Genomic DNA, 119,993 nt, shown 5'->3' with positions numbered 1-119,993 from the left:
TGTTGTGTGCTGTGGGTGATGGTGTGTTGTGTTGCGTGCTGGGTGATTGTGTGTTGTGTTGCGTGCTGGGTGATTGTGTGTTGTGTTGCGTGCGGGGTGATTGTGTGTTGTGTTGTGCGGGGTGATGGTGTGTTGTGTTGCGTGCTGGGTGATGGTGTGTTGTGTTGCGTGCTGGTTGATTGTGTGTTGTGTTGCGTGCTGGGTGATTGTGTGTTGTGTTGCGTACGGGGTGATGGTGTGTTGTGTTGCGTGCTGGGTGATTGTGTGTTGTGTTGCGTGCTGGGTGATTGTGTGTTGTGTTGCGTGCTGGGTGATTGTTGTGTGTTGCGCGGGGTGATGGTGTGTTGTGTTGCGTGCGGGGTGATGGTGTGTTGTGTTGCGTGCTGGGTGATGGTGTGTTGTGTTGCGTGCTGGGTGATTGTGTGTTGTGTTGCGTGCTGGGTGATTGTGTGTTGTGTTGCGTGCGGGGTGATGTGTGTTGTGTTGCGTGCGGGGTGATGGTGTGTTGTGTTGCGTGCTGGGTGATGGTTGTTGTGTTGCGTGCTGGGTGATTGTGTGTTGTGTTGCGTGCGGGGTGATTGTGTGTTGTGTTGCGTGCTGGGTGATTGTGTGTGTGTTGCGTGCTGGGTGATTGTGTGTTGTGTTGCGTGCGGGTGATTGTGTTGTGTTACGTGCCGGGTGATTGTGTGTTGTGTTACGTGCCGGGTGATTGTGTGTTGTGTTGCGTGCGGGTGATTGTGTGTTGTGTTGCGTGCGGGTGATTGTGTGTTGTGTTGCGTGCGGGTGATTGTGTGTTGTGTTGCGTGCGGGTGATTGTGTGTTGTGTTGCGTGCGGGTGATTGTGTGTTGTGTTGCGTGCCTGGTGATTGTGTGTGTTGCGTGCGGGTGATTGTGTGTTGTTGCGTGCCGGGTGATTGTGTGTTGTGTTGCGTGCCGGGTGATTGTGTGTTGTGTTGCGTACTGGGTGATTGTGTGTGTGTTGCGTGCTGGGTGATTGTGTGTTGTGTTGCGTGCGGGTGATTGTGTGTTGTGTTGCGTGCGGGTGATTGTGTGTTGTGTTGCGTGCTGGGTGATTGTGTGTTGTGTTGCGTGCGGGTGATTGTGTGTTGTGTTGCGTGCCGGGTGATTGTGTGTTGTGTTGCGTGCTCGACGTACATTTGGATCGAACGCTGGACGCGTTTCAATTGGGCAGTTCACACGCCTTGGTTCACCTCACGCAAGCCCGACTGCCGATGAGACACTGATTGTCGATACCAGTCCAGAGGTTGTTCTCGTCTCGAATCATCGATGCTGCTAAAATGTCAGCACTCCCCCAAGGAGGCCGTGCGGCTGCTGGGGCTGCGCGAGGAACTTGTTCCGACGTTTCATGCCTAGAGACGGAGGCGCGAAGGTGACATTTTTTTTATTGAACATTTAAAAATATTTTTTATTTTCCAAAACCGCGCTGATGATTACCTTGAGTTTAATGTAAATGCTTCCGACATTATTATTATGCACTTACAGAAGTATGGCCATGTGGCTGATGGGATATGTAAAACATGTGATCTGTCCGATTCCAAATTGTCTGATTTAACTAGCCATCATTACCTTGACAATATCGGCTGTTGCGAGGCGAGCGGTGGGGTAGCGGTTGGCGCTTCGCTGCCCGACGAACCCGGCGACCCGAGTTCGATTTCCGCTCACGGCCAACACGAGTGCCGATTATATATCTGAACCGGTCCTGGACCTCTCCTAGGTAGACTCAGCCTCAAATGAATACCTGGTGCGGTGTGTACACATCGCCACCCACCCCCTCGATTGTCGTGCAGGGCTTTATAGGTGGTTGCTAACAGCACTTTCCCAACAGTCCGTGAAGGCTATATGGGGGATAATTTGTCATTGTATATGTATGCCGAACTTATTTCGCACGCTACGTAGCCAACCGTGCTCATCGGAGGTGCAAAGTAAAGACATGGATCGCCTTGAATTCGAGCAACGCATGCAGGATGGGATATGAGGCGCAGACAGGGGAGGACAGACGCCTCCACGAGTCGGGGCCCGTGAGGCCACGGGTCCCTCGCGGAGCGGGGCCGCAATCAGCAGCGGAGGCAGCAGCAGCAGCGTCGAGGAGCCCGCACCCCTGGCTCGCCAGGAGAAGGCGCTATAGCAAGCAACACGTGGACTCTACCTGTTGCGTTCGTATGGAATCGAGTGTTGCCCCCTCGCACTCCTTCATTGGTGCTTGCGAACAGTACTTGCCCCAAACAGGCTGTCAAGACTACACGGGGAGTCTTTGTCTTTGGGTTGTATAGCGGTGAGCGTTCTGATCTCTTGTGGCGACAGCTTAAGACGCTTGTTGAAGATCAGCCTGGCCCCTGCTGCTCGGCCCTGAATGAAAGCGTCAGAGTCGCCTTGTGACTGCGCTCGCATCACGGATGGCCGCTAGACACGCGCTTCTGCAGGACGCACAGATGGAATCAATCTGGCGATCCCAAATATCGACTCGCACAGCGACCCGTACACGAGTTGGCGTGTGTTTAGCAGCCACAGCGATCGGTATACTGGATGTTGTGTTCCGAGCACAGAAATATGTTTCTGACACAAACCCCCGTCGAATGGATTATCTGGTTATCAGGCCGTGGGGGGGGGGGGGAGGCTGGTGGAGGGGGCTGGTGGATGGGGCTGGTGGAGGGGGCTGGTGGATGGGGGCTGGTGGATGGGGCTGGTGGAGGGGGCTGGTGGAGGGGGCTGGTGGAGGGGGCTGGTGGATGGGGCTGGTGGAGGGGGCTGGTGGAGGGGGCTGGTGGATGGGGCTGGTGGATGGGACTGGTGGAGGGGGCTGGTGGATGGGGCTGGTGGAGGGGGCTGGTGGAGGGGGCTGGTGGATGGGGCTGGTGGAGGGGGCTGGTGGATGGGGCTGGTGGATGTGGCTGGTGGAGGGGGCTGGTGGAGGGGGCTGGTGGAGGGGGCTGGTGGAGGGGGCTGGTGGATGTGGCTGGTGGAGGGGGGCTGGTGGATGGGGCTGGTGGATAGGGCTGGTGGAGGGGGCTGGTGGAGGGGGCTGGTGGAGGGGGCTGGTGGATGTGGCTGGTGGAGGGGGCTGGTGGATGGGGCTGGTGGATGTGGCTGGTGGAGGGGGCTGGTGGAGGGGGCTGGTGGAGGGGGCTGGTGGATGTGGCTGGTGGAGGGGGCTGGTGGATGGGGCTGGTGGATGTGGCTGGTGGAGGGGGCTGGTGGAGGGGGCTGGTGGAGGGCGCTGGTGGATGTGGCTGGTGGAGGGGGCTGGTGGAGGGGGCTGGTGGATAGGGATGGTGGATGGGGCTGGTGGAGGGGACTGGTGGATGGGGCTGGTGGAGGGGGCTGGTGGATGGGGCTGGTGGAGGGGGCTGGTGGAGGGGGCTGGTGGATGGGGCTGGTGGATGGGGCTGGTGGATGTGGCTGGTGGAGGGGGCTGGTGGAGGGGGCTGGTGGAGGGGGCTGGTGGATGGGGCTGGTGGAGGGGGCTGGTAGAGGGGGCTGGTGGAGGGGGCTGGTGGATGGGGCTGGTGGAGGGGGCTGGTGGATGGGGCTGGTGGAGGGGACTGGCCACTCGTTAGAGATCCCGCACGCAATTAGCAAGTGGCCACAGCGATTTCAATCAAGGCTGCAGGGTGTGAGAGGACCTGTGCTGTAGCTCAGGGACCGCTAATCAACCCGAGCCTAATGAGAAGCCCCCCCCCCACTCCGCTCCTCTCAGGGGGAGGGGGGGCGGAGGGGCGCGCTGCACAAAGAATTAAGTCCCAGGGCTCGTTGTTTTTATCGTCACCAGCAGCAGCGTAACAACCATGGCTATGGTTACCGTGACACTTATCATCAACATCATTATTCCCATGGTCATTATCACCATGAACACGGCCACCATCATCATTATCAATACCGTTATCATCACCACCACTACTACCACATGATCATCACCACCACCAGTATCGCCATCAGTAGATCTATCATCAACACCATCAACATGATCATTATCATCATCACAATCGAATCCATTGTGACCTCTTTTCTATCCCATCTCCCGGCGCGGCAGTTGCGACGTTGGTGCGAGTTTATTAAGAATGTCTCCTCCCCACCGTCCCAGCCACCCCCGAGCCGTGAAGACGGGGTCGCCGCAGTCGACCAGGTCGCGTGTGGAGGGGTAACGCGTGGGTAGGGCCCATCTCATCCAGCGCGGCGCTGCAATCTGCTGGCGGTGCGCGTCGCGGCGTGGATTCTTACAGCGCAGCAGGGTCGGGCCCGGGGGGGGGTGCTCTGGCCCAGCAGCGGGGGCGACGCAATGTTCCGTAGCGGCCACGCGGGCGGCAGCCTTCGGATTGAACTCGAGCCGCCGTCATCCTCGTAGGAGGCGCGGTGACCCCACTCACGATGGCGCAATCCGCGCAGAGGGAGAGGGAGAGAGAGCGAGAGAGAGAGATTTTCATTTTTGAGCTTTTATCCCAAGAAAGTAGTTTTCCCCACGCTTTCATCGCCGCAAGCCTCCCCCGTTTAGCGGAGCAATTTGCGATCCGTTCTGTATCTGCGCGAGGCATCGGCGATGACCTCCACACGGTGGGGGCTCTTCCCATTACTATTTTGCATGGCAGCCGCGAAATGTCAATATTCCACGAGCACAGCGGGAACGGTGCTGGGGATGGGGGGGGGGGGCATTGGGGGCATCTCTGGGGAGAATCGCACATTTCTCTTCTCGGGAGATTAAAACCGCGGTTGCGCCACGGGACCTGCCGGGTTCGCGGTTTCGAGGGCCGGCCCCGGCCGACTGAGAGAGCGTCGCGGCTTTCACCCTCCTGCTCCTCCTCCTCCTCGCCTAATCCTCGCCGAATTTAAATCCGGTCAGCAGCAATATCCCAATCGGATGATGATAATGATGATATGAATATTGCCGAGCGGAATTTAATCATGCGGCATTACGGAGATAATCCCGGGAGATGTGTACCGCCGACTGCTGCTGCTTCGGCTGCCGCCGCCGCTGCTGCTGCTTCGGAATGCGCGCGTCTCTGGCGAGGGACGGGCGGCGTTTCTTAGTGAGAAGCTGCTCCCTATGAGGTTCCTATCGGGTCCTTATCGGGGTCCTACACACTGGTTCCCATCTTTAAAGGGAAAGGTGATGTACAAGAGAGTGGGAACGACAGACGAATCGCCGTGAAACTCTGGGAAAGGATCTCAGTCAGGAGACTGAGGAGGCTGGTGGATGTTGGCAGAGTCGGCTTGGGATTCAGATGGGGAAGGTCAACAATGGATGCGATCTTTGCACTGAGAAGAGTATTGATGGAGAAGTGCAGAGAGAAGAAAGGAGACCTGCATGTGGTGTTTATTGATCTCGAGAACGCGCACGCGCCAGGGTGCATGGCGAGCTCGTGTGGTGGTGTAGGAAAAGAAGAGGTATTGCTGAGGTGGACGTCCCGCTGGTCCAGGGTGTGTATGAAGCAGCTGTGTGGGTGTCGGAGAGCTTGCAAGGGAAGCAAGGCTCCGCCCTGAGCCCCTTCCTGTTCATCATCCTGGTGCTGGACACACCGACGAGAGAGATATTCAGAGGGAGGCCCCGTGGTGTACGCTGTTCGCAGACGGCATTGTGCTATGTGGTGAAAACAGACGGGTAGTGGAATATGATTTGAAGATCTGGGTGCAAAAGATTGAAGGGAATGGGTTGAGGATCAGTCGGACATAGACGGGGTACGCGGTGTCCCATTCCAGTGTAAACATGCAGAAGGAGGATTGCAAATTGGAAGTGACCAGTTAATGAAGAGGAACGAGTTTAAGTGCCTGGGTGCAACGACGTGGTGCTGATGGGTCACGAGAAGGAGAGATGAGAACAAGGGCTGGGCGGCTGAAATGGCGAGAGATCACTGGTGTGGTGTGCGATAAGAGGCTCCCAGTTTGGTTGAAGGGAAAAGTGTGTCGTGTATACTGCAGTGTAGAGTAATGTGTAGTGTAGTGTATAGTGTAGTGTATAGTGTAGTAGTGTATAGTGTAGTGTAGAGTACAAGACGGTGGTGAGGCCGGTGCTGTTGTATGAGGCCGAGTGCTGCTGGGACACAATAAAGAGGATAGACCAAGCTACGGCATTGACAGAGATGAGGATGTCTTGGTTGGTGTTGGGGTTAACAAGGAAGGACAGGGGACTGAGAAATGAAGAAGCGAGAGGAAGACACGGTGGTAGACATCACAGAGAATATGACAGAGAAAAAAGGCTGTGGGTGTGGTTCGGTCGTGTGGAGAGGAAATGGCGTGGGTCAGGAGGTGCAAGTGATGCAAGTGGAAGGAAAGAGATCAAGAGAAAGAAGGCAGGAGAAGAGGTGGGGGGTGGGGGGCGATGGGACACGGTGGCCCGGAGCGGAGAGAGAGATGGGGAAAGAGAGATGGCGCAGGGCAGCCTCGGCTTTCGCGACCAATATCATCCATAAAGTGGATGATATTAGTGACGAAGTGGCACGTTCTATTTACGTGACAACCCGAACTAGTTGGCTGTGTCGGGTGCTGGCGGGTTTTCACGACACATTTACATATTGACGCGATCTCACCCAAAGAGACCTCCTCTATAAAGCGTGGAGAAGGTTGGAAGGAGAGTGGAACACCCCACGTGAGTGCGGCAAACGCGTGGAGGGAGAATAAGAAGATGGGGACCCTATCGGCTCCTATAGGGTTCTTCTAGGATCCCTATCGGCTCCTATAGGGTTCTTCTAGGATCCCTATCGGCTCCTATAGGGTTCTTCTAGGGCCCCTATGGGCTCCCTATTGCCCCGTGGCTCGCAGAACGCGGAGGTGGGGAGGTCAAAATAAAATAAATCATTATATCGTCCTTCAGTGTAGTACACCGCAACGTGTATATATATAAACTATATATATTAACTATAAACTCTATATATAAACTATATATAAACTATATATAAACTATAAACTATACATATGAACTATATATAAACTATATCTATATATATATCAACTCAACAATCATCAGCGCCGTTCCGGAGAATATAAGGACCTCCCCTTCACACAACTGTTTCTGCACGTGTTATGTCATCACAACTACACCACCACTTTTAATAACAACTGCACTATTTATCTTAGCTACTATCATCTTAAGTACGATTTAATAATTTGTGTAAACCGTCTTGGAAGAGGCGCTATATAAAAATAAGAAGAGATAAAAACAATGTCAAGTGTGTTCTCGACATCCCATCAACCACACGAACTGCTGGGGATGAAAGAACGTCTCTTGTGTAGGTTGAGCGCTTCAAACCAGAACGCCACCCGACACACAAACAAACGACACCGCGGCTCGCCACCATTGACTGCAGCGGGCCTCACTGCTGATGAGACGCTGCGTGTCGACATCGGCCCCACAGTTTGCTTGCGTTGACCGATGCACTACCCATGAAGGCCGGCCATGTGTGGCTGATGGGATGTGTAAGTAAACACAGGGACGAGATGAATGGTACCGTTGGTCGACAGGAGCGTTGCTGACTCCCCGGATCCTCCACGGAGCAGTGAGGTCGCGCGGGGTCTGACATGGGACGGGAGGCGGAGGAACTGGAGACACAAGCGATGGGTGAATTGTAATTTTACTAGAAAATATATAAATATACTGGCCATGGGGCTGCTCAGGGGGAGAGCGAGCGGCTCGCACTCCGATGGTTGCGAGTTCGAATCCTGGTTACGGGGCGTCTGTAGACAGTGGTGGGAATTCCTCATTCCCATGGCGGGGGCGAGTCTATCCATAGCACAACCCACTGGACATCCGTGAAGAAGAGCTTCATGTTACAAAGGATTCTTCCAGGATAAATATACATTCTGATTCTAAAATGTTCCCCACAACGTGGTATCTATTTTATCGACCCCCTCCCCAACGATGATGAACCGGTTCACTCCCCCCACCAACCAGGACTAACCCCCCAACGAGCGATCGCGGCAGTGAGTGAGTGAGTGAGTCTCGCGCTCGGCCTGAACGTCACATTCTCATTTCCCAACACGTGAGCCAGGCCCAGCCCGCCTGTGAGTCGTGTGTGTGTGAGCCCCTTGTGAGCCGGCTGTGAGCCAGGCCCAGGCCGCCTATGAGTCGCGTGTGTGTGAGCCGCCTATGAGTCGCGTGTGTGTGAGCCGCCTGTGAGTCGCGTGTTTGTGAGCCGCCTGTGAGTCGTGTGTGTGTGAGCCCCTTGTGAGCCGGCTGTGAGCCAGGCCCGGGCCGCCTATGAGTCGCGTGTGTGTGAGCCGCCTGTGAGTCGCGTGTGTGTGAGCCGCCTGTGAGTGGTGTGTGTGTGAGCCCCTTGTGAGCCGCGTGTGAGCCAGGCCCAGACTGCCTGTGAGTCGCGTGTGTGTGAGCCGCTTGTGAGTAGTGTGTGTGTGAGCCGCCTGTGAGCCGCCTGTGAGCCGCGTGTGAGCCAGGCCCAGACTGCCTGTGAGTCGCGTGTGTGTGAGCCGCTTGTGAGTAGTGTGTGTGTGAGCCGCCTGTGAGCCGCGTGTGAGCCAGGCCCAGACTGCCTGTGAGTCGTGTGTGTGTGAGCCGCCTGTGAGCCAGGCCCAGACTGCCTGTGAGTCGTGTGTGTATGAGCCGCTTGTGAGCCGCGTGTGAGCCAGGCCCAGACTGCCTGTGAGTCGTGTGTGTATGAGCCGCTTGTGAGCCGCGTGTGAGCCGAGCGCAGACTGCCTGTGAGTCGTGTGTGTATGAGCCGCTTGTGAGCCGCGTGTGAGCCAGGCCCAGACTGCCTGTGAGTGGTGTGTGTGTATGAGCCGTATGTGAGCCGGCTGTGAGCCGGGCGCAGGCCGCAGCTGCAGTGGTCCCGGGGTGCTGCGGGCCGCGCCGCGGTGCGAGTCTCGAGGCGTCGCTCACGGGGACACCTCGAGCCGAGCGCGCGACGGCGCCGTGGAGTGCGCTCGGCATTCGCCCGTCTCGTGTCGTGATGTTTCTTTTTTTATTTGGGATTGAGAAGTGGAGCTTGACTGGCGCGGCGCGTCGGGTTGGTGGATGGGGAGGCGTTTCGTGGGGTCAGACTGGAGGAGGAGGGGGCCGCTGATGGTGTCTCGCTCTCGGTGTAGCTCTCGCGTCTTGTCTCTTGTCAAGATCGCTGTCCGCCCATCATGTCCGGCGTGAGACGCTCCACTTCTCATCGCCGACTGCGCGTTAACAAATTGCAGCACCCCAAAAGAATTGCTCAGAGTAGGATCGTTTACAAAGTGTACCCCAAAAATAACTACAAGACCATTGTTATTGGCACAGACTCCCTTTGGACGAATTGGGATAAGGTAGCAAGCTATGGTGGGTGGAGAGTGTGGTGGTAGGAATGGTGGTGCGTGTAGAGGGGGTGGTGCGTGGATTAGATGATGGTAGTGATGGTGGTGGATGGAGAGAGGGGGATGTTGGTAGTTGATGGTGGTGGGTGGAGAGTGTGGTGGTGGGGATGGTGGTGGATGGAGAGTGTGGTGGTAGGGATGGTGGTGCGTGTATTGGATGGTGGTAGGGATGGTGGTGCGTGGAGAGAGGGGGGGTGTTGGTAGTTGATGGTGGTCCTGCCGGGTGTGGAGGGAACGCTGCATTGGACAGCGGTGTCTGGGAGGGGGAAGGGAGGTGCCTGCTGGAAGTGTATCTGCGGGATTGAGACTGAATTAGGGGGCTGAATGGGATTTGATTGCTAATGGGTTGTTGGCATAAAGGGGGTCAGGAAAGTTGGACGTGCGGTGGTGGTGGAGGAAGGAGGGGGGAGTGTGTGTGTTCGTCGTTGTGTCTGTGTGTGTGGAGTGTGTCTGTGTGTGGAGTGTGTCTGTGTGTGTGGAGTGTGTCTGTGTGTGTGGAGTGTGTCTGTGTGTGTGGAGTGTGTCTGTGTGTGTGGAGTGTGTCTGTGTGTGTGGAGTGTGTGTCTGTGTGTGGGGAGCGGTGGTGTAGCGGTTAGCGCGCTACGCTATGAACCTGGCGACCCGGGTTCGGATCCCGCTCACGGCCAACACCAGTGACGATTATCTGAACCAGTATTGGGCCTCCCCTAGGTCGACTCAGCCTGAAATGAGTACCTGGTGCGATGTGTAAACATCGCCACTGGGGAGACAAAGGCGGTCGGGCGTGGTGCTGGCCCACCCACCCCCTCGTGTACTGTTCCGGCCTTCATAGGTGCTCGCTAAAAGCACTTGCCCCTACAGTCTGTTAAGGCTATAAGGGGGATCTTTGTTTTATCTGTGTCTGTGTGTATGGAGTGTGTCTGTGTGTGTGGAGTGTGTCTGTGTGTTGTGTGTGTAGCGGTTAGCGCCCTGCGCTAACAACTGGGCGACCCGGGTTCAATTCCCACTCACGGCCAACACCAGTGACGTTAATTGCGCCGGTCCTGGGCCTCCCCTAGGTCGACTCAGCCTGAAGTGAGTATCTGCTACAGTGTGGAAACATCGCCACTCGGGAAACAGTCGGCCGGGCGTGGTGCTGGCCACCCACCCCGTCGTGTGCCGTGCAGGCCTTCATCGGTGCTCGCTAACAACACTTGCCCCTACAGCTTGTGCGTCTCCGCGTGTGCGTCTCCACGTGTACACCTCTACGTGTGCGTCTCCACGTGTGCACCTCTACGTGTGCACCTCCACGTGTGCACCTCTACGTGTGCACCTCCACGTGTGCACCTCTACGTGTGCATCTCTACGTGTACACCTCTACGTGTGCACCTCCACGTGTGCACCTCTACGTATACACCTCTACGTGTACACCTCTACGTGTGCACCTCCACGTGTACATCTCCGCGTGTGCGTCTCCGCGTGTACACCTCTACGTGTACACCTCTACGTGTACACCTCTACGTGTGCGTCTCCGCGTGTGCACCTCTACGTGTGCACCTCTACGTGTGCAACTCTACGTGTGCGTCTCCACGTGTGCACCTCTACGTGTGCACCTCTACGTGTGCACCTCTACGTGTGCACCTCCACGTGTGCACCTCTACGTGTACACCTCTACGTGTGCACCTCTACGTGTGCACCTCCACGTGTACATCTCCGCGTGTGCGCCTCCGCGTGTACACCTCTACGTGTACACCTCTACGTGTGTACCTCTACGTGTGCACCTCTATGTGTACACCTCTACGTGTGCATCTCTACGTGTACACCTCTACGTGTACATCTCTACGTGTACATCTCTACGTGTACACCTCTAAGTGTACACCTCTACGTGTACATCTCTACGTGTGCACCTCTACGTGTACATCTCTACGTGTACACCTCTACGTGTACACCTCTACGTGTACACCTCTACGTGTGCACCTCTACGTGTGCACCTTTACGTGTGCACCTCTACGTGTGTACCTCTACGTGTGCATCTCTACGTGTGCATCTCTACGTGTGCACCTCTACGTGTACACCTCAAAGTGTACATCTCTACGTGTACACCTCTACGTGTGCATCTCTACGTGTACATCTCTACGTGTACATCTCTACGTGTACATCTCTACGTGTACACCTCTACGTGTGCATCTCTACGTGTGCACCTCTACGTGTACACCTCTACGTGTGCACCTCTACGTGTGCACCTCTACGTGTGCATCTCTACGTGTGCATCTCTACGTGTGCATCTCTACGTGTACACTTCTACGTGTGCATCTCTAGATGTACACCTCTACGTGTGCATCTCTACGTGTACATCTCTACGTGTACATCTCTACGTGTGCATCTCTACGTGTACACCTCTACGTGTGCATCTCTACGTGTGCACCTCTACGTGTACACCTCTACGTGTGCACCTCTACGTGTGCATCTCTACGTGTATACCTCTACGTGTACCTCTACGTGTACACCTCTACGTGTGCACCTCTACGTGTACATCTCTACGTGTGCACCTCTACGTGTGCATATCTACGTGTGCACCTCTACGTGTACACCTCTACGTGTGCACCTCTACGTGTGCATCTCTACGTGTGCATCTCTACGTGTGCACCTCTACGTGTACACCTCTACGTGTACATCTCTACGTGTGCACCTCTACGTGTGCACCTCTACGTGTACATCTCTACGTGTACACCTCTACGTGTACATCTCTACGTGTACACCTCTACGTGTGCGTCTCTACGTGTGCACCTCTACGTGTACACCTCTACGTGTGCATCTCTACGTGTACACCTCTACGTGTACACCTCTACGTGTGCGTCTCTACGTGTACACCTCTACGTGTACATCTCTACGTGTACATCTCTACGTGTACATCTCTACGTGTACACCTCTACGTGTACACCTCTACGTGTGCGTCTCTACGTGTGCGACTCCCACGCGTGGCCGCGCGCCGCGAATTCCGATCCCGAGAGCAGCGAGCGCAGCGTCGCAGTCGGCAGGAGGAGGAGGAGAGCGCGGGTCGAGCCATCTCCCTGGGATTGTTCGCGCGCGCGAAATGCCAGCCCGTGTAACCCGATCAATCGCGTCGAACGTGACCATATAATGAGCGCGGTCGGCTCGGCTGGGTTAATGTGTTTTCGCTGCACGATGCTGGCATTGTTTAAGGCTTCGCCACTCACAAACTCTGTGCTGAAAACGCTCTGGCTTAATGGCTCTGGCGAGGGAAGAGAACACATTAAATTAAATACGAAAAGCGCCGCGTGTTTAATTAACATGCCGCAGCTGTAGCCGAGATGCAGCGACGCGGCAATCCTCATGTCGGATGAGACAAATACAAACATCACGCCGAATCGCATCAGACCGCCGGGGTGAGTGCTATCGGCGAGCACGTCGATGATAGCCGACACGGCTATCATCTGCGTGCTGGAACGCTCTTCCCCGTCCGATATTTGGAAGCAACTGGATCATTGCACTTCCGTGTTCAGTTTGTCATCCTTCCCCCGCACCTCCGATTATCACGGTTGGCTACGAACGGAGCGAAAGAAGTTCAACATCCATTCCTGTGAGTCGATGTGTCGGGATGATCAGTCTCTGGATCTCTTGTGGACATCATTTGTATGATTCTAAATCAATGGCAACCAGGCTGAGACCATCGACTCACGATACTCGGGAACCCGGTTTAATCGCGGGCTGTCGACAGACAACATCGATTCGAACCGAGGCCCTCAGTGATGTGGGCTCTCTGTGGTGTGCCCGACACGGCCTTTATTAACCCCCGCGAGTCGCCCAGCCCCTGAGTAGAGTCGCGCTCTCGTGGGAAGCGCCATGGGGTGGTGGTGGTGGTGAGCGTGGTGGTGGTGGTGATGGTGGTGCTGGTGGTGGTGAGCGTGGCGCCGAGCGCCCCCTGGAGTCCCCACGTGAGCGCTGCGCCGCTCCTCTCGGCGAGAATCTCCGCAGCGCGTGGCGCTGTCCACTATGTTCGGCACACGCGTGACGAGTAACATCACGATGGACGTGCCCGATCTTGACGGATCTCGAAAGCTCGACGGATGTTGAGCCTGGTTACGACTTGGATGGGTGACCCCGCCACCTTGGGGCGTGCCAGGTGTTGTAGGCGCGAGGCTGCGAGGCGGGGGCAGGAGGAGGCGGTTCCGAGCGGCGCTCGGGTTGTCTCCGGGGTCCTCAAACTCCATGCTGACGAGATGTTAACTCCCTCGCCTGGTGTGCAGGAGGTCGTGGGTTCGATCCCGACCTGACGCCTGCTATATATTTGCAGTTCGCAAGCTCTCCCCGTCGTCTATAATATTTGGCTTCTATAAATTTCCACTTGATAAACCACTTCATTGAGCTCTCATTTGTGGCCAGGTCGCTTCTGAAAAAGAGTTACATAGCTCGGTGGGCGTGACCTGGCAAAACGAAACGAGTCGTAGCAATAGTCCTCGTGGAGTTCACGGACTAACGCCCAGGTGTAGCAGGAGCACCACGTGAAACGAGTCTCGAGACTGTGCGAGGCTCTCCTAGGTAAATGAAGAAGACTCATATAATAATATAATAATAATAGTTCAATATTGCCAGCAACGTGTGAAGTGGCTACGGTGACTTTAGAATGAAATACAAAAATTAGACGCGTTAAATTAGAACATGCTGCATCTTCATCACCACCAGCAGCAGCCATGGTCAATCCACTGCTGGATGAAGGCCTCCTCACGCCATCGCCATCTCTCACAATCCTGCGATGTAGCGATCCACCGAGCAGCGTGCACGCGAGCTGATTTCATCGCTCCGTCTCGGGCACGTCCCCTCCCTTAGCTCCCGTGCGTTCCTAATAGCGTCGTTGAACACTCGCTAAACCGGTTACTGTTTTAAAAATAAAATATCGGTTTCGCGAGTCAGGAACCGATAACCGATTCCAGTGGATAGTTAGATCGACGCGTGTGAATGTAGAAACTGCGCGGCCCAAGTCACCGCGCCGTTCATTTGCCTAATAAGTCAGTAAGAAATGTGAGGTTTATTTCAACACTGCACACTTGTTGACGTGCGGCAACCCGCTACAAGGAGTCGCGTCACCTGCCCCGTTGCTCGCGATGTCGCCGTGCGAGTGGCGGGCGCTGAGTGCTGGCTCACAATACCCCCCCCCCCACCGTCCCCTAAAGAGATTACTCCCTCGTCAGGGGCACGCGATTAGAGACCCCTCGTGGGCTCGGGGAGAACGGGGGGCTCGCTGTCGAGAAGCAGAATGGGAGCTTTCCCGCAGCCATCCTCGGTGGGGTCAGGGGAAAAATACGGAGACGCGAGACCCCTTTCAGAATACCACTCCCCACCCTGCCCTTCTCCCACCCCTACCCACCCCCTCTCCCCACCCACCCCCACCCCCTCTCCCCCACTCCCCCCTCACCCCCTATCCAACTCACCCCCTCTCCCACCCACCCAGCCCCGCTCCCCCCTCACCCCCTATCCAACCCACCCCTCCCTCTCCCCCCAACCCCCTCCCTCTCCCACCACCCCCACTCCCCCCTCACCCCCTATGCAACCCACCCCCTCTACCACCCACCCACCCCCGCTCCCATCCCCCTCCGCCCGCTGGCTACTCAGTTTCTTGCTGCTGAGAGGTTCCCATTCCCGAGGGATTTTCGCACGGAGCCTTAATCCGCCTCCGCTAAGCAACCGACTTCGAGTCCAGGTTGCATCTCATGTACAGTATTCATGTTGAACTTCATTCGCACCGTACGTAGACAACCGTGTAAATTGGAGGTGACTGAGGTCTAGGGGCCTACTCACTTTGGGTTTGGCAGTCACATTCCAGACTGAGTCGCTCCAGATCGGGGAGTGGTGGCGCAGCGGTTAGCGTGACGGGCCACGGATCGCCCATCATCAGCTGCGACCTGCATCGCTCCCTTCATAAAATATAAGAATCGAAAAACGATGTCAATCGATGAATCGCGAAGTTTCTACGAATTAATCGCCGTTGCGCTGACGCAGGCATCGCATCGCACGCGAGAGGCAGACTCTGTGATGTATGATTTGTGCAAATGAGTTTCAATTAATACACTGTTAAATTAAATATTTCTGAAAATAATCACAGAATACGGAACAACTCCTCAGAAAACAAGACCAGCGAGACAGAAAAAACGAACAGCAGCAGCAGCCAGGGTAGATCCGCTGCTGGATATTATTATTATTGATAGAACGAAGGCCTCCTCGGCAACTCTGCGATGTAAGAATCCACCAGGCACCGGGCAGCCAGAGACCTGCTGCAGGCACCTGCTGCGGGCAGTTGGCAGGGCCCTGCTGCAGACACCTGCAGCAGGGCGCTGCTGCAGGCACCTGCTGCGGGCCCCTGCTGCAGACACCTGCTGCAGGTGCCTGATAGGGCCCTGCTGCTGCAATGAGTCTGATGAGTCCGCGGTGAGGATTTCCTGGGTGAAACAAGCAAATAAATACATGACCTGCCCGTTTTGTTGTATTGCTCCATTTCCTGGGAAGATGCCCTCTCGGACAGACCAAAAAAATGTCGAATCGATGAGTTGGGGTGTTGCTGATTGGCCAGCGGCTGTCGGGCTCCAGGAAAAATCTCGCTCATTCCCGCCGCTAGCTCCTCCAGCCATCGACTCCGAGCAGGGGGGTAGCGGACGCCACTCATTGAACCCCCCTCCCCCTCGCCCCCTCCCCCAGGGAGCCACCCCCTTGCGTGCCCAGAGCCTGGGAGCGAATTCCAAAGCAGAGCAATACGATCCGGTGCGTGACTATATGATGTGGGATTTTGGGCATCGCTATAGAGTATATGCAGTGACCTGTAGGATCCAGGGCATGCCTCTGTGGTGATTGGCAATGGTATGGGGCAATGTGTCTAGGATTGGAGGCAAAGCCAAGATTCCTCGGGGGCATTCGGTCAAATACGAAGTCGGACACAATCGTTGAATGCGTCCGGCTGGAGTCGCTTACTGAAGGTCGCTTCTACCTATCGAGGCGATCATCACGTGGACCGAGCCGTGTTTTCCAGTACAACCGTCGGTGGTGCAGTGATTAGCGCGCTGAACCCCGGCGACCTCGGTTCGATTCCTGGCAGCGGATAACAGCATCGGCTGGCGGGCGATATCCGAATCGGCTTGGCGCCTCTCCACTCGTCGACCCTTTCAACTAACGCGCACCGACCGACTTTGTGAAGTGGGCTAACATCGCGTGGGGAGGCCTTCATCCAGCAGTGGAGAGACAAGCGCTGTTATTAGTAATATAATTATTTTATAAGTAATGATGCACGCCTCAACCGCGATCATTACCCCACCCCCCCGCGCCGTCATGGGCGACTGCAGTCAGAACAATCGCGCTCCGCCGCTGTGCATCCAAGCAGCCAATTTGCATTCATTAGCTTAATTACCCTATACATTACTCCACGCGCCCATTCGTTTTCCGCGGAGCAGAAGTAATAATAATTAGAATATTGTATTTTAAGAGAGGGAATTGTTGCTTTATTAGACATGAATTGAGAGGCAGAAAGAGGAACACGTGGACTGGGAACGCGCGCAGATGAATTACATCACCCACACTGGGAGGGGATAGTGAGCTGAGGCTTGGGCAGGACGCGTGGCGGATAGAGGGGGACGGTGGACAGTGGTCGAGACTAAGAGCGGAGTGGCAGCCAAGGAATGGACTGCGTCCCATGGCACGTGTGCCGAGGAGACGGAGCGATGAGATCGATGCGTGTGCAGGGGCTGGGTGGAATGTTGCATCGCGGGATTGTGAAAGGTGGCGAACGCTTGGAGAGGCCTTCATTCAGCAGTGGATTGATGATGACTGCCAGTGATGATGACGATACAGGAATTACATGGATGTGTGCGTGAGAGAGAGAGACAGCGGTAGTGTAGCGGTCAACGCGCTGCGCTACGAACCAGGCTACCCGAGTTCCATTCTCGCTCACGGCCAACGCCAGGGACGAGTATCTGAACTGCTCCTGGGCCTCCGGTCGACGCAGCCTCAAACGAGCACCAAGTGCGGTGTGTGGACACGGCCACTGGCACCCACCTCGTGCGCCGTGTCAGACTTCGTCGGTGCTCGCTCACAGCACTTGCCCCAAACATATATTGAGGCTACAGGGGGGATCTTTGTGTTTGTGAGAGAGAGAGAGAGAGAGGGAGGGAGCCTGGTGGGGGGGGGGGGGGATGATACGTGTCCCGCAGGACGAGGAGGAGATGTCGGCGTCGGTGTTGCTGGAGACGGAGTCTGTCCAGGGGAGAGCGCGGCGGGTGGGGAGGCGCGGCGTGTTCACGCGCCAGCTGCCTCGTGAGCCGAGCCTCAGATGCGAATCTCTTCAAGTTCGGGGAGGTGCGAGTGAGTGCGGCGTGGGGGGGGGGGGGGGTACGCAGGGAGGGGTGGGCCCGGATTAAAAAAGAACATTAATTTAAATTTGGTTAAATGAAAGTAAGGCTTGTGGGAGCTCAATCTGTTGTGTTTTCGTGTGTAAGTGCTTGAGGAGTGACTGGGCACTGCCCCCACCTCCGTCCGCTCCAACCCTTCCCTCCACGACAGGGAAATTCGATGAACGATTACGATGCACGTGCTAGAGGCTAGGGCGAGTGATATAGCGAGCGCCAGTGCCTGGTTGCCTGGCTAGTATGTCAGGGTGCTGTTAACGAACAGCAGAATCCGGCACAGCAAAGGGAGCCCGCGTCCTGCCCTCTCCCTCCACACCGCCGGTGTCACCCACAGTGACACCATCAGCCTCGCTACGGCCTCGCCGTCTCCCCGCTCGCATCTCGTCCATCAGTGAAGCCACTTCAGTGACGACGCGCTGTGTGTCAGCGGCCGTAATCAGCGATTGTGTCAGCGGCCGTGTGTCAGTGGCTGTGCCAAGTGGCGGCGACTGAAGTCCATCTCGGAGCGATTGTGGCCATTGCGGGAGTTCGAGCCGGCTCGCGCCACTGATGTGAGCCGTGGCCAGCGGCGGATTCCAGAGTTGAGAGGAAGGCGAGCGACGGGAGCGACGGGAGCGACGATCTCTGCTGCGCTATCCCAATTCGGTCATTGCGGGAGCGTCTAAGAATGCCGGCGGTGCGGTGCGAGCTGAGGCCGCCGCGCCTCCGTGGTGGCGATGGCCCTGCCCCGAGCGAGCTGCCGCACCGCGACGGGAAGACCGGCGGCGCTTGATTCTCCGCGGGGGATTGCCCGTAATGCGACACGGCTGTCGCCAGCCAGTGCCTCACCTCTCCTCTCCATCTGAGCGAGCGATGAGGGCGATGTGCGCGATGGCCGCGTGTGTTGCGGGTCGCGGGGTCGCCTCGCGTCTCCTCGCGTCACCAGAGATCGCGCCGCGCGGGAGGGTGAATTAGATGGGGTCGGGCACCCCGCGAGCTCGCGGCCGGCGGCGTCGCTCTCGCATTAGGGGGGCGACGCTTCGCGAGGAACTGGAGATCGCCCCCCCCCCTCACCTCGTCACCCATCGCTCGCGGCAAATTGACGATCTCAGGCGATGATGCCCCTCGGAGAGCGCGCGGAGCCGACGTCTCCGACGAGCGCCGCACGCGGCAGAGCGACTGGCGGAGGAGACGCGCCTCTGTGGTGGTCGTCGAGTCGCCTTCTCGAGGCCGTGCCGCGTGGCTGCCGCGTGGCTGTCACGTGGCGCTGTTCGGGAGCTGTCGGGGCCGATCGTGGGGCAGCTCCCGCAGGCCGCGTGGCCGCTGCGCAGCCAGCAGCTCGGTGGACGTGGAGGGGGAACCCGGGGAGAGAGATGCACATTCCAAATGTCAAACCCACCACCACCTGTGAACCAGGCGAGGTAGTTACCATCTAGCCACTGTGGCATGACCCTCCTGGGTAAACGTTTGCCTTAAAATCGTCTGCCTGGCTCTGCGAGGTTGTTTTCCGAGTTTTACCGCTGTGTGTTGGTCGGCGTGATGGTCCCAGCATGCAGTGTGAAACGTCTGACATCGGGCCGAGAAACACGCAGTACAGCTCAAACACAAAATCGCAAAGCTCCCATCTGGTCACCTCGGTAAGTTTGAGACCGTGAGATGTCTGGGTAGAAGTTTTGTTCATGGCAGAAACAGACTTCAACTTCACCGCAAGGAGTCCTCTAGTGATTTCACAATCGCGTTATTCCTGTTATGTTGCTTTGGCATGAGCGAGTGTGATTTTAAATTTGCTATTCGTAAAGAGGTGGTCGCTTGGGTCAGCAGTCACAACCCATCCACCCACTCACCCACTAATGCACCCAACCTACCCACTCACCCATCTACTTACCCATCTACTCACCCACTCAGCCATCCACTCACCCCCCTTCCACTCATCCACCCATCCACTCACCCCCCTCATCCATCCGCCCACCGACCCATCTACTGACACGCCCACACCCACTCACCCATATACTCGTTAAGCCACTAATCATCCACCGATGTATCTACCTACCCAAGTCACACACTTACCGACTCACTCACTCACATAAACTATAAACTACATTTTATTTTATCAGGTAAGACCCACTGAGATATTTTTAAGAAGCGACCTTGCCACAAATGATAGACCAATGAGAAGTGGCTTACCATCTCTACATGTATAGCAGCCAGATACTTTAAACGCATGTTTCTAAATGTGTAGGACCCGGAGACAATCCACGCGACCACGGGGAGAGAACACGCGTACTCCAAGTATACAGCCGTCAGGGTCTAGATCGAACCCACGACCTCATGTACACCAGGCGAGGTAGTTAACATCTCGCCAGCGCGGCGTCCGGTCACCCAACTACCCGCCCACTCAGCCACCCACCCATCGACCCCACGCACTCTCACCTGCTCACCTTCACCACACCGCAGCACAGCACCCGAGCCCAGCTCGCATCACCCATCCACCCGCCCCCCTCCTCCCTCCCCCCGAGGGAAATCTCTGGCAGCCGAGCGAGACCCCCCCCCGTCACCCAACAGCCCCCGCCCCCCACGGCAGTAATTGCCTCCTCCCCTCCTCCGCCCGCGAGCCTCCCCTGCCGCCAGATCGCCACTGATTAGCCGCGCGACTTCGCTCCCCGTGGTGGCGCGGATGAAAGCGCCGATTTCTCATTCCACGCGTCCTCCCAGCAACGTGCGGATTCCTCTCACGGAGCCTCAGCCACCCCCCTCCCCACGCCATCAAGGACCTGGGTTTGAAGCCAGGTCTCCGCAGACCGCGTAGTGAGTTCATGGTCTCAGCCTGGTCGCCAATCACTTTGGTTAGTGGGTAGTGGTTGTGGTGGTGGGGCTCTGTGTGGTTGTGGTGGTGGTTGTGCTGATGGGGCTCTGTGTGGTGGTGGTAGTGGTTGTGTTGATGGGGCTCTGTGTGGTGGTGGTAGTGGTTGTGGTTGTGCTGATGGGGCTCTGTGTGGTGGTTGTGGTGGTGGTTGTGTTGATGGGGCTCTGTGTGGTGGTGGTGTTGAAGGGGCTTTCTGTGGTGGGGGTGGTGGTGGTTGTGACAGGCGGTAGGAAGGGCTTGGTGGTAGTGAATGTAATGCTGGATGAGGATGTCGGGATGAGAGGTTGTGGTGGAGTCTCGTGGCGGGCGGGGGGGGGTAGTGGCTGAGCGCACGAGGCGATGACTCGCGCGTCTCGCCGTGATCTCCACTGCTGGCTGAGCACAAAGGCTGCGGCGCGCATCTCCGCTGATGGAATTTCAGGTCAGCCGAGCGCATCGCGACCAAGACAATGGGGGTCGGGGTGGCAGTCTCGGGCTGGGGAGGGGCTGGGGGCACGGGATGCAGAGGAACGTCACAAATAACGAAACGGGGTCCCAGGCAGAAACTCGTGTCGCCGCGGTGTCCCGGGGACGCCGCGCTCGTTCCGCGCCCCCCGTTCACCCCCGTTCACCCCCTTGCTCCTCCATCAGGTGGCGGAGAGAGAGATAAAATGTAAATTTAATGTAAATTAAATTCGCCGCCACTTTGCGATTCGTGGTTGCGCTTGCGGCCTACACCACGCGGGATTATAGCGGGGAGGGGGTGGAGGGGGCGCTCCCCCTCAACCCGAAACCCATGAATTGTGCATTGTATGGCTTTTTTCACTCTCTGTCTCTCACTCTGCCTCTCACACTCTCCCGCACTCTCTGACTCTCTCGCCATCTGCGTCTCTCTCACGCTCTCTCTCTCGCTCACGCTCTCTACTCCCAGTCGCGAGATCCACGGCATTCCGCACTCACGCCTGGGAATGTGCGCCGCTTGGCCGCCCAGGAAAGGTCGCGTCCCTCCTCCTCCTCGCCGCCGCCGCAGCACAAACCTCCACCACGTGTGGCATGATGATGACGACAGTCGCGTCATGCGGGTGGTGGTGGGGTCAGGGGAAGCGGTGGGACAGCAGTTAGCGCACTGCGCTGCTGGGAACCCGGCGAGCCAAGTTCAATTCCCGGCCACGGCGAACACCAGGGGCGAGTTGTGTCTGAACGGGTCGTCGCCACTGCCGCCCATTCGCCTTCACTCTCCGCTCGGAGCAGCGTGGTGAAGCATGGCCAACAAGAAGCCTGCTTGCCAACACGGTGCGGGGAGGCCTTAATTCAGCAGCGGTTTGACAAAGGCCGCTGTCATCATCTTCGTCATCCGTGATCAAACCACTGTCGGATGAGGGTTCCACCCGAAACGTCGCCGTGTAGCGATGCAATTGAGAATCCAACCCGCTGATGCAAACGGCCTGAAAAGTGTGCAAAGCAGCGGAGGGAGAGAGAGAGAGAGAGACGCATGCGGAGAATTGCATCGCGGAACAGGAGGAGGAACGTGTCGACTGGAAAGCACACGGCTGGGCAGGACGGAGTTTGTGTGTGCATGGTACAGATGTATTGGGAGGCTGTTCGATGCCTGGGTACGGTCAAGGGATGGCTCCCTATTGGTCAACCACGTTATGTATGCCGATGATTTGGTAATTGCTGCTCACTCAGAGGAGTTGGTGGCGCTGCTGCTGAACCTGGAGCCTGCCACTAAGAGTTGGGGGCCGTACCATCAGCCCCACCAAAACTAAGCACCTGCCTGGGTATTTTGTACCATCGGACACTCCACCCCCACAACTCCCAATCGGTGATGGGGCAATAGTTGTGGAGAAGGTGGAGAGTTTCCCATACCTGGGCAGTGTGCTCATGACCGGCTCCGGTTTAACAGCAGAGGTCTCACTCCGAATTAGTCGAGCGGTAATATATTTTCATCGGTTGCGTAACGCTGTGTGGAAGCTACCTGGTCTGTCGCTCCGCACGAAGCTTCAGGTCTTCTCGGCCACAGTCATTCCCTCCCTTCTCTACGCTTGTGAAACGTGGACCCCCCGAATGGAGCATTTTCGCCAGTTAGAAACATTTAGGCTGGCCTGCCTACGATCCATCCTGGGTTTAACCAGGCTGGATTGTGTGAGGAGCTCACAAATCCTCGAAAGATCTGGACAAAGTCCCATCGATCAGCACCTCCGGCAGGCAAGACTGTGTTGGCTGGGCCATGTAGCCCGCATGCCCAGCCACCGCAAGCCTCAACAGCTTTTGTTGGGCCGGATCGAGGGGGCTAAACGGGCCCGGCACGGGCTAGAGAAGAGATGGAGTGACGTGGTACAGGAGGATGTAGAGATGAGTGGACCTGCCGATGACTGGTACCAGCGGTGTCAAGATCGGCCTCTGTGGAGGAGGCTCGTGAAGGACGCTGCTACTGGGCAGTTGGAGGCAGTCGCCCTCCAACAACAACAGAGGGCGGAGGAGGGATGCTCACAACAACGAGCGGAGCACCGGGTGAATAAAGCACAGCAAGTTGGCACAGTAGGGGGCACAGGTGGTGCATCAGCCAGTCATCTCGGTCATCTCAGTCAGTCGACCTGTGGCACCTGGGTCTGCCCCGTGACCTCCTGCCAGCGGGCGTTTGATACTTCACGTGGCCTCAAGGTGCACATGGCCTGGCACAAGCGTCGTGGTGAAGTCACCGCCACTTAGTGGCGAATGGTGGTTGTTGTTGCATGTGTGTGCGTGTGTGTGGGGAGCGGTAGTGTAGCGGTTAGCGCGCTGCGCTATGAACCTGGCGACCCGGGTTCGATTCCCGCTCACGGCTAACACCAGTGACGATTATCTGAACCGGTCCTGGGCCTCCCCTAGGTCGACTCAGCCTTAAATGAGTACCTGGTGCGGTGTGTAAACATCGCCACTAGGGAGACAAAGGCGGTCGGGCGTGGTGCTGGCCACCCACCCCCTCGTGTACCGTTCCGGCCTTCATAGGTGCTCGCTAACAGCACTTGCCCCTACAGTCTGTTCAGGCTATACGGGGGATCTTTGTCTTTATCTTTGTGTGTGCGTGTGTTCACGTGTGTGTCTGGAGGTCAACTCCGCTTCAAACGAATTCCTGTGCCGTGTGTAAACACCGCTACTCGGGAGACAAAGGCGGCCGGGCGTGGTGCTGGCCATCCACGCCCTCGTGTGCATCGTCGGCCTTCATAGGTGTTCGCTGACAGAACTTATTCCGAGTCTGTCAAGGCTGTCCGGGTGACCATTGTCTTGTGTGTGTCGTGGTGAGCCCATTGTCTTGTGTGTCGTGATGAGCCCATTGTCTTGTGCGTGTCGTAGTGAGCCCATTGTCATGTGCGTGTCGTGGTGAGCCCATTGTCTTGTGTGTGTCGTGGTGAGCCCATTGTCTTGTGTGTCGTGATGAGCCCATTGTCTTGTGTGTCGTGATGAGCCCATTGTCTTGTGTGTGTCGTAGTGAGCCCATTGTCTTGTGCGTGTCGTAGTGAGCCCATTGTCATGTGCGTGTCGTGGTGAGCCCATTGTCTTGTGTGTGTCGTGATGAGCCCATTGTCTTGTGCGTGTCGTAGTGAGCCCATTGTCATGTGCGTGTCGTGGTGAGCCCATTGTCTTGTGTGTGTCGTGGTGAGCCCATTGTCTTGTGTGTCGTGGTGAGCCCATTGTCTTGTGTGTGTCGTGATGAGCCCATTGTCTTGTGCGTGTCGTAGTGAGCCCATTGTCTTGTGCGTGTCGTGGTGAGCCCATTGTCATGTGCGTGTCGTGGTGAGCCCATTGTCTTGTGTGTGTCGTGGTGAGCCCATTGTCATGTGCGTGTCGTGGTGAGCCCATTGTCTTGTGCGTGTCGTAGTGAGCCCATTGTCTTGTGCGTGTCGTGGTGAGCCCATTGTCATGTGCGTGTCGTGGTGAGCCCATTGTCTTGTGTGTGTCGTGGTGAGCCCATTGTCTTGTGCGTGTCGTGGTGAGCCCATTGTCATGTGCGTGTCGTGATGAGCCCATTGTTTTGTGTGTGTCGTGGTGAGCCCATTGTCCTGTGTGTGTCGTGGTGAGCCCATTGTCTTGTGTGTGTCGTGGTGAGCCCATTGTCATGTGCGTGTCGTTGTGAGCCCATTGTCTTGTGTGTGTCGTGGTGAGCCCATTGTCTTGTGTGTGTCGTGGTGAGCTCATTGTCTTGTGTGTGTCGTGGTGAGCCCATTGTCTTGTGTGTGTCGTGGTGAGCTCATTGTCTTGTGTGTGTCGTGGTGAGCCCATTGTCTTGTGCGTGTCGTGGTGAGCCCATTGTCTTGTGTGTGTCGTGGTTAGCTCATTGTCTTGTGTGTGTCGTGGTGAGCCCATTGTCTTGTGTGTGTCGTGGTGAGCCCATTGTCTTGTGTGTGTCGTGGTGAGCTCATTGTCTTGTGTGTGTCGTGGTGAGCCCATTGTCTTGTGTGTGTCGTGGTGAGCTCATTGTCATGTGCGTGTCGTGGTGAGCCCATTGTCTTGTGTGTGTCGTGGTGAGCATGAGGCGCTCAAACACGGCGACGCGAGTTGGATTCGCGCTCGTGTCCCACCCCGTTGACGACTATTTCAATCTGTGCTGGGCCTCCCCTGGATTTGTGCCTAGTGCGATGTGTAGTAAACATCGCCACTTATGGAGACAAAGGCGGCCGCGAGTGGTCCTCACCACTCACTCCCTCGTGCGCCGTTCCGGCCTTAATATATGCCACTCGCTAACAGCCCTTGCCCGAACAGTCTGTTAAGGGCTGTCTCTGTGCGTGAGTGAACGTGCAGGCGGGCGGGCCCGCAGAGGCGAGGCGCCGCGAGTTAATGAAGTGCGCGGCGGAGGCCGGCCCGGATTTATCGAGCCCGGAGAATAGCCAATAAACCCGGGGAGATATGCAGGACGTGGGTTTACTGCGCGTGTGTAAGTGTGTGAGTCAGTGCGTGTGCGTGCGTGTATGTTTGTGTGCCGTCCCGGCCTTCATAGGAGCTACTCGCAAACAGCACTTGCCCCAACAAGCTGCCGATGCGACCTGCGTTGTGGCAGTCGAACACTGTGGTGGATGATACGAAACAGCCGATCGGTGTCTTCTACCAAGCCGGGTCCTCAACACGAGTGGAGGGAATACATTTTCTGACCCGCAGCTACTGGACATCTGTGAAACAGAGCTTCATAGCTCTCCGGATTCCTCTAGGATGAATAAAGATGTTGAAGTCCAACCGAGCAAAATTCGCGGCAACGGTCAACCACGCGTGGCAGTTGCGCTCCACGAGTGACCAGGAGGCGGCTGGCTGCTGCTGCTGCTGCTGGCTTCACGAGCTCATCAGAGTGGAGGCAATCGGCGGCGTGAGAGATGTTGGTGTCCCCGCCCTGCGCGAGGGGTCGCGCGCCGCGTTCCCGTCACGCGCGCGGCGACCGCCGATGGTGGCGGTCACCAAATGTCAGCGATGATTTATTCTTGCGCAGCAAAGCGCCGGCAATCTGCCACGAATCGGCGCAGCTCACATCTCTGATGATGGGGGCCTGCGCTCGTGGCTGCTGGGCAGTAATAGAAATAACAAACAGAGATGGAGTGGGAGATGCGCCTGGAGAGAGGAGGTGGGGGGAGGGTATGGGGAGTGGTGGCACAGTGGTTCGCAAGGACACGGCGCTATGAACTTGGCCGTCCCCAGTTTGATTGCTGCTCACTCACGGCCGGGTCCTGGAGTGAGTACCCCCTTGTATGGGTGGTGGGTTCCTCGATCTGACACGAACCCACAATCCTCGCTCTTCATTCGAATTCATGGTCAAGCGATTCAGGACGCGATTTCAAAGTTTGAGATTTATGGACTCCTCACCTCCCCCCGACCCATCCACCACCGCTGCCTTGTGAAGTTTCTTGCGACCCGCCTCTGATCCCCCCCACCCCCTTACGTGAGCCAATCTCGTGCACTCCACGCGACGTGCGGATCAATCAATCGGCGTCTGAGTGGCCGTGTGAAAAACAAACCCGGATCAAAGGCGAGCGAGCGAGCGAGCGAGCGGCTCCCCCCGGGCCGCGTGGCTCCACACGCCGGCGCCTCTCGCAGGGTTCCAAATCGTGGCTCTCATCTCCCGGTGACGGTCGCGGAGAGGGCGGACAGACAACGCGGCCGAGTTGGGGAGGTGGCGAAGCGGGCGGTGGCGAAGCGGGCGGTGGCTCCTGGAGGGAGGGACGAATGAAGGAATGCACGGATTAATGAATGAAAGAGCAAGGGGCGGTGAGCGTAGGGCGTGGAGGCATCGTCGGGGTGAATTCGGTGGCGTGAGACTGGTGTGGTGGTCTTCCTGCGGGATCTGTGGTTGTGGATTGGTGCTGTCCTATCAGTGCGGTGCCATTGTTTGGGCAGGGATCCTGGGCAGGGATTCTGTGCGGTGGAGCAGCCTGCACACACACGTCGAAAAGCAGCATTGTCAGCATCCATGGTCAATCCACCGCTGGATGCTTCTAATATATTACTTGCCACTTTTGTTTGCCCTGAGCGGGAATCAAACTCAGGTTGCCGGGTTTAAAGCGCAGTGTGCTAACCATTGGACCACCCTCCCCAACGAAAAAGATCCCCCGTATAGCCTTAACAGACTATTGGGGCAAGTGCTTTTAGCAAGTAACACCTCTCAAAGCCGGCACGGCACACAAGGGGGTGGGTGGCCAGCACCACGCCCGCAAACACACACACAGGCACACAGAGAGACGCACAGACACAGAATCACGCACACACACAGATAAACACAGCGATATGCATATCACACAGCGCACCACGCTGTGAACATCAAAGTCGTTGAGAAATCAACACAATTAACCCAATCTCTCAACCACCACACCAAACCCACCGGACCTATCTATATAGTGGTGGTGGTGGTGGTGGTTGTAGTGGTGGCGATAGATGGTAGTTGTGGTGATTATGGGTGTTGGTGTTGGTAGTGCTGTTGATGGGTGGTGATCGGTGGTAGTGTCGGTGATGGTTACGATGATGGGTGGATGTGGTTGTGATGGATTGTGATGATGATGGGTGGTGGCGGTGATGGTGATGGGTTGTGTTGGTGGCTGGACACTCGGTAACGATGTGACGGATGAGAAGCATTGCCCATTCCGTGACCTCTACCCCCTCTCCCATCCACCCACCGACTGCACGACCCCGCCGTGCTGCGAGGACGAGAGGGAGCGAGGCAGAGAACGGGATAATTGTGGGAGCGAGAGACACAGGTGGGAGTGAGGGGTGAGTGAGAGAAAGACGGCGTGAACGAGATCGAGAGAGAGACGGAGAGAGAACGACAGAGATTTAGACAGAGCCAGAGCGTGAGAGAGAAATAGCGAGCGAGAGTAAAGGAGCATCAGAGAAAGAGAGAGAGGAAGAGAGGGGAAGAGAGAGATATGGGGTGTGTGTCGGGGGAGAGCGGAGCGAGGGAGAGAGGCGTGCGGGATATTTTCCAGCTGACGTCTCTTTAAGTAGAAGAGCTGTCGCACAGATTACATTCCGTGCGTGTGTGGGGAGCGGTGGCGCAGTGGTTAGCGCGCTGCGCTACGAACCCGACGACACGAGATCGATTCCCGCTCACGGCCAATACCAGTGACAATTATCCGAACCGGTCCTGAGCCTCCCCTAGGTCAACTCGGCCTCAAATTAGTACCTAGTGAGGTGTGTAAACATCGCCATGAGGAAGACAAAGGCGGCCGGGCATGTTGCTGGCCACTCACCCCCTCGTGAGCCGTGCCGGCCTTCATAGGTGCTCGCTAGCAGCACTTGCCCCAACAGTGTGTTAAGGCTATACGAGGGATCTTTGCCTTTGTTTGTGTGTGAGTGAGATTATTGGTTGGGATCTCCCACAGGTGTGAGGAGGAGCGGAATAATGGAGAGGAGCAGGAGGAGGAGGGGGGAGAGGAGGGGGAGGGGGGGAGCAGGTGGGGCGGCAGCGCTGATCGAAACGGATTCTCTGCCCTTTGCGAATTCACGTGAGCGTGTGCACGTGAGCGTGTGCACGTGCCTGTCGGTTTAACACGGAGTAGGCTTTCGCGACCAATATCATCCATAATACAGGGTTTTTTGGGGGTTAGATCGCGTAAATATGTCGTGAAACCCGCCACCACCCGACACAGCCAACTTATCAGGGTTGTCACGTAATCAAAACATGCAAACTCGTCACTAGTACAGCACTAACCGGTGTGTTGGAGAGTAAATTCACAACATTTACAATCTTGAGTACGACGTTTCGCCAGGAATTACAACCAGCATCATCAGGCGACAGTCAGATTTGTGGAGATATTCCTCCAGTTTCGTTCTTAAATTGCCTGACGAGTTGTCTGTGTCGGGTGGTGGCGGGTTTAGCGACACATTCATGTTGACGCGATCTAACCCAACACCCCCTGCATTATGGACGTGTCTGTCTGTCTGTGCATGTGTCCCCTCGGTGGGCTTATCCGGCAGGCAAGGCTGCGTTGGCTGGGCCATGTCGCCCGCATGTTCAATCAGCCTGCTGGATAGAGGGGGTTAAACGGGCGAGGCACGGGCTAGAGAAGAGATGGAGTGACGTGGTACGAGAGGATGTGGAGCTGAGTGGACTTGCTGATGACTGGTACCAGCGGTGTCAAGATCGGCCTCTGTGGAGGAGGCTCGTGAAGGACTCTGCTGGGCAGTTGGAGGCCGTCGCCCTCCAGCAACAACGGAGGGCAGAGGAGCGACGCTCACAACAACGAGCGGAGCACCAGGTTGATCAAACGCAGCAATTATGGCACAGTAGGGGGCTCAGGTGGTGCATCTGTCAGTCATTTCAGTCAACCCTTGGCATCCGGGTCTGTCCCGTGACCTCCTGTCACCGAGCCGTTGACACTTCACGTGGCTGCAAGTGCACCTAGCCTGGCACAAGTGCCGTGGTGACGTCGCCTCCACTTAGTGTCGAAGGGCTGGTGTTGTGTTCCAGGGTGTTGCACCCCCTCGTGTGCCGTTCCGGCCTTCATATGTGCCCGCTAACAGCACTTGTCCCAACAGTCTGTTAAGGCTACGGGGGATCTTTGTCTTTGTGCTTGCCTGTCATTGTGAGCCTGCGTCTGTGCGCGTCTGCGTGTGTGTGATGCGTGCGTTCGTGCGTCTACTCCCAGATGTGTGAATGCTCCTCTCTCTCTCTCCCGTGTGTGTGTACGCGCTCTCTCTCCCTCTCTCTCTCTCTCCCGTGTGTTGATAGAGCTGGGCGAGTCCGTGCGCAACAGAATCAAGAGCGACTTTTTTTTTGTCGGCGATGGAATTCAGCGACGCGTGGCTGAATCCGCCACCCTCGTCCCCAAGCAATAACGCGGAGCCCTCCCGTGTCACACACGCAGACACACAAAGATAAAGATCTCCCGTTTAGCCTCACGGCCCGCATGGGCAAAGTGCAGGTAGCCAGCCACCGTGGCTGTCGAGTGCGGTGCCGGGCGGCTCGGGCGCCGCGCCGCGCACAGCCGAGGTGAGTGGCCGGGTTGCTGCGAGAGGTGAAACACGAACCGGGGGGGGGGGGGGGGGTTAGTTCCGCCTTAGAAGTCGCGCTCGCCCCTTTAAAGCCCCGCGCTCACTGGCGGGCGGCGTTTGGATGGAGCGGCGATAGAGAGAGAAAGAGAGAGACGCGAATTTACATTCACGGCAACCAACAGCGAGATGTGCCAAGGCCCGCTGATGAATTCCCAATGAAGTCAATTTATTTACAAGGTGGGGGGAGGATGGAGGAGGATGGAAGAGGAGGGAGGGGGAGAGGACGGGGGGGTACAACTTTTTTTGTATCTCCGAATGTTTTTGAACCATTGCCCGATGTCGGCAGAAGGAAGCTCCCTGAAGTGCCACGAGGCGAGCGCCGTCTTTGAACGCGGCCCCTGCCACAGCGGCCCCTGCCACAGCGGCCCCTGCCACAGCGGCCCCTGCCACAGCGGCCCCTGCCACAGCGGCCCCTGCCACAGCGGCCCCTGCCACAGCGGCCGCTCCGTTGGCAGCGCGCCGCCTGCCGTCCCCGTCGATGGCAGGTCGCTCGCCGCTTCTTGCAGAGGTCCGCGGTGCGAGACAGGCTGGCCGCCCCGGTTAACAATTATTGTTGGAGTGTCATAACGGTAATAAACCACGCGCCGTCTACTTCACAATGGATGTAACAGATCCCTTTACGGAATGTTCAAGAGGACGCCGTTGAGTGCTGCCGTCACGGTCCAAATTTGCTAGGTTTGAAAAAAAAAACTAGCCGCAAATTACTCGGTTGGTATGACACACAGAGTAGCAATCCTTGCCCCCTTACTGGCAGCAGACTAATGCGTAATTGCAGGCCAGGCTGAGTCATCTTGTACCGCACAGGGACAGCTGCCACCAGGGGTGCCCTTTCGAACTTTTGAGTTGGGACGTTGCTATGAGGAGCGTTGCGATGCTGAAGCATTTACGCAAACGTTGTCTTCATGCAAACACGTTGAGGACAAGTCGTGTGTGTGCAGGACGCGTCACGGCCACAACGGCACGATGGCCGGCGGGCGAGAGAGGGAGACACGGCCGAGAGGACGTCCACTACGGAGACGGAGCGTCGAGAGCGGCGCGCGCCCAGCTGCTGGGTGCGAAGCGCTCCAGAAACGCCCCGCGCGGTGAGTGAGTGGTGAGTGAGTGGTGAGTGAGCGGTGAGTGAGCGGTGAATGAGCGGTGAATGAGCGGTGAGTGAGTGGTGAGTGAGCGGTGAGTGAGCGGTGAATGAGCGGTGAATGAGCGGTGCGTGAGCGGTGAGTGAGCGGTGAGTGAGTGGTGAGTGAGCGGTGAGTGAGCGGTGAGTGAGTGGTGAGTGAGCGGTGAGTGAGCGGTGAGTGAGTGAGCGGTGAGTGAGCGGTGAGTGAGCGGTGAGTGAGTGGTGAGTGAGTGAGCGGTGAGTGAGTGGTGAGTGAGCAGTGAGTGAGCGGTGAGTGAGCGGTGAGTGAGTGAGCGGTGAGTGAGTGAGCGGTGAGTGAGTGAGCGGTGAGTGAGCGGTGAGTGAGCGGTGAGTGAGTGAGCGGTGAGTGAGCGGTGAGTGAGCGGTGAGTGAGTGGTGAGTGAGTGAGCGGTGAGTGAGTGGTGAGTGAGCAGTGAGTGAGCGGTGAGTGAGTGGTGAGTGAGTGGTGCGTGAGCGGTGAGTGAGCGGTGAGTGAGCGGTGAGTGAGTGAGCGGTGAGTGAGCGGTGAGTGAGTGGTGAGTGAGCGGTGCGTGAGTGGTGCGTGAGCGGTGAGTGAGCGGTGAGTGAGCGGTGAGTGAGTGGTGAGTGAGCGGTGCGTGAGTGGTGCGTGAGCGGTGAGCGAGCAGTGAGTGAGCGGGCATCTCTCAAACACCAGCAGTGGATTGAGGATGCGAAGCTGCGACTGCGATGACGACGACACGGGGAGGAGGATGAGGGGAGCGGGCGAGGATGAGGGAGAGCGGGGGAGTCCGCCCGTCACCCGGCTCCGAGGCCGATTCAATCAACGCTGATCACCAGAAGCTGCTCCGCCACGCTTTCATTAAGACGGAAATTTCCCTGAGGAGCGGCCGTGAAGGGGGAGGGAGGGGGAAAGAGGGGACGGAGGGAGATCGCGAGGAGGGGACGTGGTTACGGAGAGCACGCGGCCCTCGTCTCTGTGGTGCGTGGGTCACCAATGCGGACAACATTCGAATCCGACACAGACAGCAGCGGCAAATCGCCACCCCTGTCCACGTGCCTGGCATGCATACCACGCACGTGTACAGTGCTCTCAGCCTTGTCCACACCACCTGCTCCAGAGCTCTATGTGGATGATCGTTCAGGCCACCAAGAGAAGGACAGTTGATCTAATAATGGACTTTCGGGTCGGACCACTTAGTGATCCGGCCACACGCGTGTGGCTGATAACCCTCCACCACTCGACACAGACCACCCGAATGAAATGGTCACGAAGTGTCCAAAGCGTTGACACCACGTGCCAGGTATCCTTCATTCCGCTTGTCGGTTCATTGCTGTCCTGCCATCTCTCGTCCACTCGCCTGGCACACGTGGCCCGTGACGCCGGCACACAATGATGGGCCGACTCGTTTCGGATGACACCACGGGGATCTAGGACGTGCACGGGGAGTGACCCGCATGGCGCGTCCGAGTAGCCAGGAGTGTCCGCGACGGTTCACGCGCCACGCGCCGCAACGTTGAACAGGACGGACGCTGGATGGGACCGCGAATTGAATGTAATAAACATTATGTATATATTTATAAAGTGCCTTCGCTCAAGGCGCTTGACATAGCTTGCAGAATGTAAAGATGTAGGTGGCAGGGCGTGCTACGAGGATTGAGGAGTGAGTGACAGCGATGGAGGGGTACTTAGAGTGGATCACGAAAGGGCTACCGGGGAGGGACGGGAAGGAGTGGAGGGGCGAGCGGAGGGAAGAGGAATGAGCGATGGAGGGAGACGCCGAGGCTTTAGAGAGGAACGGAAGGAGGTGAAGGAGGGGGGCTGCTTCCTGTACTGGGGGAGTTGACTCCAGTGGAGGAGTGCAAGGACGGAGAATAACCGAAAACGGGATTGGTCACAGAGAGACGGAGAGAGAGACAGACAGATAGAGACAGACACAGAAAAACAAACAGAGAGAGAAACAGAGAGACAGACAGAGAGAGACAGACACAGAGAGAGACAGAGAGAGGATTGGTAACGAAGAGGAGGAGGAGGAGCCATGCAATGAGACGAGAGAGGTGGCGATGGCGCTACCGCCCGTGGCTCTTCGTGGCGAGTCGCGCCAGCGGCTGCCTCGGCGCTTTAACGGAGCGCTAATTAAAGATGAAAGTGGTCATTGAAGATGAAGATGGCTGCTGCTCTCTCGCTGGTTTTCCAATCCATTTCTTTGAGCAAATGAGCGTTGTTTATTCGATACAAATTGGGGTTTGAAATTGATCGGATGGCGGTTCAAAAGTGACGCTTTTGTTTAATGTAATAAAGAATCAAGTTAGCGGGAGAGATACGCAGCGTGAGTGTCGCGTGTCGAGCGAGGCCATCGCACGGTCGAGAGAGATTGGAGGCAGCGGCGTGGGCAGAAGGAATTAATCCAGCAGTGGATAAAGCATTCCTGATGATGATTAATGATGGTGATGGCGACGGTGCTGATGTTGGTTGTAATTGTGGCGATGGTGTTGATGGGGACGATGGAGATTATGGGGACGATAATGGCGATGGTGATGATGGCAATTGCGAGATTGGGGTGGTGGTGGTGGCGAGCGAGTGGGAGACGCGCATCTCTCATCTCCGTGGCCTTTTGTCTCACGCGGCGATCCGTGGCCTCGCGTGGCACGGAGCGCAATCCGCTCCGTCATAACCGGCGATCCGTGCTCCGTGTCGCCGTGAATCTGACTGCTCCCGATGAGAAGTCGTATCGAGAATGGCGAGGAATTCCCATCAGGATCACCGGCGCAGAGTGAGGAGATGTGGCCCCGAGTTGGGGATCAGCCTGCAGAAGGTGGCGTCACGAAACTACTGCTGAGGTCCCTCGGAGGTCCCTTCCATTACCTCTTAACGGCACCAGCAGGAGTCAATCGAACAGCAATCGCAGCGACCGCCATGTTACTCCTCCGAGCAGCAATTCGCCAAATTAAATGACAAATGAAATGTCCTATCATGTTGGTTTCGCGCCGCCATTGGTGACTGCTGAGAGCGCGAGATCATTTATTTATATTGGGACCCCCCCCCTGGCTCCCTCTCCAATCACGGACTCGACACGAGACTGCGTTTAAAACGCTTCCTGGAATTGCTTCTGCCTGCCTCTCATCTCACTCTACTCACCACCACGCACTCTCTTGCCTCTCCCCTCTCATCTCACTCTACTCCCCTCCACGCACTCCCCTACCTCTCCCCTGTCATCTCACTCTACTCCCCTCCACGCACTCTCTTGCCTCTCCCCTCTCATCTCACTCTACTCCCCTCCACGCACTCCCCTACCTCTCCCCTCTCATCTCACTCTACTCCCCTCCACGCACTCTCCTACTTCTCCCCTCTCATCTCACTCTACTCCCCTCCACGCACTCCCCTACCTCTCCCCTCTCATCTCACTCTACTCTTCTCCACGCACTCTCCTACTTCTCCCCTTTCATCTCACTCTACTCACCTCCACGCACTCTCCTACCTCTCCCCTCTCATCTCACTCCACGCACTCCCCTACCTCTCGTCTCACTCTACTCCCCTCCACTCGCTCTCTCCGCTCTCATCTCCCCAGCGTGGCGCTCCCGACAGCTCGTCGCGGCAGCGAAGCAGCTGATAGCGGCGACACCGCGGGCCGCTCCGCTCGTTTGTTTGCGCTGATTCAGGGTAATTGCCGCCTGCGTTCCTGCACGCTATCGCCAAAGACATTCGCCGCCGAGCACTAATTTCTGAAGCGCATTCCCACTCACGCGCGCGCGGGCGCGCGCCACAATTTAAGAGTCAATTTGCATCCGGCGATGACTCCTCTGGCATTCATCCCTCGGCGCCGGGGCCGTGGTCCCGGAGCGCGCCGGCACCGCGGACGGCGGCGAGGCCCGATCCGCGTCTTCGTGGCGGAGACGCGGATCGGGGTCTGAGGAGCTGCCGCCGCCGGTCGGGAGGGCGCAGGGTCCGTTCCACCTCGCGGCGCGGCAGTCAAAGAGCGGATCGCGCGTCGTGAAACCCGCACGGCCACGCGCCCACCTCGCCCAGCGGCGTGAGCCGGTGCCGTGCACCGCGAGTCAGTCGCTGAGATCGTGGTCCCAAACCGGTTTCATCGCCCGGCCACAGCGATTACAACACGGGAGTGCATCGTCTCAGCCCGGTCACTCAGTGACTAAAGACCCATAGACTACCCGCACAGAGTCTATGGGTCTCTGTGTGAGTCTGCGGGTCTCTGTGTGAGTTTATGGGCCTCAGTGTGAGTCTATGGGTCTTTGTGTGAGTTTATGGGTCTCTGTGTGAGTCTATGGATTTCTGTGAGTCTATGGGTCTCTGTGTGAGTCTATGAATCTCTGTGTGAGTCTATGGTTCTCTGTGTGAGTCTATGTGTCTCTGTGTTAGTCTATGTGTCTCTGTGTGAGTCTATCTAAGACCAGATGGTGGGGATGAGACTCTCCGGGTAGGCCGTGGAGGTCGCCGCGCGTCTCCAGTGCAGCAGCTGTGGGCCCTGGCGGATGGGAGGCCGCGTGGGGGAGACGTGGGGGAGGCGTGGGGGAGGCAGCGTGGGGGAGGCAGCGTGGGGGAGGCAGCGTGGGGGAGGCAGCGTGGGGGAGGCAGCGTGGGGGAGGCAGCGTGGGGGAGGCAGCGTGGGGGAGGCAGTGGGGGAGGCTGCGTGGGAGAGGCAGTGGGGGAGGCGTGGGGGATGCTGCGTGGGGGAGGCAGTGGGGGAGGCTGAGTGGGGGAGGCAGTGGGGGAGGCGTGGGGGAGGCTGCGTGGGGGAGGCAGTGGGGGAGGCTGCGTGGGAGAGGCAGTGGGGGAGGCGTGGGGGATGCTGCGTGGGGGAGGCAGTGGGGGAGGCTGAGTGGGGGAGGCAGTGGGGGAGGCGTTGGGGAGGCGTGGGGGAGGCAGTGGGGGAGGCGTGGGGGAGGCTGCGTGGGGGAGGCGTGGGGGAGGCTGCGTGGGGGAGGCTGCGTGGGGGAGGCAGTGGGGGAGGCGTGGGGGAGGCTGCGTGGGGGAGGCAGTGGGGGAGGCAGTGGGGGAGGCAGTGGGGGAGGCGTGGGGGAGGCGTGGGGTAGGCAGTGGGGGAGGCAGTGGGGGAGGCGTGGGGTAGGCAGTGGGGGAGGCAGTGGGGGAGGCGTGGGGTAGGCTGCGTGGGGGAGGCGTGGGGGAGGCGTGGGGGAGGCAGTGGGGGAGGCAGTGGGGGAGGCGTGGGGGAGGCGTGGGGTAGGCAGTGGGGGAGGCAGTGGGGGAGGCGTGGGGGAGGCGTGGGGAGGCGTGGGGGAGGCGTGGGGGAGGCAGTGGGGGAGGCAGTGGGGGAGGCGTGGGGGAGGCGTGGGGGAGGCGTGGGGGAGGCGTGGGGGAGGCGTGGGGGAGGCGTGGGGTAGGCTGCGTGGGGGAGGCGTGGGGGAGGCAGTGGGGGAGGCAGTGGGGGAGGCGTGGGGTAGGTTGCGTGGGGGAGGCGTGGGGGAGGCAGTGGGGGAGGCGTGGGGGAGGCGTGGGGGAGGCGTGGGGGAGGCGTGGGGGAGGCAGTGGGGGAGGCGTGGGGGAGGCAGTGGGGGAGGCGTGGGGGAGGCAGTGGGGGAGGCGTGGGGGAGGCGTGGGGGAGGCGTGGGGGAGGCAGTGGGGGAGGCAGTGGGGGAGGCGTGGGGGAGGCGTGGGGGAGGCGTGGGGGAGGCGTGGGGGAGGCAGTGGGGGGAGGCGTGGGGGAGGCAGTGGGGGAGGCGTGGGGGAGGCAGTGGGGGAGGCGTGGGGGAGGCGTGGGGAGGCGTGGGGGAGGCAGTGGGGGAGGCGTGGGGGAGGCGTGGGGGAGGCGTGGGGGAGGCAGTGGGGGAGGCGTGGGGGAGGCGTGGGGGAGGCGTGGGGTAGGCAGTGGGGGAGGCAGTGGGGGAGGCGTGGGGTAGGCTGCGTGGGGGAGGCGTGGGGGAGGCGTGGGGTAGGCAGTGGGGGAGGCAGTGGGGGAGGCAGTGGGGTAGGCTGCGTGGGGGAGGCAGTGGGGGAGGCAGTGGGGGAGGCGGTGGGGGAGGCGTGGGGAGGCGTGGGGGAGGCTGCGTGGGGGAGGCGTGGGGGAGGCGTGGGGGAGGCGTGGGGTAGGCTGCGTGAGGGAGGCGTGGGGGAGGCAGTGGGGGAGGCGTGGGGGAGGCGTGGGGGAGGCGTGGGGGAGGCAGTGGGGGAGGCGTGGGGGAGGCAGTGGGGGAGGCGTGGGGGAGGCAGTGGGGGAGGCGTGGGGGAGGCAGTGGGGGAGGCGTGGGGGAGGCGTGGGGGAGGCGTGGGGGAGGCAGTGGGGGAGGCGTGGGGTAGGCAGTGGGGGAGGCGTGGGGGAGGCGTGGGGGAGGCAGTGGGGGAGGCGTGGGGGAGGCAGTGGGGGAGGCGTGGGGGAGGCAGTGGGGGAGGCGTGGGGGAGGCGTGGGGGAGGAAGTGGGGGAGGCAGTGGGGGAGGCAGTGGGGGAGGCAGTGGCTCTGGTGGCCGCCGCGGTTCCTTGACCTCGACCCGGATCAGCTCGCCCAGGGTGCTCCTCGCGGGGCTGTGGCCCCAATTTGGAGTCGGAATTAAGAATTGGGGGCGACGCGCGGCCCGTATCTTTTATTCATCATCGCCGCCCGGCGCAGAGAGATCCGCTCCCGACGCCGTGTGCATGATAATGGAACGCGCCGGACGCGAGTCGTGAAATTTAATTCTCTTTCATTTGCCAGGCGATGGGAATTTGTCGAGTTGGAGACGGTGCTGGTGATGCTGGTGGCGGTAGTGGTGGAAGTGACCCGAGTTCGATTTCCGCTCACGGCCAACACCAGTGACGAGTATCTGAACTGGGCTTGGGCCTCCCATAGGTTGACTCAGCCTGAAATGAGTACCTGGTGCGATGTGTAATCGTCGCCACTGGGGATACAAAGGCGGCCGGGCGTGGTGCTGGCCACCCACCCCCTCGCATGCCGCTCCGGCCTTTATAGGTGCTCGCTTACCATGCCTTCCCTAAAAGTCTGTTAAGGCTGTACGCGTTTTTTGTCACACGTAGAGAGATCTGTTGCGTGTTTTGGTGTTATTTGCCACGCATTCGACAGCGGTGTGTCAGGTTGGAAGAAGGATGTTCGTCTTTAGTCGTATGCTGCTTCCATGTAGCGAGTGCACTGGACCGTGCCCCTGTGGACTTTGACAGTCCGTGGTCACTGCGTGTCGAGGCCCTTTAAGGAGTCCGCTCCACGCCCTGGGAACCCGCTTGGCTTCTGAGATCTGCTGCTGCTGCTGCGTGTGTTTGATGGCGGCACCCTCCCTTACACCGAGGGGCCCTGCACACGAGATGAGAGGCTTGGGTCGCAATCTCAACTCGTTAGAAAGGGGGCACCCCCAGGGGCAGTTGTCTCTGTGCGGCTCAGCACCAAGGCATGCAGGAGGGTGTTAGTCTCCCGGTAGGGAGGCGATGATTGCTGCTGCTGCGTGCTACCCCAAGCAAGTCCCCGTGGGTCTCGACAAATCGAGCCGAGCACTGAGCGCTGAGCCAGCAGTAGAATGAGATCCCTGGAGAGACATCGCGCCCTCGGGGAAGCATCACGGAGGGGGAGGAGGGAGGGAGGAGGAGGAGGAGGGAGGCTGAGTGACTGATCGCCGGTGGTGACATGGACGGCATCGTCATCACGACCATCGGAATTGGAATCCATATTTATTTTGGAGTTCTGAAGCTCTGTTTACAGATGTCCAGTAGGGGCGGGTTAGAAAGTGACAACACTACAACAATTAACACTACAACAATTAACAATACAACAATTAGCAATACAACAATTAACAACACAACGGGAAAAAACGAAGGATAGGAGTGCAAAGTAGAGAAAGGGTAAGCAAGTCACGACTAATAGATACATTAAAAACAAATTTAGTTCGTAAGTACAAATTTCACCAAATGCAAGCTTGGGCAAGGCAGCAAAATAACAACAAAAGACAATCCCAGACCCCACCGAGACAACACACAGCCCTTAATACAATTGCATGTTAAAATGTAACTGTCGATACACGGGTGTGGATCAAATTTACAAATCACACTTACAAATGTGATTGTATCCAACACCAATCTTCTGCTTCAGGATACCATCATCAACAATCATCACCAATATCTACCATCGTTAACAGTGATCATAGAGAAGAGAGCAGGGAGGGAGGGATGGGGAAGAGAAGGGGAGAGGCAAAGAAAGGTCGAGGGTGATTAAGAGATGGCACGGGGAGAGAGGCGAGAACGATACGGAAGGCAAATGAAGATAGGGTGACACAGAAGGATAGATAGGAAGAGAGAGGGAGGGAGGTAGGATAGAGAGAGAGAGGATAAAGGGAGAGATTAGGAGATGGAACAAGATGCGAGAGAGAGAGAGCGTCTCTCTCTCTCTCGCTCTCTCCGAGCCCGTGTGGATTCTCATCGATTGGCTACGGCAGAGGCCGATTCAAGTTAATTCCTCGCGTTTCTGGAACTAATCATCACCTTGTCCAATCCATGGAGGGTGGGGGGCGCGGAGGAGCCCCCCTTCTTGAAGCAGAGAGCCGCTGCTCCCCCGCGCTCTATCTCTCTCCTCTACCCCCCCTCCCTCCCTGCCTGTGCGTTGTCTCTACGATCCCTCCTCGTGGCCCTCCGCGCACCTCCACCCATGGTAGCCTCACTGAGTCTCAAGACACTTTTCCAGCAGGGTCCTGCCAGGTTTTCACTGTGTGTGGGGGGGGGGGGCGGGCGATGTTGCAGTGTGGTCCCAATCGAGAGTGCTTTGGCGGAGATACGTGTCCAGCATTCGGATGTTTGATCGATGCCAGTTGCATTGCACTGGGAGGAAACCGGAGAACCTCTGCAGTACAGCACCCGGACACACAAATTCCACGCACCCTTACGCTCACTCTGCATCTCAGTCGGAGAATGAACTCACCTCGGCTATTCTAGTTACCAAGTGAAGCCTCGCAAGCTACTGGTTATTAGCTTGTGTTTGTCAGATGCGACCTCAGAGGCGACCACAGATGACGATAGCTCGTCCAAGTGGCGGATATCACCACACGCGCGAATTTGGAGTGGCAGCCAAATAATCTAAACGCAAATTATTATTAAACGCGGAGGGGGGCAAATCCAGAGGATCCCGGAGAACAATCGACCGCGACCGTCACGGGGAGAATATCTACCATCCGCACGGCTGGCTATGTACGGTGTGAAAGAAGTTCGACATACGTCCAAACAGCACGCAAACTCCACTCAGAAAGGAGCCCGAGTCCGGGATCGAACTCGGAGGCCTCTTGCTGCACCAGCACCGCCCCGCGCTGTGCGCGTGAATCACCGCGTGCGGAGCTCTCCGCTTGCACCAAGCCTCGGATCGAGCAGCGGCCTCGGGAGCGATTAACCGGGTCGCTGGGAGGGGTCGCTAATTCATCGATATAGAGGATCGCGGAGCTTGGGCAGTTGTGGCGACGGTTGGCCCGCGTGGCTGCTGCCGCCTGGCCGCTGGCGTGTGGCTCCTCCTCGCGCCTCTGAGTCGCTCTCTCTCTCTCCCTGGAGGCGAGCAAGCCGACACTGCGCAGCGCCGTTACGAGTCGACGCTATGATGATGATGATGATTTTTAAGGAGAACGGGCGAGGAGGAGCCGCGTCTTATGGAATCGCGAGCGCATCGACGTCGGATTTGTGCGGCACGAAAAAATATTTCCATTAGCATCGCAATTTAGGGTGAGTCACGCATGAAATTGTCTTTTCAGGTTTGTGTGCGGTCCCCTCTCTCTCTCTCTGCGTAATGCGCGACGCTCACTCGCCGTCTGTGCGCCCCGAATCGGCGCGCGTCCCATCATTTTGAAAGGTCCAGAGATGATTTCGCCCTCCCACTCTTCATTGCGTCTCACGGCCGACGCGATGCGCCCCGAGTGGGAGATTCACTCGCGCGGACTATGAACACGGAGCGAGCGCGCGCGTGCGTGTCCGCGCGTGCGTGTCCGCGCGTGCGCTTGCGTGCGTGCGTGTGCGTGTGTTGGGTGAGGAGCGGTCGTGTAGTGGTTAGTGCGCCCGTGCTACAAATCCGGCTACCCGAGTTCGATTCCTGCTCACGGTCAACACCAGTGACGATTGTCTGAAGGGGTCCCGGGCCCTCCCCTCGGTCGACAGCGGTGTGTAGCAAACATCGCCACTGGGGAGACAAAGGCGGGCGAGCGCAGTGCTAGCCCACCCACTCCCTCGCGTACTGTTCCGGCCTTCATAGGTGCTCGCTAACAGCACTTGCCCCAACAGCCTGTTAAGGCTACACGAGAGACCTTTGTCTGTGTGTGTCCCATTGAACCTTCACCAACCTCACCCCCACACGATGCGACCTCCCGACCTCTCTGCCCCCCCTTTAATGGCGAGAAGAAGTGGGGAGGGTGCGGGGTAACAGGGGGGGGGTGACAGGGGGTGGGGTAACAGGGGGGGGGGGGGGGGTAACGGGGGGGGGTGCGGGGTAACAGGGGGGGGAGTTGGGAGTGGATGAATGAGTTAGTGAGTCGGTGGACGAGTAGGTGAATGGATGAGTGGTTGAGTGAATGAGTGGGTCGGGGAGTGGGTAGGTGAGTGACGTGCACGCGTGTTTGTGTGCGGGGTGACAGGGGGAGGGATTGAGGGGACTGCTGTCCGTTCTCCTTCTCTCTGGTTCAGCCTCCCAGAGGGAGGGGCGGACCCTGGTGGGGGTGGGTGGAGCGGTCGGATGCCGCGCGCACCCCCACGCCGCGCTACACAGAGAGAGAGACACTGGCGACGTTTGTCTTTTAATCCAGCAGCTGGAGTCACGTCTTCGACGTCGATTTAGTCGCTGCTTGGCCCGGCGGGAGCACATTCGCCGCTTGTTACAGAGGTTCGCAGTTCTACTCCGGTAGACCACCCTGGTCAATGCCGCGTGACTCAAGCGACGCGCGGTGAACGTGAGGTTCCGCGACGTCGTTCGAGACAGGGGGTCCCATAACGCGCCGGCGTGTTGGTCCAGAGCTGGCACAGGGGACAGCTGCCACTAGGGGTGCCCTTCGGATGTTTGGGATGGAATGGGAATGTGAGTAACAATATCAACAAGAGCATCATCGTCGTCACGGTTATGAGTGTTGTTGTTGCTGTGAGTCATGTGCAGCAGCTCGTCCTGGTCACCTGCGAGGCTCTGTCGCCACCACGCGGTCGAACTGCGTCAGCTCACGGTTGTTGATTGAGCGCGAGTGGGTTCACGAGTGGTCGAGTTCGTGAGTGGATGAATGAGTTAGTGAGTCGGTGGACCAGTAGGTGAATGAATGAGTGGTTAAGTGAATGAGTGGGTAGGTGAGTGACGTGCACGCGTGCATGTGTTTGTGTGTGTGGACACGACATGAGGGGGATGGCAACACGATCCAGACTTGAACCGGTGTCTTGAAAAGTCACAAAGTATTTATTTACCAACACGCGACTCAACACAGGCGGCAGTGGTGATGCCACTGTCACTGCTGTTGTTGCTGCCTTAGCACGGCTCAGCAACGCCGCTTTCATCTCTTCCATGGCCATGGAGGAGAGTGGAGTGATGGTGGTCGGTGTGGGCTGGTCACGGCTCCAGGTTGAGGCGACGACACCCGGCCCGGGTTTTGCACAGACCAAACCTGGGCACGTGTCTCGGTCAGCACGAGGTCGATCAACAAAACCGTGCAGTTTACTGCAATAAAGTTCAATACAAGAGCTGGGTGAAAATCGATTCCTGCCACCCCGAGCACAGATACTGCTTGCCGGACCGGTGCCAAACCTATCCCGGTTCCAGTTATAAAACTCAATAGATTCCGCTCCCGAGTTTTCCAAGCTGGAGTGGTGATGTCTGCAGGTTGATTCAGTCAGAAATTAGAGTGTGAAGCCTTTGGCTTCAGATCCCACAAAGAGACGCACAGACTCACAGAGACCCACACACTCACGCAGAGAACCCATAGTCACATTAGTCGCATAGACACACAGACTCATACAGAGACATAGACTCACACAAACCAGGGACTCACACAGAGACCCAAAGAGAAACTGCCAAACAGTGGCTTCATCATCATCACCACGACCACCCACAATTACCCCATCATCATCATTACAGATTGTCATAGTCCTCACCACTGCCACCACCAGTGATTATCCTAATCATCATGATCACCGTCATGATCTTCATCGCATGTCCCTTCCCAACATTCCGGTCATCAGCAAATCCAACTTGCACGTGGCCGTCACGTGGGACTAGAGGCGCCTGTGGTGGCGTCAATGCGGAGGGCAACAGGGCGATGTCTGCCTGTGCAAACTCCTCCTCCTGGAGCTACACCCCAACCAACACAACAACAACAACACACAACGCCCGGCCGACGTTTTAAATAAAATCACGACGTTTTACAAAATACTCTTATTAAAAATGGAGAGCGAGGGAGAAAAATATATAGAGCATTAAACCACAGGCAAAGAGATCAAGTATTTGCTACAAAAACATAACTTTAACCATAAAAAAATTCAAGCTGGTGTTCAAGAAACATTGTGTCGAAGCTCTTGGCGACGGCAAGCCGCGTCAGAAGGCGCATCCTCGCCTGCCCTGAACGCCGCGGGCGCAACGCCGGCGACGTTCGCGCAAAGTCCCGAACCTCGCCGCTTGCACCGACAGGCAACACGAGCCCGGCACGCGCGGCGACATCTCATCTCGGCCGAATTGAGCTCTCAGCGCCACCGTCTTGAGACGTTTATGATAATAATCATAAATCATTATAATTATAGCAGAAACTCTCTCCCTCGTGTGGTCACTCCAGCCCGACGGTGGCGAAACGCCTGTGCAAAACCAACAGCTGCATCACCACCGCCACCACCGCCACCACCGCCACAACCACCACAACCACCACGACCATCACGGCGTCCACATCGTCAGCCGCACAGCGAATAAGGACGTGATGCTAACGTTCGCGTCGCCCGTTCCAACAGAGTCACCGGCTTTCCCCATGAGCGATTGAACAGCGCTCGTCACCCGGTTGGGATGCGGAGCTGGCGCCTGGGGTCACGTGCACAGCGAGCGGCTCGCAACCTCGGGCAGTGACCCCGGCGGTCTGCAAGCCGCGTTATCCGTGGCCTGCGAGAACTCGCGTTTACCCGCGGCCGAGCTCATCCTGTTATCCGCATCTTCACTCAGGACATGCGGCCACAGTCGGATCTGCCTGCTGATTCATTCATTTGATTGTCCTCGCGTGCGTTCTCCACAGCGACCCCAATGGCAATTCTGCGCTGTATATCGCAGTGTTTTGCATCGAACTAAGACCCATATCTAACACAAAGTGTGGACCTTGCCGATAAATATCCGTCAGTTCACCAGCATTGGCTCAAGCAGGCCTAGCTCTGCTGAGATACTGAATGTGTAATCCGGTGAAGAGTTTGCCTGTTTTAAACCAATGCTGCTGAAGTGATGCACTCACAGAAGGCTGCGAGTCTGGAGGGAGGTGGGCACGATGCCCACGCGGAGGGGACCCTCGGCGTGGGTCCTGAGCTCTCGTTCTCTCGTCCCACGAGTGTCATCTCTGCAGGCCTCACATCTCCATCTGCTCAATCTCCCGCATCTATCAGATCCTCACCCAGCTGCCACCGAGACCTCCACTCACGCCGACTCGACTATTGCAACTGTCTCTAAAAACTGCCTCCCCACGTACCTCGCCTCCCCACGTGCATCTCCCCACATCCCTCCATCGGCTGCCAATTAGATTCCAAGTCAATATCAACATCTTGAAGAACCTCCTTGGACTCGACCTTCCTACATCTCCCCTCTCATCTCACTCTACTCCCCTCCACGTACACTCCTGCCTCTCCCCTATTATCTCGCTCTGCTCCCCTCTACTCTGCCCCAGAACTAAGGCTTTCTGTCAAAGCTCAGGGGAGGTCGCTCACTCTCCTCTGCTGCCCCCAGCCTTCTCCCAGCAACCCGCGCTGTCGACTGCCTGCGTCTGTTCAAGTCCTGGCTCCAGACCTTCCTCCTCTGCCTATTGCTGCCTGCCTCCCTCTCTCGACATCAAACGAGCAAATACATTTCCCAAGGATGTCCACTTCCCACAGTCCTGTGCAGCATTTCGAGACGTGGCCGCGTGCAGGCGGTCTCGAAATCCGTGCCACGATTGTGCTGAGTATCACGACAACGGAGATAACGACTCAAATCCGCAAAATTTATTATCTGCCAACTGCCCCCCCCCCCCTCCACATGATTGCGGAAAAGAGGAGTTTCGCGGCGTCGTGAACATCAGGGGGTGGAATCCCGTGACTCCCGGGACGCGCACCGGCGGAGCGCGCGAGTCGCGAGTCGCGAGTCGGAGCCACCTCCTGCTGCTCGCACATCTCCCGTTAACGGCCCTCCAGATCCAGCGGTGGAAACTCCACATTCCTATGGCAGGGGCGAGTCTATCTACGGCGCAGCCACTGTTGACGTCCCCACAATGGTGGTACTTGGCGGTACTCGTTTTATCGACCACGCAGCGAAGGGACGGTGATGATGGGCCGAGTCGAACCTTCCCCAGCCAGGGTGCGAGCTCGCCGCGTTCTGGTTGCGGGCCGCTGGCTCTGCCAGCGAGCCACCGCCAGGCCACGGCGGCGTTCCTCCCTCTGATCTCTGCGGCCCGCGGTTCGTGATGTCGCCTGTGCCCAGCAGACTGGGCCGGCAAAAACGACCTTCGAGGAATTTACAAAGAGCGGTCTCAGCCATCCGTGTCCACTGGGGGGGAGAGGCACACGGTCGGCTTCAACGGGGGGTGGCATGGGGTGGGTTTAAAGGGGCACGGTTGGGTTTAAAGGGGCACGGTTGGGTTTAAAGGGGCATGGGGTGGGTTTAAAAGGCACACGGACGAGTTTAAAGGGACACGGTTCAAAGGCACATTAAAGGGCATATTAGCATCAGCCGAGATTTCTGTTGACACATTACATTTTAAAGGCATATCCTGAGTTTCAGTACACGTGTTGCTGCATAAGGCTGCGTGTTGGGGTTTAAGGGCATGTTTAGGGGTTCAAGGGTTTAAGGCATTTCTTGGGGTTTACTGCAGTTTAAAGGGGTCAGAGGGGCACGTGTGGCCATGCAGGAGTTTGAGGGTCAGAGCGTCTCCCCCTCTCTCCCGGACTCTCCACCGCGTCCCCCACAGCCAGAACCACAACACGTACGCTGGTTCGTTTCTTATTTTCTATCAACTGGAAAGTTCCTCTTAAAAATATAAATACAGCGGTGACGATACTTACAAAACCACTAAAATAACGGGGAGGGAGATTCCCGAGTGGAAAGAAGCGAGGGGACGTGGAGCGCCGAGTCCACGCGAACTGCGCTCGGCTACACCAGCGGGGGCGGCAGCGCGGCGATTCCAACAACAACAAAGACAGCGACGCTCTCGAGCCACCGGCGCGTTGCTCGCATGTCCGACGATCGCCGAGGATCTTCGCTGCGATCGACCGATCGGGAGGGGCGGGCGGGAGTCGCCCTCGGCGGAACGGTCGATCGCCGGAGCCTAGCGGCGGCGGCGTCAGCCGTCGTCCATGCTGAAGCTGCCCTGCCGGCTGAGCGAGCGCGGCGAGAACGGCGAAAGCAGCGAGTCGGAGAAGTCGTCCTCCAGGAGCATGTCCTCCAGGCGCGACGTCGGGTCCGGCTCGGGGGAGTAGACGCCCGGCAGACGCTCGTCCGCCGCGAAGCCGCCCGACGCTCCCCTCGCGTCTCCGCCGCCGCCGCCGCAGCAGCCGGCCGCCGCCGGGCCGAAGCTCGGCGTGCCGTCGACGGGGTCCGGCGTGCCGCGGCCGCCGCCGCACGACCCGGGGGCCGAGCGGAAGAAGTCGCCGTCGCGGCGAGCGGCGGCGCCGTCGTCGCCGCCGCCCGGCGTCTCCCGCTTGATGGGCGGCACGTCGGGCGGCACGGAGTAAGCGATGGGCACGCCGTGAGCCTGGGCCTGCATCTCCAGCTCCTGCGGGGGACGGAAGAGGAGAGAGGGGTCGGTGGCCGCGCCGGTCTAGGCACGAGCCTGGCGCGGCTACGGCGGGGGCGCGGCCGTCGCTCGTAGCGGAGCCTCGCGGTAATTCGACGACAAGGGCGGCCGGGGGAGCGCGGCGACGCCGCTCCCACCTGCAGGCGGAGCAGCAGGCTGCGGTTGGTGTGCTCTAGGCGCCGCTGCCTCAGCTCCATCTCCTTGGCTCTCTGCTGCTCCTTCTGCATGCGGCGGATGTAGTCGACGGACGCCTTGAGGATGGTACCCTTGTTCCAGCGCGTGTCCCTGCAATGCGCCGCATCGCGCACGCTTTGGATTTGCGCCATCCCAGAAAACGACAACGGGCTCGGTTTAGTGCGGTGACACGGCACGCGCGGACACGGCGACGCGCAGATACACGGACGAACGGACACGTAGATGCACGGACGCATGTGCACGTAAACGCACGGACGAACAGACACATAGATGAATGCGCACATGAACAAGCGGTGAGGGAGCCCAAACCAGCATCAACAATTGCCCAAGCTCTGTGCTCCTATTGGAATGTTTGTCTAAGTCCATGACTGAGTGTTCATACACACGGCAGGAAACCGGAGCACTTCGGGGAAAACCCATGAGTGCAAGGGGGTACTACTGCCATCATACCCTGGCCATAAGCGAGGAGATGGCGACCTCGAGACCCACGGGTAGGAAGGGCATTTCCACAAGCCGGCGTGTGATCTACCAACTCTTCCTGCTTCCACAGCGCTGGGCTACAGGCCAACTCAGTCTACGTGAGCCTATGGGTCTCTGTGCGAGTCTATGGGTGTCTGTGCGAGTCTGTGGATCTCTGTGCGAGTCTGTGGGTCTCTGTGCGAGTCTGTGGGTCTCTGTGCGAGTCTATGGGTCTCTGTGCGAGTCTGTGGGTCTCTGTGCGAGTCTGTGGGTCTCTGTGCGAGTCTGTGGGTCTCTGTGCGAGTCTGTGGGTCTCTGTGCGAGTCTGTGGGTCTCTGTGCGAGTCTGTGGGTCTCTGTGCGAGTTTATGGGTCTCTGTGCGAGTCTGTGGGGCGCTAACTTAATTAACAAAACATTTACCACATTTGCCAATAACACTGCGACCTTAAAATGAAATAAAAAATATATGGCAACATTTCTGGAAGTAGGCGTTCTTCATAGCCCATGCAGAAGGGATGTTGCCCAAAACGTCGCCTATTATTATGTTTTTTTTTTATTTCAAGGCCACACACGGACACGGACACAGGGCTGTTGTTGGCTCTTAGCGTGTCGAGCCGCTGTTGTTGTTGTTGTTGTTTGTTGTTGTTGTTTGCTGTTGTTTATTTGTTGTTGTTGTTGTTTGTGCGTCGCTGCGTGCTCTGTGTGAGTCGCTGGGAGCTGGCGACTCACGGGTCGCTCGACTTGGGGATGAGCGTCCCCAGCTCCTTGATGCGGTCGTTGATGTTGAATCTCCGTCGTCGCTCAACTGCCGGGGACAGACATGGGGTTAGAGGGGTCCCAGCGGATCGCGCGTGTGCCACCACAGCGGCGTTGCCTGTGCCCTGTGGCAAGAAAGGCCTGGGTTCGAGTCCTAACTCGTGGGCCTTTCTGCGTGCAGTTTGTACGTCCTCTGCATGGGTTCGCTTCCGGTTCTCCTGTTTCCTCTCACAGCTAAATAACACTCACACAGTGGAATCGGTATCAGCCCAAATATCCCAATGCTAATAAATCACCTGCATATTACTCGACGGAGATGACACACCTTCAGCAGAAGCCATGCCCGCTGTTGCTAAAGCTTGACAGAATCCTGGTGGTGGGCCTACCCTTACACGCTCGCCTTGGAAGTAGCGCAGCGCATTCGTCACGCAGGAGGGTGCCGCTGCGATTCACAGACGCGGCCTGCGGCAGCTTCACCATGGGGACACGGCTGCTGCTGCTGCTGCTGCTGCGGCTGCTGCTGCTGCGGCTGCTGCTGCGGCTGCTGCTGCTGCCACTGCTGCTGCTGCTGCTGCCGCTGCTGCGGCTGCTGCTGCGTGCGATTCCACCTGAGTCATTGGCGTTGTGATATTTCGGTCTCGGCATATTTTGACACGATGGCCGACTCGCTTCGAACGACGCCACGGGAGCTCTAACGTCCCACTCCGAGGAGATGGCGCGTGCCGCGATTACCGCCATCACGCAACGCCGCGTTAGCCACGGCCGCCTGCCCCATTCGAACCGCAAACCTTTGCAACGAGTTGCGAACGGAACACGCTGCTGCCGGGACGCGTCTCCGCCCCGTGAGTACCCACACTTCACCCTCGCCACGCGCCGCCTGCCCCTGTGTGCCTGCAGAGCGACTCGTACTCAGGTTGTGGTTGTCCTTCTTCTGGCGCTCCTTCACGATGGCTCTTGCTTCAACTTCTGCCGGAAAAAGCCCGGAATGAGAGACGCACACACTCGCGCTCTCTCACACTCGCTCTCTCGCACTCGCTCTCTCGCACTCGCTCTCTCGCACTCGCTCTCTCTCACCTAGCTCTCTCGCACTCGCACTCTCGCACTCGCTCTCTCCCACTCGCTCTCTCACACTCGCTCTCTCAAACTCGCGCACGCGTGCGCGTGTGGCTGCGTGCGACTCAGCCCCAAACGAGTACCTGGCGCGGTGCGTAAACATCACCGCTGCGGAGACGAAGGCCACCGGGCGTGGTACTGACCACCGACCCCATGCCGGCCTTCACGGGTGGTGCGCGCTAACGGCGCTTGCCCCACCAGCCTGTGGAAGGTCACCGGGGGGGATCTTTGTCTGTGTGTGTGCGCACGCCCACGCGCTCGTACCGGTCACCTCCTGCTTGACGTTGTCCAGCGTGGCCGGGCACGAGGAGCTGGTGAGCGCCACGGCCGGCACTGCGAGCGCCTGGCCCCCATAGCCGTCGTAGAGGCTGCTCGACAGCGGCAGCTGGGGGCACGCACGGGCGAGTGAGTGACAGGTGAACACGGACAGACATACAGAGACACAGAGGTGAACACACACACACACACGTAAAGACAGAGAGACTGACGAGGACAGAGACACAATGATACACACGCGACGCACACACGTGACACGCATACGTGATGCAAACGTGTGACACGCACACGTGACGCACACACGTGTGGCACGGACCGTGTTGGTGACTTCGAGGCGGGCGCCTATGCCCGTGTAGGGCTCGTCGTTGTAACTCGACTCCAGGCTGATGATGTCATCGATCACGTCGTCCATCTACACGCCGGAGACACACCGCGGTCACCGCATGGCATCGCCTTCACCGTCCCGGCGTGGTGCTGCCAGCACGACGAGGCATTTACCATATCGGTGTGGCAGGTTGGCAGACTCCACGAGGTCGGCTGCTGCTGCTGCTGAGCCCCGCTGAGCTCGCGCTCGGAACTCGAGCCGATGTTCAACATGGCCATGGGGCTGTTGGGGGCGCTGCTTCCCACGCTGGTGTGCAGCTGCTGCTGATGCTGCTGATGATGCTGCTGCTGATGCTGCTGCGGCAAAGGCAGGGAGCCCCCCGTGGCCTGCCCCCCACCCGGCTGAGCCTGCGGGGAGCGAGCCAGCGACTGGCTCGCCACTTTGTACCCGAGCGTCGTCGACAGGAACTGCTTGAGCTGCTGCCGCTGGGACTGCTGGATGTGGTACCGCGTCGGGTTCTCCAGGTGAGTCTGGACCTGCGAGCGAGAGCCAGGAGTAAAGTTTAAAGAGGTAATTTTGTTTCACGAGGTGAGAACGCGAGAGGCCAGGGGAGGAGGGGGGTTCTGGGTCGTCAACCACGACGAGATGGAAACCCCTTTGTGTTAGAGAACAGCCCACGAAGCAGATATCACAGAGCTGCATCTGAGATCCCTTCTTCAAATTGACCTCTGGTCCATACACAGCAGAGAGCAGCACTTTCTGCCGTGTGAGAATAATGTTCGTCACATGACCCTCAAACCGATATCTTTAATTCCCAGAATTTCACCAATTTGTGTAAAGCCAAAGCAACAAAGATCTATGGGGATCTGTGTGAGCCTATGGTTCTCTGAGCGACACATTTCTAATCGGGCTAAGACTATCAACTACACACATGAGGTCCCGGTTTTATTACAGTTGGCTGAAACCCGGACTCGAACTCAGCTACTCTGACCTCTGTGCCACCCGGCCACTGCTCGTAATTTGGATTAGAAACAAACTTGCGGACGAGTGAACGTCGCTGTTCCCAGTCGTGGGACCCGGACCGGAAAACCGGATTATCTTCCAGCCCGAGAATTAGAAACCCGCTCGCCAATTAACCCTCCTACTCGCCTCTAAGCTCTGGCTCTGCGAGCTCTGACTACGAGCCAGTGTTTCTCAGCGACCGTGAGCGCCGGTTTAACTCGTTCGCGGTGGGCCGAGCAGTTCCACGCATCGCCACTTGTGAGGCGGGTGAACATTGGTGACCTCGCAAGTCGCCGATCACTCGCGAAGCGGTCCTAAAAGGTCGCTGTTGGCGTTCTCGCAGATTCCCGAGTCTACCCCTAAACAAGACGGCGGGCGTCGCGTGAGCCGCTCCCCCCCCCCTCTCACCTTCAGCACCTCCACGGGGACGGGCGGCAGCGGGGGCCGTGCCGGCAGGCTCATGGAGATGGCCGGGCTGGGGGGCGGCCTGGTCACCAGCGGCAACAAGTCCGAGCGGTGCTGCCCCGTCAGCGATCCGCACTGCGTGCCTTGCTGCTGATGGTAGTGCTGCTGCTGCTGGTACTGGTGCTGTAGCTGCTGCTGCTGCTGCTGCTGTAGTTGCTGGTGCTGCTGCTGCTGCTGGTAGTGCTGCTGCTGCTGCTGCCGCCTCTGTTGCAGCTCCCTTCTCTCTTGCTCCTGCAGCTGCTCCCGCATGAGCTCCTGGCGGAGCTGCACACGGGATGACATCGCGCTGCCGCTGCCGCCGCCGGTGGCGGTGGCGGTGGTGGTGGCGGTGGTGGCGGCGGTGGTGGTGGTGGTGGTGGTGGCGGGGCGCGCCGACGGACACACGCACGGGTGGACGGACACACGGGCGTGGGAATCCTCCCTGCCCCGATCCGGTTCGCGGATTACTCCTGCAGAGGGGAGAGGGGGGGTAGATGGGGTAGGGGGGGGGGCACGGAGGGGGGAAGGTGAAAGTCACACTAATGGCGCTGGCTCGGGTACCACGGAGAGCGACAACGTGCGGCTCACGCACGGCCCATGGGAGGGCCTCTACCAAAGGCCGCTTGAGGGAGGCCCTCCACAGTGGATTTGGCCTACTCATCCACAACGCTACTATACACCTTGAGGGTCACGGAAATAATCTGACAGAGCAAATGAGACGGAAATTAAGAGACTGACAGTACAAATGGCACAATACAAACGGGACAATTTAAACAACAACAAAAAACATTGATTCTAGAATTTATATCTGTCACAATCTTAACAGCTAAACAAACTACGGAATAATATTAAATTACTTCACCTAAACAGCACTCATCCTGAGAGCGGTCACGATCTCTGTGTGTCTTCCAATTGCTGTGGGCATCACGTCACAAGATGAATATTGCTTTAGTTCAGAACCCGCACAGAAAGTAGCGCACCACCCTGTGTCAGAAAACTGTCTCAAATCACGGCTGCTTGAGCCGTCACTTCACACCGGCCTCGACGCCTCTGCACAGAAGTTGTGAGTTGACTCGGCACATCATCCCTTCCTCCAGGGTGGGGGGGGGGGGCTTGCTAAAATGAGCACCACGTTGTAGCAAAGTCCCTCATTAGCCTTGCAGGACTGTAAACAGGAGATGAGCACCAAGTCTCAATGCTCATTTGAGCAGCGGTATGTGGCTCTGACTTGTGACTGAAGTTGCTTCAACGGGCAACTTTATCTCCACTAATAGCACACATAGCCCACTTCTGACAGGCCGATGCCAACGTTCAGAATGTCGGTGGCTGTGTCACCTTGTGCTACACAGGGACAGCTGCCGTCAGGGGGTCCTCTAAGCCGGGCATTGGAATGGTGGCGATGAGATGCGACGTACGGCGCTGCGGCATTGATGCGAGCAGCCTGTACACGGTGATCCTGAACGTAGTTCACCTTCTCAGAGCTGGACACCCGCAACTTTTGTCTCTGATGTATTTTGTAGTCGTTGGTGACTGAGACCACCGACTCTCCGCACCTGAGAACCCGGGTGGCTGAGACTCAAGACTCCAACCCACGATCTCAGCCGTGCCATTTCCGCCTCCCTGGCACGGCCATTGTGAACCCTCTGAGCCAAGGGCTCACCTCAAGAGCCTCAAGCGCGAGGAGGATGTGCATCGGCTTCGAATTCGTTTTATTCGGTCCCTTCGGGCGACAATCCCCGCCCGGCATTGTGAGCACGGCGCGCAAACCCCGAGTGTGGGGGACGCACCGTCGGTCCGTCCCTCGAGCAGCCACAGTTGAACAAAGGAGCACAGCAAAGCCTTCAAGACAAACCCTCCTAATTTCCCCGGCCCGCCTCTCGGGAGAAGGCAACAGTTCTGGGAATCCGACGCAGGGCTCCACTGGGGTTGGGCCCGAGAGTTAATTGATAAAGTCAGACGGGTGGAGGCGTGGGGGGGGAGTTCCTGTACAGCCACGGCGATTACTGTGACATGGCTAATTGCAGGATGGGGCATTGTGGGGAGTGAGTGGGTGGGTAGGTAAGTGGTTGGGTGAGTGAGTGGGTGGTTGGTGGTTGCGGTGGGAGACATTGGGAGCAGGAGCAAAGAGGGATGACCGACAGGTCTGAGAAGGGGAAAACTTCCCGTGGAGTTTTGTACATTTTCTTGCAGTGATCTGTTCCCCGGCGTAACCCCCCGATTGCGCCCGCGGCGTCGCGGCGCCACGAGACGAAGGACCCGCTCGAAGGCCTGTGCAGCAGCACGGCCCTTCGTGCGAGAGAAGGGCCCGCAGAAGCGACGGATACATTTCGTTTCATTCACACCGTGTTCGACCACTACACTCCAGGGACCCACACACTCACCCACACACTCACCCATACTCACCCACCCACACACTCAACCACACACTCACCCACACACCCACCCACACACTCACCCACCCGCTGACCCAGTCACCACACTCTAGTTCATAACAATTCCCTTTCTGATTCTTCCCTCGTATCGCTCCTTCGTCTCAAAGTCTATTGAGTTGGCTACGTTTGAGTTTTGTTTATTTGTTACATGGTCCCATTCAGCCAGTTGCCTGGCTATTTCATGCGGAGTGGGTGAGCGCAGCAGCAAAAAAACAAGCACATTGACATCGCAGAGTACAGGATCCTTAAGGTATATTGCGCAACTTATTTACATCCATAATGAAACCGTTATAATAAGAGCCAACCAACTAGCATGGCTGGCTATGTACGGTGCGAAAGAAGTTAAACATACATAACTTTCATATAGTGCTGTCTGTTGTTCGCTGCGTGAAGTTTTCACACCTTTAGCCTGTGCTCAGTAACTGTGTTGATTTTAAAACCGGGTCCTCGAGTGATGGGCTTAGTCGATCACCAATGGCTCACGGAGACTCACAGATTCACATAAAGCCCCACAGACTCACGCAGAAAGCCCCACAGACTCGCACAGAGAGCGGGTAGTGTGACACACCCCACCACACACGGCACCGCTGAGAAGCCCTCATCGTCGCCGTGACAGTGAGGTCACGGCAGGTCTCGCCGGGCGGGAGATGCGCCGCCTGATTACCCCTCGCCTCTCGCGGGCGACGGGGCCAGCCCGGGTCACGCCGCGCCGCCCGCGCCGCCCACGCCGCCGCTCGCCAGCTGCGGAAACAGCCGCCCGGGCGCCCAGCACCAGGAATGCGGATCGCGAAGGCGCCGCGCGCGGAGCGTCGATTTGTCGACAGCGTGCCGCCATGCGGGGGCCCCCCGTCACCGCGACCCCCACGTCACCGCGGCCCCCGCCCGCGGCCCCCGCGGCCCCCGCGTCACCGCGGCTTCTCGCCCCGTCGCTCCGCCGCGAGGACGCACGACGCGTGCCGCCCGAGACCGGAGCCGCAGGCATCACGACGCCACCGACCGCCACACCGCCTCGCTGCCATTCACAGGGACATTACTCTGGACATATATAGGGATATTAGTCTTGGCATTTATTAGGGCATTGGATTTGATTAGGATGCGGCTGGCACTATGTGCAGGGCATGTGAGGAGCTGCGTGGTCTGTTGAGAATGAGAAGCAACTTCAAAGGACCTCAGAATTAGTTCTGTGGTGTCATCTTTTCCTGGAGGTCATTCGAACTCAAGGTGGGGCAGATAAACGGCCATCGTTCATCTTCGCCGTTCAGCAATGCGTGCCTACACCACTAGGTGGAGACAGGAGGGACTGGCAGAGGAGGGAGACGTGGGGAGTGATTTGGCACTTGCAACACGAGTTGCACTGGCATTTGAGAATGTGATAATGGACCAAATCGCTCGCAACTTAAACGAAACAGATGGATATACAAACAAATAGCCAGACGAGGAATACACACAGTTGTATGTACCATACAGCCAGGTCCAGGGATAGATGGACAGAGCGATGGGTAGATCGGTAGAAGGATAGGCAACGTACAGATGGATATGGAGTTAAACAAGGCAGGAGTTATACCTCTATAATACTGGAGAATGAGTCAATGCAATGGCTGGCAACCCACATTAGACAGAGAGATATCAGCAGGCAGACAGACACATTGACACAGATGCGTCATTTGACCATGACCAGGTAGGAGCCCATTGGGAGTACAGGGGGGGGGGGGGGGGGGCGCAGTGGTTAGCGCACTGCTCTGTTCCCAGCTCCGGCTAACATCAGTGGCGAATGATCATCTGAACTGGGCCTGGCCCCGTCCACTTCCATCAACTTGCACTGACCTGATTGGAGAAGTATGGCCAAACAACTGACACAACTCCTCATCCAGCAGTGGATGACACAATGGCTGTACATCATGGAGGTAACACAGTATCACGTATTCTATGTCACAGGAGACCACTGTATTTCAAGCGATACCTGGGTTCGAGTGAATTCCCCTAGCCACGTGATGCGTGTGTGCTTGCTTAGGTATGTGTGTGTGTGAGTCCTCACAGCACTTGCCCCATCAGCCTGCGTAGGCTACACGGGGGAGCTGTGTGTTTGTTGTGAGCGATGATGAAACGGCTTCGTGTGCAGGTGCCGGGTGTATCGTTGCACCACAGCAGGGGGGGGGGGGGTGAGGCGGCCTGAAGAGTCCTTCGTGCAGCAGTGGCTCGGCCACGGCCGATGTGACGGCGTGTGGGGGGGAGCGGTGGCGCAGTGGTTAGCACCGCTCCGCGCTACAAACCCGTCGACCCCGAGTTCTATTCCTGGTCACAGATAGTATCGGCCCGCAGCGTTACTTGAGCCAGTCGTGGGCCTCGCTTACGTCACCTCAGCCTTAAGCTAGCAACTGATCCAGTGCGTTGCAAGCTCAGGGAGACAAAGGCGGCTGGACCTGGTGCTGACCACCCCACCCCCTCGTGCACCGTGCCGACCTTCGTAGGTGCTCGCTAACACTTGCCCCAACAGTTTCTTAGAGGCTGTACGGGGGATCTTTGTCTTTGTAGTGCGTGTGTGTGTATAAATACACACTTGGTATGTGTGCTATGTGTTTGTGTGTGTGTATTTGCGTGTGCGGTATGGGTGTGTATGTATATGCGTATTTCACACGTGCATAGGGCGATCAAAAACGCACGTACTGTACCAATGTGTGCGCCCTGCAGATGAGAGTTTTCAATCAGTGCAGGTCACCCGCCGTGATGTATGGATCGGAAACTTGGAAAGTGAGAAAATAAAATGGAACAAAAGCTGAGAAGTGCACAAAGAAGTGATGACAGACGCATGCTTGGGATTACACTGGAGAGACCCAGAGAGTGAGAGACCGAGAGAGAGAGACCGAGAGAGCGAGACAGAGAGAGTGAGAGACCGAGAGAGTAAAACGCGGATTGGAGAAAGCACGCAGGGACATCGCCACGCTGCCTGTGAAGAGACGCGAGGCTTGGGCAGGAGGCGCAGGGCGAGAAGGTTGTGACTGACCACGAAGCTGCAGCCACAGGACGGAACGCGCCTGGGGGACGATCACTGCGGAGATGGAGCGATGGATTCGGCGCAGAGAGTAGACGGGTTGCTACACCGTGAGGCCATAAGAGATAGCGATGGTGTAGGGGGGCCTTCATCCAGCAGTGGACATAAAATGACCGATAACTTCTTTGAAAATAAAAACATTGAAGGCCATCAGCCTAATGACCTGGCAGATCCACGCTTCCCAGCAGCAATTGTTTAAGCGGACCAATCCCAGACCGGTTTTGACTTTTATAATTCTCACCAGCAGAGTGCAGCCTCCTATTTGTTATTTATTTGTCAACCCGAATCCATCGCGGATTACCAAGTCCCCGGAATGCGCAGAGCTCAGTAGCTGAGCTGGGGGGTTGAGCTTGGATAGCGCTCGCAATGGGCCGCCACCATGCATAACAGGTGTTATAGGCCAGTGTTGCCACGTGGTGCGCAGTAGAGGGCCGTGCAGCAAAAAGCACCGAGTTCTGTACGGTACTTCTCTAACGCTCCCGGCTTTCAAGCTGCACCGACCAGCGGGGGGAAGTCATGGCCAAACAACTCCCACCACCCTCGCAGCAGGGGACCACGCACACATCCAGCAGTGGAATGATCACGGCTGATGGCGATAAGCGAGACGGCGCGTAGTGCATCTTCCCCCAGTGGTGCCGTGCTGCCCTGCACTGGCGCTGTGATTTTTAAGATTTGGCAACTTTGGACCATGACGCCGGCGTACAGCAGCCTACCCTTGCTCATGACGCCAAGTGATCTTTAACATCCGCTGTGAAGCAGACGCCACGTGGTGTTGTTATGGTTCTTACATTCGCAGGATTAACCGGGATGACAACAGGATTCGAACCGTGAACCTCTGCTTTCAGTGGCAAATGCGCTACCGCTGGGCCGCATCAATGCCAAAATCCTGCACTTTGCTAAATACAAGTTCTGAGACTTAAAATATCGGTTTGTCGTCACTTAAAGGGATCTTAAGAGGCAGCTCAGTGATATCCGCTTCTGCGGTCCATTCTCTACTAACACGAAGTTTTTATGCGCCGCTCTGCGAGATTTCCGAAAGGATCCTTCGTCTCGTGACGGCAAGGGCAGCATGATGGGGATGTAGTCGGAGGAAAACTCCAATCTTTTCACATTATTATTGACAAACACTACCCACATCCTGCCGATGAGGCTCAGTTTTCCCGGCTTAAAACAAAACTTGCCGGTGGAAAACACCGGTTGGTGGTGGTGGTTTTGTGGGGTGTCTGTTGGTCTGTCGGCTGCGGCATGTGCAATGTTTGCTATGAGATAGGCGCCCTATAAATAGTCACTTTCACTGCCCCTCAGCTCCCACGTGTACAGTGTGACAGTGTGGCCACCCATATGGCCTCAGCTTCTGTTTCCACAGATGACCGGGTCCTGTTTTGATTGCCTATAAAAGTCTGATGAAAAAAATGTTTAACGGATTATCAATTTAAAATGTTGGTTTATCTCCAAATGTTATCCCGATCGTGTCAATTGGCGTCACGAGATAAATCTATTCGGAAATCTCGCCTTTGTGTGAGATAACTGGCCGTGGAAGTGGATGTCACCGAGCTGCCTCTGAGATCCCTGCTGATCCAAGGGGCACTCTGCTACTCAGAATGGCCCGCGGAAGCGGATATCACAGAGCTGCCGACTTCTCCAAGTGACCATTGGTCCGCACACACGGGAGAGGAGGCAGCACTTGCCCCACTTGCTCTGCACAATCGAGCAATGCTCGTCGCATGACAGTCAAACCAGCAGATGTACGACCACGTGCAGGAGCCAGGTCGAGTGGGACGTCGCATGGCTGTGAGGGATGGCAGCGGTGGTAGGGGTGGCGCTCATCCAGCAGTGGAGAGCCCATGGATACATTACGAGCACAGTGCTGTGCAGGAATGCGGTATGCATTCATTAAAACAGCGCGTAAGTGGAATGGCGCTGTTTGAAGTACGTTTCCCCATAGACATTGTACTCGTTATCGGTGGGGGGAGGGGGGTATATTGTCGAAAACAAATTAAGTGATTTCATATGTTATACCTGGATCACCAAAATACGTATACATTTAATTCTTAATAATACGATTAACATTACAAACTACTTCAGGAGTTTATTAACAAACAATAATTACGACTAAAACGATTACTACTTACAAAGATAGCTGAATGAGGAGTAGTAACCTGAGAGATTCTTGAATGCGTCTGTGCGCTGCTGCGTGACGAACAGCACTATGGGCGGGCCCAGGCACTGCCACTGGGTGTCTCCATCACGCGGTGATGCCCCCAGAAATACGTCAACATTCACTTTGACAATTGTTATCATTATCAATTGTTGAACAAAAAACATCATCTTGCATAATTTCGTGTTTTCTTGAGCGCCTCGCTGTGAAACGCACAGCGTAAGTGAGAAGTATGTCCCGAAAAGATGAATCGCGGAACTTACCAATTCGCGCTATGGGGGGGGGGGGGGGGGGCTCTAATCAATTGGCTCGGGAGAATGGGAGGCAGACCGGTAGATAAACTGATAAGTGGGTCGATTGATTGGCTCGTAGAATCTTGGAGGTAGGGCGGATGGTAGGCTGGTAGGTAAACAAGGGATGTAATCTGGTGTGTTGGTAGGCCGGTCGGTAGGTACAGGAAGTTAAGTTTGATGGTAGGTAGGCAGGTAAACTTGTAGGGTGGTCGATAACCTAGTAGGTGAGTTAGTATGGGAGTGAATGTGGAGTTTGTATGTTGCATGAGTTAGTATGGGAGTGAGTGTGGAGTTTGTATGTTGCATGAGTTAGTATGGGAGTGAATGTGGAGTTTGTATGTTGTATGAGTTTGTATGGGAGTGAATGTGGAGTTTGTATGTTGTATGAGTTTGTATGTTGCGTGAGTTTGTATGGGAGTGAATGTGGAGTTTGTATGTTGTATGAGTTTGTATGGGAGTGAGTGTGGAGTTTGTATGTTGCATGAGTTAGTATGGGAGTGAGTGTGGAGTTTGTATGTTGCGTGAGTTAGTATTTGAGTGAATGTGGAGTTTGTATGTTGTGTGAGTTTGTATGGGAGTGAATATGGAGTTTGTATGTTGTATGAGTTTGTATGTTGCATGAGTTAGTATGGGAGTGAGTGTGGAGTTTGTATGTTGCATGAGTTAGTATGGGAGTGAGTGTGGAGTTTGTATGTTGCATGAGTTAGTATGGGAGTGAGTGTGGAGTTTGTATGTTGCGTGAGTTAGTATTTGAGTGAATGTGGAGTTTGTATGTTGTGTGAGTTTGTATGGGAGTGAATATGGAGTTTGTATGTTGTATGAGTTTGTATGTTGCATGAGTTAGTATGGGAGTGAGTGTGGAGTTTGTATGTTGCATGAGTTAGTATGGGAGTGGGTGTGGAGTTTGTATGTTGTATGAGTTTGTATGGGAGTGAATGTGGAGTTTGTATGTTGCATGAGTTAGTATGGGAGTGAATGTGGAGTTTGTATGTTGCATGAGTTAGTATGGGAGTGAATGTGGAGTTTGTATGTTGTATGAGTTAGTATGGGAGTGAGTGTGGAGTTTGTATGTTGTATGAGTTTGTATGGGAGTGAATGTGGAGTTTGTATGTTGCATGAGTTAGTATGGGAGTGAATGTGGAGTTTGTATGTTGCATGAGTTAGTATGGGAGTGAGTGTGGAGTTTGTATGTTGTATGAGTTTGTATGGGAGTGAGTGTGGAGTTTGTATGTTGCATGAGTTAGTATGGGAGTGAGTGTGGAGTTTGTATGTTGTGTGAGTTTGTATGGGAGTGAATGTGGAGTTTGTATGTTGTATGAGTTTGTATGGGAGTGAATGTGGAGTTTGTATGTTGCATGAGTTAGTATGGGAGTGAATGTGGAGTTTGTATGTTGCATGAGTTAGTATGGGAGTGAATGTGGAGTTTGTATGTTGTGTGAGTTAGTATGGGAGTGAATATGGAGTTTGTATGTTGTATGAGTTAGTATGTTGCATGAGTTAGTATGGGAGTGAGTGTGGAGTTTGTATGTTGATTGAGTTAGTATGGGAGTGAGTGTGGAGTTTGTATGTTGTATGAGTTTATATGGGAGTGAATGTGGAGTTTGTATGTTGCATGAGTTAGTATGGGAGTGAATGTGGAGTTTGTATGTTGCATGAGTTAGTATGGGAGTGAGTGTGGAGTTTGTATGTTGTATGAGTTTGTATGGGAGTGAGTGTGGAGTTTGTATGTTGCATGAGTTAGTATGGGAGTGAGTGTGGAGTTTGTATGTTGTGTGAGTTTGTATGGGAGTGAGTGTGGAGTTTGTATGTTGTATGAGTTCGTATGGGAGTGAGTGTGGAGTTTGTATGTTGCATGAGTTAGTATGGGAGTGAATGTGGAGTTTGTATGTTGTATGAGTTTGTATATTGTGTGAGTTTGTATGGGAGTGAGTGTGGAGTTTGTATGTTGTATGAGTTTGTATGGGAGATGTGTGTGGAGTTTGTATGTTGTATGAGTTTGTATGGGAGTGAGTGTGGAGTTTGTATGTTGTATGAGTTTGTATGGGAGTGAGTGTGGAGTTTGTATGGTGTATGAGTTTGTATGGGAGTGAGTGTGGAGTTTGTATGTTGCATGAGTTAGTATGGGAGTGAGTGTGGAGTTTGTATGTTGCATGAGTTAGTATGGGAGTGAATGTGGAGTTTGTATGTTGTATGAGTTTGTATGGGAGTGAATGTGGAGTTTGTATGTTGTATGAGTTTGTATGTTGCGTGAGTTTGTATGGGAGTGAATGTGGAGTTTGTATGTTGTATGAGTTTGTATGGGAGTGAGTGTGGAGTTTGTATGTTGCATGAGTTAGTATGGGAGTGAGTGTGGAGTTTGTATGTTGCGTGAGTTAGTATTTGAGTGAATGTGGAGTTTGTATGTTGTGTGAGTTTGTATGGGAGTGAATATGGAGTTTGTATGTTGTATGAGTTTGTATGTTGCATGAGTTAGTATGGGAGTGAGTGTGGAGTTTGTATGTTGCATGAGTTAGTATGGGAGTGAGTGTGGAGTTTGTATGTTGCATGAGTTAGTATGGGAGTGAGTGTGGAGTTTGTATGTTGCGTGAGTTAGTATTTGAGTGAATGTGGAGTTTGTATGTTGTGTGAGTTTGTATGGGAGTGAATATGGAGTTTGTATGTTGTATGAGTTTGTATGTTGCATGAGTTAGTATGGGAGTGAGTGTGGAGTTTGTATGTTGCATGAGTTAGTATGGGAGTGGGTGTGGAGTTTGTATGTTGTATGAGTTTGTATGGGAGTGAATGTGGAGTTTGTATGTTGCATGAGTTAGTATGGGAGTGAATGTGGAGTTTGTATGTTGCATGAGTTAGTATGGGAGTGAATGTGGAGTTTGTATGTTGTATGAGTTAGTATGGGAGTGAGTGTGGAGTTTGTATGTTGTATGAGTTTGTATGGGAGTGAATGTGGAGTTTGTATGTTGCATGAGTTAGTATGGGAGTGAATGTGGAGTTTGTATGTTGCATGAGTTAGTATGGGAGTGAGTGTGGAGTTTGTATGTTGTATGAGTTTGTATGGGAGTGAGTGTGGAGTTTGTATGTTGCATGAGTTAGTATGGGAGTGAGTGTGGAGTTTGTATGTTGTGTGAGTTTGTATGGGAGTGAATGTGGAGTTTGTATGTTGTATGAGTTTGTATGGGAGTGAATGTGGAGTTTGTATGTTGCATGAGTTAGTATGGGAGTGAATGTGGAGTTTGTATGTTGCATGAGTTAGTATGGGAGTGAATGTGGAGTTTGTATGTTGTGTGAGTTAGTATGGGAGTGAATATGGAGTTTGTATGTTGTATGAGTTAGTATGTTGCATGAGTTAGTATGGGAGTGAGTGTGGAGTTTGTATGTTGATTGAGTTAGTATGGGAGTGAGTGTGGAGTTTGTATGTTGTATGAGTTTATATGGGAGTGAATGTGGAGTTTGTATGTTGCATGAGTTAGTATGGGAGTGAATGTGGAGTTTGTATGTTGCATGAGTTAGTATGGGAGTGAGTGTGGAGTTTGTATGTTGTATGAGTTTGTATGGGAGTGAGTGTGGAGTTTGTATGTTGCATGAGTTAGTATGGGAGTGAGTGTGGAGTTTGTATGTTGTGTGAGTTTGTATGGGAGTGAGTGTGGAGTTTGTATGTTGTATGAGTTTGTATGGGAGTGAGTGTGGAGTTTGTATGTTGCATGAGTTAGTATGGGAGTGAATGTGGAGTTTGTATGTTGTATGAGTTTGTATGTTGTGTGAGTTTGTATGGGAGTGAGTGTGGAGTTTGTATGTTGTATGAGTTTGTATGGGAGATGTGTGTGGAGTTTGTATGTTGTATGAGTTTGTATGGGAGTGAGTGTGGAGTTTGTATGTTGTATGAGTTTGTATGGGAGTGAGTGTGGAGTTTGTATGGTGTATGAGTTTGTATGGGAGTGAGTGTGGAGTTTGTATGTTGCATGAGTTAGTATGTTGTGTGAGTTTGTATGGGAGTGAATGTGGAGTTTGTATGTTGTATGAGTTTGTATGGGAGTGAATGTGGAGTTTGTATGTTGCATGAGTTAGTATGGGAGTGAATGTGGAGTTTGTATGTTGCATGAGTTAGTATGGGAGTGAATGTGGAGTTTGTATGTTGTGTGAGTTAGTATGGGAGTGAATGTGGAGTTTGTATGTTGTATGAGTTTGTATGGGAGTGAGTGTGGAGTTTGTATGTTGTATGAGTTTGTATGGGAGTGAGTGTGGAGTTTGTATGTTGTATGAGTTTGTATGGGAGTGAGTGTGGAGTTTGTATGTTGTATGAGTTTGTATGGGAGTGAGTGTGGAGTTTGTATGTTGTATGAGTTTGTATGGGAGTGAGTGTGGAGTTTGTATGTTGTATGAGTTTGTATGGGAGTGAGTGTGGAGTTTGTATGTTGTATGAGTTTGTATGGGAGTGAGTGTGGAGTTTGTATGTTGTATGAGTTTGTATGGGAGTGAGTGTGGAGTTTGTATGTTGTATGAGTTTGTATGGGAGTGAGTGTGGAGTTTGTATGTTGTATGAGTTTGTATGTTGCGTGAGTTTGTATGGGAGTGAGTGTGGAGTTTGTATGTTGCATGAGTTTGTATGGGAGTGAGTGTGGAGTTTGTATGTTGTATGAGTTTGTATGTTGTATGAGTTTGTATGGGAGTGAGTGTGGAGTTTGTATGTTGCATGAGTTTGTATGGGAGTGAGTGTGGAGTTTGTATGTTGTATGAGTTTGTATGGGAGTGAGTGTGGAGTTTGTATGTTGCGTGAGTTTGTATGGGAGTGAGTGTGGAGTTTGTATGTTGTATGAGTTTGTATGGGAGTGAGTGTAGAGTTTGTATGTTGCGTGAGTTTGTATGGGAGTGAGTGTGGAGTTTGTATGTTGTATGAGTTTGTATGGGAGTGAGTGTGGAGTTTGTATGTTGTATGAGTTAGTATGGGAGTGAGTGTGGAGTTTGTATGTTGTATGAGTTTGTATGTTGTATGAGTTTGTATGGGAGTGAGTGTGGAGTTTGTATGTTGTATGAGTTTGTATGGGAGTGAGTGTGGAGTTTGTATGTTGTATGAGTTTGTATGTTGTATGAGTTTGTATGTTGTATGAGTTTGTATGTTGTATGAGTTTGTATGTTGTATGAGTTTGTATGTTGTATGAGTTTGTATGTTGTATGAGTTTGTATGTTGTATGAGTTTGTATGTTGTATGAGTTTGTATGTTGTATGAGTTTGTATGTTGTATGAGTTTGTATGTTGTATGAGTTTGTATCGTGCTGTTGGCGAGCGTCTACGCAGGGCGGCACGTGAATTCGACAGGAAAAGAGCGGAGAACAAGAAGGTGAAGAGGTGAGGGGGCGGGGGGCGAGAGAGGGAAATGCACGGGGGGGGGGGGGGGGGGGGGGACTCGGGGAGAAGCGAGAAGGTTCGCACCACCGGTTGGCAACGTGCAGTGCGAAAGAAGTTCAACACACACCACATTTATAAGGTGATGGAGAGTGACCCAGCACTGGCCCCAAGGGGGAAGAGTTGCAATGAGTGCGGACTGCGATGTGCTGTGAGCCGTCCATCAGGCACGCCGTGGTCGCGGTGGAAGGGTTTAAGAAACGATCTCCATTGTTTCTGGTAGGTAGGCGGGTATGTTGGATATAAGGTAGGCGGGTATGTTGGATATAAGGTAGACGGGTAGGTTGGATATAAGGTAGGCAGATAGGTAAACTGGTAGGTAAGTGATAACAATAACATATTGGTAATAATGTCATTAAGCAGGATGGTGCATATACGGTACAGTTGTATAGATAGGTAGGTGTGTAAATCTAGTATTTGTTCTCTTTGGTTCTATAGGTAGTATTTGTTTGCAATAAATTTGCACGTGATAAGCCACTTCATTGGGCTATAATTTGCGACCAGGTCGCTTATTGAAAAAGAACAAGTAAACCCGTAAAAACAACGTTTTTTACTATAAATCCTTTATATGCGTGGCGGCTAGAGTCTTCTCGTCCTCTGGCTTGAAATGGTTGCCACCTATGGGTCAGATGATTGTCTGCCAGTATTAAGCAATTGGTAATTAAATATTTAATTTGTTTTCCCTAAACAGTTTAAAATTTTGGGAATTTTTTTTCACGAACATTAATTGTCTCGCACAACGAGTCTGTGTGGAAAATGTCAGCTCGATTGGATCACGGGAAGTGGGTTCAAAAACGACCGAAAGATTTGCACGGTCGTAAGCAAGCAAGCAAGCACGCAAGCAAGCAAGCGAACTTAATATAAAGGATTTAAAAATATAGCTCAGTGGGCCTTATCTGGTGACATAAAACATAGTTTACATTTTAAATATGTTTTAGTTCAATACAGATAGCCAGGAATATTAGAATGAAGCCAGTTGCATAGTTATGCAGGTATACAGACAGGTGTATAGGTACACTCAACATCGCCTTGCTAGGCACGCTGAGGAGAGCCTTGCGGAGTCCCAAATGCAGTTTCAGGAAAGTGCGGTCCTGCACAGATGCCATATTTTCTGTCGGTCTGCTACAGCAGAGGTGTAGGGAATTCCAACAAGACCTGCATCTCTGCTTTATTGACCTGGTCAAGGCCTATGATACCATCAGTAGGCCTGGGCTCTATGTTGTTCTTCGTGCTTTCAGAGTCCCTGTTCTTCTGCTCACGATCATTAAGGACCTTCATGTTGGTGAGCAGGCCCGTGTAAAACTACGTGGCCGGGAGTCGGAGCCATTCCCTGTACACCTTGGGGTGCGACAGGGATGTTCTCTGGCTCCCGCATTATTTAACATCTATTTCGACCACGTCGTTCGTGAAGCCTTCAACAACTGTACTGGAGGAATTTCCATCTGGTACAGATACAATGGGAGGCTGATCAATACCCGGGTGCAGTTAAGGGATGGCTCCCTATATGTATGCCGATGATCTGGCAATTGCTGCTCACTCAGAGGAGGAGTTGGAGGCGCTGCTGCTGAACCTGGAGCTTGCCACTAAGAGGCGGGGCCTTACCATCAGCCCCACCAAAACTAAGCACCTGCCTGGGTATTTTGTACCATCGGACACTCCACCCCCACAACTCCCAATTGGTGATAGTGCAGTTGTGGAGAGAGTGGAGAGTTTTCCATACCTGGGCAATGTGCACATGACCGGCTCCGGTTTAACAGCAGAGATCTCACTCCGAATCAGTCGAGCGGCATTATCTTTTAATTTGTTGTGTAACGCTGTGTGGAAGCTACCTGGTCTGTTGCTCCGCACGAAGCTTCAGGTCTTCTCGGCCACGGTCATTCTCTCCCTTCTCTACGGTTGCGAAACGTGGACCCGCCTAATTGAACATCTTCACTGGTTAGAAACATTTAGGCTGGCCTGCCTACGATCCATCCTGGGTTTAACCAGGCTGGATTGTGTGAGGAGCTCACACATCCTTGAAAGATCTGGACAAAGTCCCATCAGTGAGCTCCTCTGGCAGGCAGGGCTGCGTTGGCTGGGCCATGTAGCCCGCATGCCTAAACAGCTTTTGTTCGGCCGGATCGAGGGGGCTAAACGGGCCTGGCACGAGCTAGAGAAGAGGATGGAGTGATGTGGTACAGGAGGATGTGGAGCTGAGTGGACTTGCCGATGACTGGTACCAGCGGTGTCAAGATCGGCCTCTGTGGAGGAGGCTCGTGAAGGACGCTACTGGGCAATTTGAGGCAGTCGCCCTCCAACAACAACGGAGGGCGGAAGAGCGACGCTCACAACAACGAGCGGAGCGCCGGGTGGCTAAACCACAGCAAGTTGGCACAGTAGGGGGCACATGTGGTGTATCAGCCAGTCGTCTCAGTCAGTCGACCTGTGGCATCTGGGTCTGCCCCGTGACCTCTTACAAGCGGGCGTTCGACACTTCACGTGACCTCAAGGTACACATTGCCTGGCACAAGCGTCGTGGTGACGTCACCGCCACTTAGTGGCGAATGGCGGTTGTTGTATAGGTATACAGGTACCCAGGCAGGTGTACAGGTAGGCATGTGTATAGATGTAGCCAACTACGCTAATCGGATATAGGTATGGTATAGGTATGAAGGCTGGCGTATCATTATTCAAGGTTTGCAAGCAGATGTATCAGTATACACAGGTAAGTGTACAGGCAGGTGTGCCCCGAGGCGCCTGGCTCGGAGGCGGTGTCCCTGCGAGGCCTCCCCAGGCCAATCACCGCGCGCGACCTTCACGAGTCCTGGAGGGGGGCTAGGGGGGAGGAGCCGGTAGGTGGGGGGGGGGAAGTGGAGGGAGGTGCGGGGGGGCTGTTCTGCTCCGGTGACCCTGGCCCCGCTCCCACAGTCGGGTAAGCGGTGTTCCCCCCACATCCCCCAACCCCCAACCCCCCCAATCCCACACCCCCAAACCCCCCACACCCCCAACCGATATTTGCCTCCCATCAACACACCTCTCACGCCTTTACCCACAGAGACAAAGATTCCCCGTGCAGCCGTATAGACTGCACAGGGCAAGTGCTGTTAAGCGAGCACTCATTAAGGCTGACATAGCCACCTTTGTCTCCCTAGTGCGAGTGTTTACGTGCCTAACCGTGTCTACGTTGCAGGTCAAGGCGACCTCCGGTAGACCCAGAGTTGGTTGGGACAACACGGGCCTCTGACGTTAGCTGCGAGTCAAACTCGGGTAGCCACGATGTTTAAAATACAATCGACTTGCTAGATGTGGTTGTGAGGATTTCGCTTCAACTCACCCACGGCGAGTGAGCTGAAACAACCATGTGTGTCTGTGTCGGGTGCTGGAGGCTTCTCATTGACACAAGTCGTCAGGGTTGACGATGTCAGCGACGAGAGCAGGTGACCGAGGCAGGCATTGGAGTGGCATTCAGAGGTCAAGGTCAAGGGCAGGCCTACAGCCAGAGACCGTGGCGGTCATGATGATCACCACGACGACGATGAGACTGTCAGAGCGTGTTCCTTGGAGGTCGGCTGTGGACTTTATTGGCATGTTATGATGACGCTCGTTTACCCAGGAAACTCTCATCAATGAGTCTCAAGACTCGTTTGCAATCAGGATCGTGCCAAATTTCGCAGCAGGGGGCGATGTTGTTGCTGCTGTGTGTGATCTCAATTGCGTAGTTGCCGGGTAATGTTTCAACATCGCGATGTTTTGTCCATCACTGTACCAGTTACAATGCCCACGATGTTGTTAGCTATGAGAGGGAACCCGATAATCTTGAGAAAACCCCCTTGCAAAGAACAGTGGGAGAGAACAAACAAACTCCACTCAAGCGCCCGAGTGGGGGATCGAACCCAGTTCCTTTTTTGCTGCGGGCACGAGGTTGACCGCTGCGCCACGCTCCCACAACAGCCGAGCTGTCTCGCAGAATCGACACTGGATATCAAAACCGGTGCAGAGTTGTTGCTTGTACTAAATCAATGCTGCGATTGGGCACTCACAGAATGGATTAGTAGGCCTGCTCGTCTATTATGTTAATATCTGGCAGTGATGGCCACAGTGTGGTGTGGTTAGGTGGTGGGTGGTGTGGTTAGGTGGTGGGTGGTGTGGTTATGTGGTCGGTGGTGTGGTGGTGGCATCGCCGACGTTGGCCGTGATGTAACTCTTCACGGCTGCCTCTTGGAATTTGTCATTAATCCCAGATGGTGGAGTCGTGCCAGTGGTGAGTCGGCGTGCCGCTTCCACACTTGGAGGTGTCATCACAGACTTGCCTCGGCTCCCCATCCATACGGAGCCATAAACACGAACGACGAAGCTCTCTCTCTCTCTCCTGCCTATAATAACTCGTTTCTTTGAAAGCGAATATCCAATCAACAACAAAAAAAATCGGCTTCAGTTCAGCAGCACCGATCTGCGTGTCTCTAAACAATACTCACGCAGGCAACCTGCTGCCTCCTTGCCATATCTGTCCCTCCACGTCAAAAACACATTTTGTCCACCCATCAGACAAACACACGGCCTTCTGGGAGTGCATCATGCCTGCAACATTTGGTTAATACGGTAGAGCACTGACACAACTCTGAACCGGTTTCGACATTCAGTGTATCATCAGTGTGACTTGTACGTGTTTTGGTACAAAGCATAAACATTGACCCAAAACGTCAACACTAGGGCATGGGTAGTTAGGCGTGTGACTATTGGGTGATGAATAGATGAATAGAGATTCGAATAAGGTATGCTGTTGATTGTTTACGATGTGTGTGAATTTTGCAATCGGGCTACTGGAATGAACGACATTGGTACAAACACAGAAAACCAATAAAAACGACAGTACAGATGAGACGGAATAAACGAGGCAGACGATACAAACGAGGCAGAACAGTCGAGACAAAAACGATCGACGATTGAATCATTGTGGGCAATGCAGTGAGTCACTGGGGGTGTCGCGTGAACCCAGGCACCCTGCCCCACCCCCACACGCTCGTGAGCTGATGTCACGGTCCCGTTATACCCCGAGACACACAGCGACAATAACCCCGGGGAACACGGGGAGACTCGCACAGAGACCCATAGACTCAGATGTAGACCCGTCGACTTATATAGACACCTACAGATTCGCATAGATTTAACATAAGCATATTATATGGGCATAATTAGCGTAGCTAATTAAGAAAAGATTTGCCCACGCACAGTTCAATAAATCTGCGTACAGTATAGTTATGCTGTACCCATAAGGGGGGTGATAGGGGCGGGGTGACTGGAGGTGGAGGTGAACGGGGAGGTGAGAGATTGGGTGGGTGGCGGTGTGGGTGAGTGATGGTGTGGGTGGATGAGTGGTGGGGTGGGTGAGTGGTGGGGTGGGTGGTGGGTGAGTGGTGGTGTGGGTGGGGTGTGGGTGGATGAGTGGTGGTGTGAGTGGTGGGGTGGGTGAGTTGTGGTGTGGGTGGGTGAGTGGTGGGTGAGTGGTGGGGTGGGTGGGTGAGTGGTGGGTGAGTGGTGGGTGAGTGAGTGGTGGGTGAGTGGTGGGTGAGTGGTGGGGTTAGTGGTGAGGTGAGTGAGTGGTGGGTGAGTGGTGGGTGAGTGGTGGGGTGGGTGAGCGGTGGGTGAGTGGTGGGTGAGTGGGTAAGTGGTGGGTGAGTGGTGGGGTGGGTGAGTGGTGGGTGAGTGGTGGGTGAGTGGTGGGTAGGTGAGTGGTGGGTGAGTGGTGGGGTGAGTGAGTGGTGAGTGAGTGGTGGGAGAGTGGTGGGGTGGGTGAGTGGTGGGTGAGTGGTGGGTGAGTGGCGGTGTGGGTGAGTGGTGGGTGAGTGGTGGGTGATTGGCGGTGAGGGTGAGTGGTGGGTGAGTGGTGGTGTGGGTGAGTGGTGGGGTGAGTGGTGGGTGAGTGGTGGCTGAGTGGTGGGTGAGTGGTGGGGTGAGTGAGTGGTGGGTGAGTGGTGGGGGAGTTGGTTTACCTACCTGCTCAAGAGTAACACAGTCAGCAGTCCCTACACTGCACCTGGGTAGGATTCCAGGCCACAGCTAACGTCAGTAGCGAATGATATCTGCATCCAGTTGGCTGTCCCTCCACATCAAAGTATTTTCTCAACAAACAAACAAAATCCACATCCCATCGCCCACAAGGCGTTCTGGGAGTATGTAGCAGCAGAATCAGTTCAACACAGGTGCACTCTGGGTTCATCATTGTCGTCAGGCAGTGTCTCGTCAGCAGGGCCAGACTCGCTTGAACCATTGCTGGTGAAATTCCAGATGTGTCTAGGCAAGGGCCAACTCTGTAAGATAGCGTTCGACGCCAAACTATGTAAGAGCAGGACCTTCTTAAAAAGTGTTCCTGAGACTCAGTGAAGCTGGAGCGAGGGATTTGTGTACCCTGCCTCTTCACGCTGCTGCTGCTGTTGACTGATGTTGTTTACTCCGTTAATGGGCCACGTGGAAACTGGGGTCTCAGCCAATGAAGCTGTCAGGAGCGCGTGATTGTCACTCGTGCTCAGACAAGCTGCAGATGCGTCCGTCCCCTCCCCTCATCCTCCACACCCCTCCCCTCATCCCCCACTTCCCCCTCCCCCCGGTCCCCCACCTCCAGCTCCCCCCGGTCCCCCACCTCCCCCTCCCCCCGGTCCCCCACCTCCCCCTCCCCCCGGTCCCCTACTTCCCCCTCGCTCCGCTGTGGCAAGGGAAGCTCTGGCTGCGTAGTGTGTCAATGTTTATGTTTCAATGTGTGTCACGATGTGTTTGTGTGCCTGGGTGTATCTGTCTGTGTGTGTCTGTGCAGAAGTTCCCATACCTGGGCAGTGTGCTCCGGTTAGGAAGCAGGGTTCTCACTCCGAATCAATCGAGCGGCATTATCTTTTCATTGGCTGCGTAACGCTGTGTGGAAGCGACCTACCTGGTTTGTTGCTCCGCACAAAGCTCTCAGTCATCGAGGCCACAGTTATGCCCCGCTTATCTATGCTTGCGACACGTGGACCCAAGGCCGTAATTATAATATATATTGGGGGGGGAAACACATCCCCCCCTAATATTAAAATATGCTCAAAATGTCCCCCAAAATATATTGCTATTAAAACATTTGCTATGCTATTGTATGAGAAGCTCACAGTTCCTTGAAAAGTCTGGACACAAATCCATCGGTGAGCTCCTCCGGCAGGCGAGGCTGCATTTGTTGGGTCATGTGGCCCGCATACCAAATCACCACATACCCAAGCAGCTTTTGTTTGACCAAACAGAGGGAACCAAATAGCCGCAACACGTGTTAGAGAAGAGATGGACTGATGCAGTACAGAAGGACGTGGAACTGAGTGGATTTGCTGATGACTGGTACCAGCGGTGTCAGGATCGGCCTCTATGGAGGAGAATCGTGAAGAACACCCCCTGGGCAGTTTGGGGCAGCCACCCTCCAAACAGCGGAGGGTAGAGGAGCAACGCTCAAAACAACGATCGGGGTGCTGGGCGGCTTCAATGCAGCACGTTGGCACAGTAGGGTCTGTGCCGTGACCTCCTGCCGGCGCGAGCCTTCGCCACTTCAAGTGGACATAGCCTAGCACAATCGCCGTGGTGACGTCACCGCTGCTTATTGGCAAACTGCGGTTGATGTGCGAGGAGCGGTGGCATGGTGGTTAGCGCACTGCACCGCAAACGTGACGAAAATCTGAAGCGGTACTGGGCCTCTCCGAGGTTGACTCCACATGAGTGCCTTGTGCAGTGTGTGTTAAACATCAACACTGGGAGAGACAAAGGCGTCCGGGCGTGTTGCTGGCCACCCACCCCCTATCGCCGAGACAGGATTGTGCCGTGCCGGTCTTAATAAGTGCTGCTCGCTAACAGCACTTACCCCCATCAGGCTGCTCGAGGCTACGCGGGGGAGGAGGGACCGTCGTGTTGTCGCTGCATGCTGCGCACGTGTCGTGATTATCTCTGCCCTCGTCCGCACCCGCGCGCGCGTGGAGATAACGCGATGGTGCCGGGAATTCTCGCTCTCGCCGGAGAATATTTGCATCGGCGTGCGGTCCACATTAAAATTTCCTCTTCTTCGCTGCAATTTCATAGATTTCATTTGGCTCATCGTGCGAAGGCCAGAGGCCATTTGTAGCTCCGATTCTAAGATAATGGCATGTTAATTTTAATCAACTCCAAAAAAAAACTTTGATTACAATTTGTATTATTGTCTTCATTTTTCCATGGCGTTAAATCTCCTGATGATGTCAACATCGTCAGTCGTGGTAATAGCAGCCACGGTAGCATATACACAATCATCGTCAGCAGTATTGTCACCACAAGCACCATCATCACCACCATCATCTACCCATGACCCTACAGCCGACTCCAAAGACTTCTGGCTTCAGCCCCCCCCCCCCCCCCCCAGTCTCGCCCCCCGCCCCTCGCCCCCCCCAGAACGTCTGGAGTTCATCCAGCAGTGGATAGATCACAACCCTCCTCTGGGGTCAAACCTCCGGCTATGGTGGTGCAATGGTAAGACTGGTCCCCAGCATAGGAACGTGGAATTCCAGCGTTGGTCCTCTGTGCTCGTTTGAACAGGGAGACAGTGCGGGGAGACAGAGCGGAGAGGCGGAGCGAGGAGACGGAGCGTGGAGACGATGTAGGGAGACAATGTCACGAGGTTTCTAGAAAGCCACGTGACACCGCGGTAGATCTGTTGCAAGATAAACACAACCACGTGGCTTTATTGCTCGGGATGAGTAGAACATAATGCAGCATTGGGGATACAAAGGTGGCACGGCGCGGTGCTGCTAGCCACCCACCTCCTCGTGTGCCTTGTCGGACTCAATAGGTGCTCACTAAACGCACTTGCCCAAGAAGTTTGTCGAACGCTCTCAGGGGAACCTTTGTGTGTATGTTTGGCTGCTTGTGCATCTGTGTGGGTGTGTGTGTGACGGTGTACATGGGGCATAAATCCGTTCTGTGCGTATCTAAGCGCCACGCTCTATATTTAACCATCAACAGCACTCGAGGGCGTGTGCCGAGTTATTTCTCTGCCTGAAATGCACGGGGAGGGGGGTGGGGGCTGGAGGGGATGTGGGGGGGGGGCCCTGGGGCTCTGGTGAGATCGCGCCCCCGTCCATGCGGTGCTGGAGAGTGGTGGTGTTATGATTATGAACATCATCATCATAATCCCTTCTTATTTACACCCCGGGGCATTTTTACACGCGGGGATCTTAAGATTTAAAAACCTCAGTGCACCCTGGTCTAAATTGAAATTCCGCATTACCATGGCGGGTCCGTACGATCAGTCGAAACATATTGCAGCCCAGCCGAATAATGCAACAGGGGACGTGTTACTCAGCAGTGGTTCATGTTCGTGACGCTGTTGCTTTTCCTCCCATTTCCATTTGCTTCACTGCTGCACTTATCTGTTTATTTGTCATGTGGCTCTCCAGGTCACTCTCGTGAATGAGACTCGCCTTGGGGAGACAAACATGAGCGGTTATAGGTAGACTCAGCCGTAACTGAGTGCCTGGTGCGATGAAGAATCATAATCTGTAGTGAAACTGGCGGAATCCGATCAACTATAAAGCAATTTATAAAGTTCAGCACTGGGGAGACAAAGGCGGCCAGGAGAAGATACGGTCACACTACACCCTCGGCCTTCACAGGTGATCGCTAACAAAAGTTGCCCCACTTGTCCATTAAAGGCCATAGGGGGATATGTGTCTTTGTACATCTGTGTATGAGTGTATCTGTGAATGAGTGTATCTGTGTATGTATCTTTACAATATATATTTACGCATGTGTGTGTGCGTGTCTGTGCATGTGTGTGCTGCTGGCCGGTCCTGGGCCTCCCCTAGGTTGACTCAGCCTGAAATGAGTACCTAGTGTGTAAATATCGTCACGAGAGAGACAAAGGCGGCTGGGCGTGGTGCTTCCCACCCACCCTCTCGTGTACCGTGCCGCCCTTCACGGGTGCTATTCGCTAACCGCCCTTGCCCCAACAGCCTTTGGAGGCTAGAATGTGGATCTTTATCTCTGGTTGAAGCGTGTACAACTATGCACACGGTGACTCATGCTCACGATTATGAGTTTGCTAAGTGCACGAGGCGATGATATCCAGTGGGACCCACATCCACGCTCTGCGGGCCAGATGTATCCACTGCTGGCTTGGTGCGGGGGGGGAGGGGGAGGCAGGGAGAGAGGGAAGAGAGTGGGGAGGGACACCATGGGGGGATGTAAAGTCAACTGTCCGAGATCAAGAAGCAATCGTCTTCAGGATGAGCAGGTGAAGCCGAGAGCGGGTTGTGTAACACTAATGCTTTGTGATAAGAAACTCATGTCGAAACTGGCGCGGAGTTTGTGTTGAACCCGTGCTGCTGCTGCTGATGAGATGTACGCCCATTGTTTTACGTGGAGGGGCAGATCTGTGGAGTCAAATGGCTTATTTACTGTTTAAGACACAGTTGTTGAGCGCAGGCCCAACGACCGCAAACGTCAAGCAGCCAGTAACAAACAGCACCATCAAGGTTGTAAAAGAAAAGAGAGCGGTCGGTAAACGTCTCTTGAATTGAGCAGGGCTATCATAATAACACGGGCCCGGGAGGAAGAGAGAGACGACGACGACGACGACGGTGATGGTGGTGGTGATGGTGTTGATGGTGTTGATGGTGTTGATGGTGGGAGAGGGAATTCCAAAGTGGATGAGTGTGGGGTAACAAGCAGAGAGAGAGAGAGAGTGGTGAAGTGACCTGCACAGAGACACGCCATTCCTAGAATGTCTCCAGCTGAAGCGTTAACTTGTAGGCGAACAGTTAGTCGATGTTTGGTAACAGACAAAGCCTTACAAAAGCGCGGCCCTGAAATTCCCCACTCACCCCCTGCTAGCGGGAGGGCGTCTACCGGCGGGAGAGCCGCTGGGGACGGTCCATCGGAGCTCTCATGCACGCTGGCCCCCTGGGAACGGATGGCAGTGCCCTCGCTTTACACCCAGCAGCCCTTTCAACTGCCGCGCCCGGAGAACGAACCGGCGACGTGAGCACTGCAGGTTACGTGTGCGGAGCATCGCACCACGACAGCTTTCCCCACTGCCGGATCGACTTCACCATCAAGCAACGTGGGTGATTGGTGATCCAGTACTCACTGATGCGCTCCAATCACTCGCTCACTCATCGGCGCTCCGCCACCTCCTCATCAATCTGCCATCGCTACTACTTCTGCTACCATAGTTACTGTTCCCGAGAACTTCACTCATCTTTCATTCCTCCGCCCGGGTTGAGCACTCGGTCTATAAGATACATACCACGATGTTGTCCAACCACCACACTACAGGTCACAATAATTCACTCACCCATGAATTCACTCACTCAACGATTAATTCACTTACTAACTCACTCACCCACTCACCCACTCACTCACCCACTCACTCACCCACTCACTCACCCACTCACTCACCCACTCACTCACCCACTCACTCACCCACTCACTCACCCACTCACTCACCCACTCACTCACCCACTCACTCACCCACTCACTCACCCACTCACTCGCCACACTGAAACTCACAATACTCTGAGCCCCGGGTAGGAACACTGAATCATAAGAATGCCCATGATGCCAGCTTCTGGCTCGCTGAGCCATAGTAATCTCAATATCTTGGTGACACTAACTTGTGACGTGATGACTACCGTAGCATATTAATATAGTATGCAAAATAATGATGACTACCTGAGTCATGACCACCGACTTACACCATGAGTACACAACAGACTGTTCTGTGTACTAAGGTATATGTTGACATTCTTTCGCACCGTATGTAGCCAACTGTGCGAATCGGACGTTTGAGGAAATGGCCCTTATTCAGTGAGTTCCACTTGTGTCACAAGCTTAAAATACAAAACTCTGTCACTACCAATCTGTGTAGTAGTCTACACGACGTCTTAGTCACGGGGGGGATTGTTTGACCGTACTTCACCGCGCTGGTCAGCGCAAGTTGTTGAAGCGTGGATGAGGCCAGGACCAGTTCCGATGTCGTTCGCCACTGATGTTAGCCGTGGGCAACTCAGGTCAATGGTGGAACGCTCTCCCAGCCTCGATGGGAAACGCGGCGCCAGTCTCAGCTGATTCTGAATCGCGAATGAAGGCGCGCGCACCCCACGCGCGCTGCTACGGCGAGAGCGCGCGACCCGGCGGAGGGTACCTCCTCGACTTGACTTGCGTGTTCATTTACATGTTTGACTGCGTGCGATATTCACTGTGTAGATGCAAACTGCGTCAGTGAGAGATAGACATGTTTGTAGACGCATTTGTCAAGTGTGTGGATGTGTGTCTGTCTATCCAGCGGTGGTGTAGCGGTTAGCGCGCTGCACTACGCAACCGGTAACCCGAGTTCGATTCCCGCTCACGGCCAACACCGGTGACAATTATATGAACCGATCCTGGACCTCCCCTCGTTCGACTCAGCCTCAAATGAGTACCTGGTGCATGTGTAAACATCGCCACTGGGAAGACAAAGGCCTTCATAGGTGCTCGCTAACAGCACTTGTCCCAACAGTCTGTTAAGGCTATACGGAGGATCTTTGCCTGACAGAAATACACAGAGACCAGACACAAAGACGTGGAGGTACACTTAGATACAAGACCGATAATATAGAGACGAGATACACCTAGATGCGGGAGAGCCCGACACAGAGAGATGGAGAGACACACGCAGACACAAGAGAGACACAAGAGAGACACACGCAGACACAAGAGAGACACACGCAGACACAAGAGAGACACAAGATCGAGAATGTTGCGGCTCCCCTAAATCTGCCTGTCAGAATGAAGGAATCGATGACGGTGGCGGTATCAGGGTGGCACGTGTAGGCCAGCGAGGCGCGTTATGTAAGCGTGTGTATTTACATCGAGAGGGAGAGCGGGTGGTGTTCCAAGGGAGTTGGTGCGCATATTTGGATCGCGCTGTGCGCCCGATCTCCCTCGCCCATGTCTTTTCCTCCTCTCCCGTCTCCCTCCCTCTCCAACGTCCCTCCCTCAACCATCTCCCTCCCTCTCCCGATCTCTCTCAATCTCCCAGCCCTGTCGCCCAGACACCTGTTGCTTTCATTCTGCGCGCACCTCCAAACCACGCGAACCTCCTCCGCGCCACAGCCACAAACAAACCATCAACACACGCATCAATTACACCGTGGCCTTCGTAGTGAATACAAATATTAAATATGCGACGTGTCGGGCAATGGCCCTTCTTCATAGCACTTAGAGACACGAAACCCCAAGGAGAGCCTCACTGAGTCTGAAGTCGTGTTCGCATGAGGGTCCTGCTGCTACACGGAGATATTTGGCCACGACTTCCATAAACGAGTGGCTTCAAGTGCGCAAAGAAGCGCGGAGAGACGCACGCTCGGGATGACGCACCAGAGTAGAGCAGACGGACCAATGAGAGACCTCGATCACAATGGACACGGCATGGCTCGACTGGACGATATCCGATGGGCTAGAGTGGTGATGGAATGGTAGCCAAAGGGGTGGAAAACTCCTTCCAAGAGATGGATCAATGAATTCGGCTCATGCGACAAAAGTTATATGGATTGTGTAATCCCAGGACTGTGAGGGGGTGATGACAGCATGGGGACGTTTTCATCCAGCAGTGGATATGTCATAGCTTATGATGATGACGATGACTTCATGTGTAGGTGGAAACCGGAGGGTCGGTCATGGGGGTAGTTTGACGACGCTTCTCACCATGGTCATTGCGGGTTGGCTTGGTGACGGTGGAGGGGAGGGAGGTTGATAAGAGCAGCTCACACATCACTCACCGCGCTCTGTACGAGGATTCATATTCGAAGCTCTGCACAGATTGATTCAAAAGTACATTTCCGCACTACCATTTCATGGTTACCAAGCCGACAACGCCTGTTATTCAAATGTAGTTTCTCAATACAAGTACTAACCAGGCCCAACATTCCGGCTTATCTTCTGAGATCCGGTGTGTGTTTGAGTTATGGTGTGTGTGTGTCTCTGCCACGTGCCCATGTATTCACACAAACACTTCCAAACACTCACACACGCACACACAGAGACAAAGATCCCCCGTGTAGCATTAACAGACTGTCGGGAGGGGCAAGTGCTGTTAGCGAGCACCGATGAAGTCCGACACGGCACACGAGGGGGTGAGTGGCCAGCACCACGCCCGGACGCCTTTGTCTCCAAAGACACAAACAAAGGCACACACGCACACTCCGCGGCACGCACGGGTGTGGAACGTGGCAAAAACATATTTGTGGACAACACAAACAGACACCCCATTCTAACTCACTGACACACAAGGACAAATTGAAAGATCCCAGCGAGCAGCACCTATGCAGGGCCGGAACGGCACACGAGGGGGGGGGGGGCAACACCACGTCCGGTCGCAATCTAGGCTGAGTCGACCTAGGGGAGGCCCAGGACCGGTTCAGATAATCGTCACTGCTGCTGACCGTGAGCAGGAATCGACTCGGTCGTCGGGTTCGCAGCGCAGCGCGCTCACCGCTGCACCACCGCTCCCCACTGCGATTGTCAACAAACCCCGCTGACTGACGCTGCTTGATGTACACTGACGTTCGGCTGCATATAAACGAGGGTTGGTGGATCACGCAGAGAATTTTCGAAACGCCCCATTCCGCTGTCCTGCGAAATGGTAGTCCGTGAGATAGATGTCAGTCGAGCAAGCGGGTTCGTGAACCCGTCTGTACGGACCTCTGAGTGAGTGTGTGTGTATGAGAGCGTAACCCCTGATAGACAGCGCGGTGAGCATTCTCGTGGTCTCCTCTTTCACGACGCCAAACAACTGGGAACAACAATAACAGCAGCTATAAATAAGTCAGGCAACCATCTCAATGGGGCAGGACCCTCCCGACAAAGAACCTTGAGACTTAGCGAGGCTTTCCCGCATACATACATCGCATTGTTATATTATTATTGATCACCGTGACCCTCACCGTGTGTCGCGGACTGCCGGCGGACGGCACGCGCGAGATGTCGCACGAGCCGATGCTGCGCTCATGCCCTATGCAGAGTACAGTGCCATCGTGAAGGTCACAAGCGCACACTCGCCGGACCTTACCGCCCTTTCTTGATGCCGATCAAGGCAGGCCGCTGTCCCACCGGCCAGCCGACTGTTCGAGTGGCCAGCCAGCCAGTTGACCGGTCACTTGTCCAGGATAAGTTGGTTATCTCCAGCAGCAGCAGCAGCAGTAGCCAGTGCGAAGTTCCTCTGATGAACAATTATCTTGTCCCCCCGGCTGAGATGTCGTGGGCGCGCGATTCGCTTTCTGAACAGAAGCGTTCAGCCACGTTGTGATGTCTCCGAGTGAGTGAGTGCGTGTGGAGAGTGAGTGCGTGTGGAGAGTGAGTGGCTGATAGAGAGTGCGAGTGAGTCGCAGAGCACCATAAACACGCGCACACGTGACGTTGCGGATGACGGGGCAGGGAGGGCGCGTGCTGCGTGTGTGTGTGCAGGGGCAAGGGCATGCGCGCGTGTGTGTGTGAGTGTGTGCCAGGGGGCTACACGCAGGGTAGACGGGAAGAGAACGAGCGGAGGAGGAGGAGGATGGGAGGCGGCGGCTGTGGGGGCTAGGCGAGTGGGCGTGATTGGGGTGTGGAGAGGGGTCCACCGAGTCCCCGTGCGCGCTGCGAGCAGCCGGCGCAGGGCCCTGCGCCCACGGCAGGAACCAAGTCTTCTTGCTGTGCTCTCAAGGCGGGGGGCGGGGGGGGGGCAAGCGAGCCCCCCAATGGCCCCTTCCCTCGCCCCCCGACAAGTGTTGGTGGTTTATTGATATTTACTAGAGGGCATACATTGTGTGTTTCATGTTGGTGGGGGGGGGGGGTTAAAGAGCTTGACAGACAGAACGGGGCCACCACTGGCACCCCCTTGTGGGAGGTGCCGAGATTCGCGACTCTGGGTGTCACCGCGCCGTGCGTGGCTGGCTGGCTGCGGCCGTCGAGATGAGTGAGCGGCGTGGCGGACGCGGGGCAGCCAGGGGGGGTGCCCTGGCCCCCCTGGTGGGCAAAGCCACGAGTTGGGGCCCCTTTGACAACCGCGATGAGATACGTTTTCAAAAACAGTGCCAAACAAACACTTGTTTAGTAGAGACGGAGCGCCCCTACAGTGTTACATATCTGAGACCGTGGGCGTCATGACGTACGTAGGCCAGAAGAGGCCGCGACATCGAATAGCCTCGGTGCGACCGTGCGAGACAATCACAATAGTGGGGCCCCAGCTGACAGATTGCCGCACCCTCTGAGCTGATAATATAGCTACTACGCCACTGATAATGGAATTACTACGCCACTTATAACGTAGTTACTACATCACTGATAATGTAAGCACTACGCCACTGATAATGTAGTTACTACGCCACTGATAATGTAGTTACTACATCACTGATAATGTAACCACTACGCCACTGATAATGTAACCACTACGCCACTGATAATGTAGTTACTACATCACTGATAATGTAACCACTACGCCACTGATAATGTAACCACTACGCCACTGATAATGTAGTTACGACGCCACTGTTAGCCTGATTTATATTCTAGTCGTGTTCCCGTGTGTCTTTTTAGCTGGTTGTTTCCGCCCTGCAATGTGGGAGTGATGTTCGCTGTGGTAGCGATGATGTTCGTCTCGTGCGCACGACAGCAGCAGCAGCAACGCGGTTCATGATCGAGGCGCCAATGCGGAGGTCCCGCTGTTGACCACAGCGAGAGGGCTTCATCAGAGAGAGAGAGTCCGTGCCGTATCGGTCCTCCTACGCTGAAGGAGGAGCACAGACCTCAGTAGTTGACTGTGCGGGCCATAGTGAGGGTTGTGTGGACACAGCCACACGACTCTCGGCTTGTCTTTGATGTCTCTCTGTGTGTCTGCCTATCTCTCTGGATATCTATGGGTTTTCTGTGTGGTCCGTTGTTTGGGTTGCGTGGCAGCCCCAGCCGCACTGCGCACCAAGAGGAGTCGATGGTGTTTGTCATTCTTGGCGCTGGACCTGAGCCAAACGAAATGCAGAAGCGACGCCAAGTCAGGGATCTGCCTGCGCAGTCATCGCCAACGACCACGAGTGAGCGGTTCCTCAAAGTGTCCACGCTACATGCGAGTGTGGACATCAGCGGGTCAATAAGGATGGGTCAATAAGGATGGGTCAATAATAATGGTTTAATAAGAATGCGTTAATAAGAATGGGTTAATAATGATGGGTTAACAAGAATGGGTTAATGATGTGTATATATTTAACGCGTCGGCTTTCGCGACCAATATCGTCCACTGTGAGCCTAACAGTGGGTGCCAATTGGCACGTTCTGTTTAAGTGACCAACCTTACTAATTGGCTGTGTCGGCTGGTGGCCGGTTTAACGACACATTGATATTTACCCGATCTAGCCCAAAACACCTATATTATGAATGTGTTTTTATAAAATAAATTATGTTAATGTCGCATAAATTACGCGAGAGGAAAGCAACGTGGAAACATGATCCCAACGCGACTCAATGCACGAGCCAAATGCGAGTCGATTCCCGAGTCGCGACATCCACTCAACACACAACTCGCATCGCCAGCGGAGGGGATGAGGCGCGCGTGGTCTGTGCAGAGGAGCAGTGGCGCAGTCGTTCGCGCACTGAGCAATGACCCGAACCACCACCCCCTCCCTTGCCTCCCATCCCCTCCAATAGTACGTTCATTGTCATCATCCATGATCTATCCACTGCTGGAAGAAGGCCTCCCCAGGCCATCTCCATTCTTCATGGTCCCGCATGAGCTCATTGTATTGCTCCATCTCCGCGGTGGCGTCCTCTCATGATCGCGTTCCGTCCTTTGGCTGCCATTCCGTGGTTAGTCTCGACCGTCGGCCATCCTCCCTTCTCGCCCAACCCTCAATGTCTTCGCAGTGAACGCGGTGTCTCGAACCTGCTGCGTGTGTGCTCTCGGATCCGCGTGTTCCTCTTTCTACCTCTCACTCTAATTATAGCCACGACATCTCGCCGTGTTTTTAATCGATATTTGAGACTTTGCTCCGACGAAGTTGAACACCGTCACTTTGAGACGGTGTCACTGCTTGTGTGCTCAGGACACAGCACACCACCACCACACGTCGCATCACCACCGACTTCCCGCTCAAGCCGCGCTACTCGGCCTCTGCCCAACTGGAAGTCGCTCGCTCTCCTCTGCTGCCCCCACAGCATTGAACTGCCCTCCCACCCCCAGCCATCCTTGCTGTCGACTCCCTGTCAGGTTCAAGTCCAAGACCTCCCAGTCTCCTCTTCCAATGCCATACTGCCTGTGTCTCATGACTCACACTGAGACCCACATACTCACACAGAGACCCACATACTCACACAGAGACCCACAGACTCACACAGAGACCCACAGACTCACACAGAGACTACAGACTTACACAGAGACCCACAGACTCACACAAAGACCCACAGACTACTCACACAGAGGCCCACAGACTCACACAGAGACCCACAGACTACTCACACAGAGACCCACAGACTCGCACAGAGACCCACAGACTATTCACACAGAGACCCACAGACTCACACAGAGACCCACAGACTACTCACACAGAGACCCACAGACTCACACAGAGACCCACAGACTCACACAGAGACCCACAAACTACTCACACAGAGACCCATAGACTCACACAGAGACCCACACACTCACTATGACTGAGGAGCCTCTATGAGATAAATATGCCCACTCACTGTGCAGCGTCACATTCAGACTCGGCTGCGTCCATCCACGAGTGTTTGTGTCACAGCGCCACCGTGTGTCACACTTGAGTCCTGCAGGTGTCAAAGACAAAGATCCCCCGTGTCGCCTTCACGGGCTGTTGGGGCAAATTCACCTGATGGCGAGACCCCGGGGTCCCGTGAGCCCCCGGCTCTCGCACAAGCTGCGCTGCGACGTCATTCTGTGTCTGTTGAAGGCGAGCGACACGGCGATCTGTGCCTCTCGACGAGCTCCACACGAGGCGCTCGTCAAAGTGTCAAGCTTGTGTTTAGTCACGACGGCATGCGTCCTCGCCGCTGCGCTTGGCCGACACGACAACGGCACGATCCGCGCCAGGCGGGTCGCGGCGTTCATGTGCGCGGTGGGACGGAGTCGCCAAAACACAAACATCAATTACGATGTTGACTTCCATTCATGAAGTTCAATTGCTGTTAGCGAACGCCGATGAAGGCCGAAACGGCACGGGAAGGGGTGGGTGGCCAGCACCACGCTCTGCCGCTTTTGTCTCCCTGTGGGCAATGTGTACACATCGCTCCAGGTACTCATTTGAGGCTGAGTCGACCTCGGGGAGACCTAGGACCGGTTTATATATCTCTGCTGATGGCAGTGAGCGGGAATCGAACTCGGGTGACCGGGTTCGTCGTGTGCTAACCGCTGCGCCACCGCTCTCCGCAGGCGCAGGTTGGCCACACGGCGGCGCTGTGAGCATCACGCAGAGCCAGAAACATCGACACAACACAAGCATCGACTAAGACCTAAACACAAACATCGACTAAACACAAACATCGACTAGACACAAACATCGACTAAACACAAAACTAACCAATCACCGGCGCCGTTGTGAAGTCAGCATGAACCAGCAGCGCGTCTCCTTCCCACATCAGCCTCTCCACGTCCACAACACGTGTGCAGTTTGGTTTACACTTCTCATCCGCCGCACGCGCCCCGAATCCGCTCGGGAGTGGTTCAATGTCGGCAGCATTGGCTCAACACTCACGGCCGCCTGTTTCGACATTAAGTGTCTCATCAGCAGAGTCAGGCTCGCCTGCACCAACGCCGGTGAACTGCCAAACGCGAACCCCTCTATCGTGATCGACAGCGCAGACTCATAGCTGGGGTCCTTGTCGAGAGCACGGGTCACAAGCCATCACGAGAGGGTGGGGGCTGTGTCAGCGGGACGCCGCGAGTGGCGCGCCGGGAGGTCGGACCCGCTCGGCTCCCCCCCCCCCCCCCCCCAAGGAAGCTCTGCAGGGGTCCGGGTCCGGTCCCCTGGCCTGGGAGCCGCGTGCATACGTGTGTGTGTAAGTCAGTGTGTGTGTGTGTGTAAGTCAGTGTGTGTGTGTAGGTCAGTGTGTGTGTGTAGATCAGTGTGTGTGTGTGTAAGTCAGTGTGTGTGTGTAAGTCAGTGTGTGTGTGTAAGTCAGTGTGTGTGTGTAGGTCAGTGTGTGTGTGTAGGTCAGTGTGTGTGTGTGTAAGTCAGTGTGTGTGTGTAAGTCAGTGTGTGTGTGTAAGTCAGTGTGTGTGTGTAGATCAGTGTGTGTGTGTAGGTCAGTGTGTGTGTAAGTCAATGTGTGTGTGTAGATCAGAGTGTGTGTGTGTAGATCAGAGTGTGTGTGTAAGTCAGTGTGTTTGTGCAGATCAGTGTGTGTGTAGATCAGTATGTGTGTGTGTGTAGATCAGTGTGTGTGTGTAGTTCAGTGTGTGTGTGTAGATCAGTGTGTGTGTGTAGGTCAGTGTGTGTTTGTAAGTCAGTGTGTGTGTGTAGATCAGAGTGTGTGTGGTGGTGGTGGTGTAAGGGTGGTTTGGGTGGTGGCATTGGGTACAGAGTGGTTGTGGTGGTGATGTAAGGGTTGTTTGGGTGGTAGTGGTGGTGGCATTGGGTACAGAGTGGTTGTGGTGGTGGTGGCATTGGGTAGAGAGTGGTTGTAGTTGTCGCGTTGTGGGTGGGTGGTGGTGTTGGAGTGGAGGGAGCTGGGTTGAGGCTGTGGGGTGCAGGGGAGGGGGTGGCTGAGAGTGGATCTCCGGCTCAGTGGCGAGCCCTCTCCCCGCCGTCGCGCGTTCCGGGACCGGGGGGGGGTCTCCGAGTGACCCGCGGCAGCTTCCCCCGTCGCGAGTGGAGTCGGCGGCGTGCATTTGACGCAGACCTGGGAGCGCGAGCAGTAAATAGAGGACATCGCGACTCGCACGACCGGGGTTTTGTGTTCCATTATGGATTTGGACGAGCGCTTTAAGAAGGTCAGACATGAACATTTTTGCGCGTGTGAAGCTGCGTGTGGTGAGATATATCTGTGCGTATGCATGCGTATGGGGAGCGGTGGCGCAGTGGTTAGCGCACTGCGCTATGAACCCGGCGACCAGAGTTCGATTCCCGCTCACGGTCAACACCGGTGACGATGATCTGAACCGGTATTGGGCATCCGCTAGGTCGACTCAGCCTCAAATGAGTACTAAGTGCGATGTATAAACGTCGCCACTTGGGAGACAAAGGCGGTCGGGCGTGCTGCTGGCCACCCACCCTCTCGTGCGACGTGCCGGTCTTCGTCGGTGCTCGCTAATAGCACTTGCCCCAAAAGTATGTTCAAGCTATACGGGGCATCTTTGTGTGTGTGACGTTTATTTATATGTGTGTATAAATGTGTGTAGGGCTGTATGTGTACATGTTTGTCAAAGTGCACCTAGCCTGGCACAAGCCAGGCTAGGTGCAAGCGATTGTGTACATGTGAAGGTGTGTATTTTACAGGATAGTGTATTGTTTTCTTGGCCTTAATAGGTGTTCGCTAACACCGCTTGCCCCAACAGCTGGTGTGGGCTACACTGGGGACCTTTGTCTTTGTGTGTGTGGGTAATTGCCACGATGCATCACGGAGCAGGACCTCGTGCCCCGAGGGGACAGCTGAGCCCCGATATCGCACGCCGGATAAATAAACCGAAATCTCTTAGGGAGCCTGCGAAGTTTAAATTATTCAAAGCGAATTATACAAAATGCATGAGCGAGAAGCTATTGTGTGTTTGCAATGCGATTGTTAACCGAACCGTGGGCTGTCCACTGCTGGATGAAGCGATTGCCATCTCGCGCTGCTGCTGTTGTCCGATCTACATGCTCCTTCTCCCGACTCCCAGTGATATTAAATTATAATTTTTAAACATACACATTCATCAAGCTTTGTGTGTATTGGTTATCGTTCTCTCGTTTGTATTCCCTCATTTGGCTGCCATTCCATTACCAGTCTCGTCCGTCTGCCATCATCATTTCCATCCCTTCTAGCCATGACGTCTCCTGCCCTGTAGCCAACTTCACTTCCCTGAACAAGGCATCAGCGGCACTGGTCGTGATGACACCCTCCAGTTGACCGTGACCACGGACTGTCGGCTGCGTGCGGTGTGTGACGGCTTCGCGTTTGAATGGCGCAGTTTGGTGAACGCGGACGGACAGGCGCCGTTTCGTGGCAGTGCGAGTCGCCAGGAGCCGGGCGAGAGCTCGAGAGGGCCCTGGGTTGTCGCCAGCTGTCAAACGCGGCAACGTGGAGACTTAAGAAGGGCAATGCAGCAAATAGAAATCTACACAAAAACAATGGGCACGTGATGTGCATGTATGTTGAACTTCTTTCGCACCGTATGTAGCCAGCCGTGCTCATCGGAGGTGCGACATCAATGCAAAGTCACATGTAGGGCGCAATTCCTTTGCGTGTGTTGATGTCCCTATCAGACCAACACACGGAGCTTACTACCCCTGCCCAGCGCCGTCTGTTTTCCTGGCGCTTCTTGCTCCCACATTAAGTTTGCGCTGCGTTCGATTGAAGCGAGTTCATGTCACTGTGAAACGAACACGGAGATCTCACCCGCACCTCGCCTGTTCGCGTTGCATTTGCGCTGTTATTTGACTCGTGCCAATTTCGTTCACGACCGCTAAACCCCGCGACCGTTTCTTGTTCTAACCTCAAGGACCCCGCGCTCTCTTCGTCTGTGTGCCGCTCTGTCGCTCGCCACGGATCTCCCGTGTAACATCGCCGGCAAACTGGCCAAACGGGATCATCATCCGTGTAACAAATACAATCAACCAACACTCAAAGTTTTTATTTTAAAACCCGTTCATGGTAGCATTTGTAATAAGTTAGCCCATTGTGTAACGGCCTCACGGTCGACGCAAAGTTTGACAAATTCTTCAAATGACACCGCAAATGACTCACTGGGATCACACAGAGGAGCGACCATCGACCCCACAAGCAGACTCGTGCCCGCTTGCTCGCCAATGCTGCGTCAGTCACACTGTGCCACACGTGGACAGCTGCTACTGGGGGTGCCCTTCAATGTGTGAGATTAGATGTGATGAGCTGCTGAGGCATTTCAGCAAACGCCATCCACGTGCAAAAGGGGATTATACAATATATAGTAGGTGGATTATTATATCACAGAATGGAGGCGGCTCAGGGGAGGCCTTCATCCAGCAGTGGAGTGGCCCTGGTCGTTGATGTTGAGTGGCTTAAACGGACCACGTGTTGGCGTACACGTGAAAGTAAAACGTATTTTGTTGAAACTTAGACGCGGGCTGAATAATTAACAATCTGCGCAGCGTTCCATTCAGTTCCTTCCTCATAACAGATTCAACAATTGCTTTGCCAGCCCACGCTGACCAGCGTGGTGAAGTATGGTCAAACAACCCCCACAACCCGCACAGCGTGGGAGGCCCTCGTCATCCATCAAAGCACCAAGCGTGTGAATGTGGAAGAGTAGGCCAATCACCCTCTAGAGGGGTTCCCACCTTGGAGTGGAGGCCCTTGCGCTAACGAGGGCGCGAGCACTCGTGGGTGCGCTCTGGGAAAGCGCGTCGCTGTCAACATTCCTGGGTACACTTTGTAATCTTGCACGATCCGACCCCCCCCCCCCCCCCCCCAGGTGACCATCTCTCACGAGTGGGGGGCCGGGGCCCCCTGTTCCGCGTGCAAAGATCGCTGCCCCGGCCTGGAGCTCCATTACTGGAGGTGAGGAACCCGCACCCGGCACACCACGTCAAGGTGTGGGGTTTTCTCTGGGCCGTGGCTGCTCGCGGTCACGTGCCACCAGTCTGTCGCAGCGGCGGCGACACCAGGAGGAAGCCTCTTGCGTTCCACACTCAGGGGGGAATCCCCGTCGCGATAGCTGGCCCGGTTTTATAACGCCCGCGAGATATGCTCATCATCATCGTCGACATCAGCTAAATGTGCTCATCATCAGCGAGCTGTGCTCATCATCTTCATCAGCTAGATATGCGCATCATCATTATCAGCTACAACAACAACGCGAGAAGGAGGAGGATCCGGGTGGAACGCGCCACAAATCCTGTGACTGCGACCGCAGGGCCGGAGTCTCCGCCGACGCGCGGGTTCAGTGGAGCCGAGCCGGCGTGTGGATGAGAGCGATAGGGTTATCGGAGACACACACACGCACACACACACACGCGCACGTGCACACATACACGCACACACACGTGCACACGCACACACAAAAGCAAAGATCACCCGCATAGCCTCAACAAACTTTTGGAGCCAGAGTTGTTAGCGGACACCTATGAAGGCCGGCACGGCACACAAGGGGGTAGATGGCCAGGATCACGGCCCGCCGCCTTTGTCTCCCTATTGGCAAAGTTTACACATCGCAACAGGTACTAATTTGAGGCTGGGTAGACCTAGGGGAGGCTCAGTACCACACACAACCGCACACATTCACACATACACACGCTAGTTGCACTGTATGATCGCACACATACACGTTTGACGCCCACTCTCTCCGGACCGCGCGCTGTGGTCAGTCGCAACTCCGAGAGAAGGAACTTGGCCAGGAAATTCGAGTCCGGGCGATAGCGGCGACAACAAATCTAGCGGTGGCTCCGGTCTGGCAGCGGCCTCCTTCTCCACAGAGCAACCCGGACACGATTCTCACTCAGCCTGGGTCTGCCATTCAAACCGTGCCGGCTCCTGCCATGAAGTTTATCACAGCAAGACTCGTACCAGACATCGGGACCGGTCTTGCTGCAGATGCCACACAGGTGGCAATCCTATTGCAGTCCCAGCATTCTGTATAGTCTGCCCCGGGCTTTACAGGCTCAGGTGATCATGATTGCAAGTTGATGTCTTGATATGCAGGTGCATTCACAGAGAGACCCTTAGACTCGCATATAACCACGCGTCCCAACTGGAGAGACCGTAAATCCGGAGTGGAGTTTGAAGTCTCGCAAAACCCGAAGCCGCGATTCAGCAACTCTTATGTCGCACTGCGATGGCAGTGGCTTGCCGAAGAACTTAGATGGCTACACTCACCACGCTCACCACAACCGCCACACGCATAGCACATTATGCGGTGGTGAGACGTGACATCACATTATCATGGGTTTAATGTCATCATGAGTTTTGCAAAACAGCCGTCTTGTTGTGTTGAACATAGCATTGCTTTTAAGCAAAGCAGTGCAATTAACAATGGGATTTAAGTGACATTGCGATGCCTGTGCTGCTATTAGTCGACGTATACCCTCTCTGCTAAGGCTGGTTCTACGCACTAAACTGCACGTGTCTCTTAGACGTCAACCCCCTTGGCTCCCTGACTCCTCCTGGCCATCGTCCCGTGACGCGCCCCAGGACGCTCACCCCCCAGCGGCACAGGGCACGAAATGCGTCCCAGTGGACGCCCTGGCGAGGAGATGGAGCGATGAAATCAGTTTGTGTTGCAGGTGCTCCACGGCGTCAGGGCCACGTCCAGAGACATTGCGCTGTGTGTAGCATTCTGAGTTGACAATTCGCGTTCCTTCACGTGCGTGGGATATATCCCGTCGCCCTCTACCATCCACAAACGACTCGGCGCCGCCTGCGAGTGAACGTCACAAACCCCGTGGCGTCGTTCGCAAGAGTTGGCCATCACGTGCCACCGGTGTCACGGTCTCGATTGGGATTCCACAAAGAGCAGACTGTGTGTCACCTCGTCCCTGTGCGTCACCTCGTCCCTGTGTGTCACCTCGTCCCTGTGCGTCACCTCGTGCCACACAGGGACAGCTGCCACTGGGGTGCCCTTTCTAATGTTGTAGAGATGAGATGCGATGCAAGGTGCTTTGAGATGTGGAGGCATAAAAGCGAGCGCCGTATAAATTCAAACTGATGGCGATGATGTTGCTGGTGGTCTATCTGGGTGCTGGTGGACTATCTGGGTGTCGCACTGCGGTGCAGGGCGACTGAGTAAGGCGGCCACCTCTCGTCTCGTGGTGCCCTCGCAGGAGAGTTTGCGTCAACTGCAAATGCAGCCCGGAGCAGCACCTCGTGGAGCGGGAGCAGGCGGGGCAGCAGCAGCAGCTCCAGCAGCAGCAGCAGCAGCAGCTCCAGCAGCAGCAGCAGCTCCAGCAGCAGCAGCAGCAGCTCCAGCAGCAGCAGCAGCAGCTCCAGCAGCTCCAGCAGAGGGATTTGAAGGAGGGCAGCACGACCCCAGAGGGCCTCGTGGGGGCCCAGAGGTCGGGGTCGCCCCCCCTGTGTGACGGGGCCGTGGGTCACCGTCTACTGCCAGCGTCGTCACCGCAGTCGATGAAACTCCGCGACGTCAACGGCGATGGTGACAGGGTTCCTCCTCCACCTCCTCCACCTCCTCCCGTCCCTGCTCCTTCTTCTCCTCCTCCGGTACCGGCGCAGAACGGAATTCGAGGAGTGGCGGAGAGGGAGCAGCGGGCGGCGGTGCAGCACGCGGCTGGACTGGTCAGGCCCTCGCCTCGCCAGGTGAGCAGCGAGCGTGGGGCGCGGTGACACCGCAGCCCCCGGAGGGTGGCGCGTTCGCCGCTTGCTATCTCAGAAGTTCGAAACGGACGGGCCGGCCCGGTTAATACTGCTGTGGTGGTGTAGGAAACATGAAGTACTTTGACTACTACTCCTGTGCTCCATCTGCCTCACAGAGGACCTTACAGATCCCGTGACGCCATTCGCAGGAGTGGACCATCGCCTACCGTCGTCATTGTACAAATTTGCCAAATTCTAAAAAATAAAAGCGGAAATGACTCGATTGGGATTCCACACACAGCAGACTAATGTTCGCCAGGTGCTGAGTCACCTCGTGCTGCACAGGGGCAGCTGCCACTGAGGGCGCCCTTTAAAATGTGTTGAGATGAGATGCCATGCAAGTCGCGTATCTCGAGTAACGCGCTCAGAGGCGCCACTTCCACAGTGACGGCTTTGTCAGAAACACCGTTCACTCGTAACAGTGTTAGTGCAGTGTTAGTGCAGTGGTACAGTTCGTGCGGAGTTAGTGCAGTGGTAGAGTTAGTGCAGTGGTAGAGTTAGTGTAGTGGTAGAGTTAGTGCGGAGTTAGTGCAGTGGTAGAGTTAGTGCAGAGTTAGTGCGGAGTTAGTGCAGTGGTAGAGTTAGTGTAGTGGTAGAGTTAGTGCAGAGTTAGTGCGGAGTTAGTGCAGTGGTAGAGTTAGTGTAGTGGTAGAGTTAGTGCGGAGTTAGTGCGGAGTTAGTGCAGTGGTAGAGTTAGTGTAGTGGTAGAGTTAGTGCGGAGTTAGTGCAGTGGTAGAGTTAGTGTAGTGGTAGAGTTAGTGCAGTGGTAGTGCAGTGGTAGAGTTAGTGCGGAGTTAGTGCGGAGTTAGTGTAGTGGTAGAGTTAGTGCCGCTCACCGCGCTGCCCCGTCAGCTCCTTTAAAGGAGAGTGAGTGATCTCTCTCTGTCTCTCTGTGTGGCGGCGCGTGGAGGAACGCACTTTGGCTCAACACACAAAGCGCACGAGCGGCCACACGCCAGCACCCTGAGCATTGTCAGTGCGTGGGTCTCTGTGTGAGTTGGTCGGTCTCTACATACGTCGATGTGTCTCTAGGCAAGTTGATTGGTATATACAAAAGTGTACGGGTCTCTATGTAAGTCCATGTGTATATATGTAGGTATATGGCCATCTACGTGAGTTTGTGGGTATCTATATAAGTCTGTGGGTCCTATATAAATGTATTGGTTATTCCGTCAGCCTACACGTATTTATGTTAGATGGTATTTACTTAAAGTTCACGGGTATCTTTGTAACTATAGATAATACCTCAATAAGTGGGTCGTTCCGTGGCTCGATGGATGTGTTTGTTGGTAATTAGTTGTTTTAATTGTTTCTCGTTCCTGCCTGTCCCATTGCCTCTGTGCTATCTGTCTTGTTCCGCCTCGTTCTTTGTGGCGGAGCATCACTCATTGTAATTCGCGCACAATTCCCATTCACCCAAAAGAGTCCATTCCCATTCTCGCACGACTGAGGTCACGACTCGCGTGCAGAGGGATCCATCACAGAGCAGTCCACTCGAGTGATCGTGACGACCAACCCAGTCGAGGAATCGGCTGCGTTCGGGAGGCGGTGGGCATCGATTTGTCCAGACGTTTCGTGCCAGTCCCGCTGTGCTCAACTCTATCGCAGGGACACTGCGCGATTATGATCATAGACCTGGGCTGACAGAGAGACGTGTCCTAGTTTGCTCTGTGGAATAACAGCAGAGAGATACATACACAGAGACACATATATTCTCATAGAGACAAGTAGATTCATCGTGATGTAAATAGACTCACAGAGAGACACATAGACTCGAACAGAGAGATGGATAGACTCGAACAGAGAGACACATACTCACAAAGCGACACATAATAATTCACATGTTTTACGGCGCCTTTAATTCCTAGATCCCAATGCACCCGTGTATGGAAAGCAGGAAATGGACAGAGCCTGCAGGCTGAACGGCCAGACCTAGGCGAGTGGTGAAGGCAAATTTGAAGAGGAGAATATTCAACTCAGACAACAAAGACGCACAGACAGACATATCGACTCATCCAGAGGCCCGTCTACGGGTCTCCGCGCGAGTCTTTGTGACGGTTGGCACCCAACCCACAGGCCGAACCCGGCTCCCGGTGAGCCCAGGGCGGGGTGGGGGCCGCGTGCCCCCCCCCCCCCGCTCCTCCTGCCAGGATCTTCGCGTGCGCCGCTCGCAGAGCGCCCATCGACGGTTCGACTTCTCTCTCTCTCAGAATCCGGCGGCGGAATTCTCAAAACTTGACTCATTACCCAGGAATTTCCTGTTACTCTCTCCTACTGCCTTATCGGGGAGCGGAGTAGCGAACTCGGCGCTCGGGGCAGGGCTGTTAGGGGGGCCCAGGAAGGAGAGGGGGTAAGGAAAGTAAAGTGTGTGTGTGGGGGGGGGGGCTGAATGTGGTGGGTGATTGTGATGGTGGGGGCGGGCAGGACAGGAGAGAAGATTTGGCACAGAGACGCGAGGGCGCATCCCGTGTGCGCCCTCGCGTCTCTGGGCGATGATGCCGCCGAATCCCACGGCAGGGGCCACTCAGCGCCCTGCCCGGGGAGCTCCTCGCGGCCCGGCGGTGCCGCCCGGCAGTGCCGCGGGGCGGCGCTCCGCCTCGAGGCTCGCGGTTATAAATCGCCGTCGTCGTCGGTATCAGGCACGGCCAATCCACTGCTGGATGAAGACGGCCTTCTCCCCTCGTGCCGCCGCCACCCGCACGATCCTGCGACGCAACGGCCCACGCGGCACCTGCTCGGTGCACGCGCAATGTTTGGGGTCGCTCCATCTCCCCGGTGGTGACCTCGCGGACGCGTGCCACGAGTAACGCGCTCGCGTGGTTAGAACGTCAAACTGATTTCCACTGCTGAATGAAGGCCAAACAACCATGCCAGTCATCGGGGCTTGTTTGACCAAACCTCACCGCGCAGGGCAGTGAGGGCCAGTGAAGCAGAGTGGACACATGCCCCGTTCAGGTGTCACTCGCCACTGACGTTAGCCGTGATCGGAGATCAAACTCGGGTCGCTGGGTTCGTAGTGCTCTGGGAAAACCACTGCACCACCGCTCCCCATTACCCAAACACACTCACGCAGGCTTACACACTCACACGTATACACTCACATACACGTATACACTCACATACACGTATACACTCACGTAACATATACATTTATACACAAAGACAAACATCCCCCATATAACATTAACAGAGTGTTGGGGCAAGTGCTGTTGACGAGCACTTCTGAAGGCCGGCACGAAACATTAGGGGTGGGTGGCCAGCACCGCCACGCCCGACCGCCTTTGTCTCCCCAGTGGCGATGTTTACACACCGCACCAGGTACACATTTGAGGCTGAGTCGATCTAGGGGGTGCGCAGGACCGGTTCAGATACTCGTCACATCGACATATTCATATCGTCTCGCTATGATGTGTACATAATCATAACGCTCGAGATTACACGCAGCCCCATCATGCGGTTATCTCGAGTCGCCAGCAGTTGGTTGTGGTGGCAGGGCCGGGGGTGAGTAAAGGGGTAATGGGTGTGTGTGTGTGTGGGTGTGTGGTTGTGTGTGTGTGAGTGTACCAGTGTTTCTGTAGTGCTGACTACCCACCCCCTCGTGAGCCGTGTCGGCATTCATAGGTGCTACTCGCTCACAGCACTTGTCCCAATAGCCTTTAAAGGCTATAGGGGGATTGTTTGTCTTTGGCATTTTAGCACTTTGCCAGAAACAGGGGTGACTCACAGCTCTCCTCGCTTCCATCGCTGCTCGCCGCAGCATGAGCAGGGTCGTCGGCAGAAGCAGCAGTCGCATAATCATCATCATCAGCAGCATCATCATCATCAGCAGCATCATCAGCAGCAGCATCATTAGCAGCAGAGCAGTCGCTCGGGTACTACGAATCGAGGCGACCGCCCCGGGCCCCGCGCTTTGGGAGGGGCACACTTCGCCGTCACAGTGTCAGATGTGATAACTGCCTATTTAGTTTTAAGGCGTCGGAGGGCCCCACGGGGTGTGATTTGGCCCGCAGCATCATCACCAGTATCGACTATGATCAGTTGCAGAACAAGCAGCATCATTAGCAGTCGAAGCAGCAGCAGCAGCGCAGCAGCAGCAGCATCGTCAATCGCCATGAGTAGCAGCAGCAGAAACTGCAGCATTATCAGCAGCATCATCGTAATCGCATCAGCAGCCACAGTATGTGTGTGATCATTTTCGGGCGCAAGTTTTTGGGGTGCGTCCTTCCGGGAGCGATTCCGTCACCTCGCTTGAGATATTGTCAATGATGGACACGCACCACCACCACCAACCACCACCACCAACCACCACCACCAACCACCACCACCACCAACCACCACCAACCACCACCTCTAACCACCACCAACCACCACCACCACCACCAACCACCACCGCGGTGCCCTCCGTACCGCTGTGATCCCAGGCGTGCCGCCTCCTCGTTCACTCGCAGGGAGGCGCGGCGGCGTGCCCATACAAGGCGCAAGCAGAGGGACAGCAGCAGCAGCCTGACCGATGGCTTTCGCCTCCCTCCCCAACAACAATGACCGCTGCACGGAGCAGGCGTGGGGAGCTGCCGCGGGGTGGCAGTGGTCGCACTCGCGGCGAGGAGCACGAGGACTCGATTCACGCCTCGGGCGCCCCATGCTGCGCGCAGTTTGGGAGTTCTCTCGCCCTGTTCGGGCACGGGGTTCCTCTGGGTTTACCGGTTTACTCCCATAAGCTAAATCATAATCATTGGTATGAGCCCAACATCCCAATACTGAAACATTACCTGCGAATTACTCACTTGGGATCACAGCTGCAATATCGCCTCCGCTACTGCAAAGACGTTGGCAGGACCCTTCTGAAAGAGGGTCTTGAGACTCAGTGAGGCTTTCCTGGATTCACAAGCGCAATAACGAAGATGAGAAAGGCTACAATGACGATGACACCACCACATAGCGTGTCACTACACACCCACTCACCACACTGCAGGGCACAACACTTCTCTCTCTGCTTCCTTCCTAGCTCTGCTCCACTTTGGAATTCCCTCTCCAGTGATCAGCGTCTCTTTCCCCCAAGCTCTTACAATAATAACCTCGCTCGTTTTAAGAAACGTGTCAACGACTATCGATTGCGACTGTCACGGTGCCGTTTCTTGCTGGCCGCTTGACGTGTTGGGAGTCTGGGCCCCCGTGCTCAGCGACTGTTGAAGATCGACGTGGGTCACCAGAACAACCAAAGCGACAACAAAACATAACGGGAAGCAATTCAGCAAATAGAGATCTGAAAGCAAACACAGGCACCGGTTCGCGAAGAACGTTCTCTGGAGCTGTGCCCGCTCACGATCACACAGCCCGGGCCGCCGTGTGAGCATCATCACCAGCATCATCACCAGCATCATCATCACCATCATCATCACCAGCATCATCATCACCAGCACCAGCATCACCATCACCAGCATCACCATCACCAGCATCACCATCACCAGCATTACCATTACCAGCATCACCAGCATCATCATTACCAGTATCACCATCACCAGCATCATCATCACCAGTATCACCATCACCAGCATCAATCATCACCATCACCAGCATCACCAGCATCATCATCACCATCATCATCATCACCAGTATCATCATCAGCATCAATCATCACCAGTATCATCATCAGCATCAATCATCACCAGTATCACCATCACCAGCATCACCATCACCAGCATCACCATCACCAGCATCATCATCATCACCATCACCAGCATCACCATCACCAGCATCATCATCATCACCATCACCAGCATCATCACGACCGCCACGCGTAGAGGGTGTCGGTGTGGGCGAGGCGCACTGGTGGTGGCGCGCGCACACCACATACACCACACACACCACGCACACCACGCACACCACGCACACCACACACACACCACGCACACCACGCACACCACACACACACCACACACACCACGCACACCACGCACACCACACACACCACGCACACCACACACACACCACGCACACCACGCACACCACGCACACCACACACACACCACGCACACCACGCACACCACGCACACCACCACGCACACCACGCACACCACGCACACCACCACACAGCACACACGCACACCACGCACACCACGCACACACCACGCACACCACTCACACCACACACACACCACGCACCAACCACGCACACCACACACCACACACACACCACGCACACCACGCACACCACACACCACCACACACCAACGCACACCACGCACACCACACCACCACACACCACACCACGCACACCACGCACACCACCACACCACCACGCACACCACGCACACCACGCACACCACTCACACCACTCACCACCACCCACCACACCACGCACACCACACTCACACCACACACACACCACCACACCACCACACCACACACCCACACACACCACGCCAACCACGCACACCACACACACACCACTCACACCACACACACACCCCACACCACACCACGCACCACACCACGCACACCACACACACCACTCACACCACACACACCACGCACACCACACACACCACATCACACCACACCCACCACACCACCCCACGCACCACCCACACACACACCACTGCACACCACTCACACCACACACACCACACCAACACCCACACACACCCACACCCACACCACGCACACCACGCACACACACACACACACACACCACGCACACCACGCACACACCACGCACACCACGCACACCACACGCACACCACGCACACCACATACACCACACACACCACGCACACCACGCACACCACGCACACCACACACACACCACGCACACCACGCACACCACACACACACCACACACACCACGCACACCACGCACACCACACACACCACGCACACCACGCACCCCACGCACACACCACGCGCACCACGCACACCACACACACCACGCACACCACGCACACCACACACACACCACACACACCACACACACCACACCACGCACACCACGCACGGCGCGCACACACCACGCACGGCGCGCACACCACGCACACACAACGCACACCACGCACGGCGTGGCGGCCACCGTGGAAGCTGCAGCTGCGCGCGGCGGCGGCTGAGCGACTCCTCGGTGGTGGTCGGGGTGGAGCTTCCGGCCCGATAGGATCTGAGAGCGACGCCCTCGCGCGAAGCCCGCGCGTGCCTTCCCGGCCACCTTCATCCAGCAGTGGATATATCGCACTGATGATGAAGATGATGATGATGCGGCAGTGTTTACGTGCGTTACATTGCCTCTCATCTCTCACGACAGTTTCGCGACCAATTTTGATCTATGGTAGAGGGTTTTGGGTTAGATCGCGTAAATAGATAACGCGTCCTTAAACCCGCCACCACCCGACACCGCCGGCTAGGAATGTTTGTCACGTGAACAAGACATGTCAATTCGTGCCCCACAACATTACAAGTTGTAGGTTTTACTCTCCAACACACCGGGTGTGCTAAACTAGTAACTGACATGTTTTGTTTACGTGACAAACCAACTAATTGGCTGTCGAGTGGTGGCGGGTTTAAGGACCCATTTATATTTACGCGATCGAACCCAACAATCTCGATTATGGATCTCTCACACCATCTGGCAGTGGATGGATCTTGGCCGGTCGCTTTGTTAGGAAGCGACACCGCCCAGGGCTCGCCAGAGTACAGCACCTGACGAGAGCCGGGAGGTCTCACGGTGATGTGTTGAGCAGCAGGGAGGCCCTGTCCACTCACGGCCCACTGCCCAGCCCAACATATACTAGTACTGCATTTTGGATATTTTGATTATTATTATCATCACGACGCTTGTTACCCCACGATAGCTTGGCTGAGTCTCAAGCCTCTTTTTCAGGAGGTCATGCCAAGTTCGACGCAGTCGGGGGCGATGTTGCTGCTGTGGGTGATCCCAATTGAGTGATTTGTCGGTACATTTTCAGCATTTGGATATGGGTTTGGCCAATAGCAGTTCCACTGCGGCGTATGGGTTTAGCTATGAGAAGAAACCGGAGAATCCGGAGGAAACCCGAGCAGAACAGGGGGATAGCGTATAAACTCCACACAGAAAGGCACCTCAGTTAGAAATCTAACCCAGGGTCCAGGTAGCTGTGGAGCGCCAGTGTAGGCACTGCGCTCCCTTGCGCCGCGCTGCGTCACTGTGGCTGATGTCCGTTACGCACAGAGCTGGGGCGGCACCCTGGAGAGAGCCGACAGGCTTGGTGACGCTCGACGTTCTGTCGCAGGTGGCCGAGGCGCCGGGGGGAGATCCGCACGTGAACGACCGCGGGCCCCGAGACGAGGCGACGCTCAGCATGGCCGACTGCGTCCCGCACTGGGCCCCCGTGGGGGCCAACGGGGGGCCCTTGGGGAAACCCCCAAGGAGACCCCCAGGGGCGCGGACCCCCTCGCCCGAGACGCACGCGGAGGCCAGGTCCTTGGGAAGCGCGGAGAGCGGAGATGCGAGCGCTGCCGAGGGGCTGACTCTCTACGTGAGTCTCGATGCGGCCTCAGCGGCAGTGGCGCTTTGACTCAACCCGTGGCTGTCCACGGCCAGTTCAACAGTAATGGTTGATTTTCGGGAATAGTCGCAACAAGATTTGGCAGCAATTAGGTGCCATTTAGCCATATATGTGTGTGTGTGTGTGTTCGTACTGTACGGGGTATGGGTTCACTGTATATGTGTGTGTGTAGCGACCCAAGCTCGAGTCCCACCCCACAGCCAACATCAGGAGCAATTCTCTGAATCGGTCCTGGACCTGCCCTAGGTCTACTCAGCCTTAAATGAGTACTACCTGGTGCTGTGTGTGTTAAACACCAGAAGTGGAGAGACACAGGTGGGGGCTGGCTTCACCATTCACGTCGTAGCACCTTGAGTAATGACCACATATTTGAGATGCTTTCATCCAGAAGTGGATAGACCATGGCTCACGACGATGGCAATGACGAAGATGACGATGATGGCGAAGATGATAACGATAATGACGATGTTGATGATGATGGTGACGATGATGATGAAGACGATGATGACGATGACGACGACGTGTGTCCGTCCCAGGTGTGCTGGGGGTGCGGGGGCACGCTGGAGGAGGGCGAGCGTGCCGTGAGTGCCGGCGGGGAGGACGCGCCCCGCATGTGGCACGTCCGCTGCTTCGTGTGCTCCACGTGCCGCGAGCCGCTCGCCAGCCTCCTCTACTACTGGGACAACGGCGCGCTCTTCTGCCACCTGCATTACCAGACCGGGGCCCAGGACATCCACCGTGCCGGAGAGGGGCAGGGGACGGGCGCGGAGGCACCGCCCGTGTGCGCGCGGTGCAACGAGGTGCCGCGTTTGTCCCGTCCCTCTCGTCTGCGTGGTCTCGTTTGCATTGTTGGGTTCGGTTCATTTTCTCGTTTGTATCGTTTTATTGGGGCTGGTACGAGTGGCTGCTAATATGGCGAGGGGTAGGGTCAGTGAGAGGGCTTGTCCTAGTGGCCGACTAGTCAGTTGGATAAGGCCGGTTGGTCGGTTGGAGCTAATACTCAAAGCTAGTTAGCTAGCTGGTGATGTGTAGCGGTGATGCTGACTGGCTGGTGAGGCATAGAGGAGGTGATGGTGGTGGTGAGGCGTAGAGGTGGCGATGGTGGTGGTGAGGTGTAGAGGTGGTGATGGTGGTGGTGAGGTATAGAGGTGGTGATGGTGGTGGTGAGGCGTAGAGGTGGTGCTGGTGGTGGTGAGGTATAGAGGTGGTGATGGTGGTGGTGAGGTATAGAGGTGGTGATGGTGGTGGTGAGGCGTAGAGGTGGCGATGGTGGTGGTGAGGTGTAGAGGTGGTGATGGTGGTGGTGAGGTGTAGAGGTGGTGATGGTGGTGGTGAGGTATAGAGGTGGTGATGGTGGTGGTGAGGCGTAGAGGTGGCGATGGTGGTGGTGAGGTGTAGAGGTGGTGATGGTGGTGGTGAGGTGTAGAGGTGGTGATGGTGGTGGTGAGGTGTAGAGGTGGTGATGGTGGTGGTGAGGTATAGAGGTGGTGATGGTGGTGGTGAGGCGTAGAGGTGGCGATGGTGGTGGTGAGGTGTAGAGGTGGTGATGGTGGTGGTGAGGTGTAGAGGTGGTGCTGGCGTGCTGGTGAGGCATAGCGGTGAGGATTTGATCGCGACGCTGCGTTCGTTCCCGGCCGTCGCTGCCGCTGTGCACGGCGCCCGCGCAGGCGATCGTGAGCTGCGAGTACACGCGCGCCGAGGGACGCTGCTGGCACCTGGACCACTTCTGCTGCCTGGAGTGCGGGGTGCAGCTGGCGGGGCAGACCTACGTGGCCGAGACGGAGCAGCCCGTCTGCCTGCAGTGCTACCGCAGCTCCTACGCCAAGGCGAGTGCCGCACCCTCACGGCCACCCCGCGCTTCGCTCACAATCTCAGAATCTCCCTCGCAGCAGGAAGTGGACCTCGGTTCAATTCCCGACTCGGGACGTCTTTGTGTGTGGAGTTGGGGGAGCGGTAGTGTAGCGATTAGCGCTCTGCGCTAGGAACCCTGCCACCCGAATCCCACTGGGGAGACAAAGGCAGCCGGGCGTGGTGTTGGCGACGCACACCCCTCGTGTACCGCGCTGGCCTTCACAGGTGCTCGCTAACAGCACTTGCCCCAACAGTCTGTTAAGGCTATACGGGGGACCTTTCTCTTTGCCTTGTGAGTGTGTGGGTGTTTGTCCGAGCGAGTGTGTGGAGCTTATATGTTGTCCTCCTGTCCCGCATGGGTTTCTTCCTGGGTGCTGTTTCCTCCCACAGCCCACACACAGTGGGACTGGTATTGGGCAGACATCCCAATGCTGAATAATCACCCAAATGACTCATTTGGGAGCACACACAGCAGCAGTAGCAACATCGCCTCCCCGACTGCGAAAACTTGGCAGGACCCTTCTGAAAGGGAGTCTTGAGACTCAGTGAGGCTGTCCTGCCTAAACAAGCAGAATAATACTAATAACAACTGCACAACCCACTGAGCCCATGACCGTTCACTTCATGAACGTGCCCTTGGCATGGGGAAGACTGACCCCGCGTGACCTCGCGACCCCCCCCCCCCCCGGCAGAGCTGCGAGGGCTGCGGCGGCGTCATCGACGCGGAGGAGGAGCGCGTGGCGCACGGCCCCCGTCAGTGGCACGCGCGCCCCTCCTGCTTCCGCTGCTCGGGTTGCAGCTGCGCCCTGGTGCAGCGGCGCTTCATCCCGGCCGGCACGCGGCTCTACTGCTCGCTGGGCTGCCGCGACGGCGCCCCCGGGGAGGGCTAGCGAGCTGGGAGGCTGTTGGGGGGGGGAAGAGGAGGCCGTGCGGTAGGAGGGGTGCATTCCCAAAATGTCAGGGTTTTTTGTAGGGCCCCACGTTAACAATAATAACACGTCACCTGTTTTCTCCGGTGGATATTAAACCAAAAATACCAATTTAAATGTCCGGGGTCTGAATGACCAGCCGCTGGCAGAGAGCGCGGTGAGTGGTTCCCCGAGCTACCCGCTGGAGGGCACTCGTGGATCTGGGTGGTTGCCAGCGCTCCCAGGTGAACAGCTCGGGGTACGGGGCTGTGTGGGGTGGGGGGACCTACAGGGGGAGGGGGCGGAGAGGGAAAGATAACTCTGCATCGTGGTGGCTCCCTGAGCTACCACGGGAGTGGTTTAGGACTCTGGGTCTGGGTGGCGCATTGCACTACCGGGAGGGCGATGATCAAAGGCCGCCGTAGGGATTCGTGAGATTGGTGCCGAGACGAGCTGCGAGCTGAAGACATGGATCAGAGACCCACTGCGCCACCCACCGCGTGACGTGTTCACGAGACGCGTGGTGATGTCACGTGGTCCCAGTCGGAGCCACGGCTCCGACTGGGACCACGTGGCTTTGAGCCGGCTCCTTTGAACCAGAGCCAAGCCTGAGCCGAGTCCTGACTCACAATACGAGCCTTAGGGTCTCACCACCGCCACGGTTTGCTTTTATATAACTGCCTTAAAAACAGAGTTCACGATCAGACACAAATGGATCACAAAAACGCAATCGCACAGTGGGTGTGCTTTCGGGGTTTTGTCGTCAAGATGGCGAAGAAATGTCCATGCGGACGTCGTGCAGGAAGCGGTGCCACGGCCTTGTGTGGCCGTGACAGATGAAGTCAAATAACTACTTCTGAGGTCCCTTCAATTGCCTCTTTCCCACACTCGGTGGCGGAGGGCCCTGTAGAGGTGGACGGCGCGTGGCAGCCAGCTGGAAGATTTTTCATCATCAAAGTTTGAAAACGTATCATTGTCTTGTGTGCGGTCATTGGTGATGAGGCTGAGACCATCAGCTGAGACCCGAGCATGGAGAACCTGGTTTACACAGATCTCAGTCTGTGTGAGTCTGTGGGTCTCCGTGAGTCTGTGGGTCTCTGGGCTCGTCATTGGTGACATGGATGATATCATCAACTCGCTACACTTGAGATCCCGATTTAATTCCAGTCGGTTGTGAAACCTGGATTTGAACCGAAGATATAAATGGAGCCAACTCGAGTTTTTGGGATGGCCATTATGAACCCCCCGAGCCAACCGGCCAACACTGTTACAGGCAGCACGTCCTTCATAGGCCACTTACAGCCTCACCACCACCATCACCACCACCATCACCAACACCACCATCACCACCACCATTACCACCACCAACACCACCAACACCACCATCACCACCATCACCACCACCATCACCAACACCACCATCACCACCATCACCACCATCACCACCACCATCACCACCAACACCACCATCACCACCACCAACACCATCACCACCACCACCAACACCACCACCAACACTGCCAACACCACCATCACCACCACCAACACCACCACCACCAACACCACCACCATCACCACCAACACCACCATCACCACCACCAACAACACCACCACCAACACCACCAACACCACCATCACCACCACCACCAACACCACCATCACCACCACCAACACCACCACCAACACCACCATCACCACCACCAACACCACCATCACCACCAACACCACCATCACCACCACCAACACCATCACCACCACCACCAACACCACCACCAACACTGCCAACACCACCATCACCACCACCAACACCACCACCACCAACACCACCATCACCACCACCAACACCATCACCACCACCAACAACACCACCACCAACACCACCAACACCACCATCACCACCACCACCAACACCACCATCACCACCACCAACACCACCACCAACACCACCATCACCACCACCATCTGCTCCAAAGAGTAATTGAAACTTACCCTCTCCAGCACCTATGCATACTGAGCTATGCTATGTATTTTTAAACTGTGTAATACATAAATAATGCATGTATCATGCAGTCACTTTCTACCACTAGTTTAAACTGAGCACAACAAATAAACGTATATTGTATAATAATCAAAATGTCGTTATTGTGTTCCATCTCCCGGCGCGGCAAGTGAGACAATGAGTGGTGGCACGGACTGCAGCACGGGCAACCAAGGCTGACCATGCTGATGATGATGCTGATGATGATGCTGCTGCTACAGATGATGCAGCTGCTGCTGATGGTGATGACTATGATGATGCAGCTGATGATAATGATGCTACAGATGATGATGCAACTGATGATGATGATACTGATGATGATGCTGATGATGCAGCTAATGATGATGCTGCTACAGATGATGCAACTGATTATGATACTGATGATGATGATGCAGCTGATGCAGCTGATGATGATGCTGCTACAGATGATGCTGCTGCTACAGATGATGATGATGATGCTGCTGCCACAGATGATGATGATGCAGATGATGATGATACTGATGATGATGCTGATGATGCAGCTGATGATGCTGCTGTTGCTACAGAAGATGATGCAGCTGCTGCTGATGTTAGAAGTCACCAGGTGGCGGTGTCGCCCCGCGTGTGACGCAACGCACGCATTGGCCGCTGTCTCCGTGCTGAATGTGTCACGGGGCTGACAAGTCGCCTCCGCATCAAATGCGGGTCCCTCCACGTCACATTCACTTTTCACACATCCCATCAGCCGCACGGCCCTCTGGGAGTGCAATATTCCAGCAGCATTTGTTCAAAACAAGCAAAGACATTCAGTATCTCACCAGCGACCTGCCTCTGCTGCTTTGAAGGTGTGGAGTAATGGCACAGACGCATGCGAACTTCGCGACGAACTCAGCCACGCGAGTTCGATTCCAGCCACGGCTAACATCAGTGGCGAGCGATATCTGAACCCAGCCCTAGGCCCGCTCTCCTACTTCACCAACCAGCCGCACTGGTCAGCGTGGTGAAGTATGGTGAAGTGTGGTGAAGTATGGTTGTCGAAGGAATCTGAGTTGCTACCAGGAGTACGGTCGTGGCACTTGAGATCACCTGGAGTTATGAGGTGGTGAGTGGGGAGGTGAGCGATGTGGTGAGTGGGGAGGTGAGCGATGTGGTGAGTGGGGAGGTGAGCGATGTGGTGAGTGGGGAGGTGAGCGATATTGTGAGTGGGGAGGTGAGCGATGTGGTGAGTGGGGAGGTGAGCGATGTGGTGAGTGGGGAGGTGAGCGATATTGTGAGTGGGGAGGTGAGCGATGTGGTGAGTGGGGAGGTGAGCGATGTGGAGAGGCGGAAGCATGCAGTGAGTGGGGAATGAGGGATGTGGTGAGTGTGGAGGCGAGGGGTGAGGAGTAAGCATGGGTGATACGGGTCACGGTTAGAGCCGGGGGAGGAGGTGGGGTGAGGAGGAGGGGTGAGGAGGAGCGTGAGGGCCACGCACACGGCGCCCCAATCACGCAACAAAGACAAAGGTCTCCCGCCTCGCCTTAACAGGGGCAAGTGCTGTTAGCGAACGCCGGAACGGCACACACGAGGGTGAGTGGCCAGTACCACACCCGGCCGCCTTTGTCTTCCAAGCGCTCATGTTTAGGCACCGCGGCAGCTACTCGTCCAAGGCTGGATCGACTCCGGGGTAGAGAGACAGGACATCGTCACCCATGTTGGAAGTGAGCGGGAATAGAACTCGGGTCGCCGGGTTCGTAGCGCAGTGCACTAACCGCTACACCACCGCTCCCCGCTACACCACCGCTCCCCACACAAAAACACAGACACAATGACGCACACACACAATGACGCACACACACAGAGACACACACAGAGACACGCAGCTCGCCACGTCGCCCCTGATGATGTTTCGCGCTGCAATCCGCGGCGCGGGGTCTGAGGGGCACGCGGGTGAAGCCACGCGGCGTCTTTAACGTTGGACCCAGCGCCTCGAACCCGGCTGGCATGGCGGCACCCCGACCAACACCCTTGATCCCACCCCAACACCTCCACCATTCTTGCGCATGGCGGGCAATGGTATTGAGGAGATAACTCCCGAAAGGGACTGTCTGCTGGCCACGGGAGGAGAGAGAGAGCAGCGCCATCCCTGAAGGAGATCGCGACTTTAAGTCGGCGGCGGGTGGAGAAGTTTGTTGAGGCCTTCACGGTTGACGGGAGGGGTGGGTGGTTGTCTTTGGCAAGGACAACGTGTCAAATACCCGCACAAGTATGCAATGGTTACCTAGGTCGCAATGCACGGAGACAATATAAATAAGCGGCCAATATCCCCCTGCAGACATCTGTCCCATCAATAACCTCTGTTCACGTCGCAGCAGAAGCTATTTAATGATCGCGTGACGTGTGTGCCGACCCCACAAGTTCGCTGCCTCAGCCCAAGCCACGTCACGACTCCGCGCCTCACCCCCAGGTCGGCCAAGCCGCGGGCACAACTCACGGAGGGCGCTGAGGTGCGGCCGCAGCCTCACGGCCCAGGAAGCAGCAAGGGGTCGCGCTCACACCCCCGACCCATCCCCTGTGCGAGCACAGTGGGACATCCTGGATGAGTGCCTCGTTGGAGACCCAAAACATCATCATCATCACACCTCCTGGATTTGGCGTTCCTCTTCCTCCTCAGAGACACTGGGGTGGTACCATCGGCATCAGGCCGATGTGCAGCACCGCTCCTTCATGATGATCAAGGCAAGGGCCCTCCTCTGTTAGGCATGGGTCCTAGTTTGACGCGACACTACAACACATCATGCCAAGCTCAGCACCGGCGTCATTGGGGGGGAGATTATCTGTTGCTGGCCGCTTGGAGTTGTTGGCGTCTCTGCGCCCTCCGCTCATCAACCTGGATTATTTTTTTAGTCTGCGCATTTTGCAAAGTATGTGAATGTTTAAGTATCATGAATTCCAGGTTCGTTCCACTGCTACCCTGCCCCTCCCCCCACGTGGCCCCACTCGCTGGTTGTCGGTAGGAGGGTTGAACCGGTTTGGCGTGAGGTTGCTCATTAATGCGCGTATTCGTCAGCACGTGTCTCTGTGTGTGTGTCTGTGTGTGTGTATGTGTGTGTGCGTGTGAGTGTCTGTGTATGTCTATGTGTGTGTGTGCGTGTGTGTTGAGCGTGTGTGTTGAGCGTGTGTGTTGATCGTGTGTGTGTCTGTGTGTGTATCTGTGCGTGTGTGAGTGTGTGTGTCTGTGTGTGTGTGCGCGCGTGTGTTGAGCGTGTGTCTGTGTGTGTGCGTGTGTGCTGAGCATGTGAGTGTGTGTGTCTGTGCGTGTCTGTGTGTGTGCGTGTCTGTGTGTGTGTGCGTGTGAGTGTGTGTGAGTGTGCGTGTCTGTGCGTGTGTTGAGCGTGTGAGTGTGCGTGCCTTTGTGTGTGTGCGTGTGTGTCTTGTGTGTGTGCGTGTGTGTTGAGCGTGTGCGTGTCTGTGCGTGTGTGTTGAGCGAAGTGTAAACCATCATAAAGATGGACATAAAAGGCGGCCACATCACCTCCTGTGCACCTTTACGGCTTGAGTAGGTCAAGTTTATTTTGTTTCACTCGGCGATAACTCAAAAGATCAGGATGAGTCCCACTGGCAAGAGTGGACCTGGGTCATGAAGATGACGAAAGCAAAACATCAACACTGAAGTTCTGTACAGCGATGGACCAAATAGAAATCAGAGCAAACACAACAGCGCTTTAGCAGCACTTGCCTCACACAGTCTGCGTAAACTCCACGGATGGTCTTTGTCTGTGTTATGTACAAACATCGCCTGGCTCGTGCGTCTCGTCCGACAGCCCCACACGCCGAGACGGCCGCGACCTCGCGTGCTCAGCTTCACGACACACGCGGACATGTGAGTGGATATGTGGACAGGCTGGCAGGTAGATGGGAAGGTAGGTGAGCAGGTGAGTGGCGAGACAGGCGGGTAGGTGGCTGGGTGGATAGTTGAGTGGATGAGTAGTTGAGCGGGTAGATGGGTGAGCAGGTGGGCGGGTGAGTGAGCAGATGGGTGGGTGGGTGAGCGTGAGCCGTGCCGGGAGGGGCCGTGGTGCGCGCGGGGCGTGGTTTCTCCAGGTGAGTGATCCACTGTCTGTGCGCTCCCACACCGCCCGCCTCAGCGACCGCGCCGGCGTCTCGCCTCCTCGTCTCTCACCCCCCGCTCTCTGCTCCTCGTCTCTCACCCGTCCGCCTTTATTTCCCCTCCCCACAGACGCGGAGATCGCAGGGCAGACAGAGACACCAGCAGGCAGGAGCTGCCTCCTCCGCAGTCGTCTCGCGCTGGCGTCAAAGACGGTAACGTGGAGTGAGCGACTCGCTCTAGCGGAGCGCGAACCGGCGACGCGGGCTACGGTAGAGGCGCAGCCTTGAAAGTGCTCGCGTTCGCCCCTGCCGGCTGATCGGGGCCTGGAGATAACTGTAGAGGACTATGAAATGCATATTTCGGCGATACTAACTCGTTGGTCAACAACACCGCGTGGTCTTAAAGAGAAACGAGATCTCACATTGGCGACGTCGCTCTTAACGGCTCGTGCCGGTTGACAATTCCCTGAGAGCGCCGTTCCTAGCAGCGATGGGATTCGGGTCATACAAAGTACAGTACAACGGGTGCCGCGACCTACAATACTCGTTCACGCATGGTCAGATAAACTTAGTAACAGACTGGCACGCACGGTCACGGCTCGTCGCATTCACTCGTCACTGGCAGCAGCCCTGCTGGATGAATCCCATCCCAAGCCCGCCGCACCTCTCACGATCCTGAGGCGTAGCTACTCACACGCGTAGCAGATTGTATCGCTCCATCTCCTCTGTTGTCATCATTTGGGAGGCGTCGGGGGAACTGTAGCGATACTTCAGCAGAGAACGAGGAGCATGCTGATAGCAGCAAGTGGACGAACTCTCTCTGTGCCGAAGTCCTCTCGTCGTGCCGAAGCCCTCTCGTCGTGGCGAGCGGCAGATCTCGGCATTGGCACCTCGCTCCCGAGCCTATAGCAGCTGCCGCTTCATCACCACCACCACCCTTGCCCTCGGCACTCTCCATCATCTCCATCCTCGCCCTGCTGCTGCTGCTGCAGCTACCGCGGCTCTGTGAGCCCGCCCGGCTCCGTGAGCCAAGAGCAGTGAGTCGGCAGGCGCTGGCGGGCGGGGCGAGTGTAGCCGTGGTGGTGGGCAAACATCCACCACAAAGACCACTACAAACGTCCACCACAAATATTCACCACCACCATCCACCACCACCATCCACCACCTCAAACATGCACCACCACAAACATCCACCACCACAAACATCCATCACCACCATCCATCACCACCATCCACCACCACAAACATCCACCACCACAAACATCCACCTCAAACATGCACCACTCACGGGGCCAGGGCGAGTCTCGTCTGCGAGGGTGAGCTGCCCTGTGAGTTGGGGCCGATGATGGCTGTATCTGCTACTCGGTGTTATCCCGATTGAGTAAAAAAATGTTGGAGTCATTTTAGAATTCGTCAAAATGCGTCACCCTCACGGCGGCACACAGTGAGCTACTCTTGAGCAAGACGTCAGCGGGACTTGGACGACCGCTGTGAAGCAAACGGAGCGCGTAGCATTCTCATTATTTACATCCCCAGTCGTGAGCGGGCCGGTGAACGCGAAACATCGCTGCAGACTGCGTCATGGGAGAGTTTGCGAGTGTGGCCATGAGGTGTGAGTTGGGTGGTGGGGGTGTGTGTGTGTGGTAGTGTGTGTGTGTGGTAGTGTGTGTGTGTGGTAGTGTGTGTGTGTAGTAGTGTGTGTGTGGGAGTGTGTGTATGAGAGTGTGCTAGGGTGTGTGTATCAGTGTTTAAATGGCGTGAGATTATGATAGCGATAATAGTGATGGACGATTATCGCCGTCCAGCAGTGGATAGACCATGAGCATGTGCCCTCAGAGCGACCCGTACCGGGCCCCCGCGGTGGAGGGGGTGGTGCGGCTGGTGGCGTACCGTGACGACCCGCTGCCGGACCGGGCCCCACCCGCTCCGCACCAGCCCCGCGCCGTCACGCAAGCAGCCATGCCGGGCGCCCAAAGAAACGGGGCCACGGAGGTGAGTTCGATAACCGGGCCGAGGCTAAACAATGGCACTTCTTCCACTGCCCAGGGAAAGCATGCTGTCCTGGTACGTCAACCCAATGCGTCTGCCAGCCACTTGGTGGATGAGGTTGTTCTGTGCAACCGGAATGAGTCTCGGTGCTTTTCAGGCGCCAGAGCGGTGACGGCACCACGGTCACGCTCGCGCCTCACGGCGAGAAGGACCTGAGTTCGATCCCTGACTCGGGCGCCTCTCTGTGTGGGGTTTCTGTGTTCTCCCCCTGCTCTGCACGGACTTTCTCCAGGTTCTCTGGTTTCCTGCCATAGCTCAAAACAAACGTGCATTGTGACCAGCGTTGGCCAAACATCCCAACGCTTCAACATTACCTGGGAATCAGTCACTTGTGGTGACTCGCATAGCAACATTGGTCCCTTCTGGAACGACTCGGCAGGACCCTCCTGGAAAGGAGTCTTGAGATTCGGTGACGTTTTCCTGGGTAAACAAGGGTAGCTATAATGATGACACAATTGATGATGACGCCGATAATGATGATTGCAGTGGTAATGACAATGATGATTTTGATTGTGATATAACAATGATGGTACCGATGATGGCGATGACGATGACGGTGACGACCACGATGTCACCCCAGGCCGCCCTGATCCCGGGGCTGTCCGCCGAGGAAGCCGACTGCATGCGATTCTTCGAGGAGATGATCGAGTCCCTGGACGACTCGGAGGCGGAGTCCACGTCGTCCGACCACGCCGAGGGGCGCTCCGCGGACTCGACCGACGGACGTGCCGCCCCCCCCCCGCGATCCGTTCCGAGCCCCCCCAAGTCGAGGCCACCCGATGACAGCCCCCCTCAATCGCCCACCTTGGCGCACGGGGACCCCCCCTCCGCCAGGCTGCAGAACCAGCACCAGGGGCTGGCGCGACTCCGCTACCGCCCGCCCACAGGTGACGCACCCTCCTGCCTGTGTCTTGTTGTTGTTGTTGTTGAGCTCGAGTCATCGTTCAACCGTGGGTTGGGCCACGTAACGAGTGAGAATAATTGAGAGGGGTGGGAAAAACCCAGAAAAGCAGGAAAGGCAGCCAGAACCAGCACCAACAATTAGCCAAGCTCTGTGATCCGATATTGGGACGTTTGGCCAATGCCACTAATGATCATTGATACCTGCGGGAATGAAACTGCGAATGTCTGGAGATAACCTCTTGGGGCGAGGAGGTAAACCCTCAGTCTTCAACAAATGCCCAAGCTCTGTCGTCCTACTTTGGCCGTCTCCAATGTTTGGCCATCACCAATCCCACCACGTGTAGTTATAGCCTGAAATGTTATTGTGTTCTGTCATGAAGCTGATGCTTTTTTTGCTGTTGTTGCTGTTGCTGTGCAGACATCGACCCCGTAACACTGGTGACCTCACCCATGACCTCATCCGTGACCCCATCCGTGACCCCACTCGAGCCCATATATGCGATCCCATTTAAGACCTCACCCAAGACCTCACCCAAGACCTCGTATGCGACCCCAAAAGTGACCTTACCCGAGCCAATATATGCGACCCCTTTCAAGGCCCCACCCGCGTTTTCGCACGTGACCTCACCCGTGACCTCACGTGTGACCCCACCCGTGACCTCACGCGTGACCCCACCCGAACCCATATATGCGACGGTGACCCCGCGCGTGCACTCGCCTGTGACCCCATCCATCATCTCAGGCCCACCCCCATCGGTGACCCCATCACTCACATCAGTCGTGACCGCCGCGGCCCCAACCATCTTGGACAACTCCTCGATCAACTTCCGCACGGTCCCAGTGGCCTCCACGTCCTTCCTGACATCGTCAGAGACCGACCCTGTCGTACCACAACAACCACCACAACAGCCATCGCCGCCATCGCCACCACCGGCACAACAACCAACACAACAACCACCACCACAACAGTTACCACTATCACGACAGTCGCCAACACCACCGCCACAACAACCACCACCACAACAACCACAACAACCACCACCACAACAACCACCACCAACACCACAACAACAACCACAACAACAACAACCATCACAACAACCACCACTACCACGACAACAACCACCACAGCAACAACAAACACAACCGCCACACCAACATACACAACAACCAAAACAACAAACACCACAATCACCACCGCAACAACCGCAGCTGCCGGCGCCGGCGATGGCGGCGTCACAGCACAGCGCGGTCGCCGCCGCCGCCGCTCCCTCGCCGCTCGCCATCGCGGAGCCTCCTCCGGAGAGTGCTGCCAAGATGCCCTCCGGCGGTGCCGACGGTGCCGGCGGCGGTGCCGGCGGACCCCGCCGGCTCCACGTCATCGCGCCCGCCCAGCGGAGCACCCCGCCGTGCTTGGAGGCGCTGAGTGTCTCGGAGCGCAGGGCCAAATTCCTGCGCAATGCGTCGCTGGGCAGCGGCCGGGACGAGGGGGGGCCGGGGGCCCCCCCGGACAGGCGCCAGCAGCCGCAGGGAGGCTCCAAGTTCTGGCTGCAGGGGCGGCCGGAGCAGCTGGCCCACACGGAGGCGCGGGCCAAGCTCGGCCTTCACGTGGGCGGCTCGACGGAGAGCGCCGGCTCGGAGGAGGAAGAGTGCGGCCGGGCGCCCGTCGGGCCCCAGCTGTCCCGCTCCCAGTCGGTCGGCGCCGGCATGGAGCATATGGGGACGCAGGGCGGCGATCGGGGTCGACAGATTGGCATTGTAGAATATCGCCAGCAGCAGCAGCAGCTAAGCCCTGCTTCTTCTGTCGTCGCCGCCTCGAGCGCCGCACCCGACAAAGGTCACGCAACTATTTCGGTTCCGCCGCCGCACCCAAACCAGCCGCGCGTGCAGCCCAACCCGGCGGGCGCGGCACCGCCGCCGTCCGCCGCGCGCCACGCGGAACCCGGCCAGAGCTCGCGCGACGCCGACTCGGACGCCTTCTCCCCCGTCTGCTCCGCGTTCGTCAACCGGGTGAGGAGCCGGACCGTCAATTCCACGCACGGCACGGCGGCGGAGGCCGCGGCCAGGGTAAACGCCAAGATGAACACGCGACCTTCCACCACGCAGCAGCAGCAGCAGCGGCCGAACGGTGCCCAGAATGCCGCTGCACGGGCCTCGGCTTCCCGTCCGCCGGCTCTGCATGCCGCCACGAGCCTGGTGGACATCCGCGAGCTGGCGCCTCCGGTCGCGTACGCCGGGAAACGTGAAGCGGAATTTCAGGCCGGGTTCCACGCCGGGCTCAAGGCGGCCTTGGAACTGGGGCACCTCTCCGGCAACCAAATTGGCCTGGTCACTCAGGTGGCCAACCCCGTGGTCAACCCCGTGGTCAACCCCGTGGCCAACCCCGCGGTACATCCCGCGGTACATCCCGTGGTCAATGCTGCGGTAAACCCCGTGGACAAGCAGGCACCACCGGCTCGCCAAGACGCCCCTATGCCCCAGCCCAAGCCGTGGCAAAGACGCATCACCATTAAATCTGGGGACAGCTACGGAGAGCAGACGCTCCCCTCTCCCGCCACCCACGACGCCGATGCAGCGAAGGCAAAGGCGGCGGCTGTCAAAGCGACGACTCCGACCGCCGACGAGCCCAGGGGCGAGGCCGTGACGCGGGCGCAGAAGCAGCGCATCACCGTGTCTCCCGCTGTCGTCCACCTCAACTCCCCGCTCTTCCGAGCGCCGCAGGTCTCGGCGGACGAATCTCAGCCGTACAACACCGGAGTGGTGGCCGCGCGTTCGTCGACGTCGCTGCCGAGGTCCTACGCGTCCCACGGCACCCCCCAGAGCCCCAGCGTCACCGCGGCCGCTCCACGAGCCATCCCCGTGGGGGGGCAGTTCGTCCCCGTGCGAAAACCCTCGCAAAACGACCACACGGAGGCTCTGAAGAAGTTGGGAATGAAAGGGGGTCACCGTTGAGTGTTGTGTGTGTCCGTGTGTGTCGGTGTGTGTGTCCGTCTGTGTGTCCGTGTGTGTGCACTATAAGGCTCGTCAACAGTTGGAGGCAGTCGCCCTCCAGCAGCAGCGGAGAGTGGAGAAACAACTCTGACAACAGTGAGTGGAGCGTGGGGCAGGTGAAATGCAGCAAGGTGGTGCAGGGTGGAGCACAGGTGGGGCATCCGCCGGTCATCTTAGTTCACCTGTAACACCTGGGACTGCCCTCTGACCTGTCAGCGCTACGAATACGGTGACTCAAGTTCAATTCCTAATCATGACGAATATCTGAACTGGTCCTGGGCCTCCCCTATGTCGACTCAGCCTTAAATGAGTACCTGGTGTGCTGTGTAAAAACATCGGCGTGGGCCTGGTGCCCCGCCCCCTCGTGCGCGTGCTGCCCTTCACCGGTGCTCGCTAACAGCACTTGCCCCAACGAGATGTGCAGGCTTCATGGGGGATTTTTGTGCTTAATTTCTCACTGAATATTTTCTGGGTCGCTGGTAAATTACTGGAGTCGGGTATGATCGATGTGTGTGTTTCGGTCGATATTGCTGTTGTTATGATTGTAAATATCGTATTTGCTAAACAGTGTGTTCATATAATAATGCGATTTTACCACAAGGGAAGTGTAAGTATATAATCTGCTGCCTCAGTGGTTGTATTGTATGTCATCATGATCATCGTCATCTATGATCTATCCACTGCTGGGTGAAGGCCTCCGTATGCCGTCACCCTCCCTGACTGTCATTCTGTCACCAGTTTCATCGATCGCCTGTCGTCCATTCTGCCCATGACGGGCCCCGGTCCCCCCTCCAGGCAGCGGTCAGCAATGACCTCCCTTGTCGTGCGTGCTTCTCCACGCCGCGTGAGCCCCTGTCTCTCCCTGTCATTCCAAGCACGCGTCTCTCGCGCACGCTTCTTTGCGCACTTTTCAGCTTCTCGTTTCCGACCCGAGGTGTGATAGCCGGGGGCATGCAGAGTATTTCTGGATTTTTTTAGTTTAAGCGGCGACGATTTCCCATCGCGTTGTTTTGACGATGAGCCTTGCGATATGCTGCTCAAGGCGCCTGGTGAGCTGTGGACGCTGCGCGGTCGCATTCCTGCGCAGCGTTCCGGAAACCGGTTTTTCAGCGGTGAGTGGTGGATGGTTTACGATGCAAGTATTTGCGAGCGCCGTCATCGGCCCTAGACCGTGAGTCGCGCACTAAATGAGGCATCACCTACGCTCGTGAAACCGCGGTGGTCCTTGTCGATGTTTTTGTGAGGGTAGGGTTTTATTCTGACTTCCTGCTGGATATTTACAGCGCGACTGAATTGTGTTTGTCTATTTCGGGTGGTGAAGGGTCTTACGACACAAATGTGACCAGCTTACCGTGTCTCGTCGCTACATTGTGCTGTGAGGATTGTTCCGAAGCTGAGCGGAGTCGACCTGAATCGATAATAGCTGGCTCCTTAACAACTTGTACACGTGACGGGTTCATTTGTTTGGCTGCGTTGTGTGATGGAGGGTATACAAGACAAGATCGTCACGTGACCCTAGAGTCAGTTGGTAGCTGTGGTTGTTGATACCTCTGTTCAAGTGATGCAACGTGTAATGAAGCGTGTGCCTATACTCGGGATGCGTTATGGATTTAAAAATAACACTTTGGAATTTTGGATTTTTAAGGAAAGCTTTGGATCGCATTTTCAGATAATTTACTTGGTTACATATCGGTGTCTTCGGGTTCGCAAAAGTGATGTCACCAACACCAGGTGACACACATGTTGGTGTCAAAGCAGTGACTACATCTTCAAATCTCATCCTTCCCATGTTTGTCTCTGCACATGAAAAATACATTTATACTATGGGGACCTCATTTGCCAGTAAAAATATGATAATTGGTTCTTTACCCTTTTGTTGCCAGGTAGAAGGGTAAAGAACCAATTATCAAATACATTTATATTTTTTACAAACCCATTTTGGCGACACGGCCTTTTGGGAGTTAATTTTGTAAGCGGCATTGGTTTAACACCAGCAAACTCTCCACCGGATTTGACCTGCAGTGTCTCACCAGCAATCAGGCCAAACCCGATGCTGGTTGACTCAGGCTTTAACCAAGCGCCTGCATTACGTGAAGTTTCACGGTGGCAATACATTATGCTGTAGCGTGGTATATTCATGATAACAGTTCGCATAGTAACAAGAGTCCTTGGTCAATGCACTGCTGGATGAAGATATTGTTTGCATTGTCTGCCTCGTTCAACATATTCGCTTAAATGGAACGTCTCTCTACGATTTGCATGCGTTACAGATAAATTATGCTCATGAGCAATATTCATTGTGTTTGTTGTTGAGTGCCTAAATAATAAAGTATAATCATTCCTTGAGCTATTATTCCCTTTAGATCAATCCCATAATCGTGTCTGACATTTATGTATCAGTCGGTGTTCACAGCAGACGGCTCGCGATCATAACACCCTCGCTCTGCCAGGGTGCTTCAACGAGTACCAGGGCCATGTGCCCTATCGTTTGAGCGGCCTCCATAACAATGTGGAATCTCCGCTGCTGGCTTAGAGATGCGTGCCGTCCCGTCCTCTCTGAGTGGGGAGATCACGACTCGCTTGTGTTCGGTCCTTGACCTCCGAGTTTGCAGCACATCGATAGATTATTGAATCTATCTGTGCAGTGCTGCGAGTGTGCTCGTATACAGCAGCGTATCCGTGTTGTCCGGTTTACTCCCCCCACACGGAGCCAAACTCTCGTCGTGAATGGGATTGGCCAAACATTGCCCTGTGGCAGGACCCTCCTAAACAATCGTCTGAAGACTTCGGCGAGGCTTTGCTGTGTAAGCGAAGGGCGTTGTTATTAGGTGCGGGGTTTGTGTGTGTGCGTGTTTTATTGACACTTCGGCGTCTGGTTTATTGCACGTGGTGGAAGGCGAACCCCATGGAGCGAGGCGCAGGCCGCGCCGCGCCTGACGTTCGCGAGACCCCTTGGGGGCGACTCGCACCGAGGAGTCCCAACGCCGACGTCGGCACGGATCGTGGCGGCGCGCGATGCCGCCTCCGCAGCTGCCCGCCGATTCGAAAGTTTTCTCTTTGCTCATTCATCAGTCAATCTTGATTTGAAGCTTTCGTGACTGCAGGAATCCATACTCTTTGGTTCTTTCGGTAAATTCACGTAGTTAGAATAAAATCAAATAAATCACGACGTTTCGATCGCAACACAAGCGGTAGTCATCAGGCATTCACCATTAATCATTCATCTTTAATCATTCACCATTCATCATTCACCAACTCACTCCCCAACGTGTGTCCTCGGTGCCGAGCAGTAAGGCAGCAGCAGCAGCAGCTTGCCAGTGGCGAGATGCTGATGGAGGCAGAGAGAGGGGGGTGTTGTTGTGGTTTTGAGTTGTCCTGGCCATCTGAGTGTAAACAGTGACGCGGGATCCTGTTGGCTGTGACACGTCGTGCATGATGGGACAGACCACGTGTTGGCTGTGACACGTCGTGCATGATGGGACAGACCACGTGTTGGCTGTGACACGTTGTGCATGATGGGACACAGACCACGTGTTGGCTGTGACACGTTGTGCATGATGGGACACAGACCACGTGTTGGCTGTGACACGTTGTGCATGATGGGACACAGACCACGTGTTGGCTGTGACACGTTGTGCATGATGGGGCAAGGGGTTCATGAATCTGCTGTTGAGCTCACGCGGGACGCGCTTCCTCGTGGCGGGCACCTGCCCACATCTGTCCCCTGCACGTACATAATGCAAAATACAAACATTTCTTGTCACATCCCGTCAGCAACACGGCCTTCAAGAGATCGATATTTTCGGCTGATGACTGCGAAACATTCATTCCCAGAAGGCCGTGTAGCTGATGGGATGTGTAAAGAAATGTGTCTCGAAAAGAACACTTACTTTAATTTTAACGTGGAGAGACAGATATGAGAAGGAGATGGTATCGCCTTCGTTGCTATCGTGTCTAAGACACAAACATACAGACATAGATATGCATAGACACAGCCATAGACATACAGTCGTAGACATACAGACATACAAACATACAGACATTTAAACATACAGACATACAGACAAACATACAGACATACATACAAACATACAGACATACATACAAACATACAGACATACATACAAACATAAAGACATACAGACATACATACATATAGACATACAGACATACAGACATACAGACAAACATGCAGACATACAAACTCGAGTGAGACACGAGCGTCATCCCAGTGCGTCCGCTCCGGCACCCGCGTGCAGAATGAAGCTGCCACTGCCGTGGGGCTCTTCGCGGGGCGTGGGGAGCGGTGGTGCAGTCGTTAGCACACTGCTCCTACTAATACGGCGACCTCAGGTTCGATTTTCCCGAACGACCGATAACAGTGGCGTATATTTGAAGCGATCCCGGGCCTCCACAACATCAACTCCGCCTTAAATGAGTACCTGGTGCGGTTTAGAAACATCGGCACGGGGGAGACAAAGGCGGCCGGGCGTGGTGCTGGCTACCCACTGTCTCGCGTGCCACCGCGCCGGCCTTCAAGGCTGCTCGCTCACAGCACTTGCCCCAACAGTATGTTAAGGCTACAGGGGGACAGGGTGGGGGATCTTTATCTTTGTATTCACGGCTCTGCTGTACATGTCCCTGATGTGTTTTTGGGTTGTATTGTGTAATGCTCGGTACCATGTTTGACGTTTCGCTCCATGTACCGGCAGCTTCTTTACGTGAATTGAGCAGCATTGTAATAATATGCATGAGAGGGCATGCCCAAATCGAATTTAGTTCCTGAAGTGGATACCAGCACGTGGAGCAGAACGTCGGACACATTATATGTTAATATATATACAGAATATCGTCGGTGGTGTGTGGAAAATATATCAGTTATCAATGTAGCGAAACATGTGGCGATGCTGCTGCGGCTGTGTTGGCAGTGGCGCGTCGGCACGACTAATAACGAAATCGCAACACATTCCTCAACAACACAGTGCCCTTGCAATATATAAATATATACTGTTTATATGGAACAAAGGCGACGTTTTGGACAATGACCCTCCTTCAAAGAGATCCATTGACAACTGTGTTTGTCTGCTGGCGCTGTTGTTATTATCTAAAGATCTCGGCTTATTGACGGAGTCGTGCAGGCGGACAGCTGCGCCCACGTGGAGCTGCTGGCGCCGTGGAGCGCGAGGGGAATGCGCCCGTGCAGGTCGGGCGAGGGGGGGGGGCTGCTGGGGGCGGGGGGC

At 55.7% G+C, this 119,993-nt stretch overlaps 4 protein-coding genes across 6 annotated transcripts; 2 read left to right on the top strand and 2 right to left on the bottom strand.

Annotated features, from left to right (window-relative positions):
* Positions 1-13,067: 13,067 nt before the first annotated feature.
* LOC133349580 (uncharacterized) lies at positions 13,068-19,334 on the bottom strand. The gene is made up of 3 exons (XM_061563149.1): positions 18,723-19,334; positions 15,079-15,194; positions 13,068-13,422 (listed from the first exon to the last, which is right to left on the bottom strand). Exons 1-3 carry the CDS (start codon positions 19,094-19,096, stop codon positions 13,304-13,306), a joined length of 609 nt encoding a protein of 202 aa, XP_061419133.1. The 5' UTR covers positions 19,097-19,334; the 3' UTR covers positions 13,068-13,303.
* A 23,097-nt stretch (positions 19,335-42,431) lies between these two features.
* LOC133349345 (microphthalmia-associated transcription factor-like) lies at positions 42,432-80,390 on the bottom strand. Of its 3 annotated transcripts, none has more exons than XM_061562696.1 (9): positions 79,959-80,390; positions 51,533-52,038; positions 50,296-50,658; positions 50,114-50,209; positions 49,786-49,906; positions 49,318-49,374; positions 48,382-48,457; positions 47,136-47,307; positions 42,432-46,977 (listed from the first exon to the last, which is right to left on the bottom strand). In XM_061562696.1, the coding sequence occupies exons 2-9, from the start codon at positions 51,869-51,871 to the stop codon at positions 46,546-46,548; spliced, it is 1,656 nt and encodes a 551-aa protein (XP_061418680.1). In that variant the 5' UTR covers positions 51,872-52,038; positions 79,959-80,390; the 3' UTR covers positions 42,432-46,545. The 3 variants fall into 3 exon arrangements, with proteins under 3 accessions (XP_061418680.1, XP_061418682.1, XP_061418681.1); XM_061562698.1 differs by having other exon boundaries at positions 47,136-47,283; XM_061562697.1 differs by having other exon boundaries at positions 49,318-49,371.
* Positions 80,391-85,681: 5,291 nt separating this feature from the next.
* On the top strand, positions 85,682-102,995 carry LOC133349344 (testin-like). Its single transcript, XM_061562695.1, has 7 exons — positions 85,682-85,865; positions 88,524-88,609; positions 90,868-91,357; positions 99,670-99,915; positions 100,482-100,745; positions 101,613-101,771; positions 102,489-102,995. The coding sequence occupies exons 1-7, from the start codon at positions 85,839-85,841 to the stop codon at positions 102,684-102,686; spliced, it is 1,470 nt and encodes a 489-aa protein (XP_061418679.1). The 5' UTR covers positions 85,682-85,838; the 3' UTR covers positions 102,687-102,995.
* Positions 102,996-108,749: 5,754 nt separating this feature from the next.
* Positions 108,750-117,099, top strand: LOC133349343 (nascent polypeptide-associated complex subunit alpha, muscle-specific form-like). The gene is made up of 5 exons (XM_061562694.1): positions 108,750-108,804; positions 108,941-109,023; positions 110,647-110,802; positions 111,440-111,746; positions 112,181-117,099. Exons 3-5 carry the CDS (start codon positions 110,770-110,772, stop codon positions 114,712-114,714), a joined length of 2,874 nt encoding a protein of 957 aa, XP_061418678.1. The 5' UTR covers positions 108,750-108,804; positions 108,941-109,023; positions 110,647-110,769; the 3' UTR covers positions 114,715-117,099.
* Positions 117,100-119,993: the final 2,894 nt, after the last annotated feature.

Source organism: Lethenteron reissneri, chromosome 30 (assembly GCF_015708825.2).
Source record: "Lethenteron reissneri isolate LAM-NWPU_2019-01 chromosome 30, ASM1570882v1, whole genome shotgun sequence".
Taxonomy (NCBI): domain Eukaryota; kingdom Metazoa; phylum Chordata; class Hyperoartia; order Petromyzontiformes; family Petromyzontidae; genus Lethenteron; species Lethenteron reissneri.
This window is presented reverse-complemented; position numbering and strand designations above follow the sequence as displayed.

Bases quoted from the DNA above. Each gene is read 5' to 3' on its own strand.
- LOC133349580 (XM_061563149.1), bottom strand. From the start codon at position 19,096: ATGCCACAGTGGCTAGATGGTAACTACCTCGCCTGGTTCACAGGTGGT. The intron at 15,195-18,722 runs GTGAGGGGGGGG...TATTTTATGAAG, and splicing joins CGCGAGCGATGGGTGACGAG to GGAGCGATGCAGGTCGCAGC. The intron at 13,423-15,078 runs GTGAGTAGGCCC...CCCGCCTCGCAG, and splicing joins ATGTGACTGCCAAACCCAAA to CCTCGCGCCTACAACACCTG.
- LOC133349343 (XM_061562694.1), top strand. From the start codon at position 110,770: ATGCCGGGCGCCCAAAGAAACGGGGCCACGGAG. The intron at 110,803-111,439 runs GTGAGTTCGATA...ATGTCACCCCAG, and splicing joins AAAGAAACGGGGCCACGGAG to GCCGCCCTGATCCCGGGGCT. The intron at 111,747-112,180 runs GTGACGCACCCT...GTTGCTGTGCAG, and splicing joins CCGCTACCGCCCGCCCACAG to ACATCGACCCCGTAACACTG.
- LOC133349345 (XM_061562696.1), bottom strand. From the start codon at position 51,871: ATGTCATCCCGTGTGCAGCTCCGCCAGGAGCTCATGCGGGAGCAGCTG. The intron at 49,375-49,785 runs GTACGAGCGCGT...TTTTTCCGGCAG, and splicing joins CGTCAAGCAGGAGGTGACCG to AAGTTGAAGCAAGAGCCATC. The intron at 48,458-49,317 runs GTACGAGTCGCT...TGTCCCCGGCAG, and splicing joins GAAGGACAACCACAACCTGA to TTGAGCGACGACGGAGATTC.
- LOC133349344 (XM_061562695.1), top strand. From the start codon at position 85,839: ATGGATTTGGACGAGCGCTTTAAGAAG. The intron at 100,746-101,612 runs GTGCCGCGTTTG...GCGCCCGCGCAG, and splicing joins TGTGCGCGCGGTGCAACGAG to GCGATCGTGAGCTGCGAGTA. The intron at 101,772-102,488 runs GCGAGTGCCGCA...CCCCCCCGGCAG, and splicing joins ACCGCAGCTCCTACGCCAAG to AGCTGCGAGGGCTGCGGCGG.